This window comes from Meriones unguiculatus, chromosome 17, assembly GCF_030254825.1.
Source record: "Meriones unguiculatus strain TT.TT164.6M chromosome 17, Bangor_MerUng_6.1, whole genome shotgun sequence".
Classification (NCBI taxonomy): Eukaryota; Metazoa; Chordata; class Mammalia; order Rodentia; family Muridae; genus Meriones; species Meriones unguiculatus.
Window position 1 is genome coordinate 92704228 of NC_083364.1, and position 126783 is coordinate 92831010.

Below are 126783 nucleotides of genomic sequence, written 5' to 3' on the forward strand. Positions count from 1 at the left end.
CTTCCTCTTCCTCTCTATAGGTTTTTTCTTAATGATCCTATGTTCACTCCCTGTCAATTGGTTGTTTGCTCCACCTCTTGACCTAAGGTTAACTTTATTTAATCCTGTTTACAATATTCAAGCAAAACATTCTTAGATTAAAGGTGTGTGTGAGGGCTGAACCAGCCACAACTAGAAACAGGTTTTTCCATTAAATAACAATTTCAGGGTTCGTAGCATGATCAGATATCCTGCAACAGGTTAGACTTATCTCAAAATTGAAACAAAAATGGTAAAGAACTTGGGGATGTTCAGTGGTAGAGCATTTATATAACATGCACAAAGCCCTAGCTTCAAATTCAAGTACCAAGAAATTTAAAAAAAAATTAAGACAGGGGAAGAAAAGGGTGAAGCCAAGATCTTTGGCAAAAACACAATGACAGGATAATTATTAGCTCTGGAAGGTATAAAAATATGCCATAGAACATATCAGAGCCTTTTGTTGTTTGTTTTGCTTGTTTTCCTTTTCCTTTTCTTTTTTTAATTAATTACAATTTATTCACTTTGTATCCCCCTGTAGCTCCCTTCCTCCTCCCCTCCCAATCGCACCCTCCCTCCCCCTTCTCCACCCACACACCCTCCCCTAGTCCAGTGATAGGAGAGGTCTTCCTCCGCTTCCTTCTGATCCTAGTCTATCAGGTCTCATCAGGAGTGGCTGCATTGTCTTCAGCTGTGTCCTGGTAAGGCTGCTCCCCCCTCAGGGGGAGGTGATCAAAGAGCAGGCCAATCAGTTCATGTCAGAGGCAGTCCCTCTTCCCATTACTATGGAGGCCACTTGGAGACTGAACTGCCATGAGCTATTGCCTATTTTCTTAGATGGGATCTCATTCTGTAACCAAGACTGGCCTCAAACTCATGGCAATCTTACCCCGCAGCCTCTGGAGTGCTAGGATTACAGAAACGAGCCATCAAACCTGAGAAGTTACCATAATATTTCAAGTGTACCATTGGTACAGCACTAGATAAATAGTCTGACTAACACAAAGAATCCCAAAGCAGAACAATATACACAGTAAATAGTGATTTAAGTGATTGGGTAAAATGAATTCTTCAGAATGTGCAGATCAAGTCCAGATCTCATTTGAAAAAAAAAAAATTGCTATCTTCACAAGGCACATCATGCTCAAAAAATAGAAAATTAATTATCTAATCATTGACCTAGCTGTGCAGGCTCACACTATTCATTTCCTAACCCTGTTAAATGTTGGGAGCCCACTGATTACCCTACATTCAGATTTTACTATAAAAAAAGAGAACACTATTACCAGCCAAGCTGATTGTAGTCACCACTGCCTCCTAGTGGGAACGGCATCATTTACCCCAGTGGGGGATAAATATCTAAGTTGTGCCCTTCCACCCACACAGACGGAGGAGAGAACGGAAGTACTGAAATGTCAAGGTCCCTGCTGGTCCTTCTGGGACCTCAGTGAGGGGAAATGAAATAGTGGATGCCCTGAGTTAGCAGAGCACGCCAATGCTCCTCGGTGTCCCATAGAGGGGTGTAGAGCGGAACTTCTGTCTCTCCGTCCCGGGAGGACTTCCAGCAATTCAGGAAGGAGACTGATGAACTCCTAACAGCAGGCAAGCCTGTGGACTCAGACAAGGAGAGCTGATGGCTGGTCCTCGCGGCTAAGCTGTTGGAGTCCTGTGGTGTGAGCCCCCCACCCCCCGCTGTCATGTCAACACTTCAGTAAATACTTCTCACCCTGAGTAGCTCAAATACTGCAAGGTTTCAAGGAAATCAGCAGGACTGGAGTGAAGCTTTTCTTTCCTATTCCTTCTTCCATCAGGGGCCAGGACATCCAAGGGCCTAACACCATGACCATGGCCACTCTGACAAAGGAAGCATTTACCTGGGACCTGCTTACAGGTTCAGAGGTTTAGTCTAATTTTGTCATGGCGGGAAGCATGGAGGGATGCAGGAAGACATTGCTGGAGAAGGAGCTGAGAGTTCTACATCTGGATCAGCAGACAGCAGGAAGAGAGGGCGAGGGCTGGCTTGAGCATCTGAAGCCGCAAAGCCCACCCCCCCTAGTGACGCAAAGCCACACCTCTTTGACAGTGCCATTCCCTGTGAGCCTACGGCAGCCATTTTCATTCTCACCATCACAGGAAGTGTCCCTAAGAACCTAGTGCCTTCTCACCACGATCCTGCTCTTCAAGGTTCTCTTACCATGTGGAAGGCTCACTCTGCTTGCTGATGGAAGCCACTCAGTGGGGAGACCGGCCAGTGGTGGATAAAGAACTTTATTGTGACGAGCTAGCTAATGGGAAGAGGGTAGCCCTAAGATGGCATCCTAAGGAGCCATCACAGCAGAGTGATGAAACAGGGTAGTTTAGAAGACAGGATCAGATTGGTGGGCACATCCCACAACGGAGACTTGTGGACAGGTAGGCACATTGGTGCTTGCTTGTCACCTACTTTGTAAACCTCAAGAACAAAGATCATTATCACTCTTATCCCTGAAATCCCCACCTGGGGGCGGGGGGGTGTAGCATACTTATGTTGAAGAGTCTACAAAGCTAAACAAGAATTTCATGACTATGCAAACTTAGATTGCTGCAGGTTAAATTTTGTTAGCTTGCTTTCGTCCTTTCAATGCCATTCATCACTCAGCCCTTTGACTGACCTTAGACCATTACATCCTTAAAATATATCCTTACAAATGACTAGTTTCCACCAAACATGTCTTTAGAAAGCATCTGAAATCGATGGCTGGGTTTTCCCACTGTGCTACAATGCACTCACCCTGTGTTGTCATCAATGTATTCCATAACTGTCTTGATTTTTTTTTTACTTCCCTTGTTTTGGAACTAATAAAATCTCATATAACCATTTCCACAGTGGAATGTGTCTTTGAGGCAACCTGAATTGCTGTTTCTGAGCCATGGGCCACACATAGTTGGCTCAAGGGTGAATGAGCTCTCCTTGGCTTTGACATGAGAGCTGGTACATCAACAGTTTCCAACAACTACACAGGGGGCATGCTAGAAGGGTCCCTTCCCATTGGTCCTCTTGCTGGTCAAGCCACAGCAATGGAAGGAGCCGTATGTCACCTGATTATTGTGGAAGATAATAGTACCGAGAGTGGATTGGGCCAATCTGCTCCCAATGTCTGACTTCAGCCTCAAGCATATAAACTTAGGAGAACAAACCACATTCTAAACATAGCAGCTGCCCCTCTCCCATGTTGGGATGAGAACTGTGCCAGCACAGCTTGTCCTCTTGTCCCATACTTGTCTTTGAGGTCTAACTGGATCTAGATCTGGGGCCACGCTGTTTGAGCTGGCTTCTCTCCTAGCACAGTTACCCACTTTCCTGTAGTTCTGTTAAGTCATTCCTGGACCCCCGAGGCATGGCCTTTCCTTTGGTTTTATTGTTCATAAGAGTCTGGTCAGCGTAAGAGAATGTGACTTACTCAACCACAAAAAGACATCTGATGTCTATAGTAGAAGTTTCAGGATCCATCCACGTGGGCTGGCGTGGTGGTTCGGTGGGTAAAGGTGGCCGCTGCCAACCATGGTGACGTGAGTTCAATTCCTGGAATACACACACTGGAAGAAGAGAACCGATTCCAACAGTCGTCCTGTGCCCTCTACATGTGTGCCATTGCATGTATGTGTGAGCATGTGCACATATATACACATACACAACTAAATAAATGTAAAAATCTATTTTTAAAATCAATCTACAGGGGGTTGGGAGCTAGAGAGAGGGCTCAACAGTTAAGAGCATTTGTCAGTCAGTCCTGCAGAGGACCCAGGTTCAATTCCCAGACCCCACAGAGTGCCTCGCAACCATCTGTAACTGCAGTTCCAGGGATACAATGCCCTCTTATAACCTCCAAAGTCACCAGGCACACACACAGTGCACAGACATACATGCAGGCAAAACACTCATGCACATAAAATTAAACAATAAAAACAAAATGAATGTATCGGTAAGGAACACAGAAGGGAAGGCTGTGTCCCTGAGAAATGTTCATTCCTGAACTCAGGATGAGTGTGCCTGCATCTGGCTCTTGTCCTGACTCCATCACTGTGTCACTAGAGTTCACACAGGCTCTTTGTCTCACTCACGGGTCTTCAGAATTCCAAAGACTGCAGCCAGGCCTGTGCTGAGACCCGAGTGAGTCATCGAGGGCTGGCACCAGGGCAGACGAGCTGGTGGCTGATGGGAAGAGCCTTTCTCTGAGACTTCCCCATCAAACATGTGCTATTTGGGCTCAGAAAGCCAATATCTTTCCCCCAGAAAAAAAAGAGATGAGTTACTTTTGACCAAAAAGAGAAAAAAGGTAGCCAGCCATGAAAGATGACTGGCTGCAGCAGCCCACTATTGATGGGAAACACCCTGAGCCCCACAAGCACAAAGACCTTTCTCAGTAATCCCAGCCTGTGCCAATTATTTGCCCTTGCCCTGGCACCAGTACAAGGTTGGCGACCCACTAGCCACTGAGCCTATTTTCTCCTACCTGCTCACCCCACTTTACACATGAGAAACTACCTCCAACCTGTTTGGTAAGAGCGGCATGGTCTAAACCAGAACCCCTAAATCTTGAGCCCTCACACTCCCTGGGGCTTGGTATTTTTTTGCCATGGCTATGGACACCACACACAGCCCCCCACCACCTTTTAAGGAATGAGGTCTTTATGAAAGATACTGTTCTGCAGAGCAAAAAGGTCCAACACTGGGAAAAGTATGCCATGTGTCTGTCTCTAAGACAGAAACATTACTTAATGGAAATGCCTTCCCAGCAAGACCCAGCATCATGGCTAGAATTGTGGACCATGAAAGAATGCATGTATTTCGGTCCTAACTTCCCAGCATTCAAAATGTTACTGTACATGAATATAGGGTTTTTTTTTAAGCGATAATGAAGTTAAAATGAGACTTTTAGGGTGGGCCCTAAGATAACATGACCAATGTCCCTGTAAAAAGAAAAGATTGAGACACAGACCTGTACCCAGAAGACTCGTAAGGTCACACAGACACGTGGCAACCGTACTAGCTACATTTTGTGCCTGGGATAAAACACCAAGAGGGAGGCAAGGTATAGATGGTGAGGTTTATCCGTGCTAATGGTCGTGAAGGAGACCCTCATTCACATTGCTTTAAGGTGTGTCTCTGCATATTTGATTGTTAATTGCTAAACCCGCAGTGAGCTAAATGTTAACAGATTCTGGTACTGTCACTGCCACTGAGAAATCTCCTGATTACTCCCCAATCATCTCTGATTGGTTAATAAAAAAGCTGAAGAGCCTATGACTAGACAGAGGGGAAAGTAGGTGGGACTTGCATTCTCAGGCTGTGGGAGTCCCAGGTAGAGACAGAGAGAGAGGAGAAAAGGAAGATTGCCATGTAATGTGGAGGAGGTCACTATGGGGACAAGAATGAAGCAGAGGTGGCCAAGGCAAGACTATAGGACAGGGCCCAAGGCTGGGAAGGAGCCCAGGCTAGCTAGCATAGCCAAGTTAGAATAGATCAATACCTGCCCAGTTATGGTGCTTGAAGCTAATTATAAATGTTACAGGTCTCTGTCATATTTGGGAGCTATAGCAGGCATAGAAAAAACGTTTAATCCCAACACGTGGTCCCAGAGGAAGAGACCACGCTGTCGACAAGGCATAGCAGGAAGCCGGGACATCACATCAAGTGCAAGCATGAAAGCAGAGAAAAAAACTAGAAGCAGAGTAAACATGAACCCCAAAGCCCTCCCCCGTGATGACTTCCACTAGGTCTTGGTGCCAAGACCTCCAAATAACACCACCAGCTGGGGACCAAGTACTGAAATAATGAGCCAATGGGGGATACTGAGAAGACAGCCAACCCCGCAGAAGACATGAGTGCCCTTTGACCTTGGAGTGAAGCCTCTAGGACTTGAAGCAAACATGTGTCTGTTCTCTCAGCCACACAGTCGAAGGCATTTTCCTCTGACGGCTGGCTGATGACCACAGACACCCACTCCCAGATGAGTATGCTTCTAGTTGAGGCATCTGTCTCGGTGCTGAAGGAAACTAGCATGTGCTGCCTCGGACCGAGCTCCCAGAGTGACAGCACTGGGGGTTGTCCAGGGGCCCTTCCTCTCTCCACACTATCCCTGAGGTTACACTTGTCTGATATACCTTGAAGTGCTGAGCTAGGAAGCGGGCAGGCCAGGGGTGCTCAGTGAAGCTCCCTGAAATGTAGCTGAGCATGAGGACACATGTTCCATTTATAGCCAAACGTCAATGAGTTTGCTGCTTCTTCAAACCACTGGGAGTTGAAGGGGGATAAAAGCAATGTCAGAAACCCTTCATGTTGCCCCTTTCCTGTCCAGCCCTAACAAGGCCAGAGATCTAAACCAAGTCTCTGGACAGAGCCCTTTGCTTCACTCTGTGTGACCTCGAAGACACAGTGCTGACCCCACAAATTCCCAAGCCCTCTCTCACTCTTCATATCTGTGTGATGTTTATTTAACCTCTGAACCAGCAGCTACTTTTGCTCAGAACTTTGTGTTCTCCAGAAAGGAAGGTCTGGGCTCTGATTGCTCTTTCCCTCTCCCTCTCTCATTTCTTACTGTCAAAGCATATAGACCTTCCTTTGTTGAGAGCAGTCAGTTTGACTTATCCCAGGGTTAGAAAGTTACAGGAATCAAGAAACAAGAAAAATAACAGAAAAGGGCTCAGTGGGCCCTGACTTTCTAAGCATTCCTGTCTGCTTTATAGAAATAAAATTACATTTTCCGCCTTGCTTTGGAATGACCCCAAAGTAAACCCAAGACCATTGGCATACATGTCATTAAGCCCCCCCTGTCAGACCAAGACTGCAGGGCTCACTGGCGGACAACCATAGTAAGTACTGCCGTTCTACTTATATTCCAGCCCAAGTGCCTGGGTGGGGGCTCCATCACGGCTCAGCCTCACAAGTTCTTAAATATTGTCTTCAATATTCAGGTGTGTATAAACTGTCACCTTTAGGGGTGACAAGAAGGAACACAGTAGGTCCATCCTCAAGAGGAAGAAAATAAGTCACACCAATCTGCTGGCCAGCACCAAAATTCTAGCCACTACTTGTATGTGTGTATGTGCATGTATGAACACTTAAATTTATTTGAAACTCGAATATTGCTCTAATATTTTTTCCAAATGGAAACATCTGCACTATTTTTTAATAAAACACACCACGGCACTATTTATGATACCTACTGTACAGAACCAGTATAAATAGCTAACAGCAAGACAATGAGTTAAGGAAATATAGCATATATGCATGCATGGAATATTATGCTGTCATGAAGAAGACAGTCATGTCATTGACAGGAAAATGGATGAAGCTAGAAGTCGTTAATAAGCAAAATCAGTAAGAGGCAGAATGGCACGTACTACGTGGTCCTTCCTATGTGGCAACTGAAATGCCAGGACTGCTTATAAAATAAGAGGACTAAGGGGAGGAGGAAGAGCGGGAAGATGAGAGGGGGTAGCTGGGAGCACAGTACATGTATGTATGCAAGTGTCAGTAAAATCAAATAATATGCATCACCATCATTTTAGAATCATATTAAAGACACTATTAGTACAGAAATTCGATACCAACCATAACAAACCCCTAAAGATGTTCACATTTTTCAGGATCCCTTTTCCCCCACTGAGGTCAAACACGGTCACCCCTAAACTGAGGCTCACCTTTCCAAAACTCTGACCCCGACCCTTGAGACCCTGGATCTGTGTCTTCTTTCTCACCCTGATGGTTTTTCACTCACACAGGCCTCTCTGTGGGACAGCTTCCCCAGCTTCCTTGAAACCTCCAGGATAAGCCTTACTTCTAGATTAGTGGGAAGGATATGGGACAAGTCTTATCTCTCTCCCCTTGGCCTAACAGAGTCCTTGGGTGGCCTCCTTCCCCTTACCACCACCCCAGGACAAGAAGCAAGAAGCAGCAGTGAATGGAGGGTGGGGAGGTGAGAAAGATTCCTGAGGGCCAACAGGTCTTTTACCCAGGTAGAAAAGGTCTAGAGAAAACTACAAGCCTGGCCAGGTTGAACTCAGCCCCTCCTTTCCTACTCTCTCTGTGCCCAGCCTCCTCCTTCTCTCCCACACCCCCTCTCCTGGTGTTCAGATGTCCTTGTGATGCACTAGCTCTTCCCTGTAGGAAACTGGTGTGGACCCCTCATCCACCTGCCACCCAAAGCCCCTAAAACTGAAGTTTAGGAAGCACAGGTCAGAGGCCTGACTTTTAACCCTCTCTGCCTACAAATAGAGTGTCTCTGTTTCTCTCTTCAGACCTGTCACATGAGAGAACAAACCACATATGATTCATCTCTCTCTTTATGACTCTCCAGTCAATGCAAAGATGAAATCACCAAACACAGGAAAACAATGAAACTAACCCCAAAAGAGGCCGCTATTAACAGGGTCTCCCAGGCTCTATTTACTGAAGGGGAGGCTGTATTCATGCCTTCAATGCTGGGCAGATGTTAGAAGCCTTTTTTGGGCCTTAAAAGCAACTAGATCACTGTTAACAGGGGACTCCTAGTCCCAACCCCTTCTTCAGGCTGTCACCAATATGGTTCAAAACTTGGTGGAAATACTTCCATACCGTTTCATGGTGAGCATCGCACAGCAAACTTACAAATGTTCAGAAACTTCGAATGACTGTGAGGGGCCACCCCTGGTGAAGGATGGGCCCTCTGAAGGTCTCCACTCCAGCATTTGTTTCTGCTCCTTCCAACGCCAGCTCACGCCTGAAAGATGCCTTCCTTTCTCCTTCAACCCAACTGAGCTCCTCCTGTCCAGAGCTCAACCCTGCAGTTCATTCTCTTTCCACCTTTATGTGGGTTTGGGGATCAAACCCTGGCCACCAGGCTTACACAGTGAAGTGCCTTTACCCACAGAACCATCTCCCTGCCCCCCCCCCCAGCTCAATTTTTAGGTGCCTGGCTGAGAAAGGAAAACATGCTTGCTTTATCTTGCAGGAAAACTCAAAACTTTTTGTCTCCGTTCATTTGGGTTTCTATTTCCTTCTAAGTCTACTTGCCTACGAGGATAGGAAGAGCTATCAATTTATTTAGAGGCCTAAAGAACTGTGAATTCCTATGAGCTTCCTGGAAGGCAAGCAGTGGTGTCAGCCCCTGTGAGAGGAGTACCTCCTGGCCTTCTCTTTCTCTGTCTGGACTCAACCCTGTCTATGTCTGCACTTGGTGAGAGTGAAAGATCCTGTGCTCAGGCTGATCGCATCTGGTCTCAGCAGGACTAAGAAAAAGGGTCCCCAGAACCTATCCCAGCTTGTGCATACTGGAAGGGCTGTTCTCACGGGCACCGTAAGGATGGTGCCCAGCATGGCCTAACACTCAGATTGCACATTGATCGCCCATGAGGAGCCTTGGGGAAGGGAGAAGGAAAACTCCAGGCCCCTTTGTGTGTGGTCTGTGGTATTTCCTCTGTGGTTTTCCCATTGCAACGAGAAGGCACAGGTACTTGGAATACACACAGTTCCAGCTATACAGCTGTCTTGTGGGACTTGGTACTGGCTGCCAATTTTTTCATTCATATCACCCCCTCCAGCCCTCTCCCATGGCAGGCTGGAATTCCCAGGATTCTTTATTGAAATACTTTCCCAGACGCCCCTTCCAGTGGCTGTTTTTATCTTGACAGCGAGTTGGCCTTTGTCTCTAGGGCTGGTCAGCATCAGACCTGACACCACTGGGCTCTGAGAGTGGCCCTCAGCACAGACTCTTCCAGGGTAGTGGGGAGAGGGAAGAGAGCCAGGGGGTCCCCCGCCACCAGCATCGCACAGCAAGCTCACTGCCGCCTGCACCAAGGGACCTGTGCAAGCCAGTTGCTCCCCTGATCTCCACTTGTGACAATTCAGAAGGTACATAAGCTGTCTGGTGAGCCCCAACCTTCCCAACAGTGTCTCTCCAGGAACTTGACTTCCCAGTCTCCTATTGATTGGTCCAACAACAACAACAAAATTGGCAAGAGCCTGTTTTTAATAAGACTGTTAACATCATTTTGAAAAGAAAAAAAATTCCTTGTAGAAATAAGTTGCTTTATAACTTTGTTGTTCTTTTGTTGTTGTTGTTGTTGTTGTTGTTGTTTTTGGTTTTTGTTTTAACTCTCTAACCCCTTTAGTTACGAGACTGATAAGCAGGCTTTATTCTCAGATTGTTGTAATGTGACAAGTAAGAAAACTAAACAGAGGCTAGAGTCATGCTTAGGTGTTGTAGTAAATTAAAAATAAAATAGCTGTGGTTCTATATATGTTTATTATTAGCCCTATGATTACCATAGTGGTATTATCTAACCCGCTATCACAAATAATAAGACACAGACACCTGTTAGATTTATAATTGCCTTCTTTACCTTGGGCCAGGCAGATATTCCTACCTGCACTGTCTGAATCACTTCACCATCCATCTCCCAGCCCCCATCCAATGCCATCCTCCTTAACCATCCTATCTTCCAGCCATAATCCTATAAATGCTTGCTTTTATTGTTCATCTGGGCCTTTCACACCATTATTAGAGTTCTTCCTCCTGGCCCCACATGGTTTCTTCTCCAGGCTAACCCGTCCTGCGGCCCTCCTTTTTCCTCTCTTACTGTCTGTCTGCCTCCCCTGATCTCCTGATTCTTCCATCCTCAAAATCCTTAGCCACGCCTACCCCATTCTGCCCTGCGCAGGTATAGGCCATTTAAAGAACCAATCAGGTGTAATGTTTTAGGCAGGTTTACACAAACAAGGATGGGGTGTCCAGCGGGAAGTAACCAGATCTTAAGGGCCAGTACTCAGCATTAGGCCAACCTCCAACACTCAGGATTGTGTCGGTTGAGAATTAGTGTGTCTCTGTCACTTCTCATTGTGTGTCCCTCCCACTAATGAATCACAAACAAAAGCAAAGGCAGAAACCCTGCAACAAAGGCCACCTGTGTATTCACAAGCATGTGCACACTTCACCGTTTACGGCAGAAAGGGCTGGGAAGAACCAGAAACCTGAGGCTGGGAGTTCAGCTTCTAGAACCACACAGCATTGTGAAATCCACTGTCATCATGTGCACAGCTACACGGGAATGTTTGATGAGATGGAGAGCTGCCCATAACACAATACAGAAAATGCAGTTAGCTGCCCTTTATAATTGTTGATAAATAAATGTGTAAGCAACAGTGCAGAAGGATGTGCACTGAACACTATTAGTGGCCATTTCTGGTTACCTGAGGTTCATATTATTCTGAGATCTCTATTACCTGGATTCCCTTGTTGCTTGCTTTTCAGACAGGATCTCATGAATTGCAGGCTGCCCGCCAGCTCATGGAGTTGCTGAAGGTGACATGGACTACTTCCTCCTCCTCCTCTTCCTCCTTCCCCTCCTCCTCCTCCTCTTTGGTTTTTTGAGACAGGGTTTCTCTATGTAGCCTTGGCTGTCCTGGACTCGCTTTGCAGGCCAGGCTGGCCTCGAACTCAGAATCTGCCTGCCTCTGCCTCCCTGAGTGATGGGGTAACTGGCGTGCGCCAGGCTGTGACCTGGACTTCTGATCCTCCTTTCTCTGCCCTCCTAACATTAGCGTATGGGTATGCAGCAGCAGGCTGGGCTTATGCTGTCCTGGGTAGTGGACCCAGGACTCTGTGTACTCCTGGGCTAGACCTGGAACACTGCTTCTGCTTTGAGTATAGCAAAGTACATTTCTTGGGTAATTTATAAGAGTTGTGAGATTGTTTTTACTAGGAAGCCTATGGTTAAAGAAAAGCACATGTCTACACCTGAGATGACTATACTTTACAGCATGAAAACATGGTGAGATGGCAATTCTTGGTTGTCTACTTGACTACATCCAGAAATAACTAAAACCCAAGCCGCTGGGTATGCCTGTAAGAGACTTTTCTCCCTCAATTAAATGATTTGAAGTAGGAAAACCCAGTCTATTCAGGTGGGAAGATGAACCTGTAAGCTAGATCTTCTGAGCTGGAGAAGTCTGCCTCGAATCTGGGCCACACCTTCTGCTGACAGCCTATATAAAGTCATGGAAGAAGGAAGCTTGTTCTCTGCCTGCTTGCTGCCAAGTCCATTCCTTCACTGGCATTAGAGCCTACCTCTTTGGGATTCTGATGCATACTGAAGACCAGCTGAGACATCCAGCCTTGTGGACTGAACAACTGGATTCTTAGATCTTCTGTTGACAGACAGCCATTGTTGGACTGGCTGGACCACAGCCTGTAAACCACTCCAATTAATCCCATAGGCATGCAGGTAGGTAGCTAGATAGATAGATAGATAGATAGATAGATAGATAGATAGATTCATTATATCAGTTCTGTTCCTCTAGAGAACCCTGATTAATACACAAAGACTTCCATTTTCTCTTATCATCATTGTTCAAAGCTTTTCCAGGCTGGCTGAATTCTACCTTCAGCAAATGTTTAGAAATGTTTAGGAAACAGTTTGTCATCAGCAATTTTTTTGTCTTTTTTTTTTTGTGTGTGTGTGTGTTGGAATTGCTTCATGTGACCCTGCTCAGACATAAAGCAAAATGACCATGCTCTGTACTAGACAGAATTGTAATTCCACTGACCCAGGCAGCTCAGCAGGCCCTCCTTCCTCAGAGGCAGCACTGCAAAGCCTTTTCCCTTTGGTCTGTTTGATCCTCCGAGCTGCAGCACCCTCTCTGTTCCATCCTGACTAGATTTTATCCCACAGCCCGAAGGAGAGTCTTTTATCACTTGAGCTCAGAAGTCTTCCAACTCCACTTGCTGAGAAAGCATTTATTCAAAGAAGTTTCCACAGTGAGCTAAGGAGAAGGGTGACAAACACGTGGACAGCAGGAACACTGTAAGTCTGTCATGTTGCTTAATTATGACATTCTGTGTAATGTGTCCCAATTTGGACAATAAGCTTTATAGTCCTAAGGACAGGAGGAGCATTTCAGGAGAGGCATTGTGCTTGGGGACTTGCATCATTTATTAGATGTCTTGGCTCATGCTAATCTCTTCTGGGCTTTTTCTGAAAGAATTTTGAATCCCTTGCTTTCTGATGTAGACAATAACCCAGGGCATTGCAGACTGCTGTCTGGGTGCGTTTTAATATGCTTTTAACTGCCCATCAAAAATAGTTCAATCCAAATGCTTATGTCCGAGAGGGAAAAATGAATTGAATGAGACATCCTCAGTGAGGAGAAATAAACAAACCAGGCCAAGTCTCCTCATTCACAGACCATCTCCCCCACACTGGCTCTCAGAAGAGCTGCATCAGGACCAGATTCTCCGAGGCTTCCCTTCAGAGAGAGAGAGCCACTGTTGCCTTGGAGACAGTGCCCAGCAGGCTAGCATCACGAGACTTTTCAGGTCGTGCTCCAGGCTGACAGCCAATGCTGACTAATTCAGTGTGACTTGGTCATGGCTTTGTTGGGGACACAATGATGGGGGGAGGACAGGAGGACTTGAGCACTAGAAATGACTACAGCAAGACAGCTCTCTTTAACAAAGCAAGTCATGACAAGAGAAATCAGTAGCGTGTTTTGACAGCCATGATGGTGGATAAAATGTTGGGGACCAGAGATGCTGTGAAACAAAGCCCGCACGTGCCCATGTTTGAATTCTATTCAGAATTCCATGAGCCAACTCAAAAATATCTTCAAGACAGTCATGCCAGCTGCCAGCCAGCTACAACTGTCGTGTGGCGGCAGCAGTGTGGGCGGCCCTTCTATTCCAAACCTCTTTTCTGGTCTCCGGCAGGATATGAGGGGCAGGATATGTCCAATGTCCACCAGGATACAGGTTCACGGGATCTCTACCTGCCCAGGTGCGGCTTCCCTCTCACATCAGGATCAGCAGAGTGTCTCCTATCTGAAACACTTAGGGGAAGAACTGTTTGATATTTCAAATATGTTTTGATTTAGAAATATCTGCGTAATAAGACGAGAGGCCTCGGGAATGGGAGTGGAGACTAAGCAGAAAGTCGGTGTGGTTTCCATAGTCATTTTCTATGCTTAGATCGGAGGCCTCTTTCCCACACAATACGCTTTTCACTGTGACCTATCACATGACACTGGCTGATGAGGTTACACTCATGGGGTTATATGATAACTCAGAAAGGTTTTCTTCTTCTTCTTCACAGTTTAGGCTTTCAGATTAGTAACACTCAACCTTCACTTAATTAAAACAAATATGGCAGGGGCCAGAGAGATGCCAGCAGGTAAAGGTGCTGCCTGACCACCAGGATTTGACCCCTGGGACCCACATGGAGAGAACTGACTCTTGCAAGCTGCCATCCAACCTCCATACATATGCTGTAGCATGCACCACACACACACACACACACACACACACACACACACACACAAATCAAAAACATAATAAAAATTATCATTTCCTACTTCCTTTTAAAAATGAATTTGAAAAGGAACTTTACAGGCAATTTTAATCCAATTCCTCATTACACAGTTGAAGACACCAAGGCTGGGAAACAAGGCCAAGGGTATGACCTGTGCCAGCTCTTAGAGGAATGACAGGACCCAGACCACAAAGCTCCAGGGTCCCCTGCCTGGTAGACTTCACAGAGACAGTTTTGCCTCTGCCGTTATGTCGAGCATAATTTAATCCATGAATGCAAACATGTGTTTCAGCAAATGAAACATAAAACACAGTCCGTGCTCCATCCCCACGGGGGTCCCTGCTCTAAAATGGCATTATGGTTTGCACATAACTGAGGCACATCTGCTCACACTTTAAGTCACCTTTCAATTCCTTTTGATCCTCAACACAATGTAAATACTATGCAAATGCTGTTATGGTATTATTTAGGGACTAAAAATGAAAAGGAATCTACAGATGTTCAGTACAGATACATTTTTTTTCAAGTATCTGCGGGAAGTAGACAGGGTGTGTGTGTGTGTGAGAGAGAGAGAGAGAGAGCGAGAGAGAGAGCGAGCTCAGCCTTAGGTGTTGCCATCTTCCTTGTTTTTATGCTAAGGTGGGGTCTTTCACCAGGACTGGAGGCTCACCAGTTAGGCTTGAACCCAGTGCTCCTCCTGTCCTCACCTCCCCAGAGCTAGGATTGCAGGCTCTCAGAGCATGGCCAGTCGACACGGGTCCCAGGGACCCAGCCAGGTCCCCTGGACCTGCAAGGTAAGCTGAGCTCTCTCCCCAGAACCTCCCATGTTTTCATCTGTGGTTCTTTGAAATCGTGGCTATGGGAGCTGTAGAGAGGGGGGCTATCCTGGGTTCACTTGCATTTGGGGAAGGAGACTAGCTGAAGGTGCTCTGGAAGGCTTGTTCCATTATCCTGTCAGCCTTCCAAAGAAATTAGTGACACGGGACGAACGGGGACTTCTGACAATGAGTCTCTTATGAGCCAGGCATTTTAGTGGGGTGACACCCTCAGTTGGCAACTGCAAATGGAGCTGGCAGACACAGGTATGAAGGAGTCAGCACTCGGGGAGGGGCTCAGCAGTGAACCTGCGCCCGGAAACAGGACGTGAGTGAAAGAGAAACCATAATTACCTTCCTGTGTGTAGTCTGAGTCTAGGGAGGCTGCTTGCAGGAGCGTAGGCAGAGCAGTTTTAGGGATGAGCTGAAAAACTGTTGGGAATCTGATGGGGGTGCAAAGGGGCTGGGGAACCCTGGCTGTGCTGTTTAGCTGAGAGGCTTCTGCTGCTCCAGGTTAGAAGGGCGCCAGCAGCTTGTCCTGTGCTAGTGAGCAGCCAGACATGGTGACTATGTGGTAAAATGCGGCCCCTTGTGGTATGATTCAGAAAGGAAAAAAAAATCTGGTTCTGCCTTAGTGACACTAACCCACTATAAAGGGAAGAGGTAAAGTGGATGGTACCACACTCTTAAACATGATAGAGGCCATCAGAGCCTCAGGAAGCACAATTACTGATTGGTGATTGCAGGGGAGGCCTGCAGCCTGGGATAGAGACCTACGCCACAGAGAATCCACCCTGAGCAGCTCCAGGGTCCTGAGGGGAGGCCCCTGCCATGTGGGTTGCCCCAGCTCAAAGCTCCACTTGGACCTCTTCACTCTGGGGACTGCATCCCTAGGCTGGCATTGCCATTAGCCTCCTATCCTCCCAACCCGGGCAAGGTCGTGGGGGTGCCATAGTTCCTCATCCGCACGAGAGCCTGGGACTTCCTCCTGCAAACCCCCGCTCTGCATCCTTCTTGGGGAGCAGAGTCCACCCCTGGCCTGGGGAGCCTTCCTACACATGGGGCAACATCTCAGGTTGGCACGTGTCTGTGCCCTGTGGGTTCTAATGAACAATGCTCCGGCCAGCTCTCCTGGGACCACTGGAGGCAGTAGGAACCCTGGGACTGGATGCAGTAGGATGCTCTCTGGCCTATGTACCTCTAAATCCCCTCTTGAAATTTGCTTATGATGCTGTCCGCTGGACTTCTCCCTCACACTTGGCTCCCACAGTGAGCACCCACAGGATCAGAGCTGTCTCAAGTCGAACTTTACCTCCAATTCAAATAATTCATTGTATTTGATTAGACAAAAAAAAAAAAAATAACAAAGTATTTTTAACTTTGTGTGGGAGGAGAAAGATGGAATAGACACAACAGTAGAATAATCACAGGTAGGTAATTACACATGCAAATGAGTTGAGTTTAGTGACTCCCCCTGAACTCCTCTTTACACAGTTACCAGCTCCTGCTAAGCCCCTCACTTGGGGGGTAGGTTCTTTCTAGTCTCATATGTCAATTCTAAACTAAGGGGAATTCAGACATAGCCTGCTCTCTCAGCGGAGCTCTGCAGGTGTTGCCAGTCACCGGAAACTCCTGAACAAGCAGGATGAAGATGGCTCTTCTCGTTTAAACCATTGTCAACAGCCTCCACTCAGTGTCCAGCCTCTGCCACTTTGAGTTCTCAGGCGGGGTGCGGGGCATCTCAGTCTTGAAGGATCAGTTCCTTCAGCCTAGAGTACAAAACCTCTCAAGTCAGGGAAGCAAGTGATTTACTGATTGAGGAATGGACACTACAACTGAGTGATCTGGAGTTTCTGGAAGGATGCTGCAGGCCCTCCAAGTGAACAAGAACTAGAGATGAAGGTATGAGACACAGCATGCCTGATGAGCAAAAGCTCAGCTGGCCAGAGGCAAATCAACACAAATCAACATGGGGCCAGATCAACAGCATGGGCCTGACAAGGGGGCTCAAACTGGAAGACCTAAGTGTCTCTTCAGGGCCCACAGTATAAAGGACGAGCTCCTGAAAGCTGTCCTCAGATCTACACACACACACACACACACACACACAGGAACACACTCCTAAAAGCTGTCCTCAGATCTTCACACACACACACACACACACACAGGAACACACTCCTAAAAGCTGTCCTCAGATCTTCACACACACACACACACACACACACACACACACACAGGAACACACTCCTAAAAGCTGTCCTCAGATCTACACATACACACACACACACACATACACACACACACACACACACACACACACTCCTGAAAGCTGTCCTCAGATCTTCACACACACACACACACACACACACACACACACACACACAGGAACACACTCCTAAAAGCTGTCCTCGGATCTTCATATACACACACACACACACACACACTCCTGAAAGCTGTCCTCAGATCTTCACACACACACACACACACACACACACACACACACACACGAACACACTCCTAAAAGCTGTCCTCAGATCTACACACACACACACACACACACACACACACACACACACACAGGAACACACTCCTAAAAGCTGTCCTCAGATCTTCATACACACACACACACACACACAAGGTTCTCTGGGGCCCACTGGCCAGTTAGTCTTGCCAAGTTATAGGACCCCAGGTTCAGTGAGAGACCCTTTCTCAAAAACTAAGCTAGAGAAAGGTAGAAGACACCTGACACCAGCCTCTGGCCTTCACACATCTGTGAATACAGACATGCACAAGCACACACACACAAAGGTGTCAATACAAAAATTGAGTAGCCACATGTGGTTAGACATGTAAGTTAGTGCTCCACCCAGCAGTGACGTTCAGCAGTGACGGCAAAGTTGCTCAGAAGAATAAAAAGATGTCTGGGACAGTAACAATGTAAGACTCCAGTCACTGGCTTTCGAGAACTCACTCTTTCTCTGGAAGATGTGAACAATGCAGCCATAATCCCCATGGTTGTAAGACACTTTCATTTCTTCCTTAACAAATGAGATGTTGAGAATGGCCTTTTGTGTGAGGTATTCTAAATGTTAAGTTACGAAACAAGATTGAACTAGACTGTTTGGTGCTAGAAAACCAGGTCGGAAGGAGGAGGGAAGCCCTTAATTTTTGCAGTACTTGCTGATTTCTCTAGTGTAACACCCACTCCCTCTCTGCTCAGCTTCGAGCTGCCAGTGGTTTGCCAGCAGCTCAGGTACTGCTACCATTTCAAACAGCTCCCGCACACCTCGGGCACCTCCATGGCCTATACTGTCTGATGCAACTGTTAAGTGAATCCACAAACCTGGAGCTCAGTCCACATCATAGTTTGGATCTGAAATGGCCTCCAAAGCCTTCTGGTCACTAGGGTCACACCCTCTTTACACTTGTTATAACTCTATAGTCGTCAGAATGCTTCAGGAACAGCTGATCAGAACCAGAGTCAGTCCTGCAGAATAAGTCCTCACCTATACCGAAAAAGGAGTCTGGGCTGAGCCCATCACAGACCAGCCTCACTGAAGATGTACATTTTAGGTCCCCAGAATTGTTAATAGCACTTAAGTAACAATTTAGTGTATAAACAAACAAACAAACAAAAAAATGAACATTAGAACATTTAAAATCTTTATTCTCTTATAAAAATTAATACAAATTCCTTCTAAAATTTTTACATTACGAAAAAAATATCAACTTAATACATTCCATTAAAATCTTACCCAGAGATTGGGCTCTTGGGCAAGTATCCTTCCCAGCTCTTTAAGCACAAAGTAGTGCACAGCAAGGTGGAATCTCACTCACTGATGGTTCTTTACTCTACACAAAGCTGTAAATCATTCTAACAGATCAACCACTGCTCCTACAGAGGCTTAAGCACTGATTTGCAAAGGCTACACTACAAAGGAAATGAGAAAAACTATTAAGATTTTCTCTCTACTCACTCGTAAATATCCAAAGTATTCAAAGTAACAAAGTTTTAAAAATAGAAAAATACAATGAATACATACACACAATGAACACATATTTACATACAATGAATACATAATACAAGAATGAATTTAACAGAAAAAGAGAGTTAGAAAAGCACCCCAATTTTTTGTCAAAATAAAAATTCCCAAATTCCATTCAACATTTAAAATTCACATACGAGGAACAGTTACCTCTTCACCTTAAAATACAGACACAAAGTTTGTTAGGAACAAGGGTGGGGCATGGGGGGTATGGAACACAGCTCAGCTGCTGTGGCTGGCAAAGGACAGCTTTGATTCAACCTCACACAGCTTCGTCTGCAAGGCTTTCAGGACATCTTCCATCTACCCAATTGAAAAGAAGTAAAAGTGCGAGTATGATTAAAAACTCAGTTTACTGATTAAAATAATCCATGGCATTTTGAATGTTATGCACGACATACAGATGTTTGCTCTAACTAAACTCTTTAGAGGAGCGATCTCTCTTGAGTAAGACATACTGATAATCTCATCAGCTTTAGTCAAAACCCATCATCTCCAGCTCCGCTGCATTCACCATCCTGTCTGCCTAAAGAAACAGTATTCAGCAATGTGTTGTCTGTACCGGGCAAGCCAATCCACTGAAGGCCACAAGACGGCTGAGCAGGTGAAGGCACCTCTGCTGAGCCTGACAACCTGGGTTCAGCCCTGAGACTTGATGGGGCTCCACCTCCACGGACACCAGGCATGCATGTGGTGCACATGCATACATGCAGGCAAGCACAGGGACACCGAGACACATGAGAAAGAATTAAAACAACGGAAATACTGCTTTGCTCAAGGCTGCATTTCCTGTTTGGAATGAATGACATTTTAGTATTGGCATGGATGTACTCAGTGTTGTTGAAACAGCATTAGCTCACAGCTCAACTCCCTAACAGGAAGTACTAACAGCAAACAGACGACATCATGGGGTCGTGTAGAAGGGTCATCTGATCACTGCAGGAAAGTGCTCAACAAAAGCATAAATTTACAGTAAAATTACCTGTTTTAGAGACTTCTCTACTTCGACTCTGCTTTCAAGATTGAAAAGCTCCTTGTCTTCTGATACGATTTGCTTTTCAGAGGACCCTAAAGTGTAACTGAGGAGTAAACAATGCAGTTAGGTATGAAAAGGAGCAAACATCAAACTTAGAGCAGCCCACAGCACTCTAAGCCCATTACTCTAAGCACCAAGGAACTGAGCACAGCCGTTCTCTTCCTGGAGACCTGAGGGAGCTGTATCACGTAACCTTACCCTCCCTACGGGCTTTGTCCAGACAGCCACACACATTCTGTTTCTGTCACAAATACTTCACAAATGCAATAAACCTCCTCAGGCGGTCAGGCGGCCAAACGCTAAGCAGCTGGAGACCAAGGCCCAGCAGAGGAAACCCAGGTATTTATTTTTATTAAGTCATAATCTGTGGAACAGACTTGGTATCAAGATCTGGACAACCTTGGGGCTAGTGAGACGGCTGTTAGCTAAGAGTACTGGCTGCTCCGTAGAAACTGAGTTCAGTTCCCAGCACCCACATGATAGCTCACCCACCCTAACTCCAATTCTGGGGGGTCCATGACCTCCTCTGGCTTCCAAAGAACCAGGCATGTATGTGGAACACACACATATGCAGGCAAAACACCCACAAACATAAAATAAAAAGAAAGCCTAAAAAAATTAGATCCAGAAAAACTCAACATTGCCCTCCAACTTGTATGTTCCAGCCTTCTGGGGTTATGGGATGTTATCATCTGAAAAAGCATTACAATGTATTTAAGAAATAAAAAGAAGATGAAGAGGAGGAGGAAGAGGAAGGAGGGAGAGAAACAGCAGCCCGGCCTATGAGAAAAATAAGTCTGGTGCCAACTACCACAGAAATCTCAACATAAAGAAGAATGAGATTCCTTCCCATTTCTTTTATTCATACAGCAACTTCATGTCATTTTGTCAAAGAATTCGTCTGGGGCTGATGAGATGGCTCAGAAGTTAAGAGCACTGGTTGTTCTCCCAGAGGTTCTGGGTTCAATTCCCAGAACCCCCACAGCAGGTCACAATGCCCAGTTCCACCCCCAGAGCTCTAATGCTCCCTTCTGGCCTCCACAGGCACTGTACATGTGATGCACAGACATGCATACAAGTGAAACACCCATACACATGGGATCATAAAGGGAAACTAAGTCTTCTTTTGGAAACCCCCTGGATTATATTCCTGAAAAAGAGGACAGTAGATAAAACCATAGAAGGCAATTAATATCCTCTTTAGAAAAAAAGAACAAATGAACTAAAAAACTCATGCCATTTAAGGAATTTTGTTTTGTTTTTTGTTTTTTTCAAGACAGGATTTCTCTGTGTAGCCCTGGCTATTCTGAAACCCATTATGTAGGCCAGGCTAGCCCTGAAGAGATCCACCTACCTCTGCCTCTGAGTGCTGGGATTAAATATGTGCACCACCATCACATGGCTCATTTAAGTAATTTTTTTAAACTGTAAATGTTACACTGGGCAAACACTTCTATAACAAACTCCTCAGCATGAAAACCCTGGCCCATAACGTAACATGTATCCTAAATTCAACTCTTTGTTTTTTGAGACAGGGTTTCTCCGTGTAGCCTTGACTAGACTGGACTTGCTTTGTAGTCCAGGCTTGCCTCAAACTCCCAATGATCCACCTGCCTCTGCCTCCCTAAGCACTAAATTCAACTCTTGAGAAGAAAAATAACTTCAATATTGTGATCTTATAGAGCAAAATATTCTATTTTTTTTTCTTTTATACAGATACTATCACTTTAAATTTTTTAGCCTGGCACGGTGGTACATCCCTGTAATCCTATCACTGGGAAGGTTGAGGCAGGAGAATCACTGAGTTCAAGACCAGTAAGGGACATACAGTGAGACACCAGCTGCTTCAATCTTAAAGTAAAGTGAGACTATGCAGAAGCTGGCAACTCTTTTTGTCCCTGCTTTCTGATGGAGAACTGTTGGTATAATGTTCTTTTGGAGTGTACACACTTTACCCTTGTTCATTCAAATACTGATTTCTCTCCCCCACTTTCTGGTTTCAATCCGGACATTGCATTGTGATACTTATTCTAAGCATCACCTGTTTCAACTTTGTGTAAACATGCCAAAATAAAGCAACTAGCCACAATGTTGAGCAAGGGAAAGGAAGCAGGAAGAGAGTGAGGAGCTAGAGGACAGGAAGGAGTGGTAGGCAGAGAGCTGGGAGAACAGAGGCAGGAGAGAGATCTTGGACCAACATGGAGTATGATATACCAACAAGTATAATGCGGGAAATCTAAATTTTAGCAAACTATGAGGGCTTGGAGGTTTAGGATGGACTAACTATTGCCCAGCATTATGTTCTCAGTTAATTAAATAGATCAGTCTCTGTGTGGTGATTTGGTTATACAGCTGTTTAGGATTAACAGCAGCTTTAATAAAAGATAAGCCAATAGTAAATATCAATCGTCACTTACAACAGAGAATGCAGTGTGACCAGCAGCCTTAAGCTCCGCACCTCCACTTCCCACCACTGAGTGAGTGACCCTCACTGAGCCCAGATAAGCCATTCCTTCTCTAAAAAGAAACAAAGAAGGCTGGGCGTGACAGGTTGGAGGTAGAGGCAGAGACAGGTGGACCTCTGAGGTCAAGGCCAGCTTGGTGTACACAGGAAGTCAAGCAAGCCAGGGCCACATAATGAGACCATGTCTCAAAAACCTAAAACAACAACAACAAAAAAAAAAAAAAATAGAAAGAGGCTTTTGTTTCAATCCTACTGGATTAAAATTTTATCTTCCATCTTATCATTATCATTGTTAAAAAGAGATCTTGCTATGTAACCAAAGTTGGCCTCACAGCAACCTCAGCCTTTGGGCTGCTGAGGTTCCAGGAGCATAGCCACACATGCTAGAATGCCCTCTCTTTCACACCCATATCCACCCTCAGTCTTTTCTCACGGATCCTGGTGAGCAGCTCACAGACTAAAGGAGCCTGTGTCTGAGACCTGGCCTTCTACTCAGTCATGGACCACCATACACCCACGTGCTCTGTAACATGAAGCATTGCTTGCTTAGTGCTTCTTCCATGTGACCTGGTTTGAAGAATATAAAATTTTGACTTAAACTTGTCTGGTGTCAAAAGATGGCAAATACATAGTTAGTAACTAATACTTGGATAAAAAGTACTGTTTTAAAATTTTTAAAGGAGAAAAAAACTAAGAAATTAAACAAGCATGATAAAAACAGCTCAAGTAAGGAAAATATAAGTATGTTCTTTTCTTCTTAAATTACACTAGGGTCATATCTCTGCAAGGATTAGTTAAGATGCATTTGTATCAACTGATGTAATTCTGTATTTATTTTAAAAGGCCAATCAACTGGCAGACCATCAAGACATCTCAAACTGTTCTGAGGGGTAAGGTTTCCCATACCTAGCACTGGGTTTCTTAATTGACAACCCATTGCTTCTGGGATGAGCATAATTCTGAGTAGGGTAATTTCAATTAAACTCAGATATATATACATTTTAAAAAGTAGGTATCCATATGGCTTTTTCAAAAGCACTAAGGAGCTATGGATGGCTGAAGGCTTTTAACAGAGGGAGAGTCAGTTTAAGGATATAGCCCCTACTAGGTGGCCACACACACAGGAGTAGATACAGGTTATTAAAAAAAAAAAAGCTGAGGCGGTGGTGGTGCATGCCTTTAATCCCGAGCAGGGGCAGGCGGATCTCTGTAAATTTTGAGGCTGGACTAGTCTACAAAAGGAGATCCAGGACAGCCAAGGCTACACATAGAACCCTGTCTCTAAAAACAAAAACAAACAAACAAACAAAAACAACAACAACAACAAAATGGCATGGAGTTTTGGAAGGGAGGGAGGTGGGACAATGGAAAAAGTCAGGATGGAATTGTATGAAATTCTCCAGAAATCTTGCAGAATACAGACATCTTGCATTTTGGAAAAATCAGAAAACAAAACAAACCCAGACATTCTTTATTACAGTAAATAACTGAATTTACATTTCTAGTCTTCTAGAATAGCAAAGAGACTCCTTTCCTATCACATTTTAAAACGTCAATTCTTCATGCCATTCTTTGGGGCGTCGGAGGGGACTCTGAGACAGCCTCTATGCAGCTTGCAGCCCACTTCCTCCAGCGCTGACTGCAGTGTGCCCCCCCAGTCTACGCAGTGCTGGGCCCTGAACCCAGGGTTTTGTACAAACTGGGCAAACACTTCACCCACTAAGCTACATCCCCAGCCCTTCTTTACGATCTTCTAAGGCAGCGGTTCTCAACCTATAGGTCACAGGGTCTCAAGCAACCCTTTCATGGGGGTTGTATATCAGATATTCTGCATAGCAAATATTTGCATTCTGATTCATAACAGCAGCAAAATTACAGTTATAAAGTAGCAACAAAAAATGTTATGGTTGGGGGTCACTACAGCATGAGAAAGTATACTAAAGGTCTCAACATTAGGAAGGTTGAGAACCACTATTCTCAGAGCCTAATAACAGGATAGAAAGTGTGCACGGTGCACACAGGTCCACACGACAGCTTTAAAACATCTTGCCAGGCACATTTATACACAGGACCCCAGTACTGGGGAGCAGAGTTATGGGACCATGAAGTTCAAGTCAACTAAGACTATGTACTGAAACTGGTCATGGCGCACGCCTTTGACCCTGGCACTCAGGAGGCAGAGGCAGGCAGGAAGTTCTCTGAGTTTGAGAGCAGCCAGGTCTATGGAGTGAGTTCCAGAACGGCCAGGGCTACAGCAAGAAAACTTGTCTCAAAAAACCAAAGCAAAAAAATAAATCAATAGACAAAAAAACTCAATCAATTTTACTTCAAAAAAAGCCTCACATTTTCTCCTACAATTTAGTGTCTCTCTTTTCCAATACCAAATAAATTAGGCCCAAATTGAGGTGAGTGGGGGGGCTTTACTGTCAGAAATTATTGCTCAAAAAATATATGAACCCAACAGTGTTGATTTAGTACTATTTTACCAATTTCTGCAAACCTACCTCTTTGAGAAGTCAGTCATGGGGCTGCTACTTATCTATCAAATCTACCTTTCAGCTGGGCCTGGTGGTGGCATATGCTTGTAATCCCAGCAGAGGCAGAGGCACATGGACCTCTATGAGTTCAAGGCCAGCCTGGTCTACAAAGTAGCCAGGGTACACACAGAGAAACACTGTCTCAAAAAAAACAAACAACAAAAAAGAAAAACCCTACCTTTCAATGGCTTCAACGCTGAGGCAGAACAAGTCCCTCTTATAATCCAGCTTCTTGGGTGTGCATCTGTACACATAGCCAAGGCTGAGGGAGCAACCGGTGCAAGACAAAGTCTCAAGAACGCTGCAATAAAGAAAGGACCCCACTGAGGAAGAAAGTACAATCTCTATAATAAAATCCACAGGCTGAGGGTGGCATGACTGCTCAGCACAGAAAGGTGCTTGCTGCCAAGCCTGAAAACTTGATCTGATCCAGGGACCCACATAATGAAAGGAGAGCTGTCCCCTGACCTCCATAGACAGACACACAGATAAACACACACACACATGTGATTTAAAGAAATAAAAAATTAAGTTAAACCAATAAGTTCCATAAGCCCTTAGGTGCCTATGGTGGACAGGATCTGCTCTAACCACTTTGTGTTGTTGAGACAGGATCTCCTGTATAGCCCAGCCCCCCTACTCCATCCTCCCCGGCAAGTGCTAGGGTGACAAGAGTGCATGACAACAAGCAGTTTCACTCTGACCGCGCACACACACACGTGTGTGTGTGTGTGTGTGTGTGTGTGTGTGCGTGTGTGGTAAACAATGGCAAGATTGCAGGAGAGATGCAAACACCATCAGCTCTAAGCCACACCACCTTGAACAACAAATGACAGGAAACATATACAAAATGCCAAGGCAGGGTTTTTCTAGAATATAAAGTCCCTGACCTGGTATTAAGACAAACTATTTAAACTCTGGAAAAGCAACAAAAATATCTTTACAACATCCAACCAATTACCCAGGATTATTAACACTGTAGGTAAGAAGGGAGGCAAATTTTTTCTGTAATGAAACAGAAAACAAAGCACTTCAGGCTTCCGGCCACCTGGTGTCTGGTTTGAACACCAACTTCATGCTGTCACACAAAACCAGTCAGACTCACAGAACTGAAAACCTAGGTTCCCTTAAACAGTCACTAACACAAGCCCAGCCCAGGCCAGCTATGGTGGCATACACCTTTGATCACAGCACTCAGGAAGGCGGACACCGACAGATCTCTGAGTTCCAGGACAGCCTGGTCTCCACAGAGAGACCCTGTCTCAAAAAAAAAAACAAGAGAAAACAAACAACCCCATGCCCAGCCCACAAACCAGTCTACAACCCTGCTCTAGTGGTGGACAGCCGGGTTTGTGGGGAACAGGTGGGTCTGCAGACTTTAAAAAAGTCTCCAGAGTTGGGTGATGACACGTGGAAAGACCAGCTGCAACAATTTCCTAGTCAAGACAGCCGAGACTCTGCTAAGAGGCCGCCACAGATATTGGGCTGTACTGCCCCCTCACGACATTAACTAGGTTTGTCCAAAGAGCAACATCCTCCCCTGAGCAGCTCTGCCTCGTTCTGGTTCCCGTCTTAAATAGTTAAGCACAGCTTTGAGTTTTTCCTCTTGAGGCAGGGTCTCACGTGTCCCAGGCTATCCTTAAACTTGTGAAAAATCTTGAACTCCTGATCCTTCTGCCTCCAACCTCCCAAGTGCTGGGATTTTAGGTGTGTGTCACTACTCTCAGCCAGTTCACTGGCTTGTTTCCTTGCATTGTGTTTTGACACACACAACTTTACCACCAACTAGAGATACATCCAATACAGGTGAATGGGAGCTCTTTCCTATGTAACTGCTCCTCCAGTCTTCTCGAGCCGCTCCACACATTTGGAGCTCCTTCTGTGCCCATTAACACCTTTAAAATATTCTTACAATCCAATGTCTCCCAAAGCCTTTCCAAATTAGTGTATCTAAGTTAGCATTCTATATGAAAGTTACAGTCCCAACACGTACCAAATTATTTCTGGATTTTTTGATCTTGATTAAATGTACACCACAAAAAATACAATTTCAAAAGTATTTTAACCCCTATTTAATAAGGGACCTGTCACCATTAAGTATCCATCTGTTCTTTCTGTCACGCCAAAGGGATTGCCTAAGAGTCAGTCAATCAGACAGAGAGCATCACTGTCCACCTGCACACTCAGAGATGCTTTTTAATTACTGCTGCAGCATCCGGATCGAAGATCAAAAATGAATCACCACTTGGTAAGATTTCACTAATGATATAATTGACAAAGTTATCTGCTACTTGTTCTATATTAAATTTCTATGGGTCTTAAGATTTTTCAGAAGAGATAAAAAATGGGCTAGAGAGATGGCTCAGCAGTTAAGAGCTGCTCTTCCAGAGGGCCTAGTTCAATTCCCAGCACCCACATGGTAGCTCACAACCATCTATAACGGGATCTGGTGTTCTCTTCTGGTGTGCAGGCACAGGCACAGGCAGAACACTGTATATATAATAAATAAGTAAATCTTTAAAAAAAAAAAAAAAAAAAGACTTAAATGCCGGAAGCCAAAGCTATCTAGTGAAGACAAAGGTATCTACGGAAGCCAAAGTCAATTAGTGAGCCAAGGCTATCTACGGAAGCCAAAGTCAAAGCTATCTAGTGGAGACAAAAGGTGTTTGCCAGGCCAAAGCCAAATAGTGAGCAAAGGTCATTTAGTGGAGACCTAAAGCTATTTAGTGAAAGTTATCGAGGACCCTAACTCGTGGGTGAGAGACTGTGAGGACATCCGTTAGAGCATCCGTGAGAAAACATCCCTGTGGTATCTTGCAGCACCCTATTTAACACATGAAAGCACTCTTCCTGTCTCCTGCAGCAGCTAATCACCTTCCCCCTTTCCTGCCCTCTCCCTGTATAAGTTGGGTAAAATTTCTAATAAATGAAGCCTTGATCAGACAAACAGACTTGGCTTTCTTCCTTGCGCTTCTTGTTCCCCTCCCCTATTCCTTCCACTCTCCTCCCTTAGGAACCCCGTTGAAGCCCTGCTCGTCCAGGGCACTTAAAAAAAGATTAAGTAAAAAATATTGGGGTCGAGGCAGCAGGCACACATGCAGTGCACATACATACATGCAGCTAAAACATTACACACATAAAATAATAAATCTCTTTTTAAAAAACAACCATCTTGGTGCTGGAGAGATGGCTCAAATGTTAAGAGCACTGGCTGCTCTTCTAAAGGTCATGAGTTCAATTCCCAGCAACCACATGGTGGCTCACAACCGTCTATAATGAGATCTGGGTCTCTTTTCTGTTGGGCAGGTGTACATGCAGGCAGACACTGTATACATGATAAATAAATAAATCTTAAAAAAAAAACCATCTTAGTAGATAGATGCTACACAACCAACAGTAACAGGCAAATTTACATGCTATATGTATCAAGATTCAAAACAATTAGGAGGCTACCAAAAATTATCAAAATTGGGTTTGGGGGGGTTATTTTGTTTTTGAGACAGGATCACATTGTGTAACCCTGTCATAAAACTCCCTCTGTAGACCAGGCTGGCCTCAAACTAAGAGAAATCCACCTGCTTCTGCCTAAGTGTGGGGATTAAACGAATGTACTACCACTGCCTGGCCAATTATCAAGATTATTAATCAAGAAAAAAAATAATTATTCAAACCTGAGATTTTGAAGTCCCACTGATAAATGGGTAATCAGCCACACCAACATCTAAGAGCTCACCTAAGCGCACTCACACCCTTGTATCATCTAGATGGGGTCTGTCTTCCCAGGCTCCAGAAGAAACTTAAGTGAGACACTCAGGGCTCATGGTCCTCAGAACAGGGGTCTCTTAAAGGTGACTAAGACTGGACAAGTCATCAAGGCAGAACCCCAAATGACTACATCCTGGTGGCTTTCTAAGAAGAGGGAGAGACGGGAAGAGACACACCACCCTCCGGCTCAGTCTTGGGTGGTGTAGTCTTCAAGGCTGTCGTTGTACACAGCCCTTAGACAATGTACCAGAACCCTGAGCCAAAGCTAGACTCCTTCCTCTATAACACAGAATGGCAGGTACTTCATCACAGCCCACACTAATCCAGACCTAGAATAACCTTGAGGGACAGTAGGAATGGGTGACCACTATCACTGGCCTGAATTCAGCCTATCACTGAACAAGACTGAGCAGCACTACCAGAAACCAGAAAGTGACTTTAAACAAGGCACTGGCTCAATCATAAGGTCCCCAGCAAAGAATGAAATCAGAAAAACATGGGAGGTAGTACTGCTAGCTCCACCACCCATTTCTGAAGGCCACCTCCTGTGCCTTAGTTGACTGCTGCAATGGCTCAGCCAGAAGTAGGACATTTCTTTTGAAAAGTTCATAAGCATCCTAAAGCAATACAGTATTTCACAAGGCCCTAGTGGTAAACCCAATATGAACGATGGGTGTGGGTGACACAGGTAAAGAGCAGCGAGTAACTTTTGCATCACGGGGTGAGAAAGCCAACTCGCTTCTCAAATCTCGACCAGTTCTGACTACAAAAAAGAACAGTGGCTCAGTTTCATACCACACAGCTGTCAACACAGCTATAGACTGTTCAACACCAAGAGAACAGACCACAGGCTCCAAACCAGACAAGAGTCATCATGACTTCTAATATTTGAGTCACTGTAATATCTCTAAAGCTACTTTTAAGCTAATTTAATGAAAACATACTAAGCACAAAACAGTGGATCTGGTACTGACATGACAAACATGGAGAAGGTGACATTAAGACTCAAGTTGGGAAGCAAAGAGAAAATAATTCTACAGAGGCAGGAAGGCAAACACCAAGATCCCAGACTGACTGTGATCAGGGCTCTAGCCTAGTGAGGTACCTCAGCCTCGTTCCCTTCAGCTACAAAATGAGGTATCTAAAGCCGGGATTTCCCGGGTGGAGAAATGGCTCAATGGTTAAGAGCACTGGCTGCTCCTGCAGAAACCAGGAGCAGCAACTCAGCATACCTACACAGCAACTCAGTGTCTGTAACTCCCTGTTCCAGGGGATCCAGTGCCCTCTTCTGACTTCCTGAGCACCAGGCACACACACGGAAAACTTGCAACCTCACCGAATGGTGGAAGACTTTTCCCTAGAATTAAAATTTTCTGACATACTCACACAGACACCTTACTTACCAACCATCTTCATCTTTGTACTTGGACAGTTTCTGTTCCTTGTCCACAGAAACATTAGAGGAGACACCTGGAAAGAGAGCGGCATCACTCTATTGTATGGTTTGTTATAATACCCTGAAGACAGGGAACCTTTAACTCAACTTTAACTTATATTTTAGAACTCAGAGGACTGGGGGGAGGGGTGGACCAAAGACCGGTGGGGGTATGCACATGGTTCAACTCTAGGTACAGAGGCCTTCTGGGAAAAGAGGTGGAATATGAGTTACTTCATATCCTTCTCTGAAAGCCAGTGGTATTAAGGAATGAACAAAACTACTGGGGAACATCAGTGGTGAAGCTTGGACTGTGAGTATCACAAGGTACAAACTACAAAGAAAAGCTACGAGGTAGAGTGAAATTGGGACAAGACCGAGACCGAGAAAGATGGTTACCACTGTACCTCCACATTCCAAACTTTTTCTAAAAGTAACTGAGCAGGTCCCCAGCGGGATATCTTGTACTTGGACATCACAGCTGAACCAGAGAAACATTCCCAGAGGGAAATGAAGACGCGACATCAAATTTAGTGAGAGTCAGAGCAATCTCTTGATTTCAGCCCCTTTCACAGTGCCTTAGCTAAGCCCCATGCCCAGAGACTCAGTTGCTCAAAGAAGAAGCTGGGATGTATTCTGTGAACTTATTTTGGTTTTTCTGGCTCTGGAAATCATGCAAGGAGGCCCAGAACCATCAGCACCACCTTCCGCCTGAACATCACTGTGGCTAACCTAGGGTGGTTAGGCTCCCCTCCTTGCTTGTTCCAGAAGAGCAGACTGTCACTCCTCTGCCTGGCGTTCACGCCTTAGAAGATTCCCTTTCCTTTACCTCAGTCTATAAGTGCCTTCATTCCCTAGCCCCTTTCTAAAGCTTGTCTTTATTCCACACTTTGGCCATACCAGCCTGGGACCCTTTGTGGTAACTGCTGGGTCCCCAGGAAGAGAGGTGGGGAGAAGGCAGGACCTAAGTTAGCATTTACATATAAAGATAATAAAATTTCCAGCACCCAAACCTGACATTTCCTTGGGCAATGGAAAGACAAGACACTTGTAATAATTAAATAACTAAAGAATGAGGGAAATGCCAGGCACAATAGCACTCATCTTTAGTCCTAGAGCTCAGGAGGCAGAAACAGAAGGATCTCTGTGAGTTCAAGGCCAGCCTGGTCTACAAAGCGAGTCCAGGACATCCAGGGTTCTAATACACAGAGAAACCCTGTCTCGAAAAGCAAACAAAAAGAATGGGGAAATTTAAAACTTTTTATTAATTTATTAGTGTTTTGCCTATATGTATGTATGTGCACCAAGCGCACGTGTGGTGTCTGTGGCATCAGATCCCCTGTAACTGGAGTTACCAAAACATGTAAACCACCGTGTCAGCGCTGGGAACTGAACCCTGATCCTTTGCAAGTGCTCTTGAACACTGAGTCATTTCTCCAGCCCCTAATTTTTTTTTAATATGTTAGTTAAACTACTGGGATTGAGATATTAATTTGTAAACATTATAAAAAACTAAATCACCATGTTGTGGCTATAAATAAAATGTTAGGCTACAAGAGTACACATACTTCTGAGAAAGCTGAGGTAAAATCATTAGTTCAAAGTCACCCTGGGAAACTCAGCAAGGTCCATCCCAGAAAAAAAAAGTTTAAAATTGCAAATGTCGTAAACGTCAACAAAGGTAAACAAAACACTTCAACTGGAGCAAGAGGGAATAGAAATTAATCTGAAAATGTTATTTTCTTTTAAACTTTGATACCCCTTTGCACTGTTTAATAGGTGCAACTGGGTGATTCCAGTGAATCACTACGGGAAACTACTGCTCCTGTTTAAAAGACTCAGCAAAAATTAATATGGGATAAATGACCTTTACCTAGTTGGCACAGGTTACATCGTAAAACCTAACAACAGTATTAGCGCACATAGAAAGCAAGATAGAACACTCTAAAAACGGGGGAGGAACAAAACGAAAGACAACACGTTATTTCTTTTAAAGCCATAGTCTGACTCAGTGCTATCTGTCAGACTAAACCTCTATAAGGAGGCTGACTGGATCACGCAGTAAAGAAACCGCCTAAATCTGTGGCCAACAAGGCTACACTAACTCATTTAATCGACCCTGTTATCCCATGTATTATCCCTCATTTTAGAGAGGAGAAACTGAGGCACAAGCGGTTAAATAGCGTGCCTGAGGACCTTCAGCTAAGTCGGTGGCGGTCCACTAGTCCTCCCATGGAATCTGACAGTGCGCCTCTGATCTGAAAAATCCTGACACTCCCTGAAGGAACCACTCAGCTCAAAGGCTTGGTCTCTTCTTTCCGAATGTCTCGACGAAGCTCAACCGCTGCCGTTCTGGGCACGGGAGCCCGCGGAAAAAGGCCGCCTCTCCTCCCCGCGTGCTGGGTCAGCTCGCCCGCCCCCCCCAACCGGCACCGCGGAGCCCCCCGGCGGGAGGGCGGTCCCAGCGGGCCCCGGCGGAACTGACAGCGCAGCAGGATGCAGTTGGTGTCCTCGCGGCCGGCCACCCAGCTGAGCGAGTCGCCGAGCGGCAGGCGACAGCGCCCGCACAGGAACACGAGCGGGTACTCCCAGGCCTCGGCCTGCTCCTCGCGCCGCTCCGGCCCCGGCTCCGGCTCCGGCTCCGGCTCCGACGCGTCCGCGCTCAGCATGCTCGCCCACTTCTGCAACAGCCGGTGGCGGCTCGAGTCATCCGACAGCCGCTTCCCCAGCAGTGAGGAGCCGCTCCGCTGGCCTCGGTGTTTACAGACACCAAAAGTAGGGGGGCACCCCAGAAAACTAGGAGCCGACATGAAATTCGAATCGGCCGCGCTCCGCAGCCCCACGGGAAAAGCACAGCTGCGCATGCGCGAGGGCAGACAAGGCGGGCACCCTCGAGGGGCGGGGCGTAGGGGCGGGAGGGCGGGGCGTAGGGGCGGGAGGGCGGGGCGTAGCGGGGGCCGGGCGGCTCCGACGCGCCTGTCTGCTTTCCGGCTGGCGCTCGCTGCGCTCCTGCGCCCGCGTCCGCCTGTCTCTCTAGGCCACGCGAGTTGGTTTGGCGTGTTGGAGGGACTTTTGCGTGTATCTACCTCCTTCAGCCGCCTTTGAGAAAGTGCTAGCACGAGTGGATATGCCCGTGCTGGGTAAGCAGAGTCGGCCTTCCGCCTTCACGTAGCCGGAAGTGAAGCCGAGAATTCGCTGCTGTGTAGTGCTAGCCACATCCCTGATTGTACACTGTCTGCTCCAGGGGAGCCGCTTACCTTGATCTTGAAAAAGCAGGGATTGGTGGCGAGCCAGAGTCCTCCAGCCTTAAGGACCTGGCATCACTCAGGCTAACACTGAAAGGCTAAAAACTGGGAAGCCAGCGGGGCGGCATCACTTGTGGCTAGAAAGAGAGCAGGTGTCGCACTTTCTGGGTCAGAGCACAGGACACCCGGGCGGGAAGGACCGTCGTCAGAAAATCAGCTTTTGACTTCAGAAGACCACAGGCGAGAGGAAGGCCGCCTGAGAGCCGAAGTGCAGCCACCACGGACGCCCTGGATGCACAAGTAGGAAACAACACCCAGACACCACATTCCCCCCCCCAAATTCCTGTAGAGGAATTTTAATCCAGTAATATGGATGCTCCGATCACATCCAACCGCCTTGGTCTGTGTCATCCCGCTGGAATGCAGACACTCCCTTAGTACAGACCTTTAATCCCAAACAAGATAAAAGGTATAGAAGGAAGCACCCGTGTTTAAAAGTGATGTCTTGGTCGGGCATGGTGGCCCACGCCTTTAGTCCCAGCGTTTGGGAGGCAGAGACAGGCAGATCTCTGCGCGTTCAAGACCAGCCTGGTCTACAAAGTGAGTCCAGGATAGCCAGGGCTCTTGTTACATAGAAAAACCATGTCTGAAAAAAACCAACCAACAAACAAAAGAGTATATGAAAATGATGTGCAACTGAGAGGCAGAAAAAGTGACAAATTGGGAAAATTTGACAAGATGAGCCAGAGATAGGAGACAGTCAACCCTCACCAGAAGAGAGGAAAAAGAGGATTTAGGACAGCAGAGGGACTTGTGAATGGGCACTGTAGAACCCGAAGACAGCAACCACAGGTATATGTCTAAGGAGAGCCAGCCGTATGTCCTTTCTGCCAAAGGCAAGAGAGGCTGGCTTTTCTTTAATCACCAGAAATCCTTCTGTGGTCCCAATTGAGTTGGGCCAAGACTATCATTCCTGGATATACGCACTTCCTGAGACCTTACATTAGGTAACAGAACAAAGAATGCCATAAACCAACAAACTTCAATACACTGGAAAGTGTATCAGGTAGGCAGGTGACAGCAAAGCCACGGGAAGCTCTAGGGATCTGTTTGTACATATGAAAGCATTTACCTAATAGTCTCAAAGACGTGGGGCAGTAAATGACCCGGTAAGGGGGACTAAAGATGACCCAAAGAGCAGGGTGGGAGGAGCTAAGAGGGGAAGTGGCATATGCCTTTGATCACAGCACTTGGGAGGCAGAGGCACGCAGATCTCTTGAGTTTGAGACCAGCCTGGTCTACATTGTGAGTTCCTGGACAGCCGAGGCTACACAGAGAAACCCTGTGTGTGTGGGGGGGGGGACACCACATACAAAAAAAGACCAAACAAAAAAAGATAACCCAAAATAATTGGGCTTTGAACTTAACAGCATTCCAACCTCTCCAGCCACTGAAGTTCTGATCCCTCAACCTTTGTAGTCTCTGTTTATTTACAGGAATTTTCTTAAGGAATTCCAAGATCCCCGGTGGATGCAGGAAATAGCAGTCATTTGCCAAACACTCTAGAACCCACATTTTGCTGAACTTGGTATGGTGGGAGGGGAGAGAAGGAAAGGAGAGCTAGGAGAAAGAATAAAGAAAGTGGGAGAAGAAATGAATGGATGAGACTTTGATCATTTTGCTGGAAGAATTGTGGATTCATTTTTATTTACATTTATTTGGGGGGAGGGGAGAGACATGAACATATTGGAGGTCAGAAGACAACTTAGAGCCACTTTTTTTCCTGGGGATTGAATCCAGGCCTGCTGCCAAGCACCTTTAACCTCTGAGCCATCTCACCAGCCTGAATTACAGATTTTCAAAAGTGCACTGGCAGCTGAGGAAAATGAGAAATTAATTCAATGCTGATTACATGGCTGATTTTAATTGCATGCACTTCCTAACACTTTGCACACCAGAATGACAATAAGATGTGATTGAAGGTCCCCCAAGGGGGGTGGCTCACTTCCCTAGCAGACAGGTTTGATTGTGGCCACATTCAAAGAGCCCTTCTTAGGGGGTACAACATACTGTGGGATAAGCAGGGATGTGAGGTGGGGTGATATTTGTGTCACTGTTGCAGAAGGAACTGAGGAATGGTTTCACTTTAACCGTCTCCAAAGGCAAAATGTTTTCTCCATAGTGTTTCTTCTCTCTTCTATTTAAGGAGTGGAAACATGATTTCCCAGTCCTCACCTGATCCTTGGTTCCCTTGAAAGTTTAAAAACAAGTAGGGAGAACATGTGGTTTCCAGCAAAACCATAATCTAGTGACACTGAGAAACCTACAGATCTTTATTATTTCATTCTAGAGATGAAAAGATGGAGGTCCTTGGGGTTTGAGAGCAGCTTTATGAGAACCTAGAGTGTTAAATACTGAGCACACCCCCTTTCTAGGAAAGCTGCTTCCTTCCCTCACAGAAACACCTAGAAAATAAGAGTGCCACCGCCAAGATCTTGGTTACAACTCTAAAAGGAAAAAAACAATGCTAGCAGTCAATGTCCTGGAGGTGTTTGTTAGTATAAGCATGCCAAAGCATTGACCTTCTTCGTAGGACTATTAGTTTTCTCTAATGCCAAAAGGTGAGAGATGTTTAATTTGTTTTTCCACCTTGTTCTTTTTTTTTTAAATCAAGACTATTGTCCCACCAATAATTAGAACTCAATTAAACAGAAGTGAAATTTTCTATATCATATATAAATTATATATATATATATATATATATATATATATATATGCAGGCTTATTGGTAGCTCTTGGCTGCCATGCAGGGAGAAGGAGAAAGAGAGAGAGAGAAATGTGTGCAGAGAGAGGAGAGAGAAGGAAAAGGAGAAGAGGAGGAGAGATAGAGGAGAGCAGAGGAAAGAGAGCCAGAAGTGAAAAATTCAAACTAAGTTATATTCAGTTGGAAATGAAGAAAGGAGAGCAGAAGGGTGGAAATGTCTTTAACTCCTTGGTTTAAAATACCTACTGTAAGGTTATGGCACAAAATTAAATAAAGACGATTAGTCATACAACAGATCTTATATATAAAAGAGGTTTATTAGGTGGATATGGAGAGAGAGAGAGAAGGGAGAGCAGGGAGAGCAGGACATGATGGGAAAAAGAAAGGGGGGGAAGCAAGAGAAAGGAAACAGAAGGGGAAAGAAAGAGGGGCACCCTGATAGAGAAAGGACCAAGAGAGACCACGTGTTGGGTTGTCCCTTTAAGGGACAAGGTAACCACGCCTTCCAGGTGTGGCCACCTGGCCAGGGACACATGATGACATCATAAGTTGCTAGGCAACCCAGAAGCAGGTTTTGTTCCAAAATCCTAACACCTACACTAAGCCAGGCATGGTGGTGCACATCTTTAATCCTACCACTCGGGAGGCAGAGGCTGGTCGATCTCTGTGAGTTCAAGGCTGTTCTACAGAGCAATTCTAGGACAGCCAGGGCTACACAAAGAAACCCTTCTACAAACAAGCAAAATGCCTACACAAAAATGTAAGCTTCTTCCTTACACTCCACCTGGCCTGCTAAATTCAACTTAATTACTTATATAAACTTGACAAGTTTTAGGAAAGTCCACAAGTTTCTGAAAACTGTTCCTTGAACCATGAGCCCCAGTCCCTATCCCCAAATTTTTTTTAACTTTTTATTGGTTCTTTGTTAATTTTGTGTCAAATACCCCAATCCCACCATCTTTCCATCCCTTGGTACTTGCAACCTCTTCTACAAAAGGAAAAGAAAGAAAGAAGGAAAGAGAAAGAGAAGGAAAGAAAGAGAGAGAAAGAAAGAGAAAGGAAGGAAAGAAGGAGGGAGGAAGGAATGAAGAAAGGAAGGAGGAAGGAAGGAAGGAAGGAATGAAGAAAGGAAGGAGGAAGGAAGGAAGGAAGGAAGGAAGGAAGGAAGGAAGGAAGGAAGGAGGAAGGAAGCATCTCCTGTGGAAGCTGTGCTGTGTAACAGTGTATTCCACAGCACACCCTTTTGTCCACACTTCTTGCAAATGTTCACTGCAATGAGTCATTGGTCTGCTTGGAGGCCTCTGGCTCCTGCTACACCATCAATACTGAATCCTCACCAGGACTCCTCTGGGATCTCTTGTTGCCGCCCTGTGTCATGGAGAGCCTGCAGCTTTGGATCTGTGGGGCTGGCTCCTTGATGTGCTCCAGCAATTCATCTATGACATACATGTTGGGGTGGGCCAACTCAAAGCCCTGGATCTGGGCCTGGCTACCCCCAAATCCTGGTGGTACACCCTAAAGTCAGGATGCTCTATGGCTTAGATTCATTTCTCCTGAAGTTTGTCACAGGAAAAATACAAGGCTTTAAGTCATACACACAAGTGGCATCATGTCACACTTTAGAGATGACTAGAACTCAGGAAAAATAACTTCCTGGGACTGGGAAAATGGGCCAGTCAGTCAAGTGCTTGTCATACAAGAATGGAATGAAGAACTGAGTTTGAGCCTCATAACGCATGTTTTAAAAAACAAAACCACAAAACCTGGTAGCACTAAATGGGTTCTGGGGGTTGAACTCAGGTCCTCCTGCTCTCGAGGTAAGCGACACTTCACCAGTGGAGCCATCTCCCTAGCACATGGCTTCACAGGCTTCAAACTCTTCCAAGTCACAAAATGGCTTTAAAGTTACGTCTCTTACAAAAAGGTTCTCAATGGAGCAAAGAGTTTCCAGCTTCATTAAAACCGAGATACTAATATTGTCAAAATGCCATTCGTTAGTCAAATATACATTTTCTGGGCTTCCTCAGATTTTCCACTAACATCCTGTCTCCTGTTCCAAGATCCAACCCAGATAGCCATGGCACGGGGCGGAGTCTCTCTTCCATCTACACCAGCACTGACCCCTTCCTGGTTTCCCTCGCCTGCCCAGATGGACTCCTCTACAGGATACCAGGAGGTAGCTTGCGGGACACTCTTGATAAAGCCTTTCCTACACTGGGGTCATGCTTTTAACAAGAGGGCTCCAGGGGTGATGTGTCCCTCAGGGCATGTGTTAAGTAACAAATGCTGACATCACTGCTTGTTGGTGATTTGAGATGTAGCACCCGGAGGCTTCCTGTGATTGTTTTCCTCTGTGTAAACAGTATTGCTTTATATTGTTATTAAATCAGTAATTAACAATTTGAAGATTCTTTTTAAACCTTGCAAATACTGTTTCTCCTTAGACTTTCACCTACCAACCTGACATCCATCTTTAGGTGCCCAACAATGTCTTGCCATCCAATAGTTGTACTGTATTGTGGGGGTGGCGGATTTTCTACTTCTTCCCATCCTGTGATTGCATTAGGAAGAGCCACCCTGGCTAACTTGTTCCTTTAGTCAATCAGTTAGTGTATGGACTCACCTGTAGCTACTTTTTCTATGGCATCCTCTCTAATACTACCACTACAGATTTTCATACTTTTTATTTTTAGACATTTTCACATTCTTACATTTTTATGTTTCATATTTATTCTAATAGTGGTTGCTTTAGGGGCATGTCTGCTAATTCCAGTGTCTGGATCACCTCAGCATCGGCTTCTCTAGACGGGATGCCTTGCTCTCTCTGAGTCTCTCTGTAGGTAAAGTGGTTGTTCTGTTGTAGTAGATGGCTAGCTTTAAATTCCAACTTGGCACAACATAGAGTCACCTAAGATAGAGCCTGACTGAGGGGTCCTTAGGTCCCACTGTGGGTGATCCTGTGGGCATTGTTTGGTTGCCTTCCCTGAAGGAGGGTAGAAGACCCACTCTGAAGTAGGACACACAGTCTCACAGGCCGGGCCCTGAGCATGCAAGAGTGAAAGCAAGCCAGCTGAGCAAAATCAGGCAGGCAGAACCACATGTTCGATCCTTTCTGCTCTTAGGCGGCTAACTCAGAGGTGGCTGCTCTGAGTTCTGCAGCCTTGGCTACGCTCAGTGACACACAGAAACTTTTGCCTTGGTCATGGTGTTTGTCACAGCATCAAAATTAAACTAGGACATCACCACTGCAGGTAACATGGAGAGAGTCTGCTATCATCCTCTGAACTGTTGGGTGTTGATCTCCCTTTTGTTTCTGTGGCTTTTTGTCCCTCTCTAGTGCCTCTGAATACTTGCTTTATTATATCTTATCCACATTTTGCAGTTATTACCTAGACACCCACTAGTGGGATATAAGCTACTCCACAACTTTATATATATATATATATATATTTTTTTTATATGATGTAGATAGCTAGCTAGCTAGATAGACATATAGACAAATAGAGAGGCAGTGTTGGCACATGCCTTTAGTCCCAGCACTTCAGAGGCAGAAGCAGGCAGATCTCTCACTGCCAGGCCAGCCTGGTCTATAGAGTGAATTCCAGGACAAGCAGGGCTACACAGAGAAACCCTGTCTCAAAAAACAAAACAAAAACAATAAAACAAAAATTTGATTGCATTTAATTTAATACTTATATATGTAGACAAAGTAGATTGGTTGACAGTTACATTTTTGCAGCTTTCTAAAAATTTTATGGAAATATTTTGTCTGGCTGATATTAATAAATTCTGATATAGGTAAATCATGGTCTTCGTCTAACATATTTTGCAAAGCACTCGGAGAAGTTAAGACAAATATAGGAGTTAGTTAAATATTTAGCAGATGCTCACTAGAATAGATCAAAGTAAAGGGACAGAAACAACTGAAGACATAAAGGAACAGGCGTAGGGGTATTTTACCAATTACCCCATGCTGTGTAAGGTCAGGGACTTACGAGAGCAGCTATCGGGCTCGGGGAGGTCACCCGTTAGTAAAGTGTTTGCAAGCGTGAGGACCAACCCACGTCAGAAAGTGCTCAGAGGTGACAGATGATGCAGGCTTGGGGACGCAGACCCAGGCACCCGCGGGGCCTACCGGCTGAGCTTCAGGTCAGTGAGAAACCCTCAGAAAACAAGGTGCACGGCTGTTGAGGAATGATACTCAAGATTGTCCTCTGGCCTACACACACACACACACACACGCAGTTCTCACAACTCTGTGGATTGCCAGTGTAAACCACGCTGGGGATGGAGGAGGGGGTTGGTGACCTTTGGGTTTAGACTGCTTCTTCACGGATCTGCGGCAGCGGCATGCCATGGAGACCGCGGTGCCGCTGGGGTTTACTTGGGCCTCCACTGCGCAGTTTGCCTCTGGTCCCCCAGGAGGCCAGCCACCGCCCTCAGTGGGACAGGAGAATGAGTGTGTCAAGCCTGGAACATGCCTGTGGGTTTTGTTCGTTGTTTTTCAGTGCTGAGAACTGAACCCCCACAAGGCCTTGTGGACACTATGCAAGCACTCTGCCACTGAGTCACACCCCAGGCCAACACAACCCCAGGTCTCTATTATCAATTACTCAAAACAAAGTCACAGGGACAACTCGTATCTAAGGGCTTCTTGCTGAAAAGAATCCAAATGCTCACCACTGTGGAGAATAATCACAGTACACAACAGAGGACCAATGCTTCAGGCAACATGCTTACAAAAGAAAGGGGAGTATACATGTACTGGGTTGCATCTTTTGATCACATACATGGGTCTTACAGGGAGTTTCTGAGTGGCCAACTCCCTTGATCTATATCTGGGATTATACTTATGAGGTGATTTGTGGAGCCTGGGGACCTGTCAGAAGATCCAGCAATGTTAATAAGAGAACCGGAACTCTCAGCCCACACTTTAATGTCTGTGGAGGTTAGGCTAGATCTTGCCTAGAGACTGAGACCAGTCACCAGGACCAAATGATTTTATCCTTCACCTCTGTTCACTAGAACCCTGAGATCCTATACAAGGAGGCTGGGGCAGCCAGCAAGTGTGGGAAGTCCTGTGTGGGTTGGGAGTGGGGGTGGTGGTGGGGGTGAGGGGATGTATCTGGAGAAGGCCAGGACGTTCCCTACCCCTGTCTACCTAATACCTCAAAATTGAGGGACGGGCCAAGTAAACCCCTTCATTTTCTTTGCTTTTAGTCATGTGCTTTTAGCATCAGCTTTAGAGGTCACACAGCCAAGCAACACCCTCCTATGGCTTTGCTCTAGGCAACTCCTTTGAATTGTTCTAACAGTTGCCTAAGTTGTTGTTTGGAATTTGGAGGTTACTCTTGTCTGTCCTCAGTGAGCGCTGACACGCTGACCCCTGGCTTGTTCCTGTGTATGTGTTTGGAGGGTGGTGGTTTGATGTCAGAGAGCTGAAAATTACACCCTTGAAGCATACTAATGTCACTGTGTTCGAACATGTGGCCTCTGAAGAGCCACGAAACTTGACCACCTATACACAGATCACACAGATCACACACATCACTCCATTATTCCTTGCCTCCGATGACCCTTTTCCCAAGTGTCAGTCCAGCCTGTTTCTTTACACCATCCATGTCCCTGCCCCCATCCTCAGGGCTACAGAGTTGAGACTTGGGTCTTCTGTGTCCTCACACTTGGCCACATAATGACTCTCTGCTGTGAAAACCACTTCCAATGACTGGCACACTCTGTGGTGTGCAACTAGGATCTGGTTTGGTAGCAACAGCCTCCGACTGACTACACCTGACTAGAAGTTGTCAAGTTGTCTGCAATACACCTGTTGATACCTGGCAGTGGAGAACTGAAGTACCTAAAAAGGAGGTGGGACAGAAGGAAAGGCCCAGGGTCAGTACATTACTCCCAAGGGCAAAATCCTGAAGTGTCTCACGCATTAGCTGCCGGTCCCAGCATCCTTCACATTCTCAGGTGCTGTGAGTGTGTAACCTAAGAGATTCCTCCTTGTACTCAGTGTCAGCTGTGTGGGCCCTTGCACAGTATTTCCTAAGAGCTCGGTCCTGTGGGATGCTGACCCAGATATACTGCCTCTTTGGTCTGAACAAATGCAGCTGGCTAGCAAATGCCCCCAGCTAGCTCCGGAGGCGTGGGTAAAAGCTGGGGGCCACATTCAGCTGAGTCGCAGGATTTGGGGATTTTAGTTTAGGGGTTGTGCACACAACGGCGGTTGCATGTACAATGCCTGTCTTCAGAATCCAAGCCAGAGGTCTACTGGTTGCTTAATAATACCAAGAACTGCCTCTGTGTAAGCCAAGGGCACAGGCAGGCATTCCTTGCAGTTTTAGTCACTTTTCATGTATCAGAGGCAAAAATGATGGCTCTCTACCTCCTACTAGTCAGTTTCTGCCTCTGCCAACTGACTTCCTGCCCAGTTCCTGGTCCATCCACAGAGAGGCAGGCTGGAGCTGAATGGAAGCCTTGTCTCTAGCTGCCAGCTTTTTTGCTTTGGAGTTTTGTTTTGTTTTGTTTTGTTTTGTTTTTTTTCTAGGAGAGGCAGGAACCAGAGGCCCTATAGGGGAACAGCCCTGTGACCTTCCAGCAGTGATAAGTAGGCAGGCCCCAGGTCTGGAGACCCAGAGACAGGCCTGGGTAATTCTGACAGAAATAAGTTAAGCAACCTCGTCCCTGGGGCTCACTGGCCAGCTCCGGACATGAGCCTCTGGCAGACACTGGGCTCCACAGCCACAGCCATGGCCAACAGGACCAACGCCTCCGTCCTGTACACCGGTTACGAGTACTACCTGGACTACATAGACCTCCCTCCTGTGGACGAGAAGAAGCTGAAAGCCAACAAGCGTAAGTTAGAACCTGGGAAGGCAGCCAGGCAGAGGCTGGGCTGAGCCTGGATGAGGTGCTCTTGGCCTGGCAGCAATAATATGGCTGGTGCACACACAGATACAATGACTCAGGCGTGGGGCTCAAACTCAGCAGTAAGGTTAGGAATTAACTTGACATAAAACTAAGCAGAATGTTCCTTTATTTTTAAAATTAGTGTATTTATTTTATGTGCATTTGGTGTTTTGCCTGTCTGCATGTCTGTGTGAGGGTGTCAGAGCTTGGAGTTACAGACACTTGTGAGCTGCCACGTAGATGCTGGGAATTGAACCCACGTCCTTTGGAACAGCAGTCAGTGCTCTTAACCACTGAGCCGTCTCTCTAGCTCTGACTGTTTCTTTTAAAAATACATGTATATTTATTTAGGGGCGGAGGGGTACCATGGTACATCTGTGAAGGTCAGAGGACAATTTGGGGAAGTTAGTCTGTTTTTTCACTGTGAGCTTGGGAGCCTCTTTAACCCTCTGGGCTCTCTCTCCAACCCAATCTTTTAATACAAATGTGCATATGTACACATATCACACACACACTATATATATATCACACATACATACATTACACACAACCACACACCACATACACCACACACACATTACATACACATGCACACAAACACATACACACTTTTATGCTTTATTTTCCATTTGTTTGATTAGTGTATATTAATTGTATAAAATAATGGGTTTCCTTATAACATTTTCAGACATGAAGATAATGTAATTGTTTTTGTTTCTTTGAGAAAAGGTCTTATCATATAGCTTTGGCTCAGTTGCTACTCAAACTCACAGCAATCCTCCTGCCTCAGTCACTCAAGTTCTGGGACTGAAGGTGTGCATCACCATGGCCAACTATGGACTCTGATAATTTTCAGCCCGTTACCCTCCCTCACCCACCACTCCTTTCCCCCGGACCCTGTTTCCCCAAGTCGTTGCCTCCTATTTTCATGTCCTTTTCCTCTCGCCCTGTGCTGCTGGGGACTGAACCAAGAGCCTCCCTGAGCTCCCAGTCTTCCTTTGAAGGTACATTTCTTGATAAAGTTGCCTGTGTTTGGGGCTCCAATAAGCTGGGTAAGGTCCTTCAAACTGCAGAGTTCACTTTTCCTCACTGTCCACATTCAGTTCTGGAAGATGTATTCCTACCACCTCTAGGATGTCTGCAGTAATCTCTGCTGAACTGCCAACAGACGTTCAGTCTCCCTGGCCTCAGAGCACAAACAAGCATGAGCTAATATCCATTTACTCATCTGCTTTCATTCATCTCTTGGGTGACTTGGCTCTTTGTGGATAATCTTTCCTGATCAGTCCCGCTATTTGGTCAAGGTCAAAAGTCAGCAGAGGAAATGTGCATAAAGGTACAGCCCTGGGACAGTGCTCTTGGCTGGGAAAGCTGCCTCTGCCTGCTCCATCAGAATCTCGGGTTCTGTGGCTGTTTCCCTCACTACAGTCACGACATGTGTCTATCAGGAAGTAAATGGAATTTTTCAAAGGGATGGAATGATTTCCATTTGGAAGGGAGAAAACTGGTTATATAGCAGCTCAAAACAAACAAATGCTAGTATTTAAGAAAGTAAACAAAGGCTGGGCAAATCCCCCAGGACAGGCTTCTAGCATAGCTCTGCGATGAAGTTCCTGTTTCATTTCCAACTCGCAAGTTTCAAATGCAGGTGCTATCCATGTTCCCTGTGGACTTCCCTTGTTCCCAACACTACAGGAAGCCCTCTGTGGGACAGCAGCTCTGCTGTGTGCTGTCTGATGCCAGGCAGAGAATGTGACGCCCAGGGCCAGGTTTTTGTACACGTGACTCACACTAAGGAACACTTGCAGAGGGAGAAAGTGGCGGGATTGAAAGAGGCACCTACCGTCACAAGTTCTGACCTGAGGACACATGTTGGTCTGGACAAAATGTAGGTTCGCCCTCAGAAAAGCTTTTTAAAACGAACACCACTCAGATGCAAAGCTCAAAGATATGCAGATACTGCAACAGTTTTTGAGTGTGGAAGATGTCCCACTTCATCACCACCAGCTTTGTAAGGCTGCTTCACTGTTCTGAGCAGGAGGACTCCTGGCCAGTGGGAGAAAGTCTGCGAGCTCAGCCTTCCCTGATGGCTGAGGTTCAATGCCTGGGACCCAGGGGATAGAAGAGAACTGACTACCACAAGTTGTCCTCTGACCTCCACACACATGCTGTGGACACACAAGAAATAAATGTACCAAAGACTGTATTATTTTGCAAGCTGAAGGGGTGGCTCAGTGTTTAAAGCAAAAGCATAAGGACCAGAGGTTGGATCCCCTGAATCCACATAAACCCTGGGTACAGCAGCCCAGGTCTGTAATCCCAGAACTCCTATGCACGACAGAAGGCAGAGATGGGAAGATATGTGGACACTCGTGGGCCAAATAGCCTGGGGCGCACAGGAGCAACAAGACCTTGAACCAAATAAGGTAGAGGGCAATGACCACACCCACTGACCTCCGCATGTGCGCCGTGGCATATGCGTGCCTCCATGCTCATGCCACACGCACCTACACAATGCCAGTTTGCCTCTCAAGTGCCCAGTTTCTTAGGAGGTTATTTCTAATGATGTTGCAAAGGAAATCAGGACTGAGCCAAATGCTGTGGGCTGCCATATACCAAAAATCTGGTGTGATTCTGTTACAGGCACTTTACAAGGATGTCAACCTTATAGTTTCAATGCAGCTCATGTCCTTCTCATGGAGATGTGCCAACACAGTAGAACAGGCAGAAGGGCTTTCAAAGAACTGTCAGAGCTGGTGGGTTGATTTCCTCTCTGTCCCCTTCTTTGGGGCCAGGAAGGGGACAGAGGAAGGAAACCAATCCCACATTTCACTCTTACTGAGACAAAGCAAATTATCCCAGTAAGATGGATCTCCAGTGACTGGCGCAGTGAGATGGGGTGATTTCCCTCCGAGGAGAACTGGCTTTTATGCTCTATTACCTCTCTCTAGGGCCCATGTCTCCTTCCCTGTAATTATGGGTTAGGAAGAATCTGTCAGCGTCCACCTGACTTCTGCAGTTGTCCTGCCACCTCTGGCAGCTTCAATAATGCTGTCTATTCACCTGCTGCTCCAAGAGCAGAGATAAGGAGAGCAGAACCACACTGTTAGTCACCCTCTTCCAAAAACAACTGGGGCTTCAACAAACACAAAACAGGGGGCTGTGTTTTACTCTCTTCTCACACGAGGAACAATCAATTTCAGACTCTGCCCACAATTTCTATGTCTTCAGCACACCCAAGCTATAAATCCCAAAAGTGACATTTAGAGAAAGATGTCACAATGTTTGCTTTGGAATAAACTTTCGTCAAACGGCCTTGCAGGGCACGGCCCTTGAATGATTCTGTTATTGGAACCCTTTGATTCCCAACCAACTCTGGGTAACCACGGCACAGCCACTGAAACATCTTTGGAGAGAAATGATGTGCAAGGGTTCAGGGTGATTTGTTTCTGGGAACTAGTTAGAAGAGTGCTCTGAATAGCTGATCAATAGATAAACTTAGGGAAAAATCTCTCTCTGTGGTAGAATGGGAGCCGTCATTTGAATTTGTCATTGTTGTGGTCTGCTCCATGAGAAACACTGATGGCATCTCAGAGTTGGGTGGCAAGTTGGCACCTCGAAATCCTCAGGAACTGGATGACAGCAAGCTCACTCCTCTACCTTTCCTGAAACATGTCACTCAACCCCACATTCTAGGCTTTGCTCATGACATCACAATCCATGGCTGAGCAGAAAATGGAGTAAGGGAATAAGGAAGGATGCAAGACATAATAAGTCTAGCCATGGCTGGACAAAGACGCCAGGACCTAGCTGCAGGAGGGTGGCAAATGCAGCTTTTATCCCAGATAGCACTGAGGATAGTCCCAGATGAAACAGGAACATAGAACAGACCCCAGGATTCATGACTAGTGCTCTTTGCCAGTTACCTTTATTCAAACCCCACATTTTAGTGAGTTCAGAGGTCACTGTATCACTTGCCATAAAACCTTGACAAAAACAATAATCTTAGTTTTCCTTGGAAATCATAACCACAAGGAACAAGAAACCATGCCAGGGGATTATCCTGACACTTATTTTATTTGATCATCTGAGTACTTTATAAAAGGCACTATTTGTAGACAAGCATAGAGATGTTAAAAAAAAAAGTCCCAGAATGACCAGGGTCATAGATAGGAAATAAAAGGGTCCAAATGAGAATCCCTGCCTAGGCTTTGCCACTTTGATATTCCCCAACAAAGGAAACCAAACAACAACTGCCAAAAAAAAAAAAAAACCCAAAAAAACAAAAAACAAACAAACAAACAAAAAAAACTAAGCCAGGTGGTGGTGTACGCCTGTAATACCAGCACTCAGGAGGCAGCGTCAGGCAGATCTCTGTGAGTTTGAGACCAGCCTGATCTACAGAGTGAATTCCAGGGCAGCCAGAGATACACAGAGAAACCCTGTCTCTGAAATTAGACAAAACAAAACCAACCAATCAGAAAGAAAGAAGAGAGGGAGGGAAGAAGGGAGGGAGGGAGGGAGGGAGGAAGGAAGGAAGGAAGGAAGGAAGGAAGGAAGGAAGGAAGGAAGGAAGGAAGGAAGGAAGAGAGAATGAGAGAGAGAAAGAAAGAAAAAACAAAACAAAAAAACCTGAAGTTGATTTCCTACCAGAAACCTGAAATGTTAGCAATGTCAGGACAAAATCTAGTTCACTCACTCTTGAAGCACAATGAAGCATGTTCTCTGAGGTGCTTTAATGAGCTTAAAATATACACTAAAGGTATGTGACAGAACTCTAAGAGGTGGGGCCTGGCAGATGGAGTCGTTGGCAGTATGCCCTTGAAGATGATACTGGATTCCTGGACTCCTGAGCAACCAGAGACTGAAGTCTCTAAAACCATGAGCCAAATCACTAGTTCCCCTTTGAGGTTGTGTGTTTTGGGTACTTTGTTAGGGAAGCCCTCTAACATAAGGCGACGCCATCCATGCTTGCCATCCATCCGCTTCAGAGGCAGGGTCCTGCGATGATGGCCAGGCTGGTCCTGACTCCTACATCAGTGCCCCAAGTAACCGGGAGAACGGTACACAAGGCTGCACATGGCTCAGAGTCTGTTCTGGTGAATCTTCTGTTAGTGTTTGTTTCTTCACAATCCAGAGTGTGAACTGGGAAGGGATGGAGAGGAGGAAGAAAGGGTGGATCAGACAGGGAAGGAGGGATGAAAGAGAAAACAACAGCAGGAAGGCAGGGAGAGGAAGTTGGGGTCCTCCATGGTACTGGTTTCATTCTCAGTCCAGCCAGGGCCTCTTTGTGAAAACAAGGCGTGGGTGTGAGAACCTTTCTAATACTGAAGGGTGGCAGTTCTTGTCTTTAGGACAAAGTGTTCTCTATGAACATTCAGGAACTTTCAACAGAAGAGGAAGAAACTATTTTTCTTGGCTTTCCTTTTCAAAGGAACATGAGAGTGAATTCAGCATAGAATTTGACTAGTGGCTACTGATCCTCATTTTGGTCTAACAGAATTTAAATTCTACTTAATCCATAGGCAATGAGTTCCAGCAAAAGGCCGTCTCATTTCCTGCTCAGTATCAGGGATAAGGAGCAGGACTATGGCAGGCAGTTGTGAGGAGGCTCTGGTCTAAGTGCTTAAAGCTGTTTCCTTTGAGTAGCTGGTGGAACTTACTGAGGAGCTAAGAACCTCAAAGTTTTCATCATTTTATGAAGAGGAAAAGAGAGTATCAGTGTCCACAGAAATCAGAAATACCCATCTGGAAGAAAATCCCAAACCAAATTTTCAGAAAGTATATGTTCATACCTGGAAGTTATGAAATAAACTGTTAACTCTTTGGGAATATAGTCACATGGCAAGGTATGCTGAGAAAGCTGGAAGGATCTTTTGAAAAGGATTTTACATAAACTGCCTATAGTGTGGTTGAGGGGAAGGGTTTTACTGTGCATACGAGAGAGGAAGGACAGCCGGAGGCATCTGGAAGAGTCCAGAGCAGAGAAAGTAGGCTGAACATGGCCAGCAGAAGGGACATGACCAGAGCTATCAGAGAGAGAGAGAGAGACAGACAGACAGACAGACAGACAGACAGACAGAGAGACAGAGAGGGAGGGAGCGAGGGGAATAGCAGGGGACAGAGAAGAGAGAAAGACTAGTCAGAGAGGCAGGAGCAGAGCAGAGCGGAGAGTGAGAATAATTATAAGGAGAATGGGGAGTTGGGGGAGGGAAGCCTGGAAGCTGAAAAGAGTTCAGGGAGGAGGGGAGAGGAGCTGGGTGCTAGCACAGACTTTGCTATGGGTAACAGAACAGGTACTTGTGATATTAAGGCAGCCTGGAGGCCAGCATGAGCTTTGCTGTGCTAATAGGCACCACAGGTAGCCATATGGCCCTTCTGCCAGAGGTACTGGAAAGGACTCCTTTTGGCAGATGGCAACTACTTTCACAAGCTCCTGAGGAATGCTGGCTTTTATCTAAGTCAGAAAACCCTCCTATAGTCCAGGCTGAGCTCATTTCTGGCCTATAGGGGTTGGAGAATTGGAGTTTACGCTGGACCTGACATCTTTCAGTTTAGGATATCCACTATGACCTCATTTCCCACATCTCAGGACCCCAGAGACTCCTTAAACTGCTTCATGTTTCTTAGCTCACAGAGAGAAAAGGAGAAGACACAAGGGCCATCTTGGGTCTTTGTTGTCTTTGATTCCCTGGTGTGTAAATGCTATAAAGTATTGAGGTATCAAAAGGCAAGGGTTTGTGTTCCTTTCTCTCTCTGTTTGTGTGTGTGTGTGGTGTAGTGTGCAAGTGCACATATGCCTGTGTAACCAGAGTTCAATGTTGGGCATCTTTCCTCAATCACCCACCACCTAATTTTATTGAGACAAGTCACTCATTAAATCTGAAGCTCAGCAGCTCATCAATTGACCTGGCTGATTGGCCAGTGATCTCTGAGGATCCACTTGTCTGAACCCCCTAGCCCCCAGCAATAGGGCTACAGATGAGCACCTGGCTTTCCCAAGCACCCCTGGGGTCAGAGCTTCAGGTCCTCACGCTTGCACAGTAGGCTCTTGACCAGCTGAGCCACCTCCACCGTCCTAAGCCTCGTTTTTGACATTAACTGTTACAGTCCAAGGTCTACTTTTGCAAATCTCTGTTTACCTGTCTGGGTCGTATGAAGCAGAGAGGGCATGTTCTTTTCAAATATGGCCAGCACTGTGTATCTGCAGATTGAAATGATCTGAAAAACAACTGGACATGTATTAAGAATGGGCAGACCTTATGGGCAGAACATAGCAGCTGTTTGTTTGCGTGCAGGCAGCACGCAACAAAGCTGGGTCTAGAGAATCACCCAGAGATGAGTTACAGTTGTCCCAGTACCACGAAGGCTACATGCACACAGTGTGGGCTTCCATCAGGGATGCCATTATTTCCACCCAGAGCCCCACTTCCATCTCCATTTAGATGACTTCCACACCTCTCACACCTCAGTCGCTTCTCTGGATGGCTGCTCGTTTGTAAAGCTGTCATAAGTGTTGACACAGCATGTGACCCCTTTGTGCTAGCTCTCACATCTGTGTAGCGCTACAATTCACACCACAGAAGGCTGCACTGCACAGCTGTGTGCTTAGTAAGTACTTGCTGGGTTACTGTCCTTCAACAGTCTCTGTCACAGATTCTCCCAGCTTGGGCATCTTATCCTGAGGCCACCCTGTTGTTCTCATAGCTATATATAGGTCACCACCCCCAAGCCCCCATATGAAAGTTCCCTAGTCCCTGCCAAATGATCCTGACCTGGAGCCTCAGAGACAAACCCTTCTGACCTGCCAGGTTCTACACAGGGATGGAGGAGGCTAAGCATGTTTCCTGGTTTCCATGTGCCCACAGCCACACATATGGTGCTGGCTATAACAGTGTCTGTTGCTTCTCTGCCTGAGAGAGAGTAACTAGCCAGTTCCACCTCCAGGTACCAGGCCCCATTCCACAGGGTCAAGGGCCTTGACCTCCAACAGGGCTGAATGACCCTATGAGGCACTCCTAGGTTGCTGAGAAAGGGGTCCCTGATGCTCTTCTTCCTGGGGCCTGTCACCAAGGCTCAGCAAGAGTGTCATTACATGGGGCTTCACAAAATGAGAAAAGATATCATAAAATCACCACTCAGCATTCTTTCTTCAGGCAGCAGCGTCTGCCAGAGAAAGCTCATGGACAGCCCTGAGATTCCATTTAGTCTGCAATCAGCTGGGAAAAAGCTGGTCACACACTTCCCTTTCTTCCTAAGAAACCTTCCTGATCTTTACAGCTAGAAGAGACACCACCTCCACTGAGGTGCTGGCTCTGTGATGCATTGTCCCCTGATTTCTTGCTAAGGGCCGTTCTGCTGTTAGGCCAACACAGCTGATTCTGTTCCTTCGTGCAGATTCCATCGTCATTGCCTTTTGGGTGAGCCTGGCTACTTTCGTGGTGCTCCTCTTCCTCATTCTGCTCTACATGTCCTGGTCAGGCTGCCCACAGATGAGGTAAGTAGGAAGGCAGGTGCTGGGACAAATGCAGGTGCTAACCGGTATCAGTGCAAGGCATCTGCGTAACGGGACAGTATTCATTCATGCAAACCACAGAGGAGCAGCCAATGGCCTCACTGTGACAATCAGTACACACAGGCGTGGTTCCACACGTTTGTGTGAGTACAGTCTGTGATGTCTGCACAGATCACCTGGTAACCCACTTCTTGGCATGTGTCATCAGCAAGCCATTCATGACTGTCTTTCAGAAACATCCTGCTGGGTGCAAGAAGCCAAACACAAAACCACATATTCTCATTCCCTTTGTGTGAAATTTCTAGGCCAGGCCAGAGACAACGGGGGTCTGATAGTAACCCAGGGCTTGGGGGAAGGCAGATGAAAGGGACTGATAATGGGTTCTCTCGGGATGATGTCATTATTTTAAAATTAGTGTGGTGACAGATGTACACTGATAAGCACACTAAAGAGCACTGGGTAACACCTTACACGTATGGATTGTGTAACATAAATAAAACTATGCCAATTAAATGCTGCTGATGAGCTCATTGGAAACACAGGACCCTAGCTGAGGCATCTCTGGTCACTGTCTCTTGGCCAGTTCCTGCTGGGAGCTCCAAGCCGAAAGTGAAGCTAGTTCACTATATGCAGGTTCTCTGGTGCTGGTAACTGACCTTCTAAATTATTCTGCCCTGTAACTGCTGCCCCAGCTTTTGAAACACAGAAGCAGAGAGACCTCTGAGTTTGAGGCCAGCCTGGTCTACATGGAGTTCTAGCCCAGCTAGGGGCATCTATGTATGTTTGTGTTTATGTGTTTGGGGGGGGGGTGGTGCACACATGTGAACATACATGTATTAGTGACTAAAGAGATGGCTCAGCACTTGCTATTCTTCCTGAGGACCCAAGTTAGGTTCCCAGCACCCACAGCGGGAAGTTTACAACCACCTGACACCCTGATACCCTTTTCTGGCCTCTCTGCGCGGCACACACTTAATGCTGGCACACATGAGCAGGAGGACAACCCCCCACCCCCACCCCAAGGTGAGGAAATAGGAAACAAAGGGTTCGCACGGATCTTGAAGGGCTCCGGCCTCATTATGTTAGCACTGGAGGACGGTTCTGCAGCTTAGCCTACCCTTGGCCCCTGCAGCCATGGTCACTGTCTCCAGACCTCCTGGGCCTGGATATCCAGAGAAGAGATTTCTTAGACAAAGACAGGTAGTGTGGCCATGCAACAAACCGACTCAGGTACGTGGCTGGATGCCTGAGGAGAGATAAACACAGAAGCAAGAGCTGGCACTGAAGGAAGAACTCACGGCTGGCTCCCAATGAGACCCTCTGGCTCCCTGGCTTCCGCACAGGCTCATGGCAGGGAGGCACGGGTAGGCCCACCAGCCCAGAGCTATTCTCTAGCCAGTCCCTTTGATGTTTGCCTCTTGTTTGCTCTATCCACAGGCACAGTCCTCAGGCCCACCAAATATGTCCATGGGGTCACAGCCTCAACCTCCCCTTTTGCCTCCGGAGGGTCTCCCTGCAGACAACAGAGGAGCCAGGAAGCAGAACAGACACAGACCAATGGTTACAGCAGGAAAGTCCTTCTGCCTCACACCCTGCACCTCTGGATCTCCCCTAGGACCAAGGTTCAGGATGGGGGTTCCCAGGGCATCAGCTGACCTCAAGAATGGGCAATGTGCAGTGGTGAGCCTGGAGACAGAACTTCTCAACTGTAGAGCCGATGAATCCAGCCATTGTAGAGCCAATCATGGCCAAGGGAACTAGAGAACTCAAACCAACCTGGACAGCTATGTCTTCCTAAGGCCATTTACAATGGTCTTAAATGTAGCAAGAAACTGACCAGGTAACAGACCAGGTCCACAAGGACGACCATCACAGACATTAATAGTCTGGCAAGGACGGAGAAGCTGCCCTAGACACAGCTGATGCAGCTGAGTATGCCTAACCCGCTTGCTGCTTACATTTGCTTGGGATGCATAGGAAAATAAAACATGAGTCAGGATAAAGGGTATTAACCTTTGCTTTGCCTCTATCATCCCTTCTGTCTGAGTACACTTGGTACACACTGTGAGGATGCTGAGATGCCTGCTGACCTTCCCAGGCCGGCTCAGCTGGATCATACCTCCCCTTTCCCTCAGCCTTTCAAGATAGAGCCCGAGGAGCTTGTCAGAAGCAGGGCCTGAATCTGGGGAAGCCAGCCTGCAGCACTGTCCAAGAACGTCTCAAAGCTAGCCAGTAGCGTCCCATTTCAGATGCTGCTTTGTGGACTGTGGCTCTGAGAGCCTGAAACAACGAGGTCTCTAGTACCGCTGGCCCTGGCTGAATACAGAAGCACTAGGCCCAGAAAACTGGTAGGCGACCAACAAGCCTGCAGTCGGGGAATTAGCAGGCTTTATTCTTTAATAATGACTTTCCCTTTTCACCACGGTGTTTCCGCTAAGGCAGCCTCTTGGTACTACCAGGGGTGGGGTGATGCCAAACCTGGATGAGCAAATCCCTTCTGTAAAACGGAAGCATATTTGTACTTGGCCTACTTGTGGCACACTTTCGTCACCTCTAGACTCCCATCATTACAGTGAGAAAGTGAGGTATGAGGTGACTGCATCGCTTGCAGAACAAGGAAACCTCTGCAGGTCGGTACTGAGGTAATCCGTTTAGTGTCACGGAGGTGGACTGTAGGTCTAGAGGGCTGGCTGTATAGCTCAATGCCATGCGCAGAAGACCCCAGACCATCCACTCTCTGATCCTCTCATCCATGGGGAGAGTGTCAGTTGTGGTCTCACCAGAGTTGGGGGCGATGAAACTGATCAGGAAGATGGAGAGGAGAGAAGAGCAGCTCCTGAGCTTGGGTGCTGCTTGGAGTCACTGCCACCACCACCCCACCGAATGCAGCGGCTAGCTCCCACGTCTCTACTGTGAACTGGACACAGACCATGCCAGGAGAGTGACAGGGAGGGACCACGGCCAGTAACTTACCATAACCTACCCTGGGAGCTGGCACCATCGGAGCACCAGCCTGTGACTGTTGACTGCAGTGACCTCACCTCACCTCAGCTCACCAGGGATGGCTGAGGACTGAAGCTTGTAATGGGCTGTGGAAACTTGCTGGGGTCTGGCGTCCCACTTCTTTGATTTCAGAGGCCTGCTTTGGGGACAGGACCCTGATCCTGTCTTTCCAGCTAGTATCCCTTTGCATGTCAGTCAGAGGTGCCCATAAGGTAGGACAGTCTCAATAAACCACAATCTACAGGTGGCTTTTCACCTCACAGTCCTCAGGCTTCATGTCTGTTCTCTGCAATTGAAGGTGTAGGACCCTTTATAGAAGCCTGTCTGTGTAACAGATGACACACAGATGCACATAAAAGTGTAAACGTTTAAGTCAAAACCAAGCCATTCTCAGTACTACATGCACCACACAAGACAAACCCAATCACTAGCTCCTGGTGGCACATCAAACACAAGCAACCAGTGCATACTCATCTGTAAAATCATGAAATGTCATACTGACCTCTACCAGAGACAACCTCTAGTAACAGTGAGCCAAAACGTTAAATTCTGCCATAAAATGCAGGTCTCTGGAATAAAAGCAGTTTGTAAAACGAAAGCGAAGTACAAAAGTAACTCACAAAAATAGCTATTTATTATCAAAACATTATAGAACTCAAAAATCCTTTTTGAAATATAACTTAAAAAAATAGACTGTCTTCCCAAAGAAAGGTTCATGCCTTAGGGACTTTAGTATAGCTTCACACGCCCGTCATACACGCCAGGAGGCTCAAACACCATGAGTCCATTCTGTACTTCCGAGCACTGCTCAGCCCCTCTCCCAGGAGAGGGGATCGAAGCTCTCTGAATCCTGCATGGGCCTTGTGGCCTGGCAGCGCTCCAGTCACTACAATTCTGACTACAAGGTCAACACGTGGCCTTCCTTGTTGGTCGGTTAAATAAAGTCCTCTTAGCTTTTCTTGTTGGAAAACAGCTGAATGTATCAGTTCACGTCTCCCAAGCTTTCTGGAACCTGCTGGGCACTGCTCAGGAGAGTCAAGCTTTGGCTGAGGAGCTCATGTTCCTGCACAGCAAAACAATGGACTCCGCCTCATCATGTGGCACATCCTTTGCAGCTTCACAGACCATTTGGATGTGAGCAAGGAAGGTGTCTGGCCGCTGGGCCCCCAGCCAGATGTCCTTAATATACAGAGACAGCAGGAATGCTGTGGGAGCTGGGGAGGAGTTGGACAAGGCCATTAGAATGTGCACTTGCTCAGATGGAAAGCAAACCACCCCCCACAATGCACCAGGGCTTTGCACTGTTATGTCTATGGTTATTATGGGACACAGCAGTCCCTTGTTTAAGTTGCTGTCAAGATACCCTCTGCTCTGTAGGGTGGAATGTCCTTGAGGGACCTCAAAGTTCTAAGGGTGCCTGTTATCATAAGCACGATTGTCATTAAGGAGGAAGACTTCCTCTCTCTTTACACTCACTTTCTATAACTCCCAGTCTGCTGAGGTCCCAGCTAAGAATCACAGTACCAAGCTGAAGACCTTTCTAACTCCACCCTCTCCCACTCCACATATTTCTCTAGATCTGACTAAAGAGCCCACATTACCTCGTTTGGCTTCATCCTTTTCTTTCAGAGAATCAAGGCACAGGGCCTCCACCACCGAGTGAAAAGGGCTATCTATCCGGCCCTGGGCCACCAACAACTGAAGCATGACAGTGCTGAACTTGCAGGCCACATCCAGCACAGGCCCCGCCAGCCCCTGCACACTGCAGTGGTGACTGTACAGCTTAAAGATGCCACTCTTCACAGTACTGTCACTGAGAAAGTCAGTGACCACCGCTGGGTATGGCAAAATATGGCTTGTGAGCCAGTCAAGGAGTCTTGTGACTTCTGCCCTGCTGAGGGGGCGGTCAGCCAATGACCGCAGCACCCAGCCAGCCACTAGGGACACAGCAGCATGTGCAGGGTCTAGCACTTTGCTCCTGGGGGTGGCCTGGCCCACAGACTCCTGAGTGGAGCCAGGCAAGGGGACAACTGGCCCCCAGTGGGTCAGTGTGGCCCTCAGGAGGTCCTTGCATGTCTCCAAACTAGATGCTTCCAGCTCAGGCTCCGCAGGCTCCTCCACCTCTCCGTGCTTCTTCTTTCGGCCTCGTGGGCCTTTGGCACGGGCAGCTGTCATAGGCCTGTTCTTCTCCCTGAGCATCTCTGTTAAACACAGAAAGAAGGTGGTACGGTTGAGGTTGCCACATCCACATAGCTCCTCCTGCGTCATGTTGGGATGCGTATGTGTGCACGAGTGTGTGAAGGCATTGGCTGCCTGCTCAGAGTGTTGGGACACAGACTCTGGCTCTCTGGTAGAGCACTGAACTTGGTTAACTGTACTTTGTGTTTTGAGACAAGGCCTTTCACATGGACCTGGGCTTACCGATCTGGCTACACTGGCAGATAGAGCAAGTTCTGGAGACCCACTATTTCTCCCAGCACAGGGATTACACACAAACTTTGCCATATTCAGATGCTGTGAGCTCTGTAGAGCCAACTCAGGTCCTACGCGTGTGTGACAAGCACTGTACAGGCTGTGCTTTCTCCAGGCCTTCCCAATCTGCTCTTTTGACTTCAGAGCAGAGGACAAGGCACCTCCTTTACAGATGAGCACTTCAACACTCATATTGTGGTTTGGAAATTATACATCCCCTAAAGCCTTTGTGTTTTAGGCTCGCTCCCAATGCAGCAGTGCTGAAGTGAATAGTTCAGGAGAATCCTGCTCTTGTTGGGGGAGCAACAGGCTATTTGGAGGTTTGGAAACTGGAAAGTAGGCAACAGGCAGTGCTCCCTTGAAGGATGTATCTGATCTCAGGTTCCCTCTTCTTGCTCCCTCTTCTCAACTGCTAGCTGCTATGAAGTGAGCAGTTTTGTTCTACCACAGGCTCCTCACCATCACATTCTGCACCAACATAGGCTCAGATCAATGGGGTTAAGCAACCATGGACCGAAACAAACAGAGGGCAAAATCTTTGATGCTCTAAGTTTATCTTAGGTATTTCAGGCACAGCAACAGAAAGCTAACACACTTGGGTACTGACTTATCCAAAGACAGAAAAGGCTACTAGGCAATGGGGCTGGAATTCAAACCCAGGTCCCCATTTCCACCTCTGTGGCGCATGAGCTCTGCAACTGCAGCTAAGGAAGGGATGCTGGCTGCTCCATGTGGACCCGGGCAGCCAGGGGCAGCAGGCTGGAACTTACTCATTAGGTCCTTGATTTGGTGCTGCTCAACAACTGCTTTCAGGTCTCCTTGGAGCTTTGTGTCTCCTCCAATGAGGCTCCACTTATATAAGAGGACCAGGACATCTTTTGTAGAAAGTGTCACCTTGTTCACAGTGAATCGGCCCATATCCTCGAAGACCTTTATGATGGTGGCCCGATAACTCAGCACAGACTCAAGTGTCCAAAAGAAGTTGATGAGTTGGGTGGAGGCCAAGGTGGGCCTGTTCGGAAGTCAATGTTACAGACTGAGCAAAAGCTGACCCTGTCCTCACCAGTCCAGGGCAGTCAGGGTCACACAAACTACACTTCTTTTTAACAGGCAACCAGTGAGGGCTCAGGACACAGGAGAGGAAAAGTGCGGCACTCTGGAAAGACCCAGAACCTGAACTCTGTGCTGGAGGAATCTCTTTGGAGAGCTCTGCTAAACGGCGGAGTCAGAGTGACACCAAACTCTAGGATGCCAATTCTCTCAGCTCAGGCAGGCCCTGTTCAGTGCCACCTTTCAAGAAAAGCCCAAATGATGCTCAGTGGAGGAAAGAGAGCTTTCTGATCGTTTAGTATCGCCTGCTACATACCAGATTGAACACTAAACCACTATCTCCAGGGCACACAAATTATGACACAGCAACGTAGCAGACAAACCCAAAGTAATAGGTATGATTGCCCAGCAGAATCTTAACTTAATTTGGGACAACATGAAACCAAGTGTTCTGTTCTTAGCAAAACAACAAAAAACCTTTCTGAGTCCTGTTTTCTGAAGTCAATCTTTTGCCCTTTTAACACAAATCAACTTTTGACATGGGAAATCTAAATACACAGTGTTTTCTCCAACAATGAACGAGAAGAATTTAGATCCTCAGAGAAACCTAGAGCCTGATTCCGAGATCAGCTGAGGGGCTGAAGTGCTCGGGGACTCCATGGACATGTGCATCTCCGGAGGCTGGAGAGGTGGTAAGGGCAGGCTGTAGGCACCCTGGCTGCGTCTAAGGCCACAGAAAACATGCTCTCTTGTGGAACTTCATTTGTTTAAGGATGACGGAGGGGAGGGGAGTACCATAACCCATAAGTTTTTCCTGCTAAGAATTCCCAAAGCATTCTAAGTTTAACAGTCTGCTAAGTTTTCAGGGCCCTCATGGGAACACTGGTGGCTAAAATGAAAATAAAGAGAGAGCTACATCAGTGATGCTGTCAAGGCCCTCTGTCCCAATCCACACCAGAGGTTGGCTCAGGCCTCACCTGTTGGTTTGTGAGAGAGATGTGGTGACAACAGGTGACAGAAAGGGATAAGCAGCAATACTCATCACAGCTTTGATTTGTACAGTAGGGTAGCTCATGGCAGGGGTGGGCTCACCTCAGGTGCTTCGTAAGTGCAATGAGGACATACAGGAACTCACTGACCAAGTGCAAGGCCAGCATCTTCTGGGACTCATGGGAGCCAGGCTGGCAATTCGGCTGGCTTTTATCCTCTGGTGCTTTGTTGCCCAGGTTGGTCACCCACAGGGTGTGTAGCAAGGAGATCATGTGGGAGAGTAGCTGAGTCTCCACAAATCTGAAATGAAACATGGCAGCAGACTAGATCACTGTGAGGGTAAGATGGGGACACAGAGTAGGCAGAATGCTGGTGACAGTCCTGCCCTAAATAACCTGACCTGTTCATCCCTCACACAGAGCACATCTGCTGAGTAAAAACTAGGTATCTGATACAGAAATGCAGTTTCAAGCCAGGCTGAGGCTACTCGAGCACTTTCTAACTTGAAAAGTGCTCCAAGCCCCAGCACTACAGCAGGCACAGCATGGCAGTTAAGGCAGCAGCTTGAGCTATAAACAAGGTTATTGTGGGACAGGAGATTAGCCAATTATGTCTTCTTTAAAAATCTGAAAGAGACTTGCAGTTGATGTTGGAAGACAAGGCTTAAGCTGTTATTTTCTTTTAGAAAGACCTTGGCGTTTTTAGACAGGGTCTCGCACTAGAGCCCAGATTGGCCTCAAGCTCCCTGAAATTCTCTGGCACAGCCTCCTGAGTGGTGGGATTACAAGAACCAGCCACCAAGTGTACAAAAGAAATTTTAGAGAAAACAAAACAAAACAACAACAAAAAACCCTTTTAATGCCAATCTCCAACAGTGTTTATTCCCACGTATGAACAGCTAGTTTTTATATTAGGAGAAAAAGAGCATTTAATCCCTTTGGTTAAAAATAATCAATGAGCAAACATGTTCTGCAACACCAGTTTCATCTACAGTAGCACACCTGTGATCCCAGCACTCTGAGAGGCAGAGGCAGGCAGATCTCAGAGTTCAAGGCCAGCCTGGTCTACCAAGTGAGTACAGGACAGCCAGGGCTACACAGAGAAACCTTGTCTTGAAACAAACAAACAAACAATCATCTAGCTTTGTAGCAAAACATGACAGTTAAATATGCAGAGTTCCTGGGGCTAGCGCTTGAGTGTGTATATTTGAGTCCTTCTCAAAGAACTGCAAATTACTTCTGAAAACTGAAGAGAAAGACCCAGTGGCCCCTGCGCATATTACACTTGGCCCGTTGCAGACAGAGCTCACCTGGTAGTGTCAGGGCCCCAGCCTTCACAGAGAAGCACAGTGTTGGAGACTATCAGGAATGACAAGGAACCTGCTGCCCAATCCCTCCACTGTAGCCAGACTCATCCCTGCCCAACCCTCCCAGTGTGCCTGAGAGCCCATATACCCTCACCGGGCATTCCAACAAGCTGTCTGGACCTAGAGGATCCGATGCTAGAGAGAGCTGACCCCAGTGGAGGGGTATGACACAAAACAGACAGGAAGGCCATGGGGTTCTGCCAGTGTGGATGCCGCTGTGCTTTGTTTCAAGGAAGACAAGAAACACTGAAAATCAGAAGTTAGTGGAACAAAGACCTTTGGCCACCACCAGGAGCTGACTGCAAGCTCATGAGAACATCAGGGGGACACTACTGCACATCTTAAACTGTTAGAGGCAGCATGAACAGACAGCTCATATAAAAGGTACTCACCTGCTCTCAAGGATGTGTAAAACCCATGTCAAAAGGCTATAGTCACGTATGACTTCATAGGCACATCTGGTGATGTGGGCAACACTCTGCAAAATTTCCAGAATCCAATTCTGAAAAGCCCAACAAGTCAGTTCTTAGTGGAAGAGCAAATTGACTTGAACAACTAAAAACAACTAACAGAAAACACGTGTCCAGGGCTTATTACTTTAGGGACTACATGTAACATAAACTTTTTAAGAGTCAACTGTACTGGGTGCAGTGGCGCGCACCTTTAGTCCCAGCACTCTCAGAGGCAGAGGCAGTTGGATCTCTGTGAATTCGAGGCCAGCCTGGTTTACAAAGCAAGTCCACGACAGCCAAGGCTATACAGAGAAACCCTGTCTTGAAAAACCAAAAGGAAAAAAAGTCAACTGCAAGTCTGGCCATGTCTTCAATCCCAGCATATGAGAAGAGGCAGGAGGAGTGCTCCAAGTTCAAAGCCAGCAGCACAGCATGAAAAGCAGGTTTCAGGCTACAAAGTGAGATCTTGTTTCAGAAACAAAAGGAGTAAATTGCAGAAAAATAATATAACTGATGTTAACCAATAAAACTAAACACACAGTGTGACTGTCCACAGATATCTGACAGTTGGCCCTGAACTTGTGATCCTCCTGCCTCAGCTTCCCCAGGGCTGGGGTTCTTCTGTAAAGGTCTTATATCTCCATACGCCAAATGGAAAGCTGGGGGCTGGAGAGCACCTGCCACTCATGTGGGGTAATTTGCATCTTGGCTTTTTGGCTAAGTCCACAGGCTTATGACCATTAACTAGCTCCTTTCCCTTGATAAAGGAAACAGGCCGGTAGGAAGGCTGAGAAGATACCGCCATCAGGGCACAAAGGATGCCAGACTTCTCGCTCTAAGCCTGTGAATGAATCAACTCGAACAGCAACAGAGAGCACCGTGAGCTGCGCAGTGAAGTCAGGGGACATGCTCACCTGAGCTGCTTCATCACACAAGGGGCTGCTGAAGAAGGAAAGAATGATGGGGAACACCCCTCTTCTGGAGCACAGCTCATAACAGTGCTTGTCTCTAATCCCCTGCCGCAGAATTCCCAACACCCATTCTTGTTCAGTTTTTTGCTAGGTCAGACAAACAAGAAGGTATTGTTAATTAAGTTACAGTTTTTTGTTGGACAATCAAACACCACTGATTTCAGGTGATGGCTAACAGCTCCAGCCTTATATCTTATCAGCTCAGAAATCAAAGGCCAAGTCGAGTTAAGCACTAGGCCATGTTTGAGTGGGTGGGAGATTTTTAGAAGGGTACGTAACACTTAGTCAAGGCGCTCACAAGGAAATACAGGATGGAGGCATGAGTCTCTGGACTCAGACAGAAGTGCCAGGACACAGGAGCGTGCATGGCTACCTATATGGGGCAGCACAAATGGCCCCTTTCTGTGACGTTGCTCTGTACTGTCTGGGCAATGGGACTGGGAAAGCAGACGATGTGGCCGCCAAGGAATCTTGTTCAGGAGTCTCTGAGGACTTTGAGGACTTGGGGACATTACCTGGAAGTCAGAGCTGTAGAAGAACTGGTAGAACCCTGGCAGCTTGTCCATGTTCAAGTTCTCATGTGACAGCAGGAACTTGCTGATCTTCCAGTACATGTGCTCCTCTGAGGACACATGCAGCCAGTCACTGACAGCCTCATGGGATGGCTGGCAGTGCATGGACTGAGGTATGAAGTCACTCAGCAAACCAGACATAAATCCCTGCCCAGTGGAGGTTCTGCATCCTTCTGATCACTTGTCTGAGAGCACTTCTGCTTGCAGGACCCCCCACGTGGTTTAGAAACCACCCATGACCTTGGCCACAGAGAGAGGAACACAGGCCCACACTGCCTGATTCCAGCCCCTCCCAGAAAGGAGCCGACCCAGAAAAGAGGCTCAGACAGCTGTTCTGGAACACAAGGCAGGGAGGGCACACCTTCTTTTCCTGCTGCAGCCTACAGTCCTAGGGGCCACTAGTCTCCAAGCCAAACCTTCCTTGGCATGAGGACTGATGTGGACAGCTATACCCAGACAGACTCAATGAGTGACTACAGCCATGAACATCTGATCTCTGCTATATTTTCTCCCAACAGGCTCTTTTACATCAGCAAAGTGAGAATTATTTTGCATCTTCCACAAGTTTTCAAGGCAGGGAAACCTGTCATAGAAATGACATGAACAGAGGAAAACCAGACCTGATTTTTAAGAGCGATATGAGCACACACTGACTGAGGGGCTGGGGACACGCTGCCTCCCCTGAAGGCCTCAGCTGCTGAGGAGGTGGGGATTAGTTGGGGGCTGTTTCTCCAGCTGAGATTATGGCCTCGCTAGACTAACAGAGCCCTGCGGTCTCCAACAGTGCCAGCCTCCTACTGTTTTCTCTGATTACCCTAAACAAGGCCTTCTGGTGAATCAAGCCATGTCACTTGCAGGTCCTTTCAGAAGAAGAAGCTGCGTTCTACCCTACCTAGTGACTCATGCTTTCCAGCCGATTACTGGAACCACACACCTTGGCCTCTGCTGGGCATGGATCAGTGAGCCATTGCCAGACAAGCAGCTACCCACGCAGTCGGGTGTATGCTGTGCCAGGCAACCTACAGGGCTTTGAAGTGCCTGACTCCTCTGCCTCTCAGCAACCCTAGAGGCAGGGGGAAGCACTGTGAAGAAACCTGTGGGACTGACTCCCAGAGCAGACTCACACAACCTTGTTTCTGTTTGTTTTTCCTCAACTAGAATCTACTAGATACCTGGTTTCAAGATCTGCATAGATACCTGGTTTCAAGATCTGCAGAGCTGCTTTCGCGATGAAAAGAGCCACGATAAAAGGGAGCCTCATGTTTGGAGTTTTAATTCCATTCCGGACCACATCCAACAGGTACAGAACCTGAACAGAATGGAAAGATGAGCATTTTCAGAAGGTGAGTGTTTTGTCACAGATTTGCACATAGTCCCTGCTCCTTCCAACCTGGGGATAAACAGGAAGCCACAGCAAGAAGGAAACTGTGCCGTCCTGTTTGAGATGCTTTCTGCCTTTTCTTTTAGAAGTAGGCCCATGGGTGAGAGAGGCCCAATACTGTGCCCTCAAAGCTCAATCTTCCCCTGCTCCTCTACCGTCATGGGGTATGAGTTTCTGGGGGTCAGACAATGTGGATGACAGCTGCCTTCACTACTGAGTTTAGACCAAAGACACATTCAACAAAAGGAAGCTACACTGTCTAGCCATAGTGTGCAGGGGAAGCCTTCCCCACTCTGCTCTGGGCCTTGGGGTTGGGGGACAGCCTCCCAAGGTAAGCGCTGTGCCTGTCACCCCTGCCGTCTCCACACTGCAGAGTAAACTCTCTTCTTGCCCAGGGTGACAGCCAGCTCCCCAAAGCCTCCCCTCATCTGCACAGATTTCCAATCCCTACTCACCTGGGATTGTTCCCGGAAGCGAGCTCCCTCCAGGTGTGAGTAGTAGGCTGCTAGGACATAGTAGGCTGCAGCTCGCATCTGGGGGTCATAGCTGCTGAGGGCTGCCACAGTTAGACCCAGAGCGTTTGAATCCAAAAACTTTCGACAATCCACCACAAACTCTACAGAAAGTAAATTAATAAACACACGATTCAACTTTCATGATTCTTGTACAATCTACACGATTCACTTTCTTTTACATCTTACCAATGCCAGCTGCACACGCTGGACACAGGAAGCAATTGTCTCTTTGGCTGCTCAGATTAGACATGAGTACCTTCTCTTCTGTGGCAATGATTACCTTGCTTCTAAAACACTACAAATGCCCACCAAAGCTGAAAAAAGTGAGGACAACACCGAGATCCACGTTGAAATCTCAGCACATCAGCAGAATGGACACAGCAAGGGACCTGGCTTCCAGGTTCTATCTTCTTCAGCCTGTGCCTCTGTGCCATGTACAAGCACCAGAAGGAACACTAAGTTAGGAAGCTCAGCCAGAGCAAACCAGCGGGTCCTGGGCCCATCCTGTTTACAAAGGATTTCCCTAATTTCCCTACCTTCTCTCTGGCAACCTTCCTTCCTTTACTCTTTAAACATACAACAAAACTCTCTGTAGACTGCTTTACCAAGCAAAAGCAACAGTTAAAAACATCTGCTGAGGCTGGGACTGGAAACACAGCTCAGTGGCAGAATATTTGCCTGCTACACACAAGACCACAACATGATTCTCAGCACTGACAGGGTCAGGAAAAAGCTTCTGGATGACATCATTTGCTATCTGTGAGTCTTCAAGGCACTCCTGACTGCTATGAGAAAGTGCAGGACAGTTGGATCACATACACAGGAAGACCAATTCCATACATCGACAGGGCTTGACTCTTAGCACAGAAGCTGTATCTTTTCAGCTCCACTTTAATGGGAACTCAGATCTTTTTTCCAGGAATAATTCTACCCAAGAGCCTCAGAAAAGAGGCTCTTAGTAATAATCCCCATCATAAAAATGCTTTTTAGACTGAGTGGCCATTAGCCCAATCAGCAACTAATAGAAGCAAACGAAAATGAGTGCGCTATATGAACACTCTTGGAATGTACTGTCAATGTAATGAATTTAAAATTGAAGCAAAGGTGGTGTGTGCTAAGACAAAGATAGAGAGGATGATTACCTCAGCAGCTTCTGGAGGTGTTAGCTGGGATGTGGAGATGAAAGTGCAATGACTGGGACTGAGATCAGATACCGAGGAATAGGTCAGTAACTTAGAAGACTGCAAGAGAAACTACCTGAACCCAAATACAAAGGAAAAAACAGCTAAAAGTCATGACAATTGCAGTGAGCAGCAGGGCAACGTGTAGGAAGCCAGAAGGGTGACTAAAGCCTGGTAAGAACCTAAAGAAACAAGGGCCACACTTCTCTCAAGCTGACCAGGCTGTACACAGCAGCATAAGCACAGAAATAAAGGAAACTATGAAAAACTGAGGTAAAACTAATAATCATGAGATTTATAGGTAATAAAGTGAAAGGTTTAAGAAAGGTAGGGCATTTTCTTAATTAGTGACCAAAGCAGGACGGTCCAGCCTATGGTGGGTGGTACATCCCTGGGCTGGTGGTCCTGGGTTCTAGAAGAAAGTAGGCTGAGCAAACCTTGAGGAACAAGCCAGGAAGCAGCACCCCTCCATGGCCTCAGCTACAGCCTCCAGGCTCCTGCCTGCTTGAGTTCTTGTCCTGACTTCCTTCAACAATGAGCAGTGATGTGGAAGTGTAAGCCAGGTAAACCCTTTCCTACCCAACTTGCTTTCTGGTCATGTTGTTTCATTGTCACAATAGACACCCTAACTAAGACACTGAGAAAGGAGAAATGGTCTATACCACGGTCAGCCTCTTACACAATGGAGGAAGCAAAGCCATCTGGCTGGAAGGTAAACTGTCATAAATTGTATGATATAAGCCCTAAAACAACCACAGCCACCCCTTAGGGATAAAACTGAATCAGAACTATGATTTCATTAAGTATACATGATGCATATACTCCAGCTAAAAGACAGAGATGGTCACACTAAAACCAGACTCAGGTTAAGTACGTGCTGCTTATGAGAACCCACTTGATGTTAAAAGGTAGACGGGAAGCAAAGACTAGGAAAAGACCAATCAGGTGACTGTTCCAGTAACTTAGGGACCCAATTATCCAATTTCTAACCATTGATGAATTCTGATATGGAAAGAAAACGAAAAATTTTTTAAAAGCATCAAACAGTAGATAATACTGCTTTGGAGAACAAATGTGTTTAAGAGATATCTACATAATAAATATTCATGAATGGAATATATTTGTGAGAGAGAACATCTAAACATTTAATTTACCCTCAATGAAAAGATCTGGAACTCTGGTGGCTGGGATAATCTTAGTAACTACTGACATTCTAAGACAAATGAATTTTCCACCTGTCCATGAGGAAAAAGCAATTTTATATTTTGTGACTTTGTTGCTCTATGGTCTTGTCTTTGTACTTATAGAAAAGGTCTGCCCTTGGGTGCTGAAAATATAACAGGCTATAAATGCTATTCTTTAAGAACCATTTGAACAGCAATGTGACCTAAAACTAGCTTTAAAAATCCTGAGATGGCTAGACAGGACAATGACCAAGGATAAAACCCAAAGCACTCAAGTTTAGTGGACACTGATGGTATTGTGGTTCTGCTCTAGAAGCACCAGGAAGTGCTCCTCAGCCTCTCTTCTATGACATCCTCAGTCTTGAACTGCAAAAGGCTCCAGAGAGCAGAGTTCACTGGCTGGTGCTCTGGGCATCTGGCAATGGCGCTCCAAACACGCTGTGCCAGCTATGAACTGCAGACTACAGCCCCATTCTACACAGCACAAGATCTGCTGTGGAAAACACATCTGTCACTGCCACTGGACACAGCCTTGGCTGGCCCTCTTCCTTGGCCAAGGACTCAAAGAGGGGAGGTAATAAGGTTATGAAAACAGGTCCCATCTCCACAGAGGGCTGAAAGTGGAGCAGTGAGACAGAGGAAGAATCAGGGGCCTGACTTAGTCAGGGTCAGCAATACCTGGCTGTGGTGGAGTGCGAAGACTGCTGGGACCTTTTGCTACATACGCGCACACACACACATAAAATACAAACTTTTAAGTAAATAAAAAGAAAACCGTGTCTAGAAGTCAGATGCAGATGTTTTTATTGTATGCCTTAAGGTTTTACTCTTCTATCAATGAATTTTAAAATTTGAATGCATTATCCAGCACTAAAAATAATTACATTCAAGTCTCAATTCTGGGAAAAAGGAACAATTTCCCTTGTTCTTCCAATTAGGTACAGCTAAAGACCTTGAACATGACACTAAATAAACCTATGGGTGGGCACAGCGACTTAGAAGGATAAAGGTGCTTGCTATGGAACCTGACAACTTGATTTTGATGCCTGGGACCCAGAGTAAGGCAGAAACCTGACTCCTTAAAGCTGTCCTTTGACCTCCACATGTGCTGTGCCATGTTTGCCGATGCACAGTAATCATGACTAAACAAACAAACAACCCAAAAAGTCTGTAATGACTGAAAGGGAGAGAAAGTTCAGCTCAGGGCTCTAGGACCAAGGAATGGCAAGGCAGACTGTGCCCCTGTGCCCTAGATTTGGAACCTAAGAACCCAGCCATCTAGTCAAAATAAACACACACCCTAAAAGAATGTCTTCTCTGGCTCAGCACTAACCTGGGAGCCATGACAACAGGAATCTGACTGCAGAAGGAGCAGCAATCCAGTATGCTCACCTGGCCTGGTCAGTTCCCCAAAGAGATGTAGAAGAAAGCAGGGGTCATAGAGGCTGTCGAGGTCAACTCTCACAGTTTTGTCCTTAAACACCAGCGGCTCCCCTGTGTCCTGAAACAGCCCAAGCCAGAAACATACAATCATCATCATGGACGCTGACCATCTGAACTCTGACCCCACAGTCAGACCTCATAAAGCATAAGAATAAGCAGTTCTATAAAAAGCAGAGTTTAGGAGCTGGAGAGATGGCTTAATGGTTAAGAGCGCTGTCTGCTCTTCCAAGGGACCTGGGTTCAATTCCCAGCACCCACATGGCAGCTCACAACTGTCTGTAATGCCAATTCCAAGAGATCTGACACCTTCACACTAATGCACATAACATAAAAATTAAATAAATTTAGAAAACTTAAAAAAAAAAAAAAGCAGAGTTTACACATGAGAATGTGATTTTTGAGACTTGCTTCAAGCTTGTGGGGTAATAAATAAAGCAGTGTGACCAGTGTGACCGAACTTCAGTGATGGTCACGGGCCAAAGTTAGAGTGGCAAGGGGGACGGAGAAGAGCAGCAAAAAACCTCAGTGGGCAGTAGCCTCCGGTACTGCGGGAAGTGCAGGATGGTCTGCATCATTCGGTCTGGGTCCAGCAGGCGGAGGATGTCCCCGACACTTGGCTGCTGCCACAGCGACTTGCCCAGGCTCCGACATGTCTTGTGATGTTCCACAGCTGCTGGGCCCCACAGCAGAACCCTACAGCCAGAGAGGAGAGCAGACTGGTCGCAGGACACACCAGGAACACAACTGACGACAACAACCCCAACATGTAGCATCAATAGGACCAAACTCATGCCAAGCGCCATTCTGGGTAAGCACACATCTTCTATCACTTAATGCCCAGTACAGCTTCTGAAATGGGCACGGTATTGGTGATGGTGATGGTGCAGGGACAGTTGGTGATGGCAACATAAGTCAGCACCCACACACTACTCTTGATGTATTTGGCCAGACTTTGGCATTAATTCACCTAGTCTGTGCATTTATCCCATGGCTTACACGGCCATCTCCTGTGCAATGGGGAGAAGATGTACTGAATGGACTGGGAAGTCACATGGTCATTCACCTGCTAGCTGGTCAGTAGCAGAGCCAGGATTCTATGTGATGGGGTGTGGCTCCAAAACAGGCCAAAACAGCTACAGGATCTTGACCTCCTGCTGCCCACAGGAGGGACCAGCCCGTCAGGGCTGCCACACAAGTCTTTAATCAACCCTGCCTGGAGACCCCACCCTATGTGGCCCCATAATCTCCTGCAGCTGCCCATAGAGTCCCATGAGACATGGCAAGTACTATGGTGTAAGTCTGGTTCCTGTTGGCACTTATGTGGAGGTCTGTGGCATAAACATGCCACACATACCCACATTCATATAAAATAGGGAAATACAAATGTTAATAAAAGTTTTAAACAACAAAAAGAGTAAGAAGTCTCGAATGTGCTATGTGGAGAAGGGCTGATGTCCCCAGGGCCCTTTCATTCATGGCCACCTGTCAACCCAACACTCACCTGAAGCTGATGAGACTGAGGTTGTTCTGTTCATACACTCGAAGGAGAAGTAAAATCTTCTGGTCTAGAAGGTAAATGAAGGCCACTTTCAGGAAGCTGAGCCCCTCAAATATACAAGAGGGTACTCCCCACCAGCTCTGCCCACATAGCCTGACCATCAGGTCCTCCTCACCCAAGACGCTGAGGGTGGCACTGTAGGTCCCAAGTAGCACAGCAAAGTGGCTACTCTCACAAACAGCAGGACACAGCCTCACCACTGCTGACATCAGGTCCACCAGGGTTTCTGCAAGAAACAACACGGGCTGTAAGCACAGCCTCAGGACAGTGGAGGAGGGTGCACTGCAGGAAGTCCTGTAGGCTGGAACTATCCTTTCTGAATAAGGCTGGGCCTTGGGCCTCCATCCGGCATCCTCCCCAGGATCATAGGATCCCTGTAACAAATATATCTTCACAACCACTATTTCTCTAGGACTCACGGAGCACAGGCTCAGGATCTATCCACCCCTCCCTGACAAAATTTAAGAAACCTAAGTTTTTAAAATCCAGGCATCTCCTCAATCATGTCACAACCTCCAGCATGTACACTCCTGCCTGCCGAGTGTGGCTAGCTGGATGAAACCAGAAGGTAACAGCTGCCACTGTGCTGGGAGGGCAGTGTGGGGTCACCTTTTACTTGACTGTCTGGAGTTTTCTCTTCTTCAGATGTCAGCATGGTTGGCAAGAACAGAGAATGCTGGGTGAGCATCATGTGGAGCACAGGAAGTTGGACAAGCTTTGTGTGCACAGGGCTTTCTGGACTATACAGCAGTTTTGTGGCATCAAGCAGAGTCTTCAAAAAGGTGAGGTCCTGGTACCGAAACCTGAGTGACAAGTCAAAGGGAAGAGTGTCATAAAGAGAAGTTTATTTATTTATTTAAAGGTTTATTTATTTATGTATTTTATGTATATGAGTGCTCTATTTGCATGTATGCTTGCATGACAGAGAAAGCATCAGATCCCTCTATAAACGGTTATGAGCCACCATGTGGTTGTTGGGAATTGAACTCAGGACCTCTGGAAGAACAGCCAGTGCTCTTAACTGCTGAGCCATCTCTCCAGCTCGAGAAGTTTATTTTTTAATAAGCAATGTTTGTGCTTAGAATTACAAAGTTCAGAGCTGAGAATTTTACAGTAGTTGCATATACATTCATCATCTGGTTCTGTCAGTGACATGGCTTTGTATTTGTTTAATCACAGTCCTATTTGTTCACCATGACAGAGATCAGTAACCCACATCATGAGGAGATTTTTGTCATGATATAGACATCACAGAATGGACTGACACAGACTAAGACAGCTACATTAATTCCTAGGAGCCGTAACCTCATGTGCGACAGCCATCACATATATGGTGATCGTTGACCAAATCATCTTAGGTAGCACATGGTTCAGTTTTCTCTGCGGCACAGACATCAAAAGAACTCTCTGTGTAGCTGAGCCAGCAGGCAGCAAACCTGAGAGGGAGGACGGTGCCCTACAGTGGATTCTGCCAGGTCAGCTTTGGTCCTGCAGTCATCTGAGCGACCCCAAATTATGACTTCAATCCCTTTAAAACCCACTAAAGGAAGAGATCCAAGAAAAATCCCCATAGCTCTATGTGAGCACTATGTCCCTACATTTGTCATGAAGAAAAGAAGTTCTGTGCTGCACTGGGGAGAGGGAGGCTAGGCAGGGGCTGCATAGGAGACAGTGAGGCAGAAGCTTCATCAGCTTCCCTGGACATGTCAAGGAAAAATTGGGCAGCATGGGGTACATAGTGAGACCCTGTGTCAAAAAGCCAAAAAAAAAAAAAGAAAGAAAAGAAAAGAAAAAGGAAGAAAAAAAAAAAGAGGAGGAAGAGGAAATAGTGGTAGTGGTGGTGGTAGAGATGGATGGCGTCAATAACCTGGACCCATCCTTCACTTCTGTGTGACACTTTCTCTGAATGTTGGACATCATATAATCTTCATTTCCTGACACTTCAATCAGGAAGTGAAGATTATAGGCACCATACATCATTCCACGGCTCTCCGAAAACCCAAACTGGAGTCTGACCTCTACAAGTATGAGGTGAGGTCACATGAACTCTCACACATTCCCTGCTGGGAGCACAAAGTCACTCAACTTCGCTCATCTAGTGACAAAGTGTGCTGACACTAACAGGCAGCAGGGCCCCATCTGCACCATATGTAAAGTGGGTGTTAATATGCCCAGACATGTCCCACAGACGTGTCATTGCAGGGGCCATAAGGGTGGGGAGGGCTCAGGGAACAGCCTACATGTCCACCAGCAGGGAATGGCTAAATAAACCACTGTACAGTTCTACACAGTGGTGAAAACTGAAGACTTTTAGATCTATTTTTAATTAGAAATATGTGCGTTTTAAAAAATTAAGATGCCCAGTGGTAGTGGCTCACACCTTTGATCCCAGTACTCAGGAGACAGAGGCAGATGAATTTCTGAGTTTGAGGCCAGCCTGGTCAACAGAGAAAGTTCCGGGACAGCCAGAGGCTACATAGAGACCTTGTCTTGTAAAACCACACACACACACAAAACAAGAATAATTATAAAAAAGAAAAATAGGACAAAGAATGACACGAATGTTCACAATATCAAACACATACAACATAAACTTCTATGGATACACTGCCACAAAAAGGGGCTATGGCTACAGCTCAGCAGTCTAAAGTACTTGCCTAGCATTTGTAAGGCCAGAGGTCCAACCCCCAGCACTAAACAAACAAACAAACAACAAAAAACTAAACAGACAAACAAACAAACAAACAAACAAAAACCATAAAATAAGCCTAGCCTCGCAGTGGGTAAAGGGGAGATGAGAACTTATTAGGAATAACACAGGAGACTGTGGCATTCATCACATTTGAGTACAGCTATAGGCTCTACACTTCAAATGTTTTAAATTTCCTATTTACTTCCTGTTGTATGTTTATGTGTGGGTGTGCACATATCACAAGATACACATGGAGGCCAGAAGACCAAGTGCGTTCTAGGTCAGAATCAAACTCTGATTGTCCAGCTTGGCAGCAAGCACCTTTATCCACTGAGCCATCTGGCCAGCCAGTTTTGTTTTCTTGAGAACAAGTCTCATGCAGCTCAGGCTGGCCTTGAACCTGCTATGTAGCTAAGGATGACTTCAAAACTTCCTCCCAATGCTGCATTACAGACATGCAATATCACATTATTTCCACTTTTTTTTAAAGATGTTTTCCTTCTCTATAGACAAGGCTGACAGTGGCTCTGTGACTAGTACTCTAATGACAAGCTAAAGAATTCCATGGTTCTTTGTAACACCCACATCTTTATATGTGGCACCAAGAAAATGCAGTCAGCTTACTTGAGTCCTGTCTTCACAAACTGCTGCCAGTCACCAGGCTCCACCTCCTTCAGTGTATGCTAGAAAAAAAGCACAGGAAACATGTCAGTGAGCTGAAAACAATGAGGGCTCCAGTGTGTGCTTCAGGGAGCAGGAAGCAGAATTAGTACCAGTTGTCTCTAACGTTCTGTATCAGGGTTACTAAGAACCCTGCTGTCCCTCCTACAGTGTCTGTCAGTCTTTTCTGCAGCTGCTCCAGCCACCTACTGTCATTCCTGCTGAGACTAAGATGGCAGAGAGACAAAACAATGATCTTAAAGACTAACACACGCAGACTTTGGATTTACAGCAAATATAAACAAAGTACCCAAACCACATAGAGCTTTGAGACAGGGTCTCAGATAGCCGGCCTTGAACCCACTATGAAGCTGGGGATGACCTACTTCATGAGATGGACTACAGGTGTGGGCTACCATCCTTTGTTTATTCAGTGCTGGTGATGGAACCTAGGGTTTTGTGCATGCTGAGCAAGGCTCTACCCTCTGAGATACAAACCCTTTGTTTTGTTATTTTTAAAAAAGCAGCACTGACAATTTATTAGCACATTCTTGCACATCAAACAAGCAAAGGGACATTTCCCGAGTGGTCCTGTTATTTTGCCACACCTACCTTTTTCGACAGTAAAGGTGGATTTGTAAGCAACCTTTCACTGAGGAACCAGTGAATAATACTCAGGGGACACTGACCTAACCCAGGAAACAGTGTACAAAGGGAAGAGGTCTGTGGAACACAAGGTTCAACGCTGGCCCTGAGGCACCAGCTAAGTGCATTTCATGTATGTCGCCTCCAACAGACCAGCCATGCAAGGAGACCTCAGTGCTAGACTGACGGGAATCTCCCAGCAGCAGACCCTCCACGGAGGGACTTCTCTGCCTCTCCACACTGCTCTTTCAGGAATCTACCTGGATATAACTAGGATGGTCAGTGTTGAGCTTGACAGGGTCTAGAATAATCTACAAGTGAAATGTCTGCGCATGCCTGTGAGGGAGTTTCTACTTTGAGTTAATTGAGGTGCAAAAACCCACCCTAAATGGCAGCACCACCCATCCCATGGGTCCCAGAGTGCACAAGACGTAAAAAACTAGCTAAACACATGAATTCATCTCTCTCCACATCTCTACCACAGATGCAACGAGACCAGGAGCTGCATGCTATCACTCTGCCTTCTTTGCCACACACACTGCAGCTATAAACAGTGAGCCAAAACAACCTGCCTTATTGTCACGAGTTTTGTCAGGGGATGAGAAATGTAACAAATACAGGTCCCATGCACGACTATCAACAGCGCTCTTTACAACAGCAAAAGCCATGGAAAGACATCTACAGGACTCAACAGTGTGCTAAGCACATTGAAGCAGGAGATCAACACCATTCCCAATGCAAATATGTCCACAGACACTGGTGCGTGGGGAAATCTGGACATACACTATCATGTTTAGAAACAAACCCAACACCTGAATACGACATGCACATGATTCCATGAATACTTAATTTAGTTTTACCTCACATCCATGTATACAGACATATATAACATCTCTAGGATATTCATTCACTAACATAGCAGAATGGTCTCTCAACGTTCTCTAATTTTTACATTGCTGGTTTTCCTCTTGGGAGAGGGGCACAACAGCAGGTGCTCAGCCAGCACTCCACCACTCCGCTATCCCCAGCTGAACACTGCTGATTGTGAGCTTTATGATCACAAAACCCAATAAATTCAAATTTTAATGGGATTGGGAGAAAGGATGGTAGACATCATACATGAACTACTACTAAGTGACAAAAGCGTAGACACTTATTCTCATATCTGTAAAGTGTTATTGAACCTACAGAAGTCACACTGAAGGGTACATATTGAACTTATGCCAAGTTTGGGTTTCTGTTACTTTAAATTCACAAATCTGTAACACAACAAGTTAGGTCTGGAAGTACAGGCTGTAAAGTTTCATATATATATATATATATATATATATATATATATATATATATATATATATTTCACTTTGTGATTCGTAATGAACTCACAAATAAAAACCTTAAGCCGGTAGATTAAGGTAGCCACTCAAATGAACACTTGCCCAGACCAAAATTCTACATGTCTCAATGTACTTCCGAGGCTGTGGAGTTCTGCTTAGGTTTTACAATGAACAGTGTATGGTGCACCCTGGGAAGATCGGCATACCTTTGGAGCTAACACTAACTTTTAAGATACTATTTCCAAACAGAAACATAACAGTGTAAAGGAAGGTACGTTAACAGAAGGAATAAATGTGGAGCATCTCTACACTTCATAACAGCGACTAAGCTGCGATGATGTGGCGTCTTCAGTGCTTGAGAAACCTGAGGGCCAGCATAAACAAACTGCTGGAGCCGCTCTGAAGTCAGCTGTAGGGAAAGAGGCCTCCTGTGTTGACGGAGGGGAGGAGGGTCAGAATGATACATTTCTTACTGGAAACAAAGTAACCCAGAAGAACCTACCAACAGTTACAGAAAAACTAAATTGTCAGCTTTGAATGTTAAACCCAGTCAGACTTCTCCCAACTAACCCAGGGAGGCCTGCCTTACCCAACACAGAGGCACCATAACAGGAAAGCCCAATTAGACACAACTATACCTTATGCATACAGGAGAACAAGGCTAATAATACATTATGATCAGGGAGGTTTATCCCAGGAATATAAAACTGGTTTATCTTTAACTAATAAAATTTACCCTATTAACAGAATAATAAAAAAACAAACTATAACATCTCAGTAGATTTTTAAAAAATCTGATAAAATCCAACATCCACTCTGATAAAAGATGGCTTACAAATTCAGTGCCTCCCACCCCAACTCTGCCCCTAGACATGGCACCTCTCATTTCCTATGTACAAGGCCACATTCACACCACACCACCAGAACTGTATCTTTGAGGTCTGGCTTGTCTGGCTCCTGCCCCCTCAGCATGTAGCCAGGATCTCTACAGAGAGACACTTACCAACAAGTCGCTTACTCTGAGTAGCACTGTCTTCTCCTTCTCCTGGGTGTTCTCACCTCTTGGCTCCTGGCCACTGAAGGACACAGCCAGCCACTGCATACAGGATCTAAGGAGGGTCTTCCTCCAGGCACTCAGCTCTTCTGCTGACTCTGCCAAGGCAGTTGACACAGAGTCAGCCACGATCCAACTGCAGGAGACCGGGGTGGCAGAGTTACAACACTGCTAAGGGCCATGTGCATGAGGCTTGCACTGCCCACTCTTGGGGCCACTCTTACTTGACACCATATTGTCAGTAAAATCAGCACACCAGAGAAAGAACAGGTCTCTCCAGACTCATTCGTAACTAGGGTCTCCCCACCTCGGCACTTGTGACAGACAAGGCTTGGTCATCTCTTTGGAAGACTGTTCTATTGAAACACTTACTGTCACTCTGCCCTCTCCACCCTCTGGACACCACACCATCTCACCCCAGTTAGACTCTGCAAACAGCTTCTGGGGAAGCCACTCTAGAACACTGCTCTCAGGCATGAGCCCCAGTCATCTACACACGGAGATGCACTTCTCCAGCCATGACGGCTGCTCTAGCCGTAACTGCTACTGCACTACTGACCAAGAAGACAGATGCTTTACACTAACTTTCATTATACACACCAAAGAGAAAAGTGACGCAAAGAAGGAAAAAGCGTCCAGTGGCCTTCGCTTTCATACCTCTTGTGACTGCTCAGAGTCTGAAGCAACCTGGGTAAGTGGTTCATGAGCACATGCAGGTCTTTGCTTCTTGCAAATGGAACGAGCTGGGCCACAGCCTCCAGATGAAGCTCACACTGGGCAGGCTCATCACCATGAAAAAACCTGTCTCGCACTTGTCTCCACAAGGCCCTCAGGACAGGAGTGACAGCAGAGGACACTAGGCAGACACAAAACAGAGGTTGCTGTGCACAAAGCAGGGGACCTATGAAGGGGAGTCTTCCTTAGGAAGTACCTGGCACCACCCACACAAACACAAAGCCATAGGGGATCACTTTTATTTCACTATACACGACTAAGCTGGCGGTGGCTTTGTGGCATACTTGAGGCTCAGAAGGCAGAGAGAGGATTCACTCTGCCCAGACTCAGTATGAACTCCACAAGTTCCCGGAGTAAGAGGACAATGCAATGGGACAAAAGATAGATTAGCCCTCCGCTACTTCCGCTCGGTCAGAAACGGCTAACTCACCCCCAGTTACTGCCCACTCCATCTCGCTCTTTTCATAAGGAAAGGATAGGCACCTGAGGCTGTACCTCACTTCCTAAGGCTAAGAGACAGAGAGGACACTGAGAAACCTCAACTTTCTAAGCCTAAAGACATTCCAGTGAGGATGAGAAACAGAACTATGCCATGCCCTAGAACAATTCCAGGTGGAACCTCCCAGTTGCCCAATGGCAGTGCTTCCCATACCTCCTGTTGGCAGCAAGGGGTGTCCTTGCGTCCTGTGCTGGAGGTACACGTGGATAAGGGGGAGGAAGTCATCCAGGTGCTCCTGCAGGCTGAGCCCCACACCAGGCTGCCCACACCACAGCTCAAACTTCAGCAGATGGGTGCTGCTGTGCTGAAGGAGCAGGCTGGCAATGCCCAGGGCTGCCTCTGTCTGTCGGACCAGGCAGTATTCAAGCAGTTCAGTTGGGACTGTGGGGGCCAGCACAGGGTCTCTCTGAAGAGTCTGAAGGAATACAGTGTCCAGCTCATGCTCAGCCAGAGTGGGAAGCAGAGCCCCCAGACCTCGCACATACTCGGCGCGCCACAGGAGCTCGCAGCTCTGCAGCTGGTCCTGGTGGCTGCTCGCCAGCAGCTGTACCAGGGTCTTTCCAAGACTGCTTAGTTGTCTCTCCTTCCCTGAAGACTGTGTGGCTTGCTGGGTCAGCAGGTGCGCCTCTGGCAGGCCCAGTAGGGCCAGGGTGACCTCTCGGATCTGGACACTTTCCATGTACGGGTGCAGCTCTCGCAGGGCCTCCAGCTGAGGCAGGGTCTTGGATGTTGTGGCAGAGTTCCCAATCCTGGTGCGTAGCTCTCTCAACACACTTTGGGTGATGGCTTCTGAGTACTTTCCCAGGAGGCCCAACTGACCCAGTTTATGGAGAACTGGGGAACTTGCCACCAGTAGCTGAAGGACCCCTGCACTGAAGTGGGCTGCTAGGAGCTTCACAAGGATGGGGCTGAGAGTGTGCGGGGGCAAGGCTTTCTTCTCCAGGGCTAGAAACCAACTCTCCAGTGTGGGATGTTTAAGGATGGCCACCAGCACCTCCTCTACTGTCTGCAAAATAAGGTCAAAAGCATATTACTTTGTATGTGTAACACAGGGCCAGAGGGAGGCCACAGCTACCCAAAAGCATCAGAAATAGAGCAGGAAGCACTCTGCAAGCCTATTCTAGCCTTAGCCCCGAGTTTTCATGTCATTCTCAGGCAAGCTTGCCGTATCCTGTCTGCTGCAATGCCTGGGCACCGCAGCCCTCTGGGGTGTGCTGCGGCTCCCATCAATTCCAGGCCGGCTAGGGAATCCACAGTCCAGGTCTGCCTCACATAGCCTTACCAAACATGATTCCTGGAAGATGAGACACTCATTCCCAGGACACAGGTTTCTTACACCTTCTTTATTTTTAAGTAAAGCAAAGAAACCAATCCCCTTCCCAACAAGAAACAGCCAAAACCAGGAAATACGACTCTCGGAAACTCAGTGTGGAGATCACGGAAGAAAAGCAGGCTATTTCAGTAAGACTGTGAAATGAGAGCCCACTTTTCTCTGAGCCCAGCCAGCCAGCTGGCACAGTACAACAGAAGCAGCCATCTGGCCAGGAGAGCACTTTGGCTAGGAGAGCAGCTGCTGCTGCATACACGTGCTACAGAGAACCCAGGTCAGGACAGGATGAAGCTACTTGACCCTCATCCTGACCCCTCCAGGGGCTCAGAGCATGGGTACAAATAAGAGCTGTAGGCTGACATGACTATAAAGGACTGACTGGAAAACAGAACCCAGACTAGGCTGTTATTGCAGCTGTAGTTTTACAGCTCTCTATTTTTCTATAGTGAACGCATTTATTTTATTAACTACAGTTTATTCACTATAGGGTGCTATAGTGCTATAGCACCCTCCCCCAACCCCTCCCAATCCTATCCTTCCTCCCTCCCTCCCTTCCTCTTCTTCTCCTATGCCCCTCCCCCAGTCCACTGATAGGGGAGGTCCTCCTCCCCTACCATCTGACCCTAGTCTATCAGGTCTCATCAGAACTGGCTTCTTTGTCTTCTTCTGTGGCCTGGCAAGGCTGCACCCCTCTCAGGTAAAGGTGATCCAAGAGCCAGCCCATGAGTTCATGTCAGAGACAGTCCCTGGTCCTATTATTGGGGAACCCTCTTGGACACTGAGCTGCCTTGGGCTACTTCTGTGTAGGGGTTCTAAGTTATCTCTATGCATGGTCCTTGTTTGGAGTATCAGTCTCACAAAAGACCCCTGTGCACAGAATTTTTTGTTCTGTTGCCCCCCTTGTGAGGCTCCTGTTGCCTCCAGGTCTTTCTATCTCCCTCTTCTCTCATAAGATTCCCTGCACTCTGCCCAAAGTTTGGTTATGCATCTTAGCATATGTTTTAATACCCTGCTGGATAGAGTCTTTGAAAACTCAGGGGCAGCCAGCCAGTACCTATAACCTTGTGGGGAAAGAGTAACAGGCTGTCTGGGGGGATGGTGGGGGCACAGAAGGGGTGGTACCTTGTCAGTGGCCAACTCAAGTGAAGTCACAGACTCCATGTCCAAAAAGAGATCAGACTCGGCACGGGCAGCCTCTAACTTCTGCTGGTTCTGGGTGTCCAGCTGCGCAGAGTGGACAACCAGCTGCTTAAGGAGATCCAAGAGGAACTGCAGGAAGGTCGGGCCCACACTTCTGCCCAGCTGTAAGAAACACATGACCCTCAGACAAGGAAGAGCTGATCAGTCACCAAAGTAGTGAGTGTGAATGCCAGGCCCCAGAGCAGAAAAATGGAGAGACAGGCCAATAAGGCAGGACTTGAATGCAAGGTTTCCAAGTTCCTCTCACAGAGGAGATTTATCTTCCTCTAGAACTGGAGGCAATCTCCCCTTCTCAGCATCCTTCCCCAGAGTAGCCCAAGCTGTACACAGGACAGCACTTGGGTATGTACTGACTATTTAGGAGAGAATGGAATACAGGGAACCCATCTTCCCAAACCTCAGTGAAATACACTGTTAACTTTGGCTAGAATAAGGGAAAGATGGCTCAGCAGGTAAAGGCACTTGTCACCAAGCATGACAACCTGAGTTCAACCTCCAGAGCCCACACTGTGAAGAAGAAAATCGATATCCTACAGGCCGTCCTCTGGCCTCCACATGCATGCATGTGCACATAACTAAGCACATAAATAAATAAATGTATTAATGGGTTTTTTTTTCTTTTATAAATAAGCAGGTCACTAACAAAGCCTACACTAAGGGGCTATAAAGAACCCCAGCAGAAAGTTCAACAGTGAGCTGCTACTGGACTCACAAACCACGAAAGGCAAGGCCTGACCATGCTGTTACTGTACCACAGGAAGGACCCTGTCCTGAGTACACACAGGTCCAGACAGAAGAGCTTCACTGCCTCTGCACGGCTGCCCGAGGAGAGAGGTCCAGCCCAGGAACAGAAGAGCTAAGGGCCCAGATTCCAGAGCTGGGGTGTAGATTCACAGACGAGCACATGCTGTGCAGGTGGAGGGCTGCAGGGAGAAGGAAAGGCACTGACCTGGCTGAAGTTCTCCACAGTGCTCCTCAAGTACAGCAGCACCTGCTTGGCTGAGCGCAGCACCTGTTGCAGAGCTAGGCATGGGACAGTGGCTAGCAGCTTTGTCTGAACGTTCTTATCCCCAAGTGTGCGGCTTTCATATGCTGTTTGCAGCAAGGTGGAGAAGCAAGATGAGGTGGGGCTATAGGGTACAGAGCTACTGGACACCTGCAGTGGCTGAGGGATCAAAAAGGACAGAATGGAAGAGAAATTACCTCAAAAGCAAAGGCTACACACACTGGTGACAAATGGAGTAACACATAATGAAGGACATTTCACACTAATCATTCAGGGTGGTGGGGCACTGTACTCAAGGAGACTCCACCCCAATACCAGCAGCCAGCCATCACCCTAGAGCGTGTGCCTGCCGAGAGAATGCAAAGGTACCAGCAGTACCGGTAGACCTTGTAGTGAGGAGCCAACTGCCTCAAACGTGGGATTTGATCACTGTTTTGCCAGGATGAAGCACTGCAGACTAGGAAAGTACCACCCAAAGCATGGCCTGCTGCTACAAGCTACCTGCCCACCCCAGAATATCTTGTCAGAAGGAGCAGAGGAGATAGGTAAAGGAAAAGAAGGATCCACAGATGGGCTCCTTCAAACAAGTTACTCACTTACAACCAAGCAGCCCTCTAAATCTACCCATGGGACTCACTTCAGCAAATGAAGCTCGGTGGTCTCAAAGCATGGTCTGGACCAGCGTAACAGCAGCATTACTTGAGACAGTGGAACACAGGCCAAGTCTCAAGACCCCACCCACACCTACTAGCCGAGTCACATTGTGGGCAGAGCCTGGCAGCCAGAAGAATCCAGCTGTGAGCCACTCAATGGAGGGTGGACACCAACACCAGTGCACAGGCGGAGGGGCACTGAGCTGAACCGCCTGCTGACTAGTGCAGAGGAAGGTAACAATGGCTATTCTGGACATAAGCTCCAGAACCAGACTGACCAAACCCTGTCCCACCACTAACTGCTGGTGGAAGTTCTCTGCATCTGTATAAAGGGTTATCAGAGTCTTGACCGACTCTGACAGTGGATCAGAACAAATGGCTTAAAAAGCACACGGCACAGCATTAACAGGCTTCATGGCCACCACCACAAAACAAAGGCCCTAAGCTATTTGCATTCTTAAGCACAGCTGCAAATGATCCCCAAAAATCCACAGCAAGGTTTACTCTGTGCCCCAGACAGTGTTAGACACACCACATCTGAGCAAGAATCCCATTACAAGAATCCTTCCCATCACCCCGTTTCCTCTTCCAGGATTGGCATGGAGCTCATGGTCCGTATTGAGGGGGCAGGTCTGTAGAAGGCTGCAAAGACTAGCATTCCACTTTACTTGGTAAAGGAAAAAGGAAGAGGTCACTTCCTGTCCCGAGCTGAATAGCGACAGCCAGTTTTCATTATGAGGGAGCTACTCCCTTCACACAGCTGAGCAGGTGACATGACTGAGGACACGGGAAGGCTGCAAACTGGACAGCATCTGGCCACCCAGCTGCACAACAGCTACAGCGTCAGAAGAAACTCTTCAGGGAGCAGTGAGTGCAGCTCACCAAGGTCTCCTGGGCTTGGTCAGGAATCCAGAGACTGTAGTATCTGTGAAATCGGGCAAGCTGCTGACGGCACAGCAGGCTGGCAGGCTCAAACTTGTCATAAGACTGGAGCAGAAGACACAGAGCTAGGGGGTCCCTCTGGGTGTGAAGAAGGTCGGTCAGCACTGCAGTGAGGTATGCCATGATGCTGTCCCCTGCAAAGCAATGGGGGTGGTGAGGTTAGGGAGTAGAGTTAGATCGCTTCTATGAGACACAAACACAACCCCCTTCCACATACACATCAGACTCAGAAAACTCAATGCCAGCTCCATGAAAGGTCAGATGCCAACGTGGGAGGGATTCTGGAGTACCCCAGGTTCTATTTCAATACAGAGAGCACACAGTCTGACATCAGGTCCTCAGGCTTGCCAGTAAATGCACAGCTAGACCACCGCTACCGGGGCCAAGGGCTTGCAAGTGGCTTTCCTGTCCCTTCCTCTGCCTTGGCACACAGGCCTCCCCAGTGGGTAAGGTGGGAACATACGTCACCTTGAGTCCCTCTCCAGGCATAGCACTCCCTGCCTGATCAGATCTCCAGGATAACCAGAATCACCTTTCCCAGGGATCCTCGAAACCATGCCATCAGATGGCATAGCTATGAGATGGGAGCAGCTTATATTCTTGGAAGACAGCCACCAGAAGAGCCACGTAGCCTGTACTGGCCTAGGACAAGGTCCAGAAACAGACTTTTGCCCTCAAAACTATTGCCATGTGGGCTCACGTGTTGTGGATATCTGGGCACTCCAGCTACTATGATCTTTGAGTGTTCTCAGGTCTAAGATACTTCAGAAACCCAACAAATAGCCAAGATTCGTCCCTATCCTGAGCGCAGGACTGAGTAGTGGCAAGCAAACTCAGAGTTACTGCTGGTTCCATGGAGCCATGCGAACACATTCTTCCAGACTCATCCTTCAAGGCCTGCTTTGCCAGCAGCCTAGTCAGTCTTGACATCCATCCTTGTGCTCTGAGCTCCAGGCTGAGCATGCACCACTCTGGGGAATCTGACCACTGATCTTTGCACTTTCAGCCCCTGGCTTTCCCAACCCCAACCTCTGCAGGTGCTGACTATGCACAGGTACCTGCTTCACTTTCTGTCCCAAGCAGCTTGTTCCTGGCTTCCAGAGCTGCAGGGACCAGAGCACTGAAAGGGAAGGTGAGCAGAATCATCTCTTCATTTAACAAGAACCCAATGTCTTCATCCAGGCCCTCGCTGCCTTCCACCAGCACATCCACCATGTCCAGCACATCTGAGACAGAAGAGAGGTGGCTAGTGTAAGTGAAAGCCATGGAAAGACCCCAGTGTAATCAGCCCAAGACATGGAGAAGCAAGAGAATACTTACAGAAAGAGAAAACAAAACATTTCAAACTTTTCTTAGGGGAAAATCCTTCCCAGAGTTTGACCCTGTACAGGCGAAGCCGTGACATGCAGTTTTCACAGTATTTGACAAAGTACAAGCTGCTCAGCTAAGACAGTAACTAAAGCCCGGGAGCATTGCCCCCATTCACATAAGCCAGCTGATACCCGACAGGGCTACAGCACAGACCAGCAATGGGGTCCCTAGGTTCAAATTGTGAAGTTGCAAGAAAGTACCTATGAGAGACAAAGTGACTTGCCTCTCTGGCCCCAGATCTGCAAAGTACATATTAAAGAGGATAAGCAACACCTTCCTCACCTGAGGGCTGTTAATGAGGTGTCTATTAATGAGGTCTCTGTTAATGAGAGCTGTAAGGAGCTGAATAGTGCCAATACACAGTAGACAACACATAAACTCAGCCAGCAGGTAGTTCTCCCGAGACGGCTTCATCTGCACAGTAGACTCATCTTTCACACAAGGAAACAGGCAGTCTGTACTCTGTAAAGCCTCAGCACAAGTCTAACTTGCTGCTGTGGCCTGAGATTCAGAGCACAGGCAGCTTCTGGGCATGGAACCTACCGTCGATGTGGGAGATGGGAATGCTGGCATCATCTGTATCTTGCTTCCCCACAGTGGCCTGAAGGGTGCTGGCTTCTTGGACAAACTCAGAAGTTTTGTCTGTATATGAGTAAGGACTCACCACGAGTGTCAGTAAAATCTGAACATAAAAGAGGAAGGTGAAGACAGTCACATGGCAACAAGTACAAGGAAAAAGCCCAAAATGCCTTCGGTCAAAATCAAAGGAAATAGGAAAACATTAAGTGCAAATGATAATAATAATAACTCACTGAAAAGATTTTTAAAGCTTTTTCATTATACAATTTTAAAAGTATCTTTTCTATCTTACTGCTTTTAACTTGGCTTTTGGATAAACTTACTCCTTCCTGGAAAATAAATTTCCCAAATGATATCAAGAAGCATGCAGTGGCATATTGCTATTTCAGACGGGGTGGACATGAGTGGGCTCACATGGAGTCAGTGTCAGCAGGATTAGGAACCGAGGCTTGGCAGGGGCCCTTCCGCCACGGGCGCATCAAGAAAGCTCGAGTGAGCTGCCCGGAGCCCACTCTGTTCCGTGGAGCTATGCACATACCCGCTCCAGGAACTGAATGACGGTTTCCTTGTGCTCTTCTGCAGTGCTATCCAGGTGCTCCAGCCACAGCTCTAGCTCTTTCCAAGTATGTTCGAACACTCCTGTGTCCCGAAGAATCTGTTGGAGGTGGAGCCATGAAAGGGTCAGGACAGAACCTGTTTCCTGTGCAGCTGCAAGTTTCAAGCCAATGTGCCAGACACCAGTGCACCAGCTGTTCTCCCAAAGACTCAGGGCAAAGACATCACTCCATGCCCCGCTGGGGACAACATGGCTCCTTTCTGTATACTCCCTTTCCTTTCCTAAGTCTGCAGTAGGAAGGCGAGCAATCCAGTGGGGAACTTGTTTTTTATTTGGATTTCCAGTAAGACCAGATAATTATGTGTGACTCGACCCTCAGCCTGGGTAAGCAGCACAGTATTACTAGGGTAGAGCTTGCTGTGAGGCAGGCCCTCAGTCTGCCAAAGAAATGATAGCCCTCACGGTGTGCTGCTGTAGGAGGCTCAGGGGCTAAGCGCTCTATGGCACAGAGCCCTGCAGCAGTGTGCGTCAAACTCCCCTCTCTGCAGCTATTTGTCATGACAACTGGCTGGGTGGAGTTCCTTCCTAAATGATCAGGCAGCACTCAAACAGGGTAGGCCTCCAGCAACTCAGTCAAGAAGCTCAAAGTGCAGCAACATTATCAGCCCTTCAAGCCACAAAGTCACATCCTGGCACCCTGAAAGCACTGACTGCCACTGGTGGTGTTTGCGGCAGAGTGTGGAAATCTGGCTGCAAACCCCAAGTCTGGACTACACGTGTGTATCGTGATGCCTGGCTGGCAAAGTGACCCTGGAAGACTGAGTGCCACGTGCAAGAACAAAGAGAAGAGAACCAAGTCCTCACTACTGCACACTGACTCTGGGGACACTTGAATTGTCGGTGATGGACAAGGTCCAGTGCGGGACAGAGGGACAAGGGACATCTTTGAAGCAGTTTCTAGGGGGAACAGAATACATGCAGAGTCCACACTGTGCAAGTTGTGACTGACTGTTTTGTATTTCACCTTTCTGGTACCCACACATATACATACAGGCACAAAATAAACACTACAAAAATTAGAATTTACTACACTCCAAATAAAAACTCACAAAAATCGACTGTATTCCTAACACATTCTAAATCATGCATCCTAAGGAAAGCCATGGAAATACTTGTCAGATGAGAAACTGCTCAAGACACTGACCTTGATGATCAGAAGTTTAGTGGATGACTTGAGCTGAAAATGGCTGCTATTCACAAACATCTTCATCAAAAGGTAAAAAACCGAGCGTTCTCCTCCAATGATTTCTGCATCGGGGCCTTCCTAGATTTTGGGCAGTATCTCAAATTGTTAGTATCGACAATTAATAAGGGCTGTTACTTACTGTGCAAACATGTGACTGCACATTCTACCTACCACTCAGAAGAGTACTGGGATTTACTCATAGAAAACCTTAGAAGTGAGGTCACTCCTTCAGATCCTCCAGCAGCACCATGGTGACAAGCCACAGCAACAACAGTACATAACCATTTCTATAGGTTCAGCCTAAGACATGGGACAGCTGTTATCCCATCTGGCTCACACAGAAAGTTCAGGAGGTAACAGTCCTGGGAACCAGGCTGTGGTGCAGAGACTGCACAGGTGAGTAGCGAAGAATAACACGGAGCTGTTCACCTGAGCCAAGGCCGCATGGGTCGCCTTTCATCCGACACTGTGTAAATAACCCACCACTGAGTGGGCGCATAACAGAGCCTCTTAAAAAGGCTTACAGAGTTTGATGCCTTAAAACAGTGGTTCTCAACCCTCCTAATGCTGCTGAGACCCTTTAATACAGTTCCTCATATTGGGGTGACTGCAACCATGAAATTGTTTTTGTTGCTACTTCCTAAGTGTAATTTTGCGACTGTCATGCATCATAATTTAAGTACCTATGCTTTCTGATGGTCTTACGCAAACCTTGTGAAAGGACTGTTTGGTCTCAAAGGGGTCAGGACCCACAGTCTGAGAACCAGAACCTTATAGAAGTGTACAGAGCCTCAGAGCCCCGGGCTACACTGTAGAATCTGTGTGATATGTCACATCCCTTAGTGAGGAGGCTGACCCTGAACATGACAACGTGCTAGAGATAACGTGAGGTGGTCCAGGACATAATGCCAGAACAGAAGATGCACTTTAGAAGCATGAAATGGGTAGAGTACAGAATGTCAACTAATGTCTGTCCTTCCTTCCTTCTTTCCCCCCTGGAGAGGGTTTCTCTGTGTAGCCCTGGCTGACCTGGAACTTGCTCTGTAGACCAGGCTGGTCTTAAACTCCCAGATCTGCCTGCCAATGCCTCCTGAGTGTTGGGATTGAAGGCACGTGTTCACTCTTCCAGGAGTAAATTAACGCCTTAACACCGCCAATTCTTTCATATGAAGAGGCCTCACCTGGGCCAATTCTCATGGACAAAGCTATGTGGCAAACGCCTCTTAGTGTGACACTTGTGACACTCAAGAGCTGCAACTACTCGAAGTACCACGCCACAATGCACCAAGGGAAGGGCTCCCCAGCACTGTCATTTGCTGACCCTTCTAGCTGGTCCTGCTTCCTGTCTGCATCTACTGTCACTCTTTAAAGACTCTTCTGAAGACTTTGAAGACTTTCCTGAAGGCAAGTGTTTCACCAATAGGAACTTCACAGTGGATTCTGTTTCAAAATGCTGACTTGGTATGCAAATAAGATGGTGTGGTTATTCATTAGTGATTGGTAATTTGAGAAGGATGTGTTCATCTTTCACTTTTACTTGTAAAACGTTTGCCCACCACACAGAGCTGAAGAATTGCAGAAATGTCCCAGAGCTCTCTGTGACCCCAACACCTTGCCTACCACGCATGGGTAGAGTGGCCAAAGCACCCTTGTGCAGCCTGTCATGTGGTAAAACCTTATGCAATTATGAGTTGTCTCAACTCAGAGAGACAGCGCCATGCAAATATACACACCTTTCTGGAAATGCTGTGTGTATAAATGTCAACATGCATTTCCAAGCTACTGATTCCACAGAAAAATCATGCGTGAGAGCCAAGCTGCTATATGATGTGAGCCACTCGAAAGCACATATAGCCTTGCTGGTCACCCTCATGGCACAGGAGGGACAGCATCTGGCATTAGAGGGCACGGGTGAACAACTGGTGTTTGCTGACCTTCCCTCCATGAGTGAATATTATGGCCCTAGAAGATGCTACCGAAGACATGCAAATACTATGCCCAACACACTGCCACCAGTCTCAGCTCTCTGCTGGCAGGGCAGTATTCCCATCTTGGCCATTGGGTTCTTTCAGGATCAGAACAAAGGAAAAGTGATGTGCTTTATTTATAAATGTGTTAACTGACAAGAACTGTGAAAGGACGGAGAGAAAAGCCAGCCCAGAAAGTTGGTAGTAGAAGACTGGAGACTTGTACTTCCTACCTGTGCCTTTAGCCACAGAAACTTGTTAGCAGGAAGTTCCAGGGCTACCTTCAGCATGTGATGCTGCAGGATGGGAGGAACCTCCTCAGGAGGGCCCTGCTCGGAGACGATGCCTGCAAAGGTCAGAAAAGCACAAGGTGACCCAGAACAAACACCCTAACCCAGAGAAGAAAAGATGGATGCAGTCTATTCCCCATGTCCCATGCTTCCTCACCTGACACCCCCCCACCCAACGTCCCTTCAAATTTGCCAAGAAAACCCAAATTCTATATACGCAAAACAGCCCTTGTCTGTCCCTCAGGCAATTCCAATTTGTCCTACAACTGAACTCACCAACCCTCACCACCCTGCCTCTGAGTGTGGCCCCTAACTCATTAACTACAACACCCCACGACTCTGCAGAGCACAGGTGCTACTACTCAGGCCGTAAGCATTCTGTGGAGAGAGGCTATGACCGCCAAGCCTGAGCACAGACCCTGTTCTGAAGCCTGGTCTCTAGAGTCCTCCCTTGCTTGGGAAGGCAATAGCTGCTGAGCCTTACATGGCTACATTTCTATAAATTTTATATTCTCAGGGAAAAGATAAACTTTCACCCTTGATGATTAAAATGCTAATTACAAGTCTCAAACATAATTATTTCAATAACTTATATAATTCCAAGAATGGCATTTTTGCAGGTCATCTTCTGTAGGCCCAATTGTTAGGCAAACCCGACCATCTAGGAATATGTCCAGACAAGCATGACGACACTCTTATACTCTTACATGAGGTGGACTGAAGCTGACTTACTTGGGTAAAACATGAGGGAACTACAGCCAGTGCACCTCTGCACAAGCAGGATGGCATGTCCCTTCTATAGGGCTCTCTTTTCTCCCGTCCTCATGCATCCCTGCGTTGGAGTAAGTATCAAATGACCTGGCTAGGGGCAACCCTGAGCAGCTCACTAAGGCTGCTTGCCTTTCCCTTCTGCACTCTCACTGCTATCCTAGTGATCACTTAGTGCGTACTTATGGGAGCCCAGCTAGTAAAATAAAACCAGTGGTACAAATAACAATGATGGTAGATCACATCTGCTGGTAAACAGCCCACTGGAACTCCCTGAGCTCTGCTGTAGTTTACTGGAGTGTCCTTTATCCCCACTGGCAGAAACAGAGGCAGCTTGCCTGCAGTCCCTTAAGACCCACCTTTTAGGAGCTTGCTGAAGTCAAAGTTGTACTGTGTGACCATGTAGGGAACAACCTGTTGGTAGAGGCATATGACCTGGAGCAAAACAGCTTTCAGAAGAATGGTTTCTGCATCGTCTGCACCAAAGGGAGACAGGCTGCATTAGGACAAATACTTGACCTTTGTCCTTGCTCAGGTGAGCATTCATGCTATAGCCCTAGCCATACAGAAAATGGAGTAACTAAATTTAAAGGCCAATGAACAGGGTTGATACTGTTCTATTGACCAGGTCTTAAGCCCACTTAATGGCTACAGCCTGGTCGGGCCAATGCTGCCTGTCTCTGGACTTCCCGCCCTCATCTGAGCAGTAGGGATACATAGCAAGGACTGGCCTGTGGTGTTTAAATATGGAAAACCACACCCGGCCAGCAACAAATTTTAACAAAAGAGGAACCCTGTGGCCCACCTCCATCTGCACAACAGCCATTCCGACAGCACGAGCGGTCAAGTCTTCAGAGAGACATGGCAGTGGCATAACGACTAAACATTATTCCCAACAGATTCTAAAAGCCAACCTACAATTCCATCTATGGCTTTCCCTATACAAGAAAGGATACCAGATCTCTTCATAAGAAGAGGAGCCTTGACACAGAGCTACTTGAGGATTCTCTCAGAGGTACCACCCTGGCTGCCTGTCACCTCTGTCCCAGGCCAAGAGCAGAGGCAGCTGAAGCCCTCACCGAGCTGGACAGCTTCAGATACCGCAGGAATCTTACTCTTCTTCCCTTTCCCGTGGTCCTGTTTAATCTCTTGCTTTTTAAATGACTGCCAGACCCAAATAACTGTGTTCAGATCTGGCAAAATCTAAGTGAGAAAGAGAAACAGAATAAAACTCAAGTCATTTGAAACTCAGAAAGAAATCGATGAACTGAACGCACTACCAGTGAAAAAGCAAAAACCAAGCCAGAGGGAGGAACAAGCATGTGTGAATGACAGCATGCTGCACAGAAGCCCCAGGGTGGCCGAGAGCAGGCTCAGCCCTGTAAGTCTGCTTCTGCACTTACTCTCTCACTCAAACCAGACCAGGCAACAGCAGGGACCCTTCTTGGGAACAGCTCCAGTAACTGGCCAAGCACCACCAGGTGCTCCATACTGTTGGCCAGTGTGTGGAAGCCATACCTCACTAGCACAATTAGCAATGGGAGAAAACAGGGTTCCTCCAGCTACTTGACTCCCTTATTCGAGCCACAGTATCAATGTGTGTGTGCACTTACAGGTCACAGGAAGCAGCACAGGGCACCTGCACAGGTCCCACCAGAACCAGCTCCACTGTGTCTATGCAAAAGCAAGGCATACAGCCTGACTCCTAGCTCATGAAGGACCTGCTCTAAGTGAGATCTATAAGCAAACACTTTATCAGCTGCCCTTGAGTACTGTGCCAGGACACTGCCTGATGGCCTCTACTCTCTAGCAGCTAAGAAGACATATGCCTTGGCTGCTTCTCCATGTTCCCAGAATAGCCTGCTCTTTTCTGTGTGTGGGAAATGGGTCTGCAGCAGAAACTCAAACAGCACCCACCTTGCTCAAGGCTTCTCTGAAGAGCTGAACAAATTCTTCCATCATCTCAGCTGTGTAAACGCCTGAATTTTGCCATGCCTCTTTATCCAGACAGTGGTCAACTGTTTTTAATGCTCTCTTCAAAATGACTGAAATAAGGGATAATGCTGAGTGTCGCACAGGAATGCTGTCCAACTGGGAAGAAGAGAATTGAAATCACAAATGTCTCTAAGTGGACAACTGGGCTTGGCAGGCTCTTGTGCCTCAGGTTCCTGTTAGAAAAAGCCTAAGAGACAGCTGGACTGAACGCTGAGCAGAGGTGATCTGGGCACCTTCCTCCACAGACATCTACTCTATCCGACTATAGCAGTCGCCAGGAAAGCAGGTGGAGCCCAGCCAGCCACTCAGCTATAAGACTCTCTGCAGGGACAGCACAGGATCTCCCCAGCAGCCACTTGGTGTCTGTGAGAAGCACTCACATCAAGTAAGGCAGAAAGAAAGCAAGAAAACATGTCAGGTTGCTCACGATGAAACCCATCTTCATGATGACTAAGCAACTGTGATGGCTTAGATAAAATCTGTCCTCAAAGGTTTATATGCTAGAAGCCTGGCTCCAATATGGTGGCACTAAGAGGTGACAGAATCTTTATGAGGCACGATCACTGAGTAGGGTTAAGTCACGAATGATTTCTCAGGGACTATCTGATTTCTAAGAGAAAGTGCTGTTACAAACAGAACAAAACTAAGCCAGGGCTGCCTATAATTCCAGCACACAAGAGACTGGGGCAGGGGGACCACCATGAGTTAAAGGCCAACCTGACCATCACAAAAACAAAGAAAAATAAACCAGCCCCCTCCCTGGTCTGCAGCTTCCCTTTGTCCTGTGTTCCTGCCCACTCTGCAAACACTCTACACTGCTTGTGAGACAGTAAGTGGGTCTCCCTGAAACCTAAACACATGAGGTCACTCAATCTTGGACTTCAGCCTCTGAAGGGATATACAACTACACAACTTAAGGTGTTGTGACAATGACAAAGATTGAGTAACACAAAAAGCAATCTGTATCACAGACTTCTGATACCCAGAGTTCTCCTGTAGTTAAAGGACAACCAAGAAGGACGTCAAGGTCCTCAATGACCTCAGAGACTGAGTAATGCTCAAGGACCCACAGGTCCTATTATCAAAAAGAGGAATGGGCCCAGGCTCAGTGTGTTCTTGAACCACAGCCATGGTGATCTCCTGGTACACAGGAGTGCAGTGCCTGGCCCTAGACCAATTCTAGCAGAATATGTATCTTTCCGGAACCTACTGTGGTCCCATCCAGGTTAGGGTATGTGAAGCTGTGGCCGGATTAGTAGAGATTTAAAATGAAACACAAAAGGCCTTCTGGGTAGCTTCAGTTTTAAGCAAATGCTGTGTACACTTAAACAAGAAGACATGTTCTAAACCCAGCAATGGCTCCATGGCTGGGACCCCTTCAAAGGCAGGCCTTAATGAGGGTTCACAAGTGCCCTCAGGACAGGAAGCACAGAAGAAACACTCATGTTCAAGACCCTGCTGCCCAATCCTTCTCATGTCCCATTTCTACAAGCAAATGCTCCCCTTTCTGACTATGAACTAATCACTGTTAGAAACTTCTCAGAAGAAAGCATGGGAGCAGAACACAAAGCAGCTTGTGACTGCAAGCTTTAGAAGCTGTTCATATCAATGTGTCCCTAGCATATGAGAAGTCGCAGATCTTGGGGAAGGCATGTGGGCATGGGGGACAAGGCTGTGGCTCAATGGCCTTAGAGCCTGCACAGAATGACTGCCACCAGGGGACACTGCCACCAGGAAAGACAGCTATGTGCTCAGACACTCCTAAGCCATGCAGTCCTGGAGATGGAACACCCCTCTAAAGATACAGCCCCTTGGTGCTGGGAAAAAGAGCAGCCTTTCATGTGAGGGCCAGGACTAAGCAGGGAATCGGCGCAGATGAAGCCTCCAAGGAAGTGGATCTGCTGGCTCTTCCCCATTTTCCTAATGCCCCTTGGGAAATAAACATTAATCTCTCCACAAACAGACTGGACCTAATTTTGGGAAGGATTTGTCCAAGAGAACAAAAGGCCTTTCTGCCCAGTCCAACACAGATCATCTCTTCTCACATACTGCCCACATTCAGCACGAGCCCTGGATGGGCCATCAAAGGATTCTCTGCAGTCCCAGGACTACAACTTTCAAGTGATTTTGCAGTGACTGCCCCCATCGTCCTGAGGCCAACACAGGCCTGTACAGAGCATCATGGCTGACCTCAGTCCTGTTCGTGTGACATACCACCCGGCCTCACTGAAGGATGGAGCCGGCTCTCTGAGTGCCAAGACCCTCAGTGGACATCGGGTTGCCTAGGGTTAGACTCCAGTAATGGGTGTGCCAACAATCAATAGCTATTCAAATAAAACTAGGACACTATGGTAAAAAACAGGAATCCTCAGAATGATGCTTCTGATGGGATATGGGGAACTCTACTAGTAATAAAATGTCATTTTTTTGAAGCTTATTTGTGTATTTGTGTGTGTGCACACACACAACCATGAATGCAGGTGTTTGCAGAAGCTAGGAGACGGTGTGAGGTGCCCTGAAGCTGGAGTTACAGGCAGCTGTGAGCTGCCCCACATGGGTGCTGGGAACTGAAGCCGGGCTTCTGGAAGAACAGTGTTCTTAGGCACTAAGAAACAGTGTGACATTTAGGTTCACATTTTCCTCCAGCACTGCCTGAAAACAACTGTTCCTCAAAGCAAATGCTCCCCAGGAATCTTAACCTGGTCCAAAAGGCCCTAAAAGAAATGAGAGATTGGCTGGAAGTTCTGGCCCCACTATTTCCAGATATCCTGAACTCGTGAAGTTTTACTGCAGAAATGTCCCTTCCTCTAACATTCTGCTACACCCACACAGGACTATGCAAGCGTAGAGGGACAGCGGTCCCCACAGTCTGCTGAAGCAGAGCTGAGGACAATGGCGAAGCCTGGGGAGTAGTTTTCCCTCACAGGTGACCTCAAACCTCATCCCTGCCGGGTCAAATGTAGCCAGCAGGTCCAGAACCACACACTGCAGCCAGCTCTGTAAGAACAGTTGGGGGTGGGGCTCACCTTTGTTTATACATTTTAAATTTCTTTTCATTTATGTGTGTGACCGTCTTGCCTGAATGCATGCCTGTGCCCACATACATGCAGTGCTAGCAAAGGCCAGAAGAGAGTGTCAGATTCCTTGAAACTGAAGTCACAGATGGTTGTGAGCCAACATATGCTGGGAACCAAACTTGGGTCCTCTAGAAGAGCAGCCGGTGCTCCTGACCACTGAGCCACCTCTCTTTCCTTGTGACTTACATTTAACGCCTGAGTGAACATGATCTTATTGCACACCAGAGGCACTGTGGTCACCATCACCATCGCCAGGAGCCTTGGCAAGGGGATAAATTCTCTGGTCCAAAAGGCCCGGGAAATCTCTGGCTGGGCCGCGTAGATCTAAGAAAGGGAAGGAAGAGACGGAGTTATGAATGGAAGAACAAAGCACTAACTGTAAATACCCAAACCCACTTAACTATCACCACCCAAACGTATAGAACAAGGGCTTCCCCCCAGTCACTGCTGCACTGACAAGCGCCTGGCAAACCATGCCATCTTTTTAAAGCTTCATGAGAACCCTCTAGAGAGGAGACACAACACACAATGTGTTCAGGGGTCAAAGCAGGGCCCCAGTGAGGTTACTGGTCACACAACGACAAGCCACATCATAAGGACTCGAGCCTGGTTATAAAACCACACAAGAGTCCCTTCAGCAGCACAGGGCTGGACAGTACCCGAAGTAGCTCCAAAACAGATGATGGCACAGGGCAGCTTTCCCATGCTGGCCCAAGGTGAGTGCTTCTCATGAGACTCAGGAGGCTTGCACACTAGGTGCTCTAAAAAAACCAGAGACCATATGAAAAGAAAAAATTGGTTTTACAGATAATGCCGGGACCAAACTGAGGCACAAGCTAACAATCATGGAAATGTTCTCCATAGGGAGACCATGAATCAGAAAGAAAGCATAGCCACACTAGGCATTTATATTATTTATAATTAAGTATGATCTGAAAATCCAAAATCTACAGCTCTCTGAACACCAATATGATGTTCAAGTTTCATATCTTATAGAATTCAAATTTTAGGTTTCTAGAGCTGTCTCAGTGAGTACAAATATATGACCCTTAGTTCAATGCCCCAGAACCCACACAAAAGACCAGGAATGACTGCATGATCTGCAACCTCAGTGCTGTGTGTGAGAAGACACAGGAGGGTCACTGGGCCTGTAAAGACGTTGCAGAGGTTATACAAAAATTATAAAATCCGCCCCACCCCCACCCATGCAAATCCTCCTGGTTCCAAGCATTCAAGAATGGGGAGTATGATCTAGACTATGGTGGAAGATGAGGAGAAGCAGGAAAGGGATTAATACATACTACTCAAACATTTCATCAGTTCCTGCAAGTCCTCCTGTCCTGTTCAGACTTGACTGATACCAGCCTCAATTGTGACTCCCAAGGATCAGAAATGAGTTCAACTGAGTCAAAAGGGGGAATTCCAAATCCAGCTAAACGAGAAGTCAATGCTACCAGGCTAAACAGCCAAGTCCTATGGTTTAAGTACCCCTATCCCTGAGACAGGCTTCACTACACACCCAAGCAGAGCAGCGTGTGCACCAGTCCCAACTCCTTAGACCATGCCTGCCCAGATGACAGCTTTGCTGAGCTCTGTACCTTGTTCAGCAGCTTCACATTGTTTAGCCAAGTGGACTTGACTCTTGGGAGAAAGGAAAATGTGACTTCCTTGAAGTACTTGGTCAGCAGGTCTGGGCACACCTTCAGGATGTTCACCACAAGCGAGGCCACCAGCTCATCCTCAGCCGCAGTTTTCAAACTCAACAAGAAGTGTAAGAGTGTCAGGTTGCCTCCTCTGTTAGGAACAGAGACAAGACCGGAGAGAGATCAGCAACAGTTCAAATACTCTGAGCACTGGAGTCACTCCCAGGGACACAGCAGTAACATGGCAGTGAGTACACTTTTTCCAGGGCACTCAAAGGGCATGTCTTGGCATGTTGGGGCCACCAAAGGGCTTTAATCTCCCTCCTCTACTTCTGCATGGCTGGAAGGTCTCTACTTCACCCACTTGGCAGTTGGTGCTCATGGGGAAAGACATGGTGTCCTCAAATAGACAAAGCATCTTCAACAATGAGATGAGCATGAGCGTAAAACCAGGCATGGTAGCAGACTCCTGAAACCCCAGCTGCTCGAGAGGCTCAAGAGAGAAGATTGTTTTAAGTGCACAAGCTCTGGACCAGCCTGGTCAATAAACAAAAGCGAGGAGAAAAAGCCTGCTGACATTAAACCTCAAATGGGAAGCACCCATCCCAGGATCTTTATAGCTGAAGCTTCAGGACACTAAGCTTCATCTGTGCAAAGCTCTAAGACTACTTTTCACAAGGCTGGAGAGATGGCTCAGAGGTAAGAACACTGGCTGTGCTTGCAACCGTCTTGAGTTTAATTCTCAGCAACCACATGGTGGCTCATAACCATCTATAGTGCGATCTAGAGCCCTCTTCTGGCCTGCAGATACACATGCAGGCAGATGCTGTATAATAAATAAGAAATAAATAAATCTTAAAAAAAACCCTACTTTTCACATCTGCCCTAGTACTCAGAGCATCCAGATGTACCTGGGCTTTGCCATCTGCTCTTAACCAGTTCACTAGGGTTGCCATACTATGGGCCATCACCTTTAAAGTCTGACTTGACAGTTACAGCCATTTGTCTTCAGTGTCACAGTGGCAGTGCTGGGGGTAGTCACAGAGAAGGGCCTATCACACTTTCCATTCATTCTATCTGGTCCTTACACAGAAAGTCACTGCCTCTTGCTCTTCGCTGGCACCTTGACTTCACTGATCACTTGGGGTACAGCAGTGACCGTCCCAGAAAATGACCAGCCTTTGCTCTCACCACTTCTCACCAATCAGACTAAGAACAAAGACGTAACTATACAGGGTAGTGGAAAGTCACAGAAGCCTTGGCCAGGCAGAACGACAGTGACAACAGAGTGGCTATCTGAGCAAGGGCTAGCAGGCTAAGCTGCCCTGAAGTCGTGACATTTGTGTGGGGACCAAAAGAGATGAGGAGATGAGTCCCAGGAGGGTCAGGGCACCTTGCCTGGAACTCCTCGGTTCTTTTCCATTTCTAACCAGCACACCGTTCCCTCCTCAACAGTATTGTTTGCCAATGGTTTCAAAAAATTCCACATTAACTACAGCTTTCTGCAGACTCACAGCGTTCCAACTGATGTGCTAATGCTCACTAAGTGACCATCCTTCTCAGGGGCGCCAAATGGAAGGGAAAATGCTTGGGGGCATGTGATAGGTTTCTTAACAGTTTGAACATTGTACTGGATTCTAAAATCCTTAAGCTGCATTTTAACATGAAAATGAGTTCATTCTGATGAGAAAAAAAAAAAAAACACTACTAAGTTTTTTTGTTTGTTTGCTTAAGTTAGGGCTAGGGATATAGGTCAAGGGTAAAGTACTTGCCCAGAATGCTTAAAGCCCTAGGTTTGATTCCCAGCACACAGAAGACAACAAAAACATAAAATAAATACTAAAAAGAAATATTCTGTAGACCAGGCTGGCCTTGAACTCAGCGATCCACCTGTCTCTACCTCCCAAATACTGGGGTAAAGACGTATGCCACCATGCCCAGCTTGAATTCTTAAAAGAAATGTGATGCAGCCAAGAAGAAAATGAATCACTACAGTCTAGAAACATGCTCATCTTTTTAATAATAATAATAATAATAAGCCAATACAGACATGCATTATAGTTTTCTGACTACAAAAATATATTCAGAAGAATTAATACCATTAGGTTTGGACTTTCTTTTCTTAATAAAATCTTGTAACTATGAACTAGGAAATAAAACACACACACACACAAACACCACTTTGGTATCCTACTGGCAGCATGTTGGAGGAGCAGGGGCTGTTTAGCTATCACACTGATCAGCTTTGGAATCACACTTCAGCACCCAGTGCAAGTTCTGCCACTCACAGGGTTAAGTGTCGCAACCTCTCTGTGGCCACCTTCCTCTTGTGTGAAACTGGAGTAACAGAGCTCAGGGCTGCTATAAAGCCTGTGCCAGCAGGAGGTCCGCTCTAAGGTCTTTCTCAGATCAGGAGATACTGCTGTCTTTACACACACACACACGCGCACACACACACACACACACACACACACACACACACACACACGCATTCATGTGTGCTACCTGCCCCTGGATAAATGCTCCTTTATCTGTGTGCCTATACTGCTACTGTGGGCCCTCTGCATCAAGGGCACGGATGGACAGATCCTCTCTAGGTCTCCCACAGTCACCCAAGACATGTTTAGTCATGTCCATGAGTCTGACTCTACGCAGCATAACTCCATCACTTACTGGTTCCCACTGGACATTAGGATGTGCCACTCTCAGGAGTTCACAGAGCAATATACCTTACCTGCCGGAAGTTCCCAAAGACGCATCATAAAAACTAATCCCATGCTTTCGAGAGCAACAGAGATCTAGCAGGAAGTTATGAACGAGGTCCCTCACCATGGCTTTCCCGGCCTCTATGGCAGACACCTAGAAGGGTTTAGCAAACTATCAATTCCACATAGCTACAGAATGAAAAGAGGTTAGTATCACCTGATAACAACTAGAAAGATACTTTAAATCAGATACTTGACATGGATTCTAAAATTGTACTTTTTTAAAAACTTTTTCAATTTTTATTAATTACACTTTATTCACTTTATATTCCCCATGTAGCTCCCTCTCTCCCCCTTCTCCACGAATGCATGTCTCCAAGTCCACTGATAGGAGAGGCCTTCCTTTCCTTCTTTCTGCTCCTAGTCTATTAGGTCTCATCAGGAGTGGCTGCATTGTCTTCCTCTGTGTCCTGGTAAGGCTGCTCCCCCCTCAGGGGGAGGTGATCAAAGAGGAGGCCAATCAGTTCATGTCAGAGATAGTCCCTGTTCCCATTACTATGGGATCCACTTGAACATTGAACTGTCCTGGGCTACATCTGTGCAGGGGTTCTAGGTTTTCTCCATGGATGGTCCTTGGTTGTAGTATCAGTCTCAGAAAAGACCGCTGTGCCCAGATTTTTTTGTTCTGTTGCTCTCCTTGTGAAGCTCCTGTCCTCTCCAGATCTTACTATTTCCCACTTCTTTCATAAGATTCCCTGCACTCTGTCCAAAGGCTGGCCATAAGTCTCAGCATCTGCTTTGATACGCTGCAGGATAGAGCCTTTCAGAGACCCTCTGTGTCAGGCTCCTGTCTTGGTTCCCTGTTTTCTCCTTCTTCTGATGTCCATCCTCTTTGCCTTTCTGAATGGGGATTGAGAATCTTAGCCAGAGTCCTCCTTCTTGATTAGTTTTTTTAGGTGTAGAGATTTCAGTAGGTTTATCCTATATTATACTAAAATTGTACTTTTAAAAGGTTAAAAATGACTAATTTACAAGAAAACCTACAGAGTCAACTAACCTGGGCCATAGGGGCTCACAGAGCCTGAAACCAGAGAGCATGAATGGCCTGACCTAGGCCCTCTGCACATATGTACCAGTTGTGTAGCTTGGTCTTCATGCAGGACTCCTAGTAGAGGGAACTGGGGCTGTTTCAGGCTACACTGACTGCCTTTGAATCCCTTTTCCCTAATTGGGCTGGCTCATCTAGCCTCAATAGGAGAAGATGCACCTAGTCTTACTGCAACTTGATATGCCACAGCTGGACGGTATCTACGGGAGTCCTGTCCCCTTTTGAAGAGAAAGGTAGGAAGAGTGGATTGGGGGGGAACAGAAAGGAAAGGAGGGGAAAGACTGGGAGAAGAGAAGGGAGGGGAAACTGCAGCAAGGATATAAAGTAAATAAATTAATTTAAAAATGACTTAATTTATCTTATACTTTTGAATACATTCCACATTTATGAGTGCTTTTATCAGCCTATGAAACTGCCTGGTAAGGAACATACAAAAACATGTTCAAAATAGGAGAACATGGGCAAGTTAACAAGAGAGGAGGAAGCAATAGTAGGTTCTCAAGAGGCAAACTGCCATCGACTTAAGAGGAAAACAGCCCTTACCAGGCTAGCCAAGTCCTTGTTCACGAAGTATCCAAAATGAAATGCGAGGAAAACCAAAATGAATGCGAGGCTTGGGCCAATATGAGGGTGACTGCTTTAATTTAGCTCATGAGTTAACAATCACAGCATAAATTATCTCTGTCAGTACCCAGAACTCTGGACAGAGTTCAGAAATAAGACAGTTAAACTACAAAAGCTGGATATTTAAAAAAGGGAAGGGAAAAGAGCTAAGCAAGAGGAGGAAGACGTTGCCTGGAGGAATCCTATAACCCCATAGGGCAGGTACTACAGCCAGGCCAGCCTGGGTGCCATTCCCCCAGGAGGCAACTGTTTCCTCATTAAAAGCAGAAGTAAGTTTACTCTCATTGCTCTAAGACTGTTAAGTCAGAAGAAATAGATCAAACGGATTCCCTTAAAGGTCTAGGGTGGACTAAGATGCTTTCTTCTCCTGAGTGTGAGGGAGGAGCACACCCAGGGCAGAGCTAAGTGGAATCTGGCAACTCACCTCAGTGTTTTCTGGGTTTTCTGGAACAACATCTGTGATCCCATTCCAGTTGTAGAGGGAAGCTATATGGCTCAGAAGCTGCCCAGTAAAGAAACGTACCTTCTGGGTTTTTGTGATGTTTTTATTGTAGATTACCTGGATCCAGTAAGAAAGAAAAAAGCAAGTCAATCATTTCTATATTCTATATTATAAAAGTATGCATGCCAAAGGGAGATAATTTATCAAAGAAAAGGAAAAAAAAAGAAACAGAAAATTTGTCAAATTCCCAAATATCTTGGACTATCCACTTAGCATTCTGGTGTGTCTCCTTTCAGCCACACTCAACTACACCTACAATGCACACTTATATTTATTTACAGTTTGGATATTTCCTTTATTTACATGGTTTAGCTTTTCTCAGAGTATCATTTTGGAGGGCTAAATGCCCTTCTGTGCTCTGACTGACCATAACTGACGTCACTTTCCTGTGGTGTTTTTATATTTCCCACAAGCCGTGATCAGCAGCCCACTACACAGCTTTCACCACATCTCTGAGTAGGAAGGAGACATTGGTTCTTACAAACAGGACCCATACAAGATCTCAGCTCCATCCAGAGCTACCCCAGATCCATTACTGTGCTTCAAGAACATGTATTCCAAATGCACACTTGGGGGGCTCTAATGCCAACACCAATCAAAAGTCCAGTATAAACCTATGAACATATGTTAGACTCCAATACACCATGCCAGAGAGGCTCAGCACTTTTTCCAAGAAAGCACTCATTTTTGCAGCATCTTTGCAAGCACTGAGTACCACTGTTATAAAAAAGAAAGAAAAGAAAAGAAAAGAAAAGAAGAGAAAAGGTGCTATTTTGGTAGGTGAAAACATTCCTCACATTATTGTTCACATTACTTTAAGGGTTTTGCTGCCTCCATTCTGGGATCTATACTATATGTAAAATGTGCTGCAACATCACTGGTTTCATCCGTAAGGGACCAGGGTACCATCCCATTGTGACAATCAAAACTATCTATAGACATCTTCAAATGTTTCCCCCAGTAGAAAATGGGTCAAACACCCTTAGCTTAGAATCACTATGGTGAATACTACCTAATGTATTTTCCATGCTCCTTAGCCTTTTTAAAGCATTGGTCTAATTTTCATTTCAGAACATCAGTTTGTTCACGGATCCTTAAAGGTATCTCTATATAAAAGCCATGATCCATTTACCAAGTTTTAAAATGTCTCTTAAGATATCTAAAGATAGAATATGCAACATGTCTCAAATTAACACTTGAACAGATGTGTAAATAAAGTATCATTTGCAATTTACAGCCCAAAATACTACAGCTGAGTTCATATGAATTGAGACTGACAGCTTTTCTCTTATGGTAACAAAAGGGGCCAGGCTGCTCGCACTCTGGCTCTTCTTCTTTGATTGTCTAGCTCCAGGACTGACTCTCCACCAAGAGCAAGTTTAAGACTAAGAAGCTGTTGTCCAAGACCTCCCTGTAAGCTCAGCCTTGAAACACACGGGGCTGCCTTTATTCATCCTTAAGACAAAAAGGACATCCTGGACAGGAAACACGCACCTTTGTCTTCAGTGTGGACAACAAAATGTTGATGGTAGAAATCTTATCCTCCTTTACATTGGAGCTAAAAATGCAGGGGATAAATTCTAAAAATAAAAGTTGCAAAGAATTAAACTCCGAGGCACTTTAAAATGTAGAGCAAACAATGCCACACCTAGTTCAACTTCTCTACTAGTTACCCAAGTTTTCAAAACTTGCTCCATGGCATAGGAAATCAAGGACATCTCAAGGTAAAATGACCACAGAACTTTCGAGCAGCTTGGTACTCCCCAGGCCCCTAATTAGCATTTTTTTACATGGCGTAAAAGCAGCCCAGTGATATTTGGGAGGACATAGAGAGTGGCAACAGCCCTGAGAATCTCTCTTCCACTTAAAGGAGCTCAGGCTGCTTAAGGTGGTCTTCGTTTCTGAGTTTCATGGTGCAGAGGGGAGGAGTTTGCTTGCCTTTCACCCTGACTCACCCTTTTCCTCTACCAAGAAGACACTCTAGACCTAGAGGTGACACTGGCAGTCACTTTCACTTGCTTCACATAGCCTAAAGCAACACACATTTCTACTTAAAAACAAAACAACAACAAAAAAATAAGTCATCTTTTATTTTTTTCCCCCAGTCAAACCAAAAGGATAAACTTCAAGTCAACCACAACCCTGTACTCAATGGCAAACATGGTGACATCCGAGTTGACTGTTGGATTCTGCCGGTCCGTATGCTCTGTCCAACGTTCCTAAAATACTATTGTACACTCAACCACCTATCACTCAAACAGTGACATCAGTGTACAGTTTGATAGCTGGTTCTCGATACGCTCACTTCATCCCCTGCTAATGCATGGTTAGGAGTCAAATTCTCAGCAAGTTATAAAAACTCCCTCCGAACTAAACCTCTACTCACATCCTTAATTATTTCCTTAGACAACTGACTAAACATGGAATCGATGGATCAGACATCTTTAAAGTCTTGATACATAAGGCCCAACTGCCCTGCAAAACCTGTCCTGTGACAGTACAAATGAGAACCCACCTATCCTTTAGAGAAAGGCCAGGCAGATGAGAAAACCCACAGGGAACCATAAAAACATCCCACCCCTAGAAGCAGCATGACATCCTGAAGCTAGTTCCTGGCAAGAACAGAGGGAAACTGTCCGAGGCTCTATGGTATCTACTCTCATTTCAACCTGACTAGATTTACAACTGCCATGGAAACAAACCTCTGGCATGTCTATGCAAGTGCTTCTGGGGGTTTAACAAAGAGGGAAGACCCACCCTGTTTGCGGACACTGCCGTCCCATGGGCTTGGCTCCCTGACTGTGTAAAAAGGAGACTGTGGGCTGAGCGCCAGCATTCATCTCTCTCCGCTTCTGGACCATGGACTCACTCTCACCAGCTGTCTCATGCTCCAGCCACCATGCCTTCCTTACCATGAAAGACTGTTCCCTAAAAAATGCAGGCCAAACTGTCCCTAAGTTGCTTCTCTCAGGGACTTTGTCACAGCAACAAGAAAAGTCAGTAATGCAGACCCTATACAAATACAATCTCCTCCCATCACGCTCTGCCCCAACAGTTACAACGTTACCACGCAGCCCAGGCTGACAGCATACAGTCTCACCTCGTTCTTATCCTCACCTACAATGTAAAGCTAAAGAGCCCTATCGTGGAGGCAGAAGGCTTGGCCACCAAGCACTAAGGCTGTAGCACATGGAAACTCCTGTAAGGCCCAGTGTTCTGCTAGGGCACATGGGTGTGATTCTGGAGCTCTGAGCAACTGCCAAATGCTACCCCAGGACAGTCATTTATTATCCTTGTGAAATGCTTAATAAAGCACTAGTGTTCCTAATAAACTACGACAAGCCTTGTTCTAAGGAGGCAGTCACCAGAAGGTGTCAAACTGGAGCTTCCTGGGCCCTTCATATTCTGATAACATGGAGTACATCTATTAAGGCAATTAAATATATCTATGTTACTTATTGTAATATAGGGAATCAAACTTCTTGTACGTGCTAAGTAAAAGCTACACAAGTGAGCTATAGCGCAATCCCTTGTATCTCATTTTTTAAAATGCAATTACTGGGGATTGGAGAGATGGCTGAGAGGTTAAGAGCACAAGTTGTTCTTCCATAGAAGCCAGGTTTGATTCCCAACACCCACATTAGGAACTCAAAACTCTTTATAACTCCAGTCCTAGGAGATCTGATGTCCTCTTCATGCATGTGGTACACAGACATATACACAGGAACCCCCCCCCACAAAAACACAAACACAGAAAAAGTTTAAACTGCAAATCCTAAGAAAAGTCAGGGCTATGACTCTGCATCCTCTGGAACAAAAGCCATACAGCCTCTCAGGCTGGCTCGGCACTCCAGACTCACAGGAAGAGCAAGCAGCGTTATCACTGCTCAAGACCTGAACTGCTCAAGGCCTTGCTGAATCCCTCTGAGCACTGCAGTCACAGTGCAGCTGCAGAGGCTGCAGACCCTCAGAGGAAACCACTTACAGTCAGTGTTTCTGAAGCTCAGACTTCCCCAAGGGACAAAGGGGAACTCCCACCTTTTAGCTCCAGCACTTGCCCTATAGTGTTGTCATCACCCGCAATCAAGAAGGAGAGGGCGAACTGGATGTAGGCCAGCCGGACGTCGTGCACTCCCTGGAGGACAAAGGAGACTCACATATCACAGGCAGCCATTAGACACAGGAACACAGAAGGTATCCCACCTCTCCGCTGACTGTCGCAGCCTCCTGGTCTTGTCTCCAGGCACCAGCATATGGCCTCCTTGCTCTTTATGGGAAGCGCATTCTCTTTGCATCTCTGTAAGTCTTCTCTACTTTCCTTCTTTTTCAAGTCCTAGTCTCAACTTAAAAGTAAGGCTGAAAAGAGTTATGCCCTTCCCCTGACTTATGATATACATTTCTTTAGTTCACTCTAGGATACAACCAAAGATTCTTAGTCCTGCTGGGATCCATCCCCTCTTGCTTGTTAATGAAAACAATCTATTGTGTTTTAGAAAAGCCACAGATAATGGAGACACGATGCTGCTTTTGATGAGAGACCAACATGATGATATCTGGTTTTCATTAGATATTGTAAATAAGTTATTAAGTCACATTAAACCAAAGCACAGATGCTTCATGTTATGAAACTGTGGACATTCCAGAATACAGCCCACAGGCATCAGCATGACCCAGGCAGGCAGGGCACAAAGGCCACGACTAGCAACCAGCACCTCTGGAGACGTCACAAGCCATTTGATCAGCTTTCCTTCTCAGTGTTGGTAAGGCACATTCACATCTCAACATGAGGAAGTGACGGTGCAAGTCTCTACAGCTGCTCCAGCACTGGAACATGTACTTAAGAGGCGCTCCACTTAAACTGAAACCTTTTCTAATTCCAGTTATTCCAAGGTACCTTAATGCATTGCCAAGAAATACGTTAATACTATAGAAATGCCTGCCAAGACCAAAAGTCAGCATACCTGCCTTCCAAACCATCCTGGCCCACTTAATAACAGAAGAGGTGGTAGCAGCCATAGTGATGGTGGTGAGGACAATCACAATTTTTACCAAGCATCTGCTCCATGCATGCCAGGCACTATGGCAAACCCTCAATCGCTGTCCCCTCATTTAGCTCGCATCACCAGCCTTGGGGGAGCATTCACACTTTGGAAATGAGTTAGAAAAAGCCTATCATCATCATTATCATTTATCATCATCACCATTGAAATATTGAGAGTCAGGGCCTTGGAATCTCTCATCCTCATTTCTGTCACTTTAGATTTTCCTAGACTATGTGTACGCAACAGACTTGGACTAGATCTTCCTGTGGGTTCTCCCAGAAACACATTTCTAAGTGAAAAGGAATCTGGTTTCTACCTGTTGGATCTCATCCTATATCCCAACTTCAAATCTCAGGTTCCTACACTGTTGAAAAATTATACTGACAAATCTCAGAGACAAGGGCACCCACCCTCCCTAGGCTAGCCACTGCCACAGGCCTCCATCTCCAGCCAACCCTTCAAAGGCATCTTAGTCTCACTGAAGATGGTCTGTGCCTGCTCCTCATTCCCACCCTATGACCTCACAGGGCTGTCATCCCAGAAAGGAAACATCCTGAACTTCTTGAGCTTGTTCTGAAAAACACTTTCTAAAATAGAGCAAAACATTTGGCAAAGCTGCTCTTGGCACAGGATTGGAACAATGATTTCTTTGGCTAGATGAGCAGAGGCATGGTCTGCTTTCTCCAGGAACATTAAAATACACCTTAAAAACAGAAATGACTTTCCATCTTCAACAACTACAGGGTATGAAGTAAGGACAGGGAACATCAAATGCTTGAGATATTTGAAGACACCTGACAAACCTATCAACCAAATACAACAAACAAATGGACCTTGTTTGGACCGGATTTGAACCAAGAAGTACAAGAATATCCAAAGACCAAACTGGGTGTTCGTAGTGAGAAATTATTAATGGTGACAGTGCCATAATGGCACTGTGGTTTTGTTTTTAAAAAGACATTTTTCTGCTAAGAGTGCATACTGAAATATTTATACTGAGATATGATCCTCGCCTGGGATTTGCTATAAGAGTCAACTGAAGAGGTGGGGTGTAAGTGGATGAAGGTAGCTGATACCAGCTAAAGCTGGAACTTGGGGCTCCTTGTGCTGTTCTATTTTTAATCACTCTGATATTTTTGAAAAACCTTAATGTCTGGCTGTCACCAAGCACAACATACAGAGCACCTGAGGTAGCTTATGAGATCACACAAGTAAAGGACAAGAACATGACAGGGTCTTCCTTCTGCTTTACAGACCCCAGAACTAAAGCAGGCCCCTGAGAGCCCGAGGTGAGACAGCTGCTGTAGCCGAGGTTTGGGAGGGGAAGCCCAGCTGAGCTTTTCCATAAAGTCTGGACTGTCTGGGTGGCCTGGCTATGTTAGTCTATTTTACTCAGACAGCTTGGATACCTGAAAAGGGGGACGGGGAGCACATCTGATAGATAATCACTGCAAGGCTGACTGCTGGCCAAGACCACAGAACGTTGACATTTGTCGTACTACGCAAACAGCAGACACTTTTCATCATAAATTCATTCATGAAAGTCCTTACCCACTGATGGGAATCTACTGACATGTTAATAAAGGACAGCATCTAAGAGACACTAAGACCTGACTTTCTTCCCTCAGAGACTGCCTTATTTGTAATTCTGTAAAACCTTCAACACCAGGCTAGTCTCACAGAGCCATAAAAGTTACATGGTATTATTAACCCTTCGGTCTACTTTCTAGCAATTAAGACACACTAGGACAGCTAGTTAGCATGCCGTCCGTTACATAGGAGATGTACAGCAATACAGTTTTCTACCTCAGCCAGGGGGTGCTATGTGTTCACTGTGCTCTAGTCTTAGGAGGAGGTTGGCATTCACGCCTTGGCTGAGTACAGCACTGACCACCATTAGGAGCCAACCTGGCAAGAAGGAACATGTGCTACCAAGACCTGCAGCTGGCCCGGGCCAGGAGCGTAGACATCTTTGTTGTGTTTTCTTCTCCAGAGGCCTGTCAAACCCGTATCACCTCAAGGGCTACCAGTGAACTTTTGCAGTGCTCCTGGAAACCAAGCATTCCTGTTCCTATTCTCTGGTAGGTTCAGTTTCTAGCCAGAGGAGCACAGATCACTTACCACTGCATCCAGAAGCCCTCTCTGGCTCAAGGTTTAAAGGTTTCTCTAAAAGGATAGAATGGGCAGAGGGCTGTGGCACTTTATGGAATCACAGCTGGGAGGCAGAGAAAGGGCTCTTCTATCCACTCAAAAGAGAGGGTGCTTAGAATTATCCTCTCAGGCCAGAGCCTAAAACCACCAAGACAACCTTGTCCTTTTCAGGTCCAGATCTTCCTCAGATGTCCTAGTTGCTCAGGTTCTGTTGAGCCACTGGCCCAATCAAAGCCAGGGTGGAGGTGAGGGAAGGCTGCTGCCCTATTCAAAGGCACAGACTTCAGAGCTGTGTAGGGACTAAGGGAGGAAAGGAGGAAAAACCACTACCAATGCCTCCCAAAGGAAGGGAACTGTGGACAAACACAACACTGGGGGTCCTCACCTTTGAATCCCTCTTGGTCACTAGGGCATACAAAGCTTTTTTATTCAAATCAAAACAGCTGCACACATCCCTAGCGGCTTCAGGACCCTGGGTCACAATGGCAGCCATCAGGTTCAGGCAGGCTCGAGCCATCCTGCACAGGGATAGGAAACCAAGTTTGTCAGGAACAGGAGCAGCAGTATCAGGAAGCCCAGTGCACAACTGCCAGTATAATTTGCTACCCAAAACCAGAAAAAGAGAAGGAAGCCCAAATGTTCTTTTCTTGTATTTTTTAAAAGCATAACAAAATCTTTTAAAGGAACTAAAATTCCAAGGAGAGATTATAATACAAAGATGAAAATTATAACTATTATTTTCTGAAACAGGAGTTTTACTCTGTATGTAGCTTTGCCTGACTTGGAACTTACTATGTAGAGACCAGACTGGCCTTGAACTCAGGGATCTGCTTGCCTCTGCCTCTTGAACAGTGAGATTAAGGTGTAAACCACCACGCCCAACACAAAAGATAAAAATTTTCTCTCTCAAGTAATTGACAGTGACTGATCAGCCACGTCTCAGTTACGGTGTATTGAGGACATATAGGGCAATTTCAAAGAAGTGTCTCCAAAAGTGCCCTCTTGGCAGCCTTCTGCTCTGAGCCTGCCAGAATTGGTGGCTCCATGCAAGGTGTTGTTCTAGACGCTGGAAAAGTAAGATGCTATGGTCCTCTGCACACATACTCAGGGCAAGACAACAGTTAGTAAATATAGACCATTGTGTCTACTGCACAGGTATTTATCTATATGTAGAAAACTAGAGTGGGACATGGAGATCTACAGTGGTCAGTGAAGACCACACAGGCCTTTCCTCTGCAAAGCACGGAGGGAGACATAGCCCATGACTACCTGGGAGAACTATGGAGGCAGGACAGGCTATGTAAGGACATCTGAGTCCAGGACAGTGAAGAGAACAGGCTACAGCAGAGGGGATACTTGTGTGAGGAGTCAGCAGTGGTCCCTGCTGGTCACTGGTGAAGAAAGGCCTGGGACACGGTCCTGAAAGCATCAGTAACGTTAACATACCAGCCCAAGGCTGGTCCCTGGCCACACGACAGGCCACTCACCTGTAACCAGAGGCATACAGGGATTCACAGAGGAGCTTCATGTGGTTGTTTAGTAGCTTCTTCACAATGTTGGTACCAACCACGTGAAAATGCGCAAGATCACTGGCTGTCCTCAATAATATGGCTTCGAAAACTTGAAATATTAACAGCATCTGCAAAGGCAGAATTGAACATTATCAATTACCTCATTCTTGTCTTAGCTAGAATTACAAAGTTAGGCCTTCCCCAGATCCTGAGCCAAAATAACAGAGGGAAGCAGGCAAGAGTTTACCAACCTCACCCACCAAGACCCAGACTCTGAACTAGAAATAGACAAGAGGCTGCTTACAGTTTCACAAGATGAAAACAAAGGAGGAAACTCCATGAAAAATCAAAGTCCCTGTACTGAGGACAATCAGTTCTACAGCCCCACAAGACTCCTGAGAACAAGCTGAGAAGCAGTTCCAATGCTCAACCTCTTTGAAAGCAAACAATTCTACATGTGCTCTGAGTCTGTCAGGGCATGTCCCTGTCAAAGCAGACCTAGTGCACTCTAAGAACCTGTAACCCAGGGCTGGAGAGAGGGCTCAGCAGTCCAAAGCACTGGCTGCTCGTGCAGAAGACCTGGGTTCAGTCCCCAGAACCCATCCAGCAGCTCACAACTGTCTGTAGTACTCTATCTAATTCCAGGGGATCCAATGCCTTTTCTACTCTCTGTGGCAATAAGTATGCATGTGGTACACACATGCACATACAGGCAAAACACTTGTATACATAAAGTATTTTTAAAAATCTAATTTTGCCAGCATGGTGGCGCATGCCTATAATCCCAGCACTCAGGGAGGCAGAGGCAGGCAGATCTCTGTGAGTTCAAGGCCAGCCTGGTCTACAAAATGAGATTAAGATAAAACGAGGTCACTGTCCGAGGGAAGCTGGTACTGCCCAAGACATGGCTCTCACACATTGCCAAGTGCAGTGCCACACAATAGTGATTTCTCTTCATCACGCAGGTAAGGAACAACCTACTTCACTCTCGGGCCGCTTCTCTCCACTCAGGAGCTGGAAAATCTCTGCACACTCCATGGAAATCTTGATGTAGCCCTCGACAACATCATACGCGTCTTCCTGTGGCAGCTGCTTGGCAGCAGAGACAAAGGCTTCCAAAGCTGAAATAGAGAGTTAAGAGATCAGCAGGACAGAAAACATCACAGCCACAGCTACACCACGCTTTCCCTCTTCTGTGATGCCACACACCTCTAATGTACCCAGAGAGGCACAGAGCCCACTGAACTGAAGGTTCATGTTAAGGTTGTGACTCCTACAAGACTCGCTGAAGACAGGCCTTCCAAGAGACAATTAAGGATGACTGAGGTCATCAGGTGGATACCCCAGTCCCATTAGATTGGCATCCTAATAATAAGAGGGGACACCAGAAAGATCCTCTTTGAAGAGGTGAGGTCATACGAGGACATGGCAAGAGGCAACTGTGTGCAGCCTAGGAAGAGCCTCCACACACACGATATTGGATTCTTTCTGTCTAGAATTATAATTAACCTGAAGAAATACTTATTAGTAGTTCTAGGCATCTTTCTTCTTGGTTTTTTTTATCATGTTTTTTATTTATTAATTTTTTTATAATTTATTCATTTTATATCCCAATTGGAGCCCCCTCCCTCAACTCCCAGTCCCACCATCCCTCCCTCTTCCCTCCACCCCCTTCCCTTTGTCCACTGAAAGGGGGAGTTCTCCTTTGGCATCTGCCCATAGCTTATCAAGCCTCATCATGACTGCCTGGATCCTCTTCCTCTGTGGCCTGGCAAGGATGGACTTACTTTGTAAACCAGACTGGCCTTGAACTCACAGAGCTCCATCTCTGCTTCCTAGAGTGCTAGGATTACAAGCGTGTGCCACTGCACCTGCCTGTACTAATACTTTCTGAAAGAAACACTTGCTAAACTCTAAAGTCCAGACAGTGCAGGGTATTCTAGGGTGGGAACTGCTCATCTATTATACTTGCCAGCTCTTCAGCCATCTTTCCATTCACTACTGACTGAGAACTTAGCACATACACCAGACCTGGGATGTACTGGTAAATGGTCTTCACCCACGTGGTACAATGTGGAATGAATGAGGCAGGCACTCACTCCATGGATGCATATTATAGACCTACCACTTAGCTAGGTATGTACCACAGACTACCGAGAGTGCTATCAGGACAAGAGGGGGAGTAAAGGTTGGTAAGAGGTTATGACTGTAGAATGAGATTCTGACCAAGGGCTGGGAAGGTGCCTCTAAAGTAAGGTCTCATCTGATAATGAAGAATGAGTTGGGGGCAGGGGTGGGCCGGTGCTCAATGATGTGAAAAGTCCCAGGCTGGAGGGAACAGAGTGTGGGGAGGTACGGTGGGGTTGGTATCTGGACGAGTGGGGAGGGTGGCCTGAGATGGAGATGAAGGCAAACAAGTAGGCAGGCTAGGTAATGACTTTAGCTATTAATATTGAATAGGATCGCATCAAAAGATACCACAAGAGGACTGACATAATCAGATTGGCAGATCTGAAAGATCAGTGTGGCCATGAGGGGAGCAGAGGGGACGGAAGACTCCAGAGACACAGGAAACCACAGAGCCAAGCCATGGACAGAAGCACCAGGAGGGCTCTGGGAGGAACATCTAGTCACTGGAACAGCAATGAAGAATGGGGATAAAAGTTAACCTTTAATACACTCATAGTCACAGTATGGCCTTTTGCATCACCAATGAAGAGGCAAACATTTTTAAGAGAATCAGACGAAAGCAGACCCCATCTTGATCATGGATCCTGGCTCACTGATCACCACTTTAATCCTGACACTGGTCCACTGAGCACCCTCTGCCAATGGAACCCCACTGCATCAACAGCAATCTTCCCTCATGACTACATGAAAAAAAAAAAAATCCCTAACACCCACCCACTAACCTTATCCTCACAGAAAGTCCACGTATAGCAACAGGGAGAGAGAAGGGAAAAAGTCAGAAATTATAGTCAAACAAAAATCTACAAATTCCCATTCACCCACTGACTTCAGCCACATCTTTCAATCATTTCACTAAGCCTGTCACCTGTCAACTTAGCTGTCCCTTTGACACCTGCTGAGTGGGCACAGTGCTCTCTAGCTGGACCCTGAAACGTAGACAGAAGCTTTTCAGTAACCAGCTAGCTCTTTCCTTTTGCCAGAAAGGCTCTTATCCTTATATCACTCTACATCTCTTGAAAACCCTCTTCCTTGGATATTCTGTGGACTGTAGCAGCAGCTCCCTTAGGAGGGCTCTGCCTACTCCAACACTGGTAGGACGAGCTGCAATTCTACCTTGATCTTCCAGCATTTCAAGGTGTACTTAGTCTGGAACTCGTTAGGTAGATAATGCTGGTCCCCAACTCATAGAGATTACCTCTGCCTCCCCGTTAAGGGCTGAATTAAAAGCATGTACATCAAGCCTTGTGATAGTTTATTTAGTAATTTAGTTAACCTGAGAGAAATATTTCACGGTCCTATTTTTACCACAGCGCTGATGTCTGAAAACGGCAAAATTCCACTGTGGTTTTTCAATGTACGCTGTACGCGGCTATAAGTAGCTGTGAAGTGGGGTCACACTCTTCATCGAGTGAAATTTAAGTTTACAGAATCTGGTCCATCTCAGTCAACCGAGCCAATCCTAGTCACGTGATAAGCAGCTTGTCGACAAGCCGCCTTTCTCCGGGTTGATAGATGGTTAGGAGTGCTTATGGGAACGAATGACAGCCCAAGCAAGCTGTCTCACTGGACTACTCTAGGCTGACTCCCAGCTTGGCTCGGTAAACGCTCGGTGTGTGAACGAGGACCCTCCTTTACTTCCCTAGCAACCACAACGGAGAGGTTTTGGAGGTGTGTAGGGTCGCTGCCCCGAAGAGAAACCTTGAGGCCGGTAAGCACGGACACGCAGTGCTGGGGACCCTGCACGCTCTGTCTCCCAGTCTCCCCGAAGGCCGGAGGCGCGGCTCTGCCTGCCTGCCCGGAAGCCGCGGAGGGCAGGCTGGTGGGCTGTTCCCCGCCGGCCTCACTCACCAGGCCCTGGGCCCTGCGCATCCCTCAGCTGGGTCTTGAATCGCACGCCCGTGAGCTCCTCCATGCGCGCTCGCTTGGCTGTGGTCGCGGGGCACCCCGCGCCGCCCGGCCCCTTGGAGGCCTTCCTCTTGAGGAGCCCCATGGCCCAAAACCCCGGCCGCAGAACACCGGCCCGCTCCGGAAAAACCCACGCGAGCGGAAACGCTGGCGGCAAGGAAGGGGCGGGACTGGAGGAAAAGGCGGAGCCTGAGAGGGACGCCAGTAAAAGAGGCCGTCTTCGGAGGAAAGGGCGGGGCCTGCTCGAGGGGGCGTGGGGTAGGTGGGAAAACATCTGGAGGGCGGGGCCTGTTGGGGGCGGGGTCTCTGGGCGGGCTTGGGCGGGGCCTAGTGCGGGGGGGGCGGGCTGGGGCGGGGCTAAGGGATTGATTCATCACTGTCTCCAACTTTTAGTCCCAGTTGAGCTCTGCCTGCGGTGACAAACCGCACGCGCCGAAACACACACACCCTTAGCTGTGGCAGGTCTAGGGCAGATCAAACCGCTTCTCCTGTTAAGGTCCTTGAGCGGGAAGAACTGCCAGACCCTTCCTTTGTAGTTTAAACCTTTGCGTGTAGGCCGTGCGATTCTCGAGGGCCTGACGTTAGGTGGACTGGTTTGGGAATGTGGATTGGGACTTTGCAGCTGCCTCTAACCCTGAGTCCTAGTTTTTGTCACAACCCTAGCCAGATGGGCTGGGCTGGTAGGATGTCACTTCAAATTACCCCCATCCAAACTTCCCCCAAACTTCCATGCACTCCTTTTTGTGGTGCTGAATGCGACAGAAGATCAAAGAAAGTAAACATTACGAAAACCTCCTTGGACAGCGTCCACATCTCAGCTCCAGGCTCTCCCCAGTCCTGGGCTGGAGAACAGCAAGTAATGTAATGTTGAAAGAACTGCCTTGCGGGGGACAGGGTGTATAAGGTCTTTTGTTTGTTGTAAGCTGTTGATTTACAGGCTGCATAAAGTGATCTGGCATAATGTGGGAACGTAAAAACAGGCAGCTGCATTTAAAAAAAAAAAAAAGCAGATCTTATCAATACCTGGGTACGTATTTAAAATTCCAAACTAGCCTGTTAGTTGATGGTTTCTGAAATTCTTTGTTGTATTCTTCTAGTCTGATGAGACACTGTTTTGGAAGCAAATATCTTTTAAGCATCCTAGAATATGGCCCCTTGTTGCTACTATGATCTCAGAGCCCCTAACAGATAAAAACACTTGCCTACAAAGACCTCTACAACCTGTGGGAATCGCTAGGTCATAGGCCTGTCAGAAATAAAGATGACTGAAGCCATGTAATAATATTATGAGAAGAGGATAAAGACAGACTTGTGTCCAATGGGTCCTCCTCACTGACTAACGTTCGTTGACACCCACCAGGACCCACAACAAACGGCAGCAGGAAGTAAGAAGCAGTCAAAATCCATGAGTTTGGCTTGGGGGAACTTATCATCTCTCTGTACTGGTGTATGTTATAAAGAATTAGCAACTGGTCACGGCGGTGCACACCTGTAATCGGAATACTCAGGGAAGCAGAGGCAGGTGGATCTCTGTGAGTTCGAGGACAGCCTGGTCTATAAAGCGAGTCCAGGACAGCCTAGGCTACACAGAGATTCTCTGTCCTGAAACACCCCCGCCCCCCCCAAAAAAAGGGAATTAGAGAGAGGGGCTGGTAAAATGACAACTTCAGTTCAATCTTCAGAAGCCACATGATGGAAGGAGAGACCCTCTACTCACAAATTGTATTCTGGCCTCTACAAGCATGCTGTGGCAAGTGCCACACACACACACACACACACACACACACTCGCGCGCGCGCGCACGCGCGCGCGTACAAGAATCAGCAAGACTGGGGAGCTTACCAGAGCACCCTAGCCCCAGTTACAAAGGGGTGACTTGTGTCCATCCTAGCCTTAGCTAACAATGTACCCGGTGGTGAGCAGGGACTTAGAATTACTGCTGTGTGTTTGAGATTGGCTCAGAGCAATTCTCTAAATCGCTAATGTCAGGTGTTTGACACCTTGTCCAATACCAAGCTTACCAGCCTAGGGTGAGTTAGCTTTCCATGAAAAGCCCTGTGTTATTTGTCCCTGTGTTAATTACTTTTCTGGTGACAGTGACTGAATAAATATCTGGCAGAAGCAAGGGAAGAAGAATTTATTTTGGCTAAGAGCTTCGAAGAATGTCAATCCATTCTGGCAGGGAGGGCAGCTCAGCCATGGAGGTGGAAACTTGCTGCACAGCTTTTTTGTACATTGGAAGATTGGGAAACGAAAAGCTTGGACCACACCCAGAAGTGGATGCCACCTTCAGGGCCCACTCCCAGCCTCACTCCTGCTACCTGTGCTACAACCCCAAAGGCTGTACCTCCCACATAGGGCCAGCAGCTGGGGACCAAATGCTCAGGTACAGAAAGAGGGTGTATTTCATCAAACCATAACAGTTACCAGCTTTATTCTGTTCTGTTAGAGCTGAGTATCACCATTCTAGGACATTCAGAGCCTTTGGGACTTCAGCTGGACCTTTCTTTAGTGGCTCAAACTTTCTCTTCACTTGGGCTCTTCTTGTCCATTCTTTACTCTGTCTTTGTACCATCCTGTTTTGTTTCATTCTTTTGCCTTTATTATCTGTTGGTGATATTCTTTGTTAATGTGCACTAAACATAATGGCACAAAGTTCATGGTTTCATTTCCATTGTCTAGAGCGCATATTGGGCCAATAAATATTTGTTTTTATAAATATCCATATGAATATGAATGAATGAATGAATGGATGCATAAACCTGACTTTTTCCCCTTGGTTTAAATTTAAGTTCTGGTAAAAGGAGCTGCTCAGTCAGAATCCATATCAAGTTCATATTAAGCTATGTTTATCACAGATGTGGAACGTGAGCAGTACAGCACCACCATCCATGGAGCATGTTTTCATGATTGTATCACTGTTGTTATTGTTTTGAAGAACAGGGACTCAAGCGCAGAGGCTCAAGCAGGTTGGGCTGTGTTTCCACCAGCTGATCTGCACCCGCAGCCTGAGATGGTCGTTTGAACCATGCTCTTTCCCCTGGGTAAAAGCTCACTGGTGGGGTGAGTCTAGGGACCAGAGGTGTGGGATCGCTTTCTTTGTTTTGATTCAGGTTCTCATCTCCTCGGTTGCTATGTGTGTTAGCGCAGTGTCTACTGAGATCAAGACAGTGTAATAGTGGCATGATGAGCAAAGAGAGCACTGCTATGTCAATGACACCAGCCATGAACTCCAGGGGAGAACACAGTATGCCTGAGCCAGAAAAGGGAAGCAAGCCTCTGGAGACTCAACTCAAGTCCACCACCAGCAGCCATGGGCGTTGCTTTTTCATAATCAACCATAACGAACTCAGGAAAGTATAACACAGCCCATTTACCCCACTCAAGGGCCACTACGGATGTAACACATCTGGTAAGTTCAGTGAAAAGAAGCAGTTCACACCAAGACTCCAAATAACCAAGAATCCAAGATGAGAAGTTAAAAGGCCACACGACAGTTAAATGAGTTATTTGAGCAGTGAGTGCATCGTGGTCATGAGCTCCAGGCTATCTCACCACAGAAAAAAAGAGACGAAGCAGAAACATTGAGCTTGTCAACTTTTTTTCTTCTCTGAGGAAGAAAATTGAGGAAGGATAGAAAATATTCCTGTTATTCAGTGTAGAATAAAATGGCTATGTGAAGCGAGGCTTGACTTTAACTACTTGTGGTGTAGGTGAAGTTTGTCCTCTAAGTCGACAAGTTGTCGACTTGTTTTTGCCTGTTTTCTGGTGCAGTGATAAAACATTCCGAACAAAAGCAGCTTAAAAGGAAAAGGGGTTCATTTGGCTTGCACTTGCAGGTCTCAGTTCACTACTGAGGGAGGCAAAGGCAAAGAACTTGAAGCCTAAGCCATGGAGGACGGCCTCCCGCTGGCTCCATCCCAGCCTCATGATAACATAGCACTGCTATAGAGCCCAGGGCCACCTTCCTAGAGATGGTGCCACCCACAGTAGGCTGGGCCATCCTACATCAATTAATGATGAGGACAATTCCCCACACACCTGCCACAGGCCAATCTGATCTGGGCAATTTCTCAACTGAGAGTCTCTTCTCAGCTGACTCTAGGCTGTGTCAAGTTGACAATTAAAGCCAACTAGGGCTCTACTGACCCACTCCTCTCTGCCCAGACGCAACATCTTCCTGATGCCCTGATCATCTGCAGCTGAACTGACACAGCTTTGTCAGAACGGATCTCCCTGGGGTAGGTCTGCGCCTGGACTTAGTCCTATCTCCACCTCTCGGAGTCTTCATTGTTCTTCTCTCTTGCCGTATAAGAGTTCTGTGGCGAACTATCAGAAAATAAGGTATTGGAGAACAGCAACACTTTGAAGCCCATCCCATGATTATTCTTATACTTTAAAAGAAAGCATTTGGAGTGCACTACCCCAGTGAATTTTAGCTGAATGTATTTTAGTACTGTATCATTAGGGGAGGCATACATGAGAAAGAGGACCCAAGTCTTGGGCAAAGAAGAAAAATAACTTCAGAACATTGACATCAATCTACCTTAATTCTGGCCACATGTTACATTTTTACAGACTTGAGATATTTCAAAGATGGACTTTTAACTCCATTCAGAAAGCACACAAGTTATCTGTGCTATTATCTTAACTGTTAGAAGTCTTAAAAATATGAAGAAGAGATAAATAGCAGTGTTTTAAAGTTAATAGATTGGAAGAGAATTCTTTTACCCACAAAGAATACATGTTGTTTTTAAGTGTACAAGGAATGGTCATAAAAGTTGACCATTTTAGGCCACAGAGGAGGCTTCGTAAATTCCAGAACACCCACATCATAACAGGCCATGTTCTCTGACCATCACCCAATAAAATCAAACCTTGATAGTAAGAGGTGTTTTTTTAAAACCCATTAGTCTTGGATGAAGGATACAATTTCTACTGAGTCATCTTTGAAAATCATAAGCAAAATTGTGAGAGTTAGAATGCAACAAAATGAACTTTAGGAAGGGACATCTGCTGAGCAGTGTGGGCAGGAATGCTCTCTGCCTTAAAGTACAGTTATTAAAAGTCAGGGAGGATCGGAAATAAGTGAGCCGACGATAAAGGGTTAAACCACAAGAGTGGGACAAGTATAATGGAAACGAGAAGTAAAAAGGAATATATGAGTGGGGGAACAAACATCTTAAAATTATTCACAGGCTTTCAGGAGGCTGACTGCTTCTCATTTTTATAATAATACAAACCTGTAACAGGATTAATTAGGAGAATAAACTGGAAGAACACAAAAACTATAGGGGTAAAAGAGGAAATTAGCACACAAACAAAAAAGAAATTTAAAGTATTATTTTATGGGTATAGATATTTTGCCTGCATTTATGTCTGTGTTGCCTTAGCAAGCATGGTGCCTACAGAAGCTAGAAGAAGGTATCAGATCTGCTGGAACAGGGGGTATAGATGATTGTGAGATGTCATGTGCATTCTGAGAATTGAATCCAGGTCCTCTGAAAGAGCAGCCAATGCTTAAGAGTGGTTAAAACTACTAAGCCACCTCTCTAAACCCAATAATACAAGCCTGAAAATTAATATAACCACTCAAAAAATTTAAAGCTAAAAGAAATGCACAAGCTAACAGAAGAGATAAAAATCCTAAAGCTGACACAAAACCAAACTAGAACAATTGTAAACATGAGCAGACATTAAAATTATAGAATAAACTTTCCCGATACAGATGGTTTTTCAAAGTTGCAACCATCCTTAATGAAACCCACAATCCCTGGTTTCCTCAGCGTATTCCACAAAAGCAGACAAAAAAAGAAAGTATCTCAACATTTCATAAGGCTAACATAACCCTAAATACTAAACCAAAGGATTATGGATGTAGGTCAGTTGTAGAGCATTTATCCAGCAAGTATTAGAGCCTGGGTTCAGTCCTCAGCACTGAAACAAACAAACAAACAAACAAACAAACAAAACCCTGCAAAGCTGGCTGAGGCAGATTGCATGGAGAGAAAAGTCTCTGATAGTTTACCCAGGTGTATAAACTGCAATGATGAGCAACATGTGCCCTGGTGCAGTGACAGCACGTGCATCATGAAGGTAACCAAGCACTCTGTGATCAGATTTAAGGCCTGCAGAGGGAAACTCACGCCTTTTATTAGAAGTTGACTGGGATCTAGTTAAGAACCCAAGGCTTGGAGAACTTTGAGGCTCCAGCGGTGAAAGTATCATTTTGCTAAAGGGATCTGGTAGAAAGACACCCTGTAAGTTTATAGCTATGTACCCACAGGTTAGTACAGCTCTCGGACCTTATCAGGGATGTGTCTCTGTGCAGTGGGCAACAGTTACTGCAGACACTCACAGTCATTAGAGTGCAGAGGGTAAGTGTCTGTGCAGTGCTCCGCTGTAAATGGATTGTGGTTATCTTCCCTGTTGCCAAGGGACTGCCCAGGGAGAGGAGATGGAAAGGTTGTAAGAGCCAGAGGTTAGGGAGGACCAAAATGAAGCAGCACCTTCTGGACGTGGCAGGACCTCTGTACTGATGAACTGCCGACAGCTGTGGTTACCTTCCCAAGATCAAGCCGGTTAGCCAGCATTCCAGCTGGAATAGGGGTCCATGACACCCCCACCACACACACGCACCTAAGAAACTATTGACATGTGATGGCTGCTTGGGAGAAAGTCAGTCAGTTTTTGTTAAGGGTGTGGCCCTTGGTAGATCAGCCCCACTCTAGTGAACAGCCCCCATCCACTGTACCCATGCTCATGTGAGCAGCACAGACTGGACTCAGTGAGTTAGAGACAGAGACAGCAAGAACAGAAAAGGCACTGCCATATGCTCTAGTCCCAGCACTTGGGATGCAGATGTCTGTGAGTTCAAGGCTATCCTGGTCTGCATAGTGAGCTATAGGCTAGTTGGGGTTATATAGTGAGGTCTTATCTCAAAAACCAAAACAAAACAAAAACCAAAAACCACACAGCCCCAAAGTCAGGAGGGGTTACACAGGTAGATCTAGGAGAAGTTAGGGGAGCAATGAGTGTAAATGATCAAAATATATTGTACGCATATATGAAATTCTTAAAGAATTAATCGAAACATTATATACATTTTTAAAAACCACCTAAAAAATTCAAAGTCAAAAAATGGTGTTCTTACTTCAATTATGGACATAGATTTGCATAAATAAAACATTAGCTAACTGAGTCCAAGACTGCACTTTGGAAACAGAAGAATGATTTAATATCTTGTTTATATCACTTGCCACATTAATGGACTAAAGAAAAACAACTATCTTGAAAGACAATAAAAATGAGCACTTGAGAAACTATCTACTTACGATTGTTTTAAAAATTAACACAGAACTATGGGTTAAGAAACTTTCTTAGTTTGAAGGTGATTACATATCCCCAAACATACAGCAATCATCATGAGTAAGGGAAACACTTGTGAGGCACTTAAATTATGATTGAGAATATAGAAACGATAGAGCTGTTCACTGTTTATGCCATTATATATTACTAGAGTCCTAGCTGATGAGGTAAGTCAAGAAAAAGAACTAAGAGAAGTAAGAGGCAAAACCATTATCTGCTCCCAATGTTCAAGAGAAATACAAAATAGGAGTCCATCAAAGTTGTCACATATTAGTTCATGTTTTCAAAACTGGTAACAATGCATCTACACCAGCAGTTCTCAACTGTGGGATGCCGCCCCTTTGGAGCCAAATGACCTTTTCTCAGGGCTCGCATATCAGATAGCCTGCATATCAGATATCCACATTATGATTTCAAAACAGTAGCAAAATTACAGCTATGAAGTGCCAAACAAAAATAATTTTATGTTTGGGATCACCACAATGTGAGGAACTGTATTAAAGGGCTACAACATTGGGAAGCTTCAGAACTACTGCTCTGTACTACCAACTGCTAATTTAAAAGTGTAGCAGGAGGCTGGGGAGATGGTTCTGTGATTAAGAAACATATATTGCTTACAGGGAACCCACGTTCAGTTCCCAGCACCCCTGTCAGGTGGATCACAACATCCTGGAGCTGTAACTTCAGCTCCAGGGATCTGATGCCCTCTTCTATGCTCATGTGCCCAGATAAGCACATGCACGTCATTTTGGAAATAATGGAAATGAAGGCTGGAGAGAAGGCTCAATGGTGAAGAGCATTGGCTGTTCTTCCAGAGGAGCTTGGCACCCACACGGTGGCTCACAACCACATGTAACTCCAGTCTCAGATAAAAATAAGTAAAGTTTTAAAAAATAAAAAAATATTTTAAAAGCATAATAGAAAGCAAGATTACATTGACAGAAGATGAAAACTACAACTTATAAATTAACTCTATACTTAAGAATACTACATACCACCTATGAAGAGAAAATTGTGAAAGAAAAACTGATTACATAGACATACAATGTTCATGAAAAAATGTCTCCACATTATAACTTTGTCGATCCTTTCTAAATACAGCTATGGAGCCATAATTATCCCTACCAAAATTTAGAAACCAAACACACTGATTTAACTTATATGGAAAAATAAAGGTTTGTGAATGTCTTGCCTTATCATGCAAGAGGACATACATGCCTTAGAATTGTCAAGCTAGGATGGCAATGGTAAAAGAATGAAGACATAGTTCAAAAGAACAGAATACAGACATGATGTCATGGAAACGTGGGTTCATGACTGGGAAACGTGCCATGTATCCTGGGAAAGAAAAACCAAGTCAACATCTGGAGGGAGGCAAGAACTGCATTCCTCTCTGTAGGCAGACATACCTGAGCTGCAGAGTGAGGCTGGAGTTAACTCTTTAGTTCTGAGTTAGAGGAGAGACTTGAGTATGATGATTACGTTTTCAGCTCAACAGAGCTAAAGATGTATAGACAGAAATAAATAGAGCTATGTCTTCCGACCAGGTTTATGGCTCTATGTGTATTTTTTTTGTTTGTTTGTTTGGTAGGCCTAGGGGTGGTGCCATCCCCATCAGAGTTTATAATCGTAACATTTATTTCTCTACTGTATGTAAATGTCGGGGGAGACACACTTCATGGCCTACATGTGGAAGCCAGCGGACAATTTGTAGGAATCGTTTGTTGACGTATACACGATATGAGGTAGGTTGTGGCAGTGTATGCAGGCTGGACCCCTGTTCGAGGAAGTGGGTCACTGTGGAGGCGGGGCTTTGGGGTCTTAAATGCTCGAGCTGCAACAGTAGTGAAACAAATCCAGTCCCCCTTCTTGCTGCCTGTGGATCGAGAGGTAAAACTCTCAGCTCCTTCTCCAGCACCACGTCTGCCTGTGTGCTGCCATGCTTCCTGCCATCATGATAAGGGACTAAGCTTCTGGAACTGTGAGCCAGCCCCAGTGAAATGTTTTCCGTTATAAGAGCCGCCTTGGTCATGGTGTCTCTTCACAGCAATGAAACCCTCATGAAGACAATGACCATATGCAAATTAATGAGTCTAAGCATGAAGCCACCAGCCACACCAAGCTAACCAGCAGAGCTCTCCCCCTCCCCGTGTCCTTGGAGGGTGTTTAGAACTGTGGCAATTGTAACGCTAACCCGCACAACTGCAGCCTTCTAACAGTCCTGTAACAAACTCCCACTTCTTTCTCTGCCCGGGAGATCGTCTGTCTCTCTAAGCAGCAGAACCTTGCCTGAAGCCCAGTGTGTATCAAAGGCCGGCCTCAAATTCAGGGCAGTTCTCCGGCCTCAGCTCCTGAGTGCTGGGATTGCCCCTGTGTGTCACTACATCCAGGCATGAACTTATTCTTGGTTCTGTGAATGTCACCATTTAGATGCTGCATAAAGCATAACAGTAACAGTATCTGTCCCTCTGTGACCAGCTGCTTGCACTTAGCATCAGGAGCTGAAATCAGGGTCGTGAAGTGATGTCTACACACCTGGGTTGATGATAATAGCATCATTTACAATAATCAACCTTCGTGTCTGGATGATTGTATAAAGATGCTATGGCAGACACATTCAATGGGATATTATTTAGCCTTTTAAAAGAAGGAAACCTTGCCATATTTGAAAACAGAGAACCTGGAGGACATCACAGGTGTTTGATAGATGATAAAGACAGCGCTCAAAACCCACTGGAAGAAGTTGATGTAGGAGACCGCAAACTGCAATCATAAATTCCTCCCCCGAGGGTTGCAAACCTCTTTGCATTTTAACCTTGGATTTCTTTCTTTTGGGGTGTGGCAACATCTCTTCACTTGCAGGGAAGCAGCCTGGACTTGTGGGTCTCCAGGAGTAACTTAGCACCAGCCTCTCAATGCTCCTGCGGTGTTTATTTAAATTACTATGGTCCCGTGTATTTACGTCATCTTCTGTATTTACTTTGGTCTTTACTGCTCTGTTTCCCTTTGTGCACTGACTTTTTTTAATAGCATCAATTTTGCCTTGTGCTGAGGAAACCCTGGACTCCTAAGAGCAACTGTAATGGTGCTTTCAGATTGGGTTTTGGACAAGGTGCTGGAAGACTGATACAAGTGGCGAGCGGGTCACCACGAGTACTCTCTAGATAGAGAACACGGATCAGGGTGACTGGGATAGCAGCCCAGAAGACACCATAAGTAGGTTAGGGAGAAGGAGATGGCCACCCAGGTGGACAGAGCATTAATAATAGCAAGATGTTGAGCTCAAACACGATTGGAGTGAGGCCACATAAGAAAGGCCAGTGTGTTTATCCGTCGCTGTAACAAAATTCCTGGGGCTGAGTGACCTATACAGAAGTTTGTCTAGCTGACTGGTTTGGAGACTGAAGGCCCAGCATTGCGGCAGGGGCAGACTGCAGCACGCCATACAGGAAGCCCACGCGAGGGGCGCATGTAAGGTCGCAGGCAGAGACAGGCTGGTGAGAGAAGCAGCCGTGGGAAGGCTCACACAGCATCTTTGGGACAAAATAAGGCCTTGGTAACATAAATAAGGCCTTGATTTTTATTTTCCAACCAAAGGGAGGGGGGACCCCACACAGGGTACCTTAAAACACTTGCACATATCAAAAAAAACAGCTGCTCTTTGTTCCGTGCGCACTGCAGCTTTGAGCCGGCTCTGTTTCCGTACTGCGCACTGCTTTCCTTCCAGCCGTGCCACGGCGCACCAGTCTGGGTGTCAGTGGTGACCGCGATTAAAAAGAGAGGAGGAAGCAGACAGGAGTCAACATGGAACCGGAAATAGGAAGGTGGTGCTCCCCGTAGGACAGCAACCATGACATACTCAACAGGCACACACACCCAATAGTAAATAACTGTGGTTGAATAAGAATAAAATAAAAATATTTCTCCTTTCAATTTATTTTACGGTAATTTTTAAAAATTGCTACTTAATTACTATAACACAAACACACACTAAGCTCTTTGGATCTGTTTCATAAACAGGTTTGCTGTTGCGTGTCTGTGTGTTTGACTAGGCACACCTTGTCAAGACACAAAGAACTGTCAAGACACAGAGAGCACTGGGAACTGGGAAAATCTGAAATGTTCTGCTCTGTGCTTTTACCCAAGCAGAGATGACTCTTCTTTGCTTCTGAATTGCCTTTGCTAGGCTTTGATTGACTTTGTTCTAAGTAGTTTTAAATCTCCCTTTGAGAATAAGCACTTACAATTAATTTTTTTTGTGCACCCAGTTTCATAGCAAGATTGGTCCCAACCATCAAAATGTAGCAACAAGCCAATTTGCTACTGAGGGATGCAAGGGTAGCGACACTGTAACAGATGCTCAGGCTGTTTCTTAGACTATCTGTGTAACACCGGTTGTCCAACTTGAAAAGGAAGAAAATTCTAACACAGAGTGGATAGCTTCTGAAGACATCCTGCTCGGTGGGAGAGCCTAGTTACAAAAGGACAGCCATTTAAACAAGGTCTGTAAAATACTCAGACTCATAGGGATAGAAAATTTACCAGGGGCTGGGGATAGAGGAGTGTGGAGTTATTATTTAACAACTTGCTATGGCTTGAATGTAAGTGCTACCCCCCCCCAGGCTTGTGTGTTTGGATACTCTGTCCCCAGCTTGGTGTTGTTTGGGAGGCTCTGGAAGCTTTTGGACGTGGTCTTCCCAGCAGAAAGTGGGTGAGGACTTGAGAGTTACAGGCAAGCTCAGATTCCGGCCAAGCTCTGCTTGCTGATCCCCTAAGATGTGAGCAAGCTGCCTGCCATGGGCCCTCATCAGAACAGACGGCCCCACAGTGCCAATGCCTTTTCCATGAAACTGTGCTAAGATGATCCTTCTGTCCCAAGTTGCTTCTTGTCACGTGTTTGGTCACCAGGAAGAGGAAGGTAGCTGATGCAATGGCCGTAGACCTGGGAGATGAAGAGCTGTGCAGGCAGACAGCAGCTCTGGGCGCCCAGTGTGCACAGACTTAGTGAGGTATGGGTGGCGGCTGTAAACTTCTGTAATCTGGAGGCTAGGATCCTCTCCCACAGACAGCCCCGCTGTAGTTCACTGCAGCATTCATGTCCCTGCACCTGCTCTGATGGGTACACACACACACACACACACACACACACACGTTTAAACAATGTGTATTTTTGTTAATTTCTGCAAATGCTATCATATGTGAATTGTATTTCCTTGGTGAAAGAATACCCGAGGAAGCTTTAGAGGGTTCACGGAGTGTGATAAACAGTTTGATTCTAATTCATGGGGCACTCTAGGTGTGGTAATTCATGAACTCAGAATGGTGAAGTATTCAGAATGGTGAAGTCTGTTTCTGAGGGAGAGCAGGGCTTGTCCTGGAGGATGCAGACATCCACCACCCTTCTCAACCGAAAGGTGGAGAGT

General features: G+C 46.4%; 3 protein-coding genes across 6 annotated transcripts; 1 reads left to right on the forward strand and 2 right to left on the reverse strand.

Moving 5' to 3' along the window:
• Positions 1 to 18795: 18795 nt before the first annotated feature.
• Mis18a (MIS18 kinetochore protein A) lies at positions 18796 to 33271 on the reverse strand. The gene is made up of 5 exons (XM_021628461.2): positions 32924 to 33271; positions 30407 to 30473; positions 25417 to 25539; positions 20184 to 20280; positions 18796 to 19504 (listed from the first exon to the last, which is right to left on the reverse strand). Exons 1-5 carry the CDS (start codon positions 33246 to 33248, stop codon positions 19424 to 19426), a joined length of 693 nt encoding a protein of 230 aa, XP_021484136.1. The 5' UTR covers positions 33249 to 33271; the 3' UTR covers positions 18796 to 19423.
• Positions 33272 to 33399: 128 nt separating this feature from the next.
• Mrap (melanocortin 2 receptor accessory protein) lies at positions 33400 to 53882 on the forward strand. Of its 2 annotated transcripts, XM_060370711.1 has the most exons (4): positions 33400 to 33983; positions 38508 to 38623; positions 51757 to 51856; positions 53312 to 53882. In XM_060370711.1, the coding sequence occupies exons 1-4, from the start codon at positions 33976 to 33978 to the stop codon at positions 53487 to 53489; spliced, it is 402 nt and encodes a 133-aa protein (XP_060226694.1). In that variant the 5' UTR covers positions 33400 to 33975; the 3' UTR covers positions 53490 to 53882. The 2 variants fall into 2 exon arrangements, with proteins under 2 accessions (XP_060226694.1, XP_021484283.1); XM_021628608.2 differs by lacking the exons at positions 33400 to 33983; positions 38508 to 38623 and adding an exon at positions 42912 to 43305.
• A 1607-nt stretch (positions 53883 to 55489) lies between these two features.
• On the reverse strand, positions 55490 to 114153 carry Urb1 (URB1 ribosome biogenesis homolog). 3 transcript variants are annotated; one of them, XM_021628467.2, is made up of 39 exons: positions 113936 to 114153; positions 110879 to 111018; positions 109874 to 110025; positions 108772 to 108904; positions 105232 to 105328; positions 102688 to 102773; positions 101116 to 101250; positions 98989 to 99113; positions 96210 to 96405; positions 94798 to 94935; positions 91457 to 91630; positions 90619 to 90742; positions 89899 to 90015; positions 88715 to 88827; positions 86473 to 86592; positions 85251 to 85367; positions 84677 to 84815; positions 83821 to 83988; positions 82703 to 82896; positions 81111 to 81326; positions 80084 to 80263; positions 77785 to 78637; positions 77055 to 77253; positions 76347 to 76533; positions 73329 to 73387; positions 70622 to 70815; positions 70128 to 70238; positions 69956 to 70019; positions 68976 to 69147; positions 68404 to 68512; positions 64587 to 64747; positions 63948 to 64059; positions 62694 to 62800; positions 62122 to 62265; positions 61148 to 61257; positions 59492 to 59689; positions 58120 to 58361; positions 56479 to 57078; positions 55490 to 56091 (listed from the first exon to the last, which is right to left on the reverse strand). In XM_021628467.2, the coding sequence occupies exons 1-39, from the start codon at positions 114075 to 114077 to the stop codon at positions 55913 to 55915; spliced, it is 6807 nt and encodes a 2268-aa protein (XP_021484142.1). In that variant the 5' UTR covers positions 114078 to 114153; the 3' UTR covers positions 55490 to 55912. The 3 variants fall into 3 exon arrangements, with proteins under 3 accessions (XP_021484142.1, XP_021484148.1, XP_021484154.1); XM_021628473.2 differs by lacking the exon at positions 113936 to 114153 and adding an exon at positions 112810 to 113914; XM_021628479.2 differs by lacking the exons at positions 98989 to 99113; positions 101116 to 101250; positions 102688 to 102773; ... (3 more) ...; positions 110879 to 111018; positions 113936 to 114153 and adding an exon at positions 95271 to 95372 and having other exon boundaries at positions 96210 to 98981.
• Positions 114154 to 126783: the final 12630 nt, after the last annotated feature.

Excerpts from the sequence above, each read along its gene's own strand:
- Mis18a (XM_021628461.2), bottom strand. The coding sequence starts at position 33,248 with ATGTCGGCTCCTAGTTTTCTGGGGTGCCCCCCTACTTTTGGTGTCTGT. Across the intron at positions 20,281-25,416 it reads AGCGTTGAAGCCATTGAAAG|TTACACTTTAGGGTCCTCTG; the intron begins GTAGGGTTTTTC and ends TTTACTCCTCAG. Across the intron at positions 19,505-20,183 it reads TAGAGAAGTCTCTAAAACAG|ATGGAAGATGTCCTGAAAGC; the intron begins GTAATTTTACTG and ends TCAATTGGGTAG.
- Urb1 (XM_021628467.2), bottom strand. The coding sequence starts at position 114,077 with ATGGGGCTCCTCAAGAGGAAGGCCTCCAAGGGGCCGGGCGGCGCGGGG. Across the intron at positions 96,406-98,988 it reads TCTTTGGGAACTTCCGGCAG|AGGAGGCAACCTGACACTCT; the intron begins GTAAGGTATATT and ends TGTTCCTAACAG. Across the intron at positions 73,388-76,346 it reads TCAGAGTAAGCGACTTGTTG|CATACACTGAAGGAGGTGGA; the intron begins GTAAGTGTCTCT and ends CTTTTTTTCTAG.
- Mrap (XM_021628608.2), top strand. The coding sequence starts at position 43,161 with ATGAGCCTCTGGCAGACACTGGGCTCCACAGCCACAGCCATGGCCAAC. Across the intron at positions 43,306-51,756 it reads GAAGCTGAAAGCCAACAAGC|ATTCCATCGTCATTGCCTTT; the intron begins GTAAGTTAGAAC and ends TCCTTCGTGCAG. Across the intron at positions 51,857-53,311 it reads TCAGGCTGCCCACAGATGAG|GCACAGTCCTCAGGCCCACC; the intron begins GTAAGTAGGAAG and ends CTCTATCCACAG.